The sequence below is a fragment of the Puntigrus tetrazona genome, chromosome 17, assembly GCF_018831695.1.
Source record: "Puntigrus tetrazona isolate hp1 chromosome 17, ASM1883169v1, whole genome shotgun sequence".
NCBI classification, from domain to species: Eukaryota; Metazoa; Chordata; class Actinopteri; order Cypriniformes; family Cyprinidae; genus Puntigrus; species Puntigrus tetrazona.
In genome coordinates this window covers 7,555,849-7,671,168 of record NC_056715.1, presented here as the reverse complement: position 1 = coordinate 7,671,168, position 115,320 = coordinate 7,555,849, and the positions used below count along the sequence as shown (strand labels likewise).

General features: G+C 36.0%; 11 protein-coding genes and 1 long non-coding RNA gene across 22 annotated transcripts; 9 read left to right on the top strand and 3 right to left on the bottom strand.

Moving 5' to 3' along the window:
- The first annotated feature begins 11,097 nt into the window (after positions 1 to 11,097).
- mrps5 (mitochondrial ribosomal protein S5) lies at positions 11,098 to 26,309 on the top strand. Its single transcript, XM_043263198.1, has 11 exons — positions 11,098 to 11,193; positions 12,033 to 12,161; positions 13,855 to 13,974; positions 15,397 to 15,630; positions 16,454 to 16,488; positions 23,426 to 23,516; positions 23,719 to 23,765; positions 24,035 to 24,092; positions 24,559 to 24,621; positions 25,307 to 25,443; positions 25,816 to 26,309. Exons 1-11 carry the CDS (start codon positions 11,145 to 11,147, stop codon positions 26,038 to 26,040), a joined length of 1,188 nt encoding a protein of 395 aa, XP_043119133.1. The 5' UTR covers positions 11,098 to 11,144; the 3' UTR covers positions 26,041 to 26,309.
- A 678-nt stretch (positions 26,310 to 26,987) lies between these two features.
- Positions 26,988 to 30,173, bottom strand: malb (mal, T cell differentiation protein b). Its single transcript, XM_043263199.1, has 4 exons — positions 30,019 to 30,173; positions 28,058 to 28,225; positions 27,689 to 27,826; positions 26,988 to 27,478 (listed from the first exon to the last, which is right to left on the bottom strand). The coding sequence occupies exons 1-4, from the start codon at positions 30,106 to 30,108 to the stop codon at positions 27,404 to 27,406; spliced, it is 471 nt and encodes a 156-aa protein (XP_043119134.1). The 5' UTR covers positions 30,109 to 30,173; the 3' UTR covers positions 26,988 to 27,403.
- Positions 30,174 to 30,280: 107 nt separating this feature from the next.
- LOC122361959 lies at positions 30,281 to 36,160 on the top strand. Of its 2 annotated transcripts, XR_006253051.1 has the most exons (4): positions 30,281 to 30,354; positions 33,301 to 33,361; positions 33,595 to 33,718; positions 35,628 to 36,160. It is a non-coding gene; the product is annotated as an uncharacterized LOC122361959 (long non-coding RNA). The 2 variants fall into 2 exon arrangements; XR_006253050.1 differs by having other exon boundaries at positions 33,301 to 33,718.
- A 2,385-nt stretch (positions 36,161 to 38,545) lies between these two features.
- Positions 38,546 to 45,565, bottom strand: nphp1 (nephronophthisis 1). The gene is made up of 20 exons (XM_043262312.1): positions 45,354 to 45,565; positions 45,200 to 45,264; positions 45,009 to 45,069; positions 44,670 to 44,788; positions 44,281 to 44,521; positions 44,092 to 44,193; positions 43,684 to 43,769; positions 43,490 to 43,532; positions 43,302 to 43,386; positions 43,008 to 43,102; positions 42,340 to 42,468; positions 41,664 to 41,738; positions 41,305 to 41,415; positions 40,750 to 40,832; positions 40,582 to 40,658; positions 40,410 to 40,512; positions 39,763 to 39,875; positions 39,465 to 39,538; positions 38,982 to 39,026; positions 38,546 to 38,905 (listed from the first exon to the last, which is right to left on the bottom strand). The coding sequence occupies exons 1-20, from the start codon at positions 45,417 to 45,419 to the stop codon at positions 38,657 to 38,659; spliced, it is 2,022 nt and encodes a 673-aa protein (XP_043118247.1). The 5' UTR covers positions 45,420 to 45,565; the 3' UTR covers positions 38,546 to 38,656.
- Positions 45,566 to 46,378: 813 nt separating this feature from the next.
- On the bottom strand, positions 46,379 to 47,042 carry LOC122362015 (mitoregulin-like). 2 transcript variants are annotated; one of them, XM_043263255.1, is made up of 2 exons: positions 46,763 to 47,042; positions 46,379 to 46,688 (listed from the first exon to the last, which is right to left on the bottom strand). In XM_043263255.1, the coding sequence occupies exon 1, from the start codon at positions 46,963 to 46,965 to the stop codon at positions 46,795 to 46,797; it is 171 nt and encodes a 56-aa protein (XP_043119190.1). In that variant the 5' UTR covers positions 46,966 to 47,042; the 3' UTR covers positions 46,379 to 46,688; positions 46,763 to 46,794. The 2 variants fall into 2 exon arrangements, with proteins under 2 accessions (XP_043119190.1, XP_043119189.1); XM_043263254.1 differs by having other exon boundaries at positions 46,379 to 46,672; positions 46,763 to 47,029.
- Positions 47,043 to 47,990: 948 nt separating this feature from the next.
- On the top strand, positions 47,991 to 69,600 carry ttbk1b (tau tubulin kinase 1b). 2 transcript variants are annotated; one of them, XM_043263481.1, is made up of 15 exons: positions 47,991 to 48,146; positions 50,729 to 50,872; positions 52,121 to 52,268; positions 53,385 to 53,458; positions 53,537 to 53,677; positions 53,776 to 53,880; positions 54,845 to 54,910; positions 55,137 to 55,229; positions 55,393 to 55,518; positions 56,036 to 56,190; positions 56,316 to 56,523; positions 56,634 to 56,809; positions 57,512 to 58,028; positions 64,693 to 66,008; positions 67,355 to 69,600. In XM_043263481.1, the coding sequence occupies exons 2-15, from the start codon at positions 50,765 to 50,767 to the stop codon at positions 67,788 to 67,790; spliced, it is 3,669 nt and encodes a 1,222-aa protein (XP_043119416.1). In that variant the 5' UTR covers positions 47,991 to 48,146; positions 50,729 to 50,764; the 3' UTR covers positions 67,791 to 69,600. The 2 variants fall into 2 exon arrangements, with proteins under 2 accessions (XP_043119416.1, XP_043119417.1); XM_043263482.1 differs by lacking the exon at positions 50,729 to 50,872 and having other exon boundaries at positions 47,998 to 48,146.
- Positions 69,601 to 71,321: 1,721 nt separating this feature from the next.
- On the top strand, positions 71,322 to 79,092 carry LOC122361476 (solute carrier family 22 member 7-like). Its single transcript, XM_043262242.1, has 11 exons — positions 71,322 to 71,502; positions 73,783 to 74,169; positions 74,243 to 74,346; positions 74,594 to 74,748; positions 75,275 to 75,443; positions 76,627 to 76,750; positions 76,845 to 76,948; positions 77,042 to 77,256; positions 77,778 to 77,886; positions 77,963 to 78,169; positions 78,320 to 79,092. Exons 2-11 carry the CDS (start codon positions 73,789 to 73,791, stop codon positions 78,381 to 78,383), a joined length of 1,632 nt encoding a protein of 543 aa, XP_043118177.1. The 5' UTR covers positions 71,322 to 71,502; positions 73,783 to 73,788; the 3' UTR covers positions 78,384 to 79,092.
- A 1,448-nt stretch (positions 79,093 to 80,540) lies between these two features.
- Positions 80,541 to 85,487, top strand: LOC122361475 (solute carrier family 22 member 7-like). Its single transcript, XM_043262241.1, has 10 exons — positions 80,541 to 80,966; positions 81,108 to 81,211; positions 81,607 to 81,761; positions 83,323 to 83,491; positions 83,552 to 83,675; positions 83,756 to 83,868; positions 83,942 to 84,156; positions 84,725 to 84,833; positions 84,926 to 85,132; positions 85,276 to 85,487. The coding sequence occupies exons 1-10, from the start codon at positions 80,586 to 80,588 to the stop codon at positions 85,340 to 85,342; spliced, it is 1,644 nt and encodes a 547-aa protein (XP_043118176.1). The 5' UTR covers positions 80,541 to 80,585; the 3' UTR covers positions 85,343 to 85,487.
- A 300-nt stretch (positions 85,488 to 85,787) lies between these two features.
- Positions 85,788 to 89,272, top strand: slc22a7b.2 (solute carrier family 22 member 7b, tandem duplicate 2). Of its 3 annotated transcripts, none has more exons than XM_043262240.1 (11): positions 85,788 to 85,939; positions 86,032 to 86,263; positions 86,356 to 86,459; positions 86,834 to 86,988; positions 87,111 to 87,279; positions 87,417 to 87,540; positions 87,697 to 87,806; positions 87,902 to 88,116; positions 88,232 to 88,340; positions 88,801 to 89,007; positions 89,109 to 89,272. In XM_043262240.1, the coding sequence occupies exons 1-11, from the start codon at positions 85,914 to 85,916 to the stop codon at positions 89,176 to 89,178; spliced, it is 1,521 nt and encodes a 506-aa protein (XP_043118175.1). In that variant the 5' UTR covers positions 85,788 to 85,913; the 3' UTR covers positions 89,179 to 89,272. The 3 variants fall into 3 exon arrangements, with proteins under 3 accessions (XP_043118175.1, XP_043118174.1, XP_043118173.1); XM_043262239.1 differs by having other exon boundaries at positions 85,788 to 85,942; XM_043262238.1 differs by having other exon boundaries at positions 85,788 to 86,263.
- A 2,844-nt stretch (positions 89,273 to 92,116) lies between these two features.
- Positions 92,117 to 101,126, top strand: LOC122361477 (solute carrier family 22 member 7-like). 4 transcript variants are annotated; one of them, XM_043262245.1, is made up of 5 exons: positions 92,117 to 92,256; positions 92,349 to 92,580; positions 92,675 to 92,778; positions 92,879 to 93,033; positions 93,154 to 93,851. In XM_043262245.1, the coding sequence occupies exons 1-5, from the start codon at positions 92,231 to 92,233 to the stop codon at positions 93,168 to 93,170; spliced, it is 534 nt and encodes a 177-aa protein (XP_043118180.1). In that variant the 5' UTR covers positions 92,117 to 92,230; the 3' UTR covers positions 93,171 to 93,851. The 4 variants fall into 4 exon arrangements, 3 of the variants coding, with proteins under 3 accessions (XP_043118180.1, XP_043118178.1, XP_043118181.1); XR_006252964.1 differs by adding an exon at positions 101,092 to 101,126 and having other exon boundaries at positions 92,143 to 92,580; positions 93,154 to 93,348; XM_043262243.1 differs by having other exon boundaries at positions 92,143 to 92,580.
- On the top strand, positions 94,959 to 105,140 carry LOC122361472 (solute carrier family 22 member 7-like). 3 transcript variants are annotated; one of them, XM_043262235.1, is made up of 12 exons: positions 94,959 to 95,743; positions 95,839 to 95,888; positions 97,271 to 97,538; positions 99,300 to 99,403; positions 99,513 to 99,667; positions 99,751 to 99,919; positions 100,008 to 100,131; positions 100,216 to 100,322; positions 101,016 to 101,230; positions 103,805 to 103,913; positions 104,056 to 104,262; positions 104,659 to 105,140. In XM_043262235.1, the coding sequence occupies exons 3-12, from the start codon at positions 97,413 to 97,415 to the stop codon at positions 104,735 to 104,737; spliced, it is 1,395 nt and encodes a 464-aa protein (XP_043118170.1). In that variant the 5' UTR covers positions 94,959 to 95,743; positions 95,839 to 95,888; positions 97,271 to 97,412; the 3' UTR covers positions 104,738 to 105,140. The 3 variants fall into 3 exon arrangements, with proteins under 3 accessions (XP_043118170.1, XP_043118168.1, XP_043118169.1); XM_043262233.1 differs by having other exon boundaries at positions 95,839 to 97,538; XM_043262234.1 differs by lacking the exon at positions 94,959 to 95,743 and having other exon boundaries at positions 95,751 to 97,538.
- Positions 105,141 to 106,653: 1,513 nt separating this feature from the next.
- Positions 106,654 to 112,408, top strand: LOC122361473 (solute carrier family 22 member 7-like). Its single transcript, XM_043262237.1, has 10 exons — positions 106,654 to 107,104; positions 107,468 to 107,571; positions 107,671 to 107,825; positions 107,918 to 108,086; positions 108,188 to 108,311; positions 108,376 to 108,482; positions 110,568 to 110,782; positions 111,264 to 111,372; positions 111,494 to 111,700; positions 111,887 to 112,408. Exons 1-10 carry the CDS (start codon positions 106,685 to 106,687, stop codon positions 111,924 to 111,926), a joined length of 1,650 nt encoding a protein of 549 aa, XP_043118172.1. The 5' UTR covers positions 106,654 to 106,684; the 3' UTR covers positions 111,927 to 112,408.
- The last annotated feature ends 2,912 nt before the right edge of the window (positions 112,409 to 115,320 follow it).

Sequence of the window (115,320 nt, the reverse complement as noted above, 5' to 3'; positions counted from 1 at the left end):
ACTGAAAGATCAGGTTACTGTAAGACACTTTTATTAAATTTATTATAAAAAATTGTGGATGGTGGAAATAAATCACACAACAATACTAAAAAACAGATGGGATAAATTTAAATTTCATGTCAACTTTAAAGTTCTATACAACGGTTTTAATGTGCAATAAATGTACTCTTTGAGAGTAAATGCCTTTATTTTTAGTTGCTGACCATTCCTATATAATAAAAAAAGGCTACTGGAAGCCTTGAGTGTTTTTTATTGGGGGAAACCAAATACCATGCATACTTATTAGAGGTTAGTACGTGAACTGAGAAAGCAATAAGAAAGTAGCTTTATACTGTTTACACTCCTATGTGACCAATTTACTCTCTGTGGCATTTGCTGTACTTTCAGAGCTGTAAGTTCACAAAACTGTCGCTACAACAGAATTACAGTAATAAAACTTGCAACCACAACACACAAAAAGTACTGTCCGTTTCTCATACTGCAGCTCTGGTATCCTCAAATCTGTCTTCAGGGTCATTAGAAAATCACATGTAGGTGAGTTTTATCAGGGCTGGAGCTAAACTCTGCAGTGAGAAACCTTGCTGCAGCTCCTGCTGTTACATAATAACTGGACCAAAACAATATTTTTAAACTAGCCAGCTATAAGACTGTAACTTTAGAAAAGTATCACAAAGTTGCTGAGCACAACAACTGCACTAATTATCCGGCTTTTTCACCCTATTTGAGGTTATATCCTGCCTTCAACTCACTTCGAAGTTAGCCAAAATTCCAGCTACATTTTGATGTAGACCAACATTATTTGTCTTTTTTCATTGTTAATATTTATAAAGAAAGGTAATACAGAGTAACTTACATTTTAGACGTGACTTTGTTTCCCGGTTGCTGTTGTTTTTTTGCTGCGCCAACAATCAAATCCCAAACGAGCCAAAGCTGAAGCCGCCCAACGATTCTGAGCATAGGTTGTGAAATAATCGGTTGAGTGAATCATTTAATGACTCGTTCATAAATACATCGCATGTTTTGTGTCTTGAAGGAATCGGTTGAATGAATCTTTTAGGACTTCCTGTTTAAAACGGTCCCTTGTCGCCACCTAGCGACGTTGCGCTTAATACAATCTAGCAGATGTGAATGCTATTTAACTGCTAATTATTCCTTGATTTAATTCAGTATTTTTGTCAGAAGTACTCAGAGTTTCAGAAAAGCACAACAATTCCCTTGTTATCAACTTGACAAGTATATTTGATTCTGATTCTGAAAACAGGGCCTTGGGCCATTCCTCTGTGTGGTAGTGTGTGTGTGTTTGTGTGTTGATAAAGTGTGTGGAGGATCCTCATCTAGTCATGTAGAGTAAAGTCTGTCTCTGTGGTGACATGCTTGATGGTCGTTGGTTTTCTTTTGGCACTTCGTTTGTGGCTCTGACAGATGAATGAAAGTGACTAGAGCAAATGCACACATCTATCTGAGGACTAGAATCATGGCAATCTCTGATTTCTCTCTGAAATACACAAAAACACATTGCCCCTCTTTCACTTCTCCGTCCAATACTCCATCTATATGTGTGTGTGTGTGTGTGTGTGTTGGTGTGTTGTAAATAATGGAGTAGGTTTGTCTGCTAATTCATTTCCATGGTGACTAAATTATAGAGATTAACACAAACATTACATATATACTTTAGTTACAACATGTTTCGTAGCAGACTAACTGTAGACTTTAACAATATTTAATATAATCAGTTTCTCTTGTTTTAAAAGCAATTAAATAATTTACTTGAGAGGCAAAACTGCAGTAATATCGTTTTCCTCTGTGTATCTGCTCATGCCTCTATGCATATTTTATAAATGTGCATTGTTTTAGTTTTAAGCATTTAAGCATTACTTTGCTTTAAGCGTAAATATATCACAAGTTGAGTAATATACACAATGCTGAAAACTTTATGCCTATACAGTAGGAAAAACAAAAGTTAATGCGAAATCAATTCCCTACTGCATTAACACTAATTAGTTGAAAACTAATTTTTGCTTTGATGGTCGACCAAATAAGCAAGCTAATTGCTTCCTATAACGATATGTTTAAGATGCTCGCAAATTAGTATCACATTTACTCGCAAAAGTGGTCCATTATGCAATTATGTTTCATAGATTAGTGCATTATTGTACAAATAGCAAAGTTCATAATATTCACATTAGGCCATTAGCTACATATTAAATGGGTCAATAGAGTTAACAAATTCATATTTCTGCATGCACAGGACTGTAATTCCTGGTCATCGTGCAACAGCCTTTAGCAGCCCGGCAACCTGCAGTAATATTATTTTCCTCTGTGTATCTGTTCATACTCCTACACATTAGATTATAATCTTATGCAGTTAATGGGATCTAATTAGCACTGTTTGTCCATCAACAACAGAGACTGAAAAGAAGATGAAGAATTGATATTTACTGTATGTATTTACATCAGGATAATGTTAGCTGGCTAATGTATTTAGATTCTCTTTAAGACTGTAATCACAGTGATGAATAATACATGAATTATTTAGATGGTCGACAGATGTGCTGAATAACCACGTAAATATTTCACACAGGGATTAAGGAGAAAATCTATAGAATTTGGAAAGAGAAATAAGGAAATCACTTTTCCCCCTGATGCATTTAAACACTCACTATAATGCATACCCACTCAAATTTGCTCAGTATCTCTCTTATACCCTCCCTCCCTCTCTCATACACACATTTTCACAAGCAAACACCACCTTCTGTCACATCGCCACATATCATTCATAAAAGTGCTCATAAGCATACATACACACACATGTATTGTCAGGGGAGTTGTTGTGGTGTCTTTGCTCTGCTTGATGCAGCACTCGTTTAGCTAATTGTGCTCAATGTTAATGCTGAACCATTTTTATGTGACGCTAAATTATTAAGCTTCATTCATAATTCATAAAACGTAATAACCTCTGAATGCAAGCTTGAATAATGGAGGGGGAATCGTTTCAAGCACATTTTTCCGGCTACAACTTTGGCTGGGCCCCAGTTTAAAAATAGACAAGTACAGATGGATGAAAAGGAGGAAGAGATGCATGATATATTACATTGCTCAGTACTGGATTTTTATTAGTTGTTAAGTTTATTCACAATATCGTTGTTTGAGCTGTTTTACAATGGAAGAGAGCGATTGGATTGAGGTTCGGATGGGAGGAGCTGATGGAGGAGAGGAGAAAGAGGGATGACATAAGCAGTGTGGAGAGAGAGAGAGAGAGAGAGAGAGAGAGAGAGAGAGAGATGAGGGACACACTGCTCATCTGCTGCAGGCTTCATGCCACATGCTGAATTACACTGATTTATATGACAATATATCACACAAATCCATCTCTCTCTGACATTTACTCCTCCATCCTGCCATCCCCCTAGACTTGATGTTTTCTCCTCCCTAGACCTCCTTTATGTGATTCTCCTCGAGCTGTTATAGCTTTACATATGCTTTGAAGAGGAATCAGGGAGGAGCAAAAATAATGTTGTAGTGCCTAACAAAGGTTATAACAAAGGTTATAAAACATGAACTCACCCACAGAATAGCCCAATTAATAACTATAATATATATATATATATATATATATATATATATATATATATATATATATATATATATATATATATATATATATATAGTGAGGAGCTTCCCAAGCGTCGCCCTGAAACAAACGAGGAGCACCTGGACACACCCAACCAATATGTATATGATATGCATTCCGTATCATTTTGGCTTTTGACAACTATTTGTAAGGAGAGGAGTTCTTGTATTATCCCTTAATCACCAGAAAAAAATGTCATGAAGACAAGATTTGAATTTTTTTCTGAGCCAGCATAATTTGTCCAGCCCTTACTAATTTTCATATGTATGAATGATTTTGAAGCTATTATTTTACACCTAGTCCCGATTTCAAGGTAGAATTAAATATAAATAGACTTCTTCAAGATGCAAGTTGTATTATTTACTTGTTCAGCACCTTTTATGCAATCTTTCAGCTCACATTTTAAAATATAATACTATAATACAATATATCATTTAGAAAAAGGAAAAAAGTCAAACAATAACGGCAATGAACGCTAATGAAGCAATACATTCTAAAAAAAGATACATTCAATAAAATGGTAGTAATAGTGACAGGAAAAAAACACACGAATGCATGCGCACTACAGGGTCACCTCCTCTCGTGTTTCATTTATCTGTGCTCTGCCCGCTGTCATTTCAAATCTGCCATTCGTGTAATGGCCTGTTCTTCTCCACTATTTTCCTTGCTCTCTACAAGGGTCACCTCTCTCCAACCTGTCTGCCCTGTAACTGCAAGTCAGCTTCCATTTCTCTCTCTTTCCATGGTTGCCTCCCTCCCCTTTTCTGTCTTCTCTTTCTCTATAATAGAGGTTGTCTATCTAATGTTTATTGGCCTAATTCGTATCTATGGAACTTTAAATTGATTTGATACAGTAGAACAGAAAAGAGATAGAGAGAGCTCTGTATGCTAAATCTAGTTTACTTCAAGTATGTTAAATTAAAGCAGCTGGCAATACTGTCTCATTTAGTCTTTTTTCACACTATTCTCTCAGATGACCTCTTTTGGAGGTCAAGATTTCCACTTAAAACTCCCACCAATTAGTTACATCATCTGACCTCATGAATATTTCATCCGACACTGAATCTTGTTCATTATTCATATGCTTCTGCAATTTTCTCAAACTCTTTTTCAATTATTCAAACTATGTACTATTTTCACTTTTGTTTGACGGAGGCATTAAAGTAAGCATGAAGTAAAACTGATACTATTTACTTTATAATACACATGACCTATTTTGCCAGTGCAATTAATTACAAAATAAGGTTTTGCAATCCTTCATCAAAATGTAATAACTTGCTCTGCAACCACCTTTCTAGCCTCAGTGTTTTGGCCTTTGCACCAAACTCTTTTAGGCTCTGTCCCAGATGACGTTCTTGATAAGTACTTGAAGTCTTGAGGATTTTATCTAAAAAAAATCTCAAAAGAGTACTGCAAGTGTGTTAAGACATCCAAAAATTTTGCATCGTATCAATTGCACTCTCATGAATCCTGTCCTGTGAATGGGTGCCGTCCAGAGGCAGACAAAGTACACAAATCCATTACTTGAGTGAAAGTATATATACCAATTGTTCATATATTACTCCATTACATGTAAAAGTTGCAAACACAAATTTTTACTTAAGTAAAAGTATAGAAGTACTTGCTTTTAAAAGTTCTCAGTATTATGACAAAATTTCCGGTAAATGCATAGTTTTATTGTTATTGTTATTGTTATTGCATTGTTGTATGTTACACTTCAACTACTTTATGCCTTTGAAGCAACCTGCTGAATACACTGACTAGTTTTATAATATCTGTGTAATAAAGAGCTTATTAATAGGAAGAATGGGATATTAAATAAAAGAAGATGTCTCCTGCAGGTTGAACGGCAAGATTTTAAAGGCTGTGATGTAATTTATTTTGGCAAACAAAGCAAACATTTGAAAAGAACGTTTGGCTTTAATCACAAACCTAAAACATACTTTTTAAATTTGGCCATGGATGCACGAAAATCACCCACTGTCTATAAAGCTGCTACATAGAAACAATTTTCTACTTTGAGGACCTTGGTAGAAATGCAGTGGAGTGGAAAGTATGATATTTGTGTTTCAAATGTAGTGAAGTTAAAAAGTTATCAGAAAAATATTTAACTCAAATAAAGTAAAGATAAAGAGAGTGTACTTAAGTACAATACTCAAGTAAAAATGTTTAAAAATATCATTAAGGTCATTAAAATGTTTAACTGTAAACCGTCTGACCAAAACCAGTTTATAATTTATAATAACATACCCTTTTATGCTCTCACATCAAAATCCCCAATATATTTGTTTTGAACTGTTTTGAACTGTTTTGTACTGTTTTCATTTGCAAATTTGATGTCATTTGATGATCTCTGTATATTACTTTCTTTATCCAGATGAGATTATTTTTTTCCCACTGGAGAAAGTAATATTTTGTATAGAGAACTTTCACCAGAAGCAATAGTCTTGACAGATTTCTTACAAACATGCATCTTTTCACTTCACAAGACATTCATTGATGGACTGGAGTTGTATGGATTACTTATGGATTATTGTGATCTACCATTAGTTTGAACTAATTCTGATGGCGCCCATCCACTGGTGAGCAAGTGATGCAATGCTAAATCGTTTCCAATGAAGAACAAACTCATTTAATTTTTCTGGTTAACTATTTATTTAATAACCAGTGATATTTGTGTTGGCCTATAGAATAAAACTATACAAAAAATGTTTGGCTTGGTACACAACACCTTTGTTCCATTTATGATATAAGCATCTGAACATTGTTTATGTTTATTGACTATTGAGTTTGTTGCGGTTGTTCTGCTCTGTGGTTGTGGAAAAAGTCAGTCTATTATCTGCTGAGTGCAGGACAAACATCTCCGTCTTTATCCGTCTCTCACTTTCTCATACATTCACACAATTACAGCCGCTCCATATATTGATATTTTTGAAACAAATCTCTGTCTGACATACACTTTGTGGAAAGCCACATTTGTATCACACAGAATAAAATAATGAATTCATGGGTGTACTCGCACTCAAGTATCTGTATGTGTGTGTGTGTGTGTGTGTGTGAGACTGAAAAGCTGCAAAGGCCAAAAAACTCACTGAGAATGAAAACGTCAGTTTTTATTTACGCCAAGATGCCCTGGCTCTTTCAAGGATGTTCTTTTCCATGGCAGCCTTGTAGAATTTATGCTGATGAGAGCAGCTCTGCAAAAGGCCCATCAATATCACGCTAGAACACATTCCCAAACACCACAGTACTTTAGCCTAGAAATATCTCCTCCGCTCTGAAGGCCAACCTGGAAATTCACAGTTACATTTCTTTCACAATTAACAGGAAAAAGCCTAAATGATCATAAATGCAGTCGGATGAATGCATTTAGCAGTGAAAGACTCCTGTAATTTCCGAATCAGTTTAACAAAACAAATTTTAATTAAGAACGACCTTTAAAATGAGGAACTTGTAACGTGTCTCATCAGTGTGATTACACTGATAAAAAGGGCTTATGGATGTTATAGAGTTTGAGAAACGTGTGTGTTGCCATGTGCCTCAAACTCAATTAAGTCTCTCTGGATCTTCAAATCGCACTCTTGATCCTCGCTATCTGCGGCCTGTAGTTTGTCTCTCCAACTCTGATTGCTGCTCACAGGCAAAGTATAATTTCAGAGATTGCATGGACCCACAGGTGAGAGAACACGCTTTTGGCCTCCATCTCAGATGATTATGTAGCCAAGAGGCCTCCAATTACATTCGGTGGCACTGGTGAGTGTGTGATTGCAGACCTAGATCCCTGCAGAGAAGCTTCTCCACAAGAGCCACTACCTGAGGACACATTGGGTTATAATGTAAATGAAAACACCAACAAAAACATTCAGTGTTACCTAAAAGAAGTCAAGAATCAGGCATTTATTTCTTATGATTATTTTCAGTATGGTTGTTATTCCAAATTTCATCATGTACAAGGTTGGGGACCGTTACAAAAGAAAACAATTGATAATTGGTTTCCTCTCCTATGAGTTCTAGCACCAATGCAGAGAGAACACTGAATTAAATTACATAGAATAACTCAATTTATAGCGTAAAACATACAGTATAAAATAGTCAGAAATCTGGAACAAAAGACATTTATGGGCCTAATTTGTTTCAGTCAAAAACAGTGTCATTGCTATTTGATTCTAAAACAAATGGGTCTTAGAGGCAAATGTTTTTAATAAACTAAAAACATACAGTGCAACTTGTCTTTGCTGGTTGTTCATAAAAAGCAGTCTTGTCCTGTTTCTAGAGGAATTGCTCAATTGAGTTGCTTTAACAATGAATCACAAACATTCAGCACAAACAGTGTAGTCTGATTCCCAAACTCTTATTAAGCTCTTTTAACTGAATCAAAAGCCTTGCGGTGCTGAATCCTGATTTATAGTTGACCCTGTTTAGTAAATCAAGTGTAGCATTTTCTTCTTCTTAAGGCTTATGGCCCTTGAGAATGACTGATCATATGTTAAGAGTTAGGATTAGAATTGTACCCTAAGGCCAAATATTAGACAGAGTTTATGCAGAAAAGCCTGTCATTAAAAATTCTTGTAAATGTGTAAAATGTATTATTCATATATGTATGTGTTTCAAATTCAAATAGGTAGCAGTTTTATCCCATATCGCATTTTTAGACTTGAACTAGACTTCCATCATTTTTCTGCAATATACATTTCTTGTTTTCTTTTAGAAATAAAAAGTGCTTGTGTTTACTTGACCTCTAACCTCAGATGTGCTGAAGCTTCTAAAATCTTGTATTACAGTTAGAAGATTGCGAGAGCCAGGGCCAAAACTCATCCAAGGGCTTAAATGGGTGTGCTAGACCCTAAATAAGACATTCTACTTCTCTGATTTGACATAAAATTGAAGCAGCAAAACTCTTTAACGCTTAAAGAAAACTCTAAAACACAAAAGTTTTGGGTGTTGATTTGTAGTCTGTTGGATCAGAGAGATGAAAGCAATCAAAGCCACAGGTGGGCTTATTATTGGCTACTTGCCTCCAACCAAACCAATCACCTCTCCTTCCTCCCGTATAATCTATCAAGATTATTCCACTTCTGCAGATATAATGATTAATAAACATCCACAGCATGCTGACAGAGCCCTTCCAGAGGCTCCTTAATCTGTTTCCTGTCGGACTGACGACAGCTTGGGCTGTCACACAGGAAATTGGAAAAGCTTGTGTTTGGATGCATGCAGGAACAACGCGCTAAGATTTTAGACAGCATTTATCAGCCAGACAGTTCTGCAAGCTCTCGTCCTCTACCTTTCTTTCTACTGCTTTTTCCCATCAGCTGCCTTTCTCTGACAGGCTGGTTCACGCTGTCACTTCCACTGAAGCAACTCTTCATGTTATATATGGGTTCTCTCCTCCTTCCCCTCTATCTTGTCATTCATGCCTTTCCTGGCTTGTTATCTTGCTGCCCTTCTCTCCTGCTGAAATGACCGAGTTGTTCTTCACCCTCTGTACTTCTTGCCTCCTTTCTTTTCTCCATCTTTCTCTCTGTGTCTCTCTCTTTCTCTCTCTTAGTAAGCTCACTACTGTAGTTCAGCATCAAGTGCACTAACTAGTGAGTCAGCCATTTCCAATGCTGTCCCCCCAAAAAAGTGTCCCTTAAGATCCCAAGGATAAGTTTAATAACACTCCGTTCTATTTTATGTGATCTGTATTTACTTGAATAATCCGAAACAGATTAGTGCTATTTTAGTGTATCATTTATATACTGTTATACAGGTGCATCTCAATAATAGAAAGGTTTATTTCAGTAATTCAGTTCAAATTGTGACACTCGTGTATTAAATAAATGAAGTAGTTAAAGTCTTTGGTTCTTTTGATTGTGATGATTTTGGCTTATATTTAACAAAACCCCACCAATTCACTATCTGAACAAATTATAATACTTTATAAGACCAATAAAAAAAAGTGAATTTAGTGAATTGTTGGCCTTCTGGAAAGTACATATTTACTTCGGAGTGGCATGGAGATGAGCAGTTTGTGGCACTGCCGAGGTGGTATTCTTTGACAGTGGCCTTCAGCTCATTTTTTGGTCTCTTGTTTCTCATTTTTCCTCTTGACAATACTTTCTTGAGGTTGAGGTTTTTGTTAAATGTGGGCCAAAATCATCATAATTAAAATAACCAAAGATTTCAAGTTCTTTGTTCTGTCTGCATTAAACGTATTTAATACACGATTTTCCCAATTTTATTCGAATTACTGAAATAAATTAAATTTTCCATGACATTCTAATTTATTGAGATGCACCTGTAGTTTGCTAAAATGGAATTGTAGTTTAATTTAGTTTCTGTTTTCTTCATTTTAGTTTAGGATATGTTTTAGTAATTTTGTTGTGTTTTCATTAGTGTTATTAAATATTATTTTTTATTTATAAGTTTTTCTTTTATTATTTTCAGTCATTTTAATATTTCAAGTTACACTAAATAAAAAAAATCTGAAATGTTGCCTTGCCAGTACTTGCCAATTATATTCAGCAATTTTTATTGTACCACTAATATTTATACTATTTTAAGGCTTGCTTTATTAGTATTTCTGTATTTGTGTAATATCTGAATGTCATTTTAATGTGCAACCTCATAATCATACTACAGGTAATTGAGTCACAAATGTATTATAAAAGGCCTTTTCTAGTGATCAGATATTTATAATACACTGCTTTATGTCCTACAAGAAGTGGAACGTGGCATAGCCTCTTACCCCTCTCATTTCCTTTAATATCCTCCCTCTCTTTTCCTCTTTATGATCAGCAGATTCTCTTGTGATTCTGATGCAGCCTGAACAAGACACAGTCTAACTGCAGCTGATGATTAAAGGATATGAGGCTAGGCTCTACTGAGCACACAGGTGTCATTCCTCCAGTCTAGTGCTGTATCAGCCAGAGCGCAGATGGGTGTAATGTCCCAGAAGACAGCACAGACATCAGTGTGTGCCCTGGAGAGAGCTCCAGATCATAGCCCTCAGCTCTTCAATGAAAGATTTCATTTGATAGGGTAATTGCATGCGTGGGCTAAAACCTCCTAAATTACACTAAAGCAGGTCTAACGTACTTAAAATAGCCATAAAATAGATTTTGAAATACTTCACCCTAAAACACTCACTTTTATTTTTCATTTGTAGCCGTACATGTCTAAAAGCAATACTAACAGGCTATGTGTTATTCTATAAAATATTACATAGAAGCTATAGGCTACTACTAATCTATCTACTACTAAACTACTACTGACGCCTTGTTAAAAAAAAACCTACTCAGTGTGATCACTGTGGAGATAAAGAAGCTATATATAAGTATTAGTAGTAAAGAAATGTATTATATAGTCCTTGCATAAATAAATTATAATACATATCTCTGTATTTATGATTACATATATATCACTTTATTCATTATAGTATATCAGCGATAAACGAATTCATCTTGTAATTTTGCTCAGGCACAGGTTTGGGCAGCACGCCTGGCGCGCAAGGACCCCTCAGCATCCAAACATGGCGGCGGTCACAAGGCTGTGCTCTGTCCTCCGGTTGTCATTTGAAGGTGCATTTTTTAATAATTCTTTTTTAAATTTGTACTTGTTTTTACCTCTATCGGCGGTTGTGTTTAAGATTGGTGTGAGCTCCATGTAAATAATGTGTAGAATTTAAGAGGTTTAAAATTAAAGCTAGTGTCAACATGCTAGCAGTGCCTGTCAGAGCAGACAAAATGTGATGGTTTGCCTCATAAAAAAACACTCTCAAAATGATTTATCCCTCGTATAGAGAGCACGAAATGTCTGCCCTAACCACTATAGACATCTCTGTAATAGCTGTCAGTAAATTGTCACACTTACCTCTGATATGTGAAGCATGTGATGTTCATGTTAATGTGAACTTTTTGTTGTTGTTATCACTCATGCACAATTTCATGTTTTAAATATCTTTATTTCAGATCGGAATTGTGAATTGTGTGAGTTTTTGTTGTGGTTTAATGAACAGTATTTATTTATTTATTAATATAATAATTTGATGCTGGAGGGCCGTTGTCCTGCAGAGTGTAGCTCCCTCAACACACCTGCTTAGAAGTTTCAAGTATACCTGGTAAGACCTTGATTAACTGCTTTAGGTATGTTTGATTAGGGTTGGATCTAAACTCTGCAGGGACACCAGTCCTCCAGGACCGAAATTGGTGACCCCTGACATGGAGGCAATGTTTATTAGATATTATAAAGAATACACTTAACTGGACTTCTATACTTGTATGTTTAGAGTAAGTAAAATAGATTCTGTGCATCTGGTTTTGACCTGTATAATGGTATATATCATATCATTTTTTTTTGTTTTTTTGTTGTTTTGTCCTTTTTTGTTTTCCTGTCCTCTCTCTCTATCTCTTGTCAACAGGTGTCGGAGGTCTGAGAGCTCTAGGGGGCGCTGCTCACCTCTCCCATTTGGCACGTATCAGTCCTCCCCAGTATGCTCCAGTCTCTGCCACCCTGCAGCAGAACAGACATTCAAGCTTCTTCAACAAATGTAAGAAGTTATGATATGCTTTGTTTGATTTTTAGTGAGTGTCAGTCAAGGTCCTAGAGAGATGGCGCTTTATTGCTTAGGGATCAGGGTTGGCAACCCATATGTCAAAGGTTTGACACTCAATATTTTGAGCACCGAGTTTATGAGATCTCTTTTCAGCATTATTCTCTTGAATATAGTACTTAACCTCAAGCTGCTCCAGAGGGAATTATGACTGCAGAGACTGTACTGTGAATGTTTTTTAATCTGCTGTATGACAGTTGACAAATTAACAATTAACAAAAAAATCAGCACAAATTTAGAAATTTTTTACCAAACATTTTAAGATGGTCTGTAAATTTATTAAAATGATATAACATAAGATAATATCACATGTTGTTTAATTACATTAAATAAAGAATTACTAAATAAATTTAGGTTTAGAAATTAAATGAAAATAATTGACAGATGTTAAATTACTGCAAAAACATGAGTAAAGCATTCAATAAGCAATACAGAAACACTCAATGTAGTATTATTTTATTTTCATGTCACTGAACAAGAGTATAGCACTGGCGTGCAGTTCAGGGTTATTATTAGTAATGTTATTATTATTATTATTATTATTATTATTATTAGCTAAAACTAATACTATTGTTAATTGAAAAAGCTGAATATATAAAAATGTTAGTTTAAAAACTTATCAAAATGTCACTGAAATAACTGAAATATTAAAAACAAATACCACTACATAGTAAAATATAATAGCATATAAATAATAAAAAATATTAATGCTTATTTTAGGTGTTTTTTAATATTTATTTTCATATATGATTGGTGTGTGTAAATACTGTAGGGAATGGGTTTATGCATGCTTTGATTCCTTGTAAAAATCTTGTTGGTATGGAGAATATTGTAGAAGTAAAGGACAGAAATTGTTTTTGTAGAGTCACCAACTGTTTTTGCTGGAGCGTGAAATCAGACTATAAATAAGACTTTTAATTTGAACAAATTAAACAAAAAACATCTGCTTTTTAAGCCCTTTTCTGTTAATATATGCAACATTTGTTGTCCCCCCAACTCTTTTGTTTGTCTGCTTTCATTAGGATCTGCTCCTTGTGATGTAACACCTCTTCATTGAATAGTGCAAGCTTCAGGAAATAATGCAGTTATAAAGAAAACCATCCAAAACTTTTTTTTATTTTTCAACTTTAAAAACTGCATAGGCATGTGCCTTCAGCGACTTTCTTGCAGATGGTGTGCTTGCATGTACGGACGAGTGTGTGTGTGTGTTTGAATGCTTTGGTTTGTGAGCTTCAGTGTGTATTGGGGATGTTTGGTTGTCAGATAGAATTATGATATTTCTTGAACTGCTTTTGTTGAAATCGGATGCTTCATTAAGCCTGGCAGGCCTCTCGGTCTCATCTAATTAAGTCCTAATTAAATCAGAACAACATCAAACAACTCCCAACGTCCCAGATTACCCAACCCCTCTAAACTCACACACACACACAGAATATAGATGAAAGTTCACATCATTTCAGGGTAAAACCAACAGCTGGAATTTTTTTTTTTTGTACTGTGCAGTCGTTTTTTAAATACACAGGTTATTATTCATTCTTCAGCTTATTAGTGTGTGTGTGAGTCCAGTAGACTGTATTAGCGATGTGATTGAAGGTGTGTGTGACTTATTGACATTCATTTATTCCCTTAGTGACAGCTGATGAGCTCTGGCGGGGAGTAGTAGCGGAGGCCAGTGCCAGAAAAGGAAGAGGGAAGAGAACCAAACGTAGAATAAGAAAAGATCTCAACCGAGGCCAGAACATTGGAGAAGGTACATCCTCATTTTTACAATTTTATTTCTTGTACCTACAACATAACTGAATAAACATAATTTTAAAAAATCATATTTACATTTGATTATGATTTCAATTTGGGGCGAGGAGATTTTATAATATAATATTATAAAATATTATTGCAATTTAAAATAACTGTTTCAGTATTTAAAAAAAAAATTCCTGTGAATTCCTGTCTTTAGTGTGTCAGACCTCTTTAAAAATTGTTCTAATATGCTAATTTGGTGCTCCAGAAACATCTGTAATCATTAATGTAAGAGGCTGCTTAATAATTTTGTGGAAATCATGATAATTTTCAGGTTTCTTTAATGAATAGAAAGTGCAAAAAAACATTTATTTGAAATAGAAAGAATTTGAGGTTTGTATCTTTCTCCTAAGCTGACATTGCTCACAGAGCCCCACAGGCATGAATTACTTTCACTTAAAGGATCACTTTTAAATTAAAATTTCTTTATAATTTACTAACCCTTACGCCATCCAAGATGTTTGTGTATTTCTTTCTTCAGTCGAAAAGAAATTGAGGATTTTCTTAAAAACATTCCAGGATTGAGTGCACTTCAATTTACTCCAAAAGGTTGAAGGTCAAAATTAAAGTTTCAAAGCAGCTTGAAAGGGCTAGAAACAATACCAGACGATGAATCAGGGTCGTATCTAGCGAAACGATGGGCCATTTAAAATAAAAACAAAACAAAAAAACACTTAAATTAAATGTATATGCTTTATGAACACTCATGCTCCGTTCTGCCTTGTGTGTAATGCGTCATTACGTTGTAGGTGGACGTACAGAGTCACTGTTTACAAAAATGGACGAGGACTGTTTAAACAATGTTGAATGTTCACACATTCAAATGTCTCTGTCAGTTTATTGTTTAAAATGGGCAAATTGTGAATTTTCATAGATTAGATACTTCTGTTAGCGTGAAATGTGACCTTTTCATCGTAATGACGTATTACACACAAGGCGGAACAGCAAGGCGAACATCTGTGTTCATAAAGCATCTACATTTTTATTTTTAAATGCCTGATTGTTTCATTAGATGGGACTCTTATTTATCGTCTGGTATCGTTTATAGCCCCTTGGAAGCTGCACTGGAGTTGAAGTTCACTATATGGATTTAAATTCTGGAATGTTTGAATCAAAAACCCTTCATTTCTTTTCGACTGAAGAAAGAAATACATAAACATCTTAGATGACATGGGGGTGAATAAATTATCAGAAAGTTTTAATTTGAAAGTGAACTAATCCTTTAAAAAGACCTCAGGGGAATCTATCAATTTATTTTTCACTCTCTCTCTCTCTCTCTCTCTCTCTCTCTCTCTCTTCACTCACACTCACTTTTTCAGGCTTTACTTAAACCAGGTAGAAACCGATAATAATGTGTGTAATGTGTGCTCTTTAGGTCGTGCTGGCTACCTGTGGCCTGGTCTGAATTCTGCATTGTATAGAGATGGGTCAGTTCAGAAACTATCACAACGAGGACAGGCAGAGCAGAAGGAGGTGACAGCAGCCCTGGAACGCCAGCGAGATGAATGGGACAAACGCAGGAAGACTAAGATAAAGAAGGAGAGGGGCTGGAGCGGCTTTTCCTGGGGTGGGATCAGTCTGGGTCCGCCAGATCCAGGGCCCAACGGAGGTGTGTTTGTGTGTGGGACAGCTCTTTGATTTGTCTTATTTTACTGACAACACTTGGTTAAGGAGATGCATGGCTATATAATTGATTTATAATGGATTGTCAAACAGATTCATGAAAACGTAGTAGAATGTATAGTGCAACACCTGCATCTACATACTTTGGTTGCTTCATATTCTTTCTCTCTCTCTCTCTCTCTCTCTCTCTCTCTTTCTTTTTCTCTCTTTCTCTCTCTCTCTCTCTCTCTCTCTCTCACACACACACACACACACACACACACACACACACACACACACACACTCAAATACAGCGAAACGAGATGCAGAAAGTGCAATCTCCTTGTTATTTACACGGCTGTTCATCTCTGTTCTGCCGCTCACCACCTTACCGTGCGAATAGATTTCCTGTCGTCTGATTGGCCAAAGGGATGTTGGTGCAATCTCTGGTAGTCGTGGTGATGGATTGCCCAGCGACGGTGAGGCCTGGAGTCCAAATTATGTCTAGATCTGCTCCAACAACTTCTCACCCCTGAGTCACCACAGCAACACCCCCTCCTTTAAATCGAGGAAATATGCTTGTCTCTCGCTGGCAAAATGAAACACCTGTAATGAGTTACTGCGGCAACCACAGAGCCCTGGGGTTAGAGGTCATAACAGACCACTCACCTAATCTCATTTAACATGTTTGCTGTCCCTGATCAAAAACAAATAAGATGTGTGAGCCATTTTTAGCTATCTCATCCTGTGCTGATGACCTTTGGTGTTTTTTTTTTTTTTTTGTTGTTGTTTATAATTTTTTTTTTTACTTTGTCCTTTTTTTCCTTTAGAAACATATGAAGATTTTGATTCACGTGTGATAGAGGTGAGTACAAATGTCATATTTGAATAGTCTACATAGAATTTGACTATATTATATTATTATATAGTATTTAATATTTAATAAAAAAAATTAAGGAATACTAAAATTTATCAAGAAACTGTTAATAAAATGTGACATAAAGAAACTTGTGTCTTATAGAGAATCTGTGTCATATAGAGACTGTAAAGTATACTATAATAAAAACAAACTAAATATATGATCAAATATAATCACTGTTTCCACAAAACAGTGATTTGAGCAGTAAATCAGCAAATTAAAATGATTTCTGAACGATCACGTGACTCTGACCAGTGGAGTAATGGCTGCTGAAAATAGCTTTGCCATTAGAGGAATAAAATCGCAATTTAAGCTGAGTTTTTCCCTGGGTTGTTTTTACTGAGGTCGTCATAATGCATTTTGCATTGCTTAATCCACAAAGGCTGCATGGTGTGTTGCCTTGGACTTGCCAAAATGAATTTTTGCCGCCTACTGTTTGGAAAGAGTCTTTATGTTGGGAAAAGACCTTAAAATGCTACCTAGGAAGGTGGCGACTCAAATTTGGAACAGAGCTAGTGTGTTTGTGATGATGTCAAAGAGATGCGCTTTGGAGATACGGCATCTTATCATTTTTGAATTCAAGAGAGAATTGTGTTTGTGTGTATCTCCCTTGTGAATGTGATTGCATGTGTGTATCTCAGAGCTTCTGAAACCACTCTCTTGAACTCCTAAATTGGAGGCAGTCGGGGCACAAAATCTGCTCAGCACAAAATTACCATGTAGTGTGGAGTGTCTGGAGAATTATCTAATTATACACAACAATGAACGTTTGATAAACAAATCTCTGTATAGAGCCCCTGGCTGGCACCACAAGACTCATTTGGCAGAAATGTTGCTGAGTTTAGAATGGAAATCAGTACAGCAATTCACCTCGAGTCCCCGTCTCTCTTTCACTTTACTGCATTTTCCATATTGTCTTTCTTTTGTCCTCTGATTGTTTCATTTCCATAAAGCTTTGTTGGCAAAGAAGTGGACAGGTTTACAGCCAAAGTTTTTTTCTTTCGTATCTGAACGCTGCAAGAAATCAAATAGAAGGCTGATGATTTAGGTGAACTGATCTGCTTTCTTCTCGCTCTCATTAGCTCTGTTCCAAAACCTAGTGAGCTGCCTCATTGCCTACTGCCTACACACGCAGTAGTCTGGGACATCAGTTTCTTAATAGAAATGAACCTCGTAAATGACCCGGAACGCTCAGGAACTGTGTACATCATACACACTAAGGCAGACCAAGAAGGATTTTTTTTTTTTACACTGCATTCCAGCTAATCTCAATCAAACTGCAGTTGGGTTATTTTGATTGGGTTTAAAAAAATTATTTAAAACACAATAAAATAAAAAATGTTTTTGCTGTTTGAATTGTCTATTTACAAATGTTCACCAAGACTGCATGTATCAAAATTTTCACAGAAATACTGTGAAATATTATTACATTACTTTTTAATATTTGTATTTTTATCTATTAATATTAATATATTTTGAAATGTAATTTATTTACAGCACCCATTACTCCAGTCTTCAGTGCCACATGATTCTTGCTAGGAACATCAAGAAATAGTCCTCATTATTATCAGTGTTGAAAACTGTTATTTTTGTGGAAAACATTGATTTTTATTTTATTAGCAGGATTATATGTAAATACAATTCTTATGTACAATATTTATTTAAATGTAGATTTTTTTAAATAATTATTAATAAGAAATAAAATATATAAAGTAAATAAAAAAATAACAAATAACTGAAAACTGAATTAAATTCACCTTGAGGTTTTTTTCCACTGAGCATGTAATCATACATTATAGAATTGCTGTCTCTGCAAAAGTTTTATGCAGTGCTGCCAAAATGTTTCTTAGCAGGCCACAACATTCAGTTACCTAACCTTTGGAACAGAATTCAGGAGAATCTCTGTGATGCCTTAAAATGCTGCCTATAAACACAGCTCGCTGGGTTTTGAACTGAACACTTATGTCGCTCTGTCTGTCTCCATTTCTCTCGCCCTGTCATTTTGATTGACATTTTAGGGCCGCTGGTAATAGTGACTAGAACAAACCACCACAGACTGTGAGTCAGATCCCCTCAGTCTTTTGCAGTACCCAGCACATTAGTGCTGAGTCTGGACAACAGTATATCGCATGTGATCGGGCACATTGCGGCGCGTTGTCCTCACATTCCCCGAGAGCTTATGAGATAACCCAGTGCAGACACACTAGAGGGCTTACACAGAAACGAAGAGTATTTGTGGTTCTCCAGGACTTCCGTCTCTGTGGATGCAGATTAATTTGAAGTGTTTCTGAAAAGCTTGGTGACATTATCAGGCTTGCGTTTTAAGTAGCGCTCTTTTCCCTCTCTTCATACTGCTGTCTTCTGGGTGTCCTAGAGAAGGTACGAGGAAAGTCTGAAAGAGCCCAAGTACTTATAAAGCCACATTAATTAAGCCAAATATTTCTTGTAAACTCAAGAACTTCTCCCAAGGACACGCGACGTCTGCCAAGAGAAAGGGAAGAGAGCCATAGTGCTCTAGAGTGGATGATGCATGAGCAAGACTGAGAGAGCGAGACAGACAGAGGAGGGCAAGAGATATGGCTGATAGTTAGAGGAGAGTGATAAAAAGATGTAATGGTTATGGAGATAGATTAAAGCAAGAGGAAGACTTTTAGAGTTTTAGGCCATCTGCAGTTTATCATGTCTTTAATGATTAAATGATCTCATTCTCATTTTTTGTATTTTACACACAATTTTGCATTGCCTAGTCAAGATTATTATTTTAATATTGTTGTCACACTAATTATTAGATGTTTTACACTGTGAAATTGACTACAGTGTGAACTTGACTACATTGTCGACAAGCTTTACGGTCTGTTTACGTTGTTGATTTACAAAACCCTGGATCACGAGCTGTAAAAGAATAGTGCCTTGCTTCACAATGAAACATGCAGCAATGTTTTTTACGTAAAGTGCAGCACGGTTTTATAATTGCAGTGTGATGATTTCAGTTTTATTCTGTATAGCCCTACTTTATACTGTAATTAAATGTCTTGCGATGCCCATTTTACACAAGTTGATATGATTCTTTGAAGTCTTAATGAAAAGCCTATAAAATGTTTTAAGCAACTATTTTTAGAGCATGTTCCTTTTAAAGGAACTCTCCACTATTTTTGATAATAGACTCATTTTCCAACTCCCCTAGAGATAAACAGTTTTTTTTTTCTTTTTTTATATTTCTATTTTTTAAATTATAACTCAAATCAATGACTTCCAGCTATGGCTGTATGCGCGTTCACGAGAGAGTCGAGTTCTGGCTGCTTGGCTGACTTCTGACTGCTGATGTAAGCCATATTCGTAGCATGAGCTCAGAAGAGAATAGACAAACTAGATAGAGCTGTACTTAATGTAAGTAATTATTTAAAAGAAAAACTAGGATTGAAAAAGATTACTTAAGAACGAATGCAGATCAAGTCAGAGGTTATTTAGAAACTGGAACTCGAGAAACATATGAACACACATACAGCCATTGCCAGAAGTCAGTGATTTGAGTTACAATTTTAAAAATAGAATTTTATTTATTTATTTATTTATTTTCAAATACCCATCAATCTGCTTTAGAACACGTGTTAACCCCCCTCGGAAGGCATATAGGTTAGTTTTATGATGGATATATATGATTTATGGTGCTTCAAAATAAGGGCAGGCCGGCATCACCATGACACCATGACTTTTTTTAAAAATAATAATAAAAATAATTCAGTTCGATGTGAGAACAGACCATTAAAACTGAACGTGTCTGAGCTGAACTAACGGCAGTCACGCACAGATCAGATTTCCTTTAACGCGTGAGTGAGTCAAGCTGACTGACAAGATAAGTGAGGTGAAAAAGACAAGATGATGACGGAAAAGTTTCAAAATGAAATGCAAAAGCACCTCTTGAAATATTTTGGGTTTTGAAAAGCCTGTTGACTTCTGCCATCAATCTAAGTGATAATGCTAGTAAAAAACCCATTTGTTTCTCATTTATTTGGTTCCACGGTTTTAGCTGATTTTTGTCTTATTTAAACTGTGTTTTTTATTATTATTTTTTTATAGAGGTTTATGCCTCCTTATTTTATTACTCGTTTTGCTAATAAATGTTATAAGTTTCATAATTAGCATATTTGTTCCTCTGATTTGAGCTTGTATACCTATTTAAACTTTGTGTAAGTTATTAGATATTTTAAATAGCACAATGTATATACCTGTATTACCAGTTTCGTCTCACGTCCATTAACTGGCAAGGTCACAATCCTAGTTGGAGTGTTTTACACCATAGTTGTATTGCGTTGGCGTATTTTACGCTGTGGACATATTTTCCATTGTAGTTACATTTTGTCATTTTCCATTGTAGATAAATTGTATTTGCCTAATACACTGCAATTAGTTACTTAATATTTTTGTATTTTGCATTAGTCAAGGTTAAATTGTTTATTTTTACTCTGTAATTATATTATGATGGTGTATTTTAGACTAGAATTACAGCGTGTTGGCATTTTACACTAGTTACATTTGTGTAAGCATATTTTAGATGGTAGTGTTGGCACATTTTATTATGTAATTATATTTTCTATTGTGGTCAAGTTTACTTTCTAGACACTTACACTTAATGCACAGATCCACAACTGACGTCATGTGCTTATATTTTCCCCTTAAATCAGATCACTGTTTTTCCACTACACACACAGTTTCACGTTGTGCGTGCTTATTATGTGTTGTTCTCTTCAGTAGGTATTAAAAACATCCAAAATGATTGGTGCGATACCCCTATTTAGTAACAATAAAATAAAATTGCTTTAATTACAAAGGGGGTTTGAAAAATTTGATTTAACAGTCCTGCCAACTAATATGTTTGACACTGTATCTTTGGTGTGAGACTGTGATACATTTATAATAGCTAATCAGCAGAGATAAACATATGCAATTTTTTTGTACCTGAGCAGCCTGCAGAGGTGGAGTTGTTTCATTTAAATGATAATTGCAGGTTGAGATAAAGGTTACAGTGATTGCATAATGACATGACCGAGACCAAGTACAGCTAATGAGCAGATGTGCATGCGTGTCTATACAAACCTCTGTCATTGTTTGGAACCGTTTGTGTTCGGGTTTTCTTCAGAAGAAGGCTGAAGTGTGCGCGCGCTTGTGTAAGCGGTCTGAACAGATGGCACGTATTTCAGCATCACACTGACAGAATGCAGGTGGGAGTTCCCCACCCAACTCTTCCTCTCTCTTTTTAAGTAAACATTGTTCTTCGTTTTGTCCCCATCATCATTTTTATTTAGTGCTTTCAACAGAACCGTGCATTGTCCTGTAACTGAGACCTCAGGGATTTAGAAACCGAGGGAGCGATTGAGGTGGATCTTAGAGAAAGTGTCAGACGTTATAACCTTTTGTGATCCCTGTGAATGTATTGATCAGTCAACTAATGTGTGTTTCAGTGGATTTGCATATACAAGAGGTTCTCCACCTGGGATGAGGTTGTGGGTGATTTTTCTTTCTGTTAATATACGTAAAATATGGGTTTAAGACTGCACCCCAAGACTATCTTGGATTTTAGAAAAAAAAATATTTATGCAGTAGATACCTCAATATTTGTGACGAAGTCTAAAAATATGTTACCCTTATTGTGTAATTTGTCATTTTAGGTCAGTATTATTTATTTATTTTTAAAGAAATTAATGTTTACTTTCAACAAGCATCCATCAAAGAGATAGTTCACCTTCAGTTGCTGGTTCCGAGTCTCATTTTACTAAGCCTAAACTTTTGAATGTAGTATAATTTTTCAATTATGTAATTCTATGTAATTATGAGACATTCAGGCGTATTCTGTAATTGAAAATGACCAAAAAGGTTGGGGGGAAAAATCACTGATAAACAGAAATGGTGCACCTGAAAAAGTGAAATTCAATTATCCTGAAGATTTAGGACCATTTGTCAATCATGCATGTGTAACTGTTGGCATAAGCAAGAAAAATTAAAGACTTGTTCCTCCCATATGTACTCCCTTGTCTTTACATGCAAACCTACCTGCATTAATCCTTAACCTCACATAACCGTATTTTTTTATTTGTGAAGAACTGAATGAAACCCAAACAATCCAAATGATCTGTGCAGTAGCACTTTAAGTAATGTACTTTTTTCTGTCAGAATAATACATTTTTTCTAAAAGAGGAGACATTACCGCAGGCGCTGTTTTAAAGCGCGGCTCTCTGTAGAATGAGACGAGTATGTTTTGGCATTTGAATATTATAATGAAACAGGATAAGGCACTTCAAAGGGTTGCTGACTGCTGGTTTAGGATGTAATCAGCTGTGTAACTTTTGTGTTTGAGCTCTTTGAATAGACTGAAATCCACCTTGTAACTTCCCCTGAACATGTTTAGTTCTTGCCAGTGGGTGGCTTTTTCTTTCAGCACAAAGATCTCATCATATCAATAATACTCCTACAGCAAACGTTACATAACAGATTGCAGTAAGTAGCAGGAGCAAGAAAGCTTTTATTCTGCACAAGTACTTTATGCTGTGCAATTACACACACATCTGCAGCCTGAGGAGAAAGAGAAAGAGAGAGAGAGTGTGTGTGTGTGTGTGTGTGTGTGTGTGTGTGTGTGTGTGTGTGTGTGTGTGTGTGTGTGTGTGTGTGTGTGTGTGTGTGTGTGTGTGTGTGTGTGTGTGTGTGTGTGTGTGTGTGAGTGTGTGTGTGACAATGACTGCAGTATTTGAGATGTTCCAATGGAGCGCGTTATTGTTTTCCAGTGGGTTTGTACTGCCTCCTGGTGGTTTCTTAAAAGAAACACACATACAGAAAGTGATTTCCTGCAGTTATTGGGAGTCATGTGTGATGTTTGGTGTTTGTTTGACAGCTCAAGAGTGTGTTTAACGTCACAGCCAAAGAGAGCAGGAAGAAATCCATCAGTGCTCTGGTCGCTGTGGGCAACGGAAATGGAGCCGCAGGTAAATACAGTAACACATATACACAATTAATGCAATTTCTCTGAAGGCTAAATGCTTTAATCTAGATCTTAACTAGTTGCCTCCAAAGAAGGCCATTTCTGATCTGGAGTTAATGGATCTATTCAGTAGTTTAATATGTGGCTGGAAAGCACACAATGGCCATTATCAGTGTTAATGGGCTGTTTTATTCACTTCTCTGCAGGATTTGCACTGGGGAAAGCAGCAGACAAGAACACCGCACTTAGAAAAGTAAGCCACGGTCACATGCAAACTCATTTACACGCACCCAAAGTCACATACCAAACTCTAACTGCAGGCACGATTCCCCCCTGAAGCAAGCTGAGGTTAAATGACTTGCTCAAGGGCACAATAATGACAGAACGGGGCTGTGAGCTCAATAATTCCTCAGTTCCCATAACACACTTACAAGATCTGAACCTTTAGAGTTTGTGTTAAAGCTACCAGATCAGGTTACAGTGAAATCATCTTGACATTAAAAATGCTGCTTTGTTTTACAGGCAAAAAACCGAGCCATGCATTATCTCTACTACATTGAGAGATACAACAACCATACCAGTGAGTCACTTAGTACTGTGCTTGTGCAAGTGTTACACACGTGCGTCACTGACTATCATATAACAAACAGACATCGTAAATCTCAGGTGTATATGTGTGCCGTTTCAGACAAGCGTTCTACTGTGTCACAGAATTAATCATTTACATAATATATAGTTTCCATGTTTAGGTATTTGTATTTTTAAAAGCCTTGTTACAATGTTACAAAGCTACAGTGATGCAAAGAAATGACTGTTCCTCTGAATAACTTTATTTCAGAGAGGTAAATTGACTTACTAAAATATTAATACTAAATAACGCAAGCATGTGTTAAATTGATCAAAAGTAAGACAGATTTTTATGTATCACAGCTTCCACAACACAATAACACACTTTTTAAAATTTAAAAACAAGTGTTCCTTAAGAACAGTCTTTTGCATTAGTTGTTAATTTGTAATCTTTATTATCTTTCTGTTGTCATGCACAGTATATCATGACATGGAGTCTACATTTAAAAGGACCACGCTCAGAATGAAGAAACAGAACAGAGGTAAGTGGCTTAACCTTACACACAATGACAGTTTTCTTGATAACAGATCTGTTTTGCAAATACATTTTTTCTTGAAATAAGATTTTGCAGGTGTGTGTTTGCACAGCCACGTACCACATCTCAGATCCGAGTCTGTTCTGCTCTTTTGACGTAGTATTCATGTACATCTCCTGTGGCCTCATTGGATTGAATTTTGAGGTCTTACTGTAAATGTCTTACTGTAAGTTGACGAAATTCAAATATGCCAAATTGTCATTTCAAAGAGTCATGGAAGTATTTTGCTGCTATCCAGGTGTGCATTTGCAAAAAGCAGCAATGAAGAATATGTTAGCTATGCTTTTGAAAAACACATTCCAGAACTGTACCTGCACATAGTATCAGATTTTCTTTCACATCCATTGAGTCATGATGGTTTTATGTCATTCCTGACATCAGAGCTGAAACTATGATGTTCAGATTTGAGATGGGGTTGCTGGTAATTGAGTTCTGAGTCCAGCTTTGATGTGACTCAAATTCTCACCATCTCTGTCCATGTCTCAACGCTGACACCTGAGTAATGAAACCTGACAGGATCTGTTATGATTGGACCAGAAACCTTCCACCTTTTCCATCTATAGGGTGACGTTGTATTGTATTCTTGATCACACTTACATCTATTCTTTTAAGAAAAATGTCTTTCTTTCAGGTCATGGTCTGCATTGTCATCGGGCGGTAATCACTCTGTGCAAACTGATTGGCATAGAGGATATCTATGCTAAAGTAGACGGTTCAGTTAACCTCCTCAACATCACCAGAGCTTTCTTCCACGGCTTGGCCCATCAGGTGAGCGATTGTACATGGTCTGAGTTGATATTCTGATATTCAGTGCAACTGAGGCTCATTTTACTCATCTTCAGGCAGTTCAAAATATAGATGAGTCAGTTTCTTCATCTCAACAGATCTGGAGAAATGTTGTGCTAAAAAAAAAAAATGAGGCAAAATCTGTTCCAAACAAACTCATTTACATCTTGATGGCATGATGGAGAGGCTGTTTTCATTTTGGAAATTATATATATATATATATATATATATATATATATATATATATATATATATATATATATATATATATATATATATATATATGGTCACAATAAACGTGTATAACTGTGTGTAACATGTATAACTGCCTTCTACTCCTCTGTTGTTCTACAGGAGACTCATCAGAATCTAGCTGATAAAAAGCAGCTGAATGTGGTGGAGTTCAGGGAAGAACAAGGAGTTTTGCCCATTGTGGTGGCTCAACCGCAGCTCGGTGCCCGTAAGGAACCTGAAGAGGTGGACGAGGTACCCAACACGCGTCTGCACTGGGCTGATGTGAAGACCAAGCAGGGCATTAAGAGATCAGTGTGGGCTGGGGTTAAAAGGAGCGTCTGGTGATCTGAACGGTAATATCCAGCCAAGCCAGTATTGCAGGCTGACTGTCTAGTGCACAACTGACAACCGTTTGCTGGGTAGGCAAGTGCTTGGATTGGAACTATGCTGTTAAAATATCATTTCATCACACAGTAAAGGTCCTGAAGTGCTAGATACCCCCAGAAATGGGTGTTAATATGGCGCTAGCCCATGAATAAGGAGTGTGGAAGTGAATGTATGAAGACACTTACCTACAAAATGGAAGAGCACCATATAATAAACAATAAACCCACTTTGAGTGTCAGCTCATTAATCTTGCTCATGTTTTGTTTAAAGTCACGCGCATCTTAATTTCAGTGAGATGTTATCACCTAAAGTGTTAGCTGTTTATTATGAATTGTGTGGCTATGTATGAAGCACAGCTCACACCGAGGTCACTTTTCAAACCTAGCAGTTTTCTGTTGGTCTGTGGGATAAACTCTTTTATCCAAAATAGCATGGTTTCCTGCAGTGATGACTGAATTACGGTCACCATAAAATGGTAATCTAGAAAAAATGTCAATAAGTCAAAAAATGCCTAGCAAAAGCAGAATGCAAAAAATGTGTGAACAACACTTTCTATAGTATATTACACCTTTATATTGTTTCATACAAACACATTTTTTTTATAACTGGTTTAGCTGATAAGTAAATGCAAGTAAAAAAAAAAAAAAAAAAAGGATTATAGTAGGTATGATGCATTTAAGAAGTTTTGGTTTGGCTTATTTGTTCAATTCAATGCAATATACAAGTTTGATTTTTATTTATTTATTTTTTGAGTAAACTCGAAATCAAATCATTTTAATGAGATTGGGGTGATTTTTTTTTCTTTTTATTGTTTATTTTAAATGTGTTTGTCCGTATAAAAATGTATTATTTATGCATTTTTATATAGCCAATATGTATAATTCAGGACTCTGGAATTACTTTCATCCAGTTCATATTCTTTTATTAAAATATTATGCTGTTCATTGTGTGTATTTGCTAAATATACAAAAAAATGATTTATCAGTTACAAAGGTACAAGAAAGTATACAAAACCCACATTGTTTCTTCATTCACATCTACACTTAGCGTCATTGTACTATTACAGATAGCATTTCAAAAAGTTTCCCTTCTCCCAAATATATAAGAATGCATCATCATTAAAAAACGTAATAAGGCTGAAACAATCTATTATGAAAAATATAAGTAGGTTTATTCTTGATTGCTGTGTGTTTCTGTGTAGAGAGCTCTCAGGACTGGCCCTTGACATTCAAATTTAAATATCAGCAATTTTCCAGTGTTTATTTTCAATTAATTAAAAAAATTGGTGTCAAACTGATGTCCTTTTGCTCAGATTATTTGATTAGAAGGATTTCCACCGGACGGCAGAAAGGATGCAGTGAATGAAGTAAAGCAATGTGGTAACATACGAGAACACCTGAGGGAGAGAGAGGGTAAAACTTCAGCCAAGCATTTCAACTTAAACCAGCTTCAGAAATGAAAAATGAATCAGATTTGCTAAATCTAATTTTCAAAACGTGTCTTTCAAGATTAACTTTGAAGTGAGCATTAGATGAACTAACCCACGTATGAAAATAGGGGTAATCGTTAACAACGGATACCAATAAAGTCTGCATTTTGTGCTTACCACAGCTGCAATGTCGATTTTATAGTACTTGTCAATTGGTGATGCTATACTGAATTCTTTGAGAGAGATGGTCACATAGGCCAGGCTCACAGAGGCACTCAAATAGAATATAACGGCAATCAGGTGATAAATAAAGTCCTGCACACAGAAGACATCATTAAAGCCAGTTCATTATATATGTACCCATACATACACACACACACACACACACACTGGACAACTACTACAATGGGGCTTATAATTTCACAGTTAATATATTAAGCCTATATTATATTAAAGGCATGTTATAATACATTATTTCATTTTAGTCAACTAAATAATTTTAGGGTGAAATCTGAGACACTACAGGCTAGCCTGCTCTCTGCTCACCGCTGTAGCCCAGGCACTGCTGTTTTTGTGCCCTCCGCAGGCGAAGACGATGAGCCAGATGAAGGTCATTACAAAGCAGAAGACCGAAACAAACATCACCCATCCTTGAGGGTTTGCTGGAGTCACAATTGTAGATGCCACCAGGATCCATACCAGCCCTCCAAACACCTGTAGGTCAAACAAACACACACTCGGTATAGCAATTTGTGCATATCCGTAGTGCAGCCGTCCACAACCAGACTAGAGCTTTGAATTTAGATAAATAGTAGTTTAATGCATTCTTTCTTATTAACACACCTGTTAATGATAAACTCGCTTCACATAAAGAGTCTGTAGATAGTGCAAACCTTTCACCGGACCAGCACAAATAATCACATGGGTATATACGTTTCAGGTAGCCTAATGATGCTGTTATTTATAGTTTGTTTATTATATAAGCAATAGCTCATCAACAATAAATGACGCCCATACTAATGCATTACACAGTGCTGAATACTCAATTCTGATTGGTCAGGAGCTTCATTCAGTGGATAGATATTTTTTGATAAAATATTGTAAAATTATCCATTTATGTTCATATTTACTTATACATATCTTTTTTTTAATTCTTTAAATAAAGAATGTTTAGGCATGATTATGACAGGCTAACTGTGCATTATCAAACACACACAGACACAAACCTAAACGGCATGCAATGCGGCATAACACTCCTCTTACGATAACACATTATTCATGCATTTCTCTCTCTCTCTCTCTCTCTCTCTCTCTCTCACACACACACACCTATGGCCATGGATTAATTTACTCTCACGACGAGAATCAAACATGTCATTAAAGGTCATGATATTTCAGTAGCATAAACCAGCAAAGAAAACTTTTAATAACATAAAAACATTGCTCACAATCAATAGCGTGCAGCTTCACTTACTTTTACTGACAGAGTTAGAACACCAGGTGTGTTTATAGAGGCATATTATCACACACACGTCCATCAAATATATTGTGTCTAAATGGCAAACTACAAAGACAAAGCACGCAGACTCACACGTTTCTGTTTTCTCTGTCTGTTCCACTAATCCTCCTAACACACATAGACTCATCTCGCCTTTCATTTGAATGACTGATACATGACCTGAGCTCACATTCATGCCCTTCAAAACTCCTATACTGAGCTCAGACAAGAACCAGAACCACAAAACAAGCTGCTTTTTTTTTTTTTTTTTTTAAAAAAAAAAACAGCATTATTTGATCCAGCAATACAGGTTAATTCAAGCGTATATTGTGTGGGTGAACTGTGTCCCTCATTAACCTTGGTGTCAAATGTTTGTGGAGGTGCTGAACTGAGACCTCGTCACTAGAAACCCACAGTTAGTTACATCCAAAAACAGAAAAAAATACAGGTCTATATATATATATATATATATATATATATATATATATATATATATATATATATATATATATATATATATATATATATATATATATATATATATATATAAATAATAAATACAACTAAATTGGTCGGAACCTCCAAAAGCACACACAAACACATACTGTTTTGAAAACAAAACATATAACGTATCAGATTTGTTGAACTATAAATATTTACACCAAAACTACATTTTCTAATGAAGTAGGCTAATAGTAACGTTAGCCTCGTCCGTCAAATTATATGCTAATATCCTGACTTACAGTTTAAACTTTAAGACGTAAAGGTGAAAATGTGTTTTGTTTCTGTTTTGCTTTCCTCCTATTTTCATTTTACATTTTTACTTCATATAAAAAAAAATAAAAATTCTGAAAACGGTTTTTTTAAAAATGGACGAAGCAAAGAAAAAATTCTGAAAGCGTCTCGCACTGTTTCAGACTATAATAGACTATCAGATATTTTAGAAACACCGGATAAGACCATAATAAACCTTGGCCGTTTTTGAGCATCAGATATTCCGTTCACGCACCAGCTCTGGCAGGTAGAGGATGTCCGGTACGGTGGAACAGACCCGGAGTCCGCTGGGCAGACTCGACATCTGCTGCGTGGCCGCTGCCATGGTCGCGCTCCCGCTATCCTCAAGAGGAATGAGTGGAGTAACGGAGCCACGGGCGCGTCTTTTCAATGTCCACTGCAGACCAGAAAAACCTGCTCTTCCATTACTGAACTTCCGTATGGACACACCCTCCGTGAGGAGAGCAACGGGCCGCTCCACTTTCACTGAGCGGGATGTGAGGCTGAGGACGCGGGCTTTGTTTATGTGGGTGCAGTGTGGCAACAGGACGGGCTGAGTAATATCGAACAGGTCAGTCAGCTCAGGTGTTCGCAAACACACTCCACTGACCGAGGGGAAGATGCGGCGAATAAAGTTTGGCTCAAAACATTTGGGCTGTGGTAACACTGAACGTGTAGAAACAGTCGAAAAGGAGGAGTGTCCCTCTCTTCAAGGACATAGTTTTCAACAATGTCGACATATTAGCTTTAAACAAACATGCATAAAATACGGGCGAGGATCCATAATCGTAATGTAGGAGTATGATTCTTGTGAAATATTGCCTAGTCTTTTGACTGTCTCACTTTCTGGCATAGCCTGCATGTTGATGCAATCAAATAACGGACAGAGATTATAAGTAATGCATATTAAACATATTTATTTTTAAAAGCTACTTTCAGATTAGATTTCAGTACAATATTTATGTTTGCTTTTACGGCTCAACCTAAGCTAACATTCATAGTCATCAGATCAGATCATAACTTCAAATTCTTCATATAAAAACTTGTTTTCCCATTTTCAGTAGCTTAATCTATAGCATACATAAGCAAACATATCTCCTCCTAGTTTCATACTGAGCACCTCCTCAAAAATCCCATTGTTGGTTGTTTAAAATAATTGTTAAAATAGGAGGCGTGTTCCTGGCGTTCTGCTGGTTAGTTGGCTAGGTAGGGATCTGTTTCAGATGTTCTCTTCATTGGTTTGAGGATGGTGTGTTTGTTGGGATAATCAGTTTGACTGATGTCTTTTATTACGGGTTTTTAAAAACCGCATCCAACAATGACATTACACCACTCAACAAGAAACAAGTGATTTAATATTTAATGTGCTGCTTGCATAAATGATTTGTATTTTAAAGCATAAAATATTATGGTCACTTATGTCATTTATGTTATGTCAAACAGTAGAAATAGAACAATAAAAAAGATCTGTTCTGCGCATAGCTTTCTTAAAACTCTTAGTCTGATCAAGCCTTATGCTTTGCTAAAGTTAAATCACATCCATCGTTATCATTACATTTAGGACTAGAATAATGGCTTATATGTTTGATCCAAACCCAGTGTGTTTTACAATATGCAATATTGTTTTACAAAAGCTGCAACATGCCTGAAATCCTACAATTTCCTAAATGTCAAGGTCACTGCTTAGTCTTATTTTAACTTATCCTAACAGGAGTAGGACACATAAATATTTATATTCTAAAGCAAAAAAAATATATATATATAATTAGTTATTTGAAAAAAAGAACTCAAAATTAGACAACACTTATAGATATTAGTTATAGTTATTAGTATAGATAAAGTTATTGGTGTTAATCTAGTACCTTATTTGGTTGAGATACAACTATTTGAAAATCTGGAAAGAGCAAATAAATTGAAATATTGGTAAAATCACCTTTAAACATGTCCAAGTCAAGTTCTTAGCTAATGCATATGGCTATTGGCTATTGCTGCAAATATACTCATGCTACCTATGTTTTGTGGTCCACGGTCACAAATATGTTAATCTTAATAAAATCTTAATATTGTGAAGTATTGTGAAGTTTTTATCAGCTGTTTGGATTGCAGAAGATCCATTGGTGTATGGCCTGAGTTTGAGTATATAATAAAAAAAGCTACCAAATCAGCATCAGGAGAGCAACAGACAGCCCGACTGCTAAAAGGATTATTAATGCTCCTGTACATCATTTTTTAGATATGTTCTGACTTAACCATCTTTGTTCTTTTATTTTTTTGGTGTCTTACTTGATACGCTTGACAAAAAAAAAAAGTAAATTTCCAACATTTTTTTGTGTAAACTATTCCTTTGACAGTACTTAGATTTTTTTCTGAACAGGACAATCGGTGTACGTTGTTCTTAAGAAGTATTTCGAGAAACATATCTATATCTATGGTAAACAAGTCTAACCACAGCAGCAATATCTAGCTGATACACTTGGCTGGTAGATATTTCTTGTTTTTCGATAGTGACATTTGCCAAAAGCACTGCAGCACATAAAAGAATGCACTGATAGCGTGATATCTATATCTTAAACACATAGCAGAAGTGAAAGTGTATGTCATGTATGGCTTTTAATGTCACATGTGGATTAATGTTGGTCTGAGAAACTTTAAACATTGGAGCCCATGCAAAAAAAAAGTATGCTGCAGTAGTACTAGGTAGTAATATCCAAAAAAATTGTTTCAAAAGGAAATATAAGTTTGTCATAGGATTTAGAGACTATCTTGGTAATAACATTATTTATTGAAAACTGGGTATTGGGTCTTTTTTTGTTGTTGTTGCTAGCGTTAATGTGATCTGAATAAAATAAATAATACAATATTAAATAAACCATTATTTTTACAAGGATTATTATTTAGTAAAATCTGCAACAAAAACGTGTTCATTAGAGCATCTAAGTCATTGTCAGTGTGAATTTCATATTTATGCATTTGTTAATGAACTGTTAAAAAACTGATCTACATATGGTTGTAAAAGCAGAACATTTCCTCCAGTGAAAAGCTCCTGTTGCCAGATCAGGTGGCACTATTTCTTAAGAAATTCCTGCCACACCCATTGAATTAGATAAACAGCAGCAGGGCTCACAGAAATATCCTGCCTGAGCCGGATGATGAGGGCAGACGCACTAGAATTTACATTTAATCAACTTAAATACAGTATGCAAGCTGCTGTGGGAATGGGATGGATTGAGATTCACTTTATATATATATATATATAAAATAATGTGAAGGCTCAGAAACAAAGGTACAAAAACTGTCACTGGGACGGTACCTTTTCAAAAGGTACATGTTTGTACCTAAAGAGTCCATTTTGGTACCAAAAGGTACGTATTAGTACTTAAAATGTACAAAAGGTGTACTTTTTAAAAAAAGGTATTGTCCAGTGACCGCTTTTGTACCTTATTTCTGAAAGTGTAGTTTGCAGGTCTATGAGGAATATGAAGTAAGTTCGTTTTTGCTGTGTGTTTGTTTGTTCCAGGTGTTTGATGGATTGATGTGGACACTAGTGGCCTCCACCGAAATCTTTAGAGCTGGGTCATGTTTGTGTCCTTTTTCTGCTTCCTTATCACCGTTCTCTGGTTCTTCATATTTATTTCTTCCATAAATACCACAGAATAGGGTAGAGTCTTATTGGGCACATGCTTTGTGATGACAAAGATATGAGAAGGGTTTTGTCTTCCCTTTTTGCTATCGTATCTATGCTCGCTTGTAAGGTTAGCTGCAGTCTATTATTTGTTATTTAACATTTTTGTTCACTGCTGTTCGCCAACAGACAAACTTGAGAAGCCCTGTAATGAAGCAAGAAGGCTCCATAAACAGAGTGCAAACTGAATTTAGTGCTCTTTGTGCACACAAATCTAAAGCAACTGTCAAAAACACAGTACATGGCATTTCTCGTAAGTATTAATTGAAATACATTTACAAGAAAAAAACATAATTGTTGCAAGGTGTGCCACAGAAAGTTTGATTATAGCGAAGATAATCCGAAACAAGTGCCTTGACTCATTTGACTGACATTAAATGAAGTGGAAACAGGTTCACCATACACCATTTAATCCGATTGTTAAATCTCCATCACCTCCAATGATCTAGACCCTGAGCTTTATTCTGTCTGTCATCCAAACATTGAGACTTTCAGGATCAATTAAATTAGGTGGTTATTAAAATAGTAATGGAATGTATGATTTGCTGATTGCATACTTATGAACTCTGGAATGAAGAGAAGATCGGGCATGGTGGTAAAAAATCTTACTCCCACTGGGCATCATGATCACTGAAGAAGCCATTGTGTCTGTGGCACTAATGTCAAAAACATTAGATGATAGATGAACTAAGACTTTTAAAATTCTCCCTTATCTATAACATCCCTCTCTATTCTGTTTTCTGCATCATGTGCACTTCTAACTGAAGTATATGAACTGAATATAGACAACATTACACTTAGGAAATGGATGCTTGGTTGGCTTCTGTTGTATTTATACATCCACAGATTTGTATTTCATTATTTATTTATTTTGAAACTGGGTTAGACTATACTATAAGTGGCCTTTGCTTAACTAGTTCAAAACAAATCAGATCTGTACATTTTTAGAAACTGAAAGCATAGTGGAAGTCTCTAAACATGTAAGCGTGAGAGCTGTCCAGCTGCTGCAGGACGTAATGCAAAGCCAGGCTGATAACATCATTAACTGCAGGAAGTGAGAGGTGTTTGACTCGATGCAGGAGAATGTTAAGAGCCATATTAGAAAAAAAAACCTTCCGTGATTTGTGTCAGTACAGCTCTTGTGTTGCTATTTTCTTCATGAAGTCAGAATCATTTATTCCTGCAATGTAAGTGCCTGCGGTAAATGTTTGTATGAAGACGTTTGCAGATTTGCATATCTTTGTGTATTTGTAATCCATGTATCCATATGTCGCCAAGTTCATATTGAGATGCTGTACAAAATATATGAGCGTACTAACTCTGTTTGAATTTTAAACACCTTCTGTCCTTAATTTTAAACATAGATTTCTTATTTACTTACATAATGGCTTAGTGTTTGACATTCATTTTTGTTTCTGCAGCCAGAACACCACGAATGTCTTTATCACAACAAAATCTCTTTTAAATGTCAAGCATAGCTGAATATTAAACATTAACTGGCCTTTCCCTTCACTTAACCATAAAACAACGCTTCACTTCAGCATTTACTCTCCTAAAGCAAGCCCTGTGCTAAGCACGCTGGAAACTAAAATGCTTAAAGTAAACTTTTAATCCATTTGAATGGATTAAATAGAATGAAATTCAGCAATCAAATTAAACAAGCAGCTAACATCTTAAATCTGATTGGTAAACTACACAACTATAAAGGATATTCAAAAGAATGTGTTAAATGCACATTAAGTTGAAAGGTAACTTAAAACGCATGAGCAGAATTTTATGGCACTGTCCTGTTGCTCAGAGGTAAAACACATTAGAAGCAGTGCATTTGAGTGAGCCCATGAGTGAGTTGAACAAATAAAATTCCTTTCAAGTGATTGTGTTCCAGGTAGAAATATTTACTATGTGGAAACAATTCATGTGAATGTTTAAGCATCAGATCCAGGGAGCTCGGTTGACACCAAAACCTGTTAAACATCCAGCAGCAGCAGGTGTGTGTGTGTGTGTGTGCATGGTAAATATAATGTGTAAAAACTGATCAAATGTAAGGTTTCACTGACTTTTGCAATGCACATCAGCAAACTAGATAGAGAGATGTCTGCAAACACACACACACACACACACACACACACACACACTGACAAACACTCTCTCTCTTTCCCCAGGGTGAGAGGCTGTGTGTCGGACAGATCGACTCTTACAGAAACTTACCTTTGTCTGAGTGGCTGGTGGATCTGGTGTCTGATGAAGACACACATACACACACCTGGTTGCTCATGGGAACACTCGTAGTGTTGCACAGCTCCAAACAATGCCTGTTTGTTTCTCTTCTGATCTGGTTACCTACGGTAACAATTACATGAAATTTTTATAAACGATATGTTTTTCTTTTGCTTCCACTGGTAGCCACGGTTCACCATCACTGCTATGTAAACAATAGGACAGTCAATCGATTAAAACACTGAATCGAATTAATTACAATATGCTGTGCAAGGTATTTAAGATATCTCTTATACATTACTTCTGCAGACGTAGTATATATAAAATAACATTTTAAATAAGATCTCATCGTGAGCAGTAAGGTCATAATTGCACGGTAAGAACTAGTACCTCTTCTGTAAAGTTGCATTAAGAGATTTCCTTCACGCCTAAAATAAAACAAAGCAATGCACAAATAAAAATGTGGGTGCAACATCAACGCGGAAAATGTCTTTTAATGTCTTTTTTAAGCGTCTTTTGTGGAGTCCTGTTTTGAAATATATCATCAAATTTTGTTACATGAAGTCACTATCACAAGAAATTATGTTACAATTATGAAAGAAACGCCTATAACTACTACAATTACTATTTTCTCTGGTGCAGACATTGGCTCCCATTTTAAAAAGAAAAAAATATATTTTTAATTAAATGAAAATGAGCAGCCATAGAAAACTGTACAGATGTCTCATGTTTAAATGAAAAAAAAAAAGACATTAAAGCTAAAAGCAAAAAGGTTAATAATTCAGTCACAAGGTGGGATGACCTATTAACTCAGTGACCTTGAGCAAATTCGACTGCTTCAAGAAGATTGAACGCTAAGGGCAGAGGAATTAAACTCGTTTCATATACAAAGTTTCAGGGATTTTAGGTATAATAGATTTGCTTTGAATTTGTTTTCTGCTTAATTCAAAGCAAATTTGATTTTAGTGACTATCAACATATAGGAACACACTTACACGGACAGACTTTATTACACTTGAGGTGGGACTTTACAGTTTCTAAATTCATCTGGAATCGTTTTTTTAAAAAGTGTTAACTCGTATAATCATCTCAAACATCTATATTCTCTGTCCAGACAGTGTGTGTGTGTGTGTGTGTGTGTGTTGACTTTGGGCTCCAATGCTTTTCTGTCACCACAGCAGCAGGTCACCCAGGCGTGTCATCTTACTAACTCGGGTTTCCTGTGTGGTGGTGAAATATGAACGGTCTGGAATCCCACCCCTTCAGGCAGGCTCGAGACACACGTAAATACTCACATTTCCAAAAAAAAAAAAAAAATGTATTTAACAAGTTTACTCATCATATGACAACTCATGTTTATGCTGTCTTAAAGAATAGAAGACTAAATGATTTTACAGGTAACTGTCAATTACGACTGGATGAGCATTGAGCTGCCAGGGAAGAAACTCTATGCTTACGGAGAGGGTGGAATTCTAACAGGTTAATATTAAGAGATGGAATGTTGTCAGACCGGTTCTCTATTATTTCTCTGTAAACACTGGGAGTGTGGAGACAGAAACCAGCAGGGAAAAACATTCCTTTAAAAATACACAAACCTTTATTCAGCACACACAGAAAGGCGCTTTTTGCAATGTAAATTAATACAATATTACATATTTTTTATTCACGACTTTTCAATTAAAGATTGTGCGCATGGAATGTAACAAAAAAAATATAACAGATAAACGTTGTTTTATCCCGGTATATAATGTCAGAAGCTAAATCATAATTTATTCACAAACAATATATTTTGAAGAATGTTACAACTATTTTTGCTAAAACAAAAATAGTTGTAACATTCTTCAAAATATATCCGTTCCATAGAAAAAAAGAAAATGATGCTATAATGACATGAGGGTGAGTATATGATGACAGCTCTTTCTTTTTGGGGTGAACTGTTCCTTTAAGGCGCAAATATAGCGGCATAAAAATTAACGCGTCTATACTCATATACTCACTAACTATACTTAGTTAAACAATTTTTATAAATACTTGGAAGTACTGAATCTGCCATCCTGAATGATTTTTGCTTTGAATGATGAGTGTGTAGCTTTTGATGAGATTGCTTTCTTCACAATGCAACATGATGAGGCCTGGTGTATAAAAATATCTTAAATATTTTTTTAAGAAGATTATGCTGACTTTTAAGGCATCTTGAAGAGCTTCAGTGTAGTTAGCTACTTGTGTTAGTGGCTTGACTTTAGTTTAGCAACTGATTGTGACCTATTGATTAACAACTATTTGGATACTGAGGAACATTTCCATTCAGTGTCTACTGTATTGTGGTTACGGCACTACTTGTGATTCACAATACAGTGATTGCCGCACAGAAACGTGTTATGGGTGAGCAGCTAACTTATATAATACAATATAAGAGGCCATTCAGCATGTTATCACACATTCTTACATCAGCGGTACTACGGTAGACTTCAGAGTAATTAATGGTGATTCATGTCTGCATCTTTATAAGCATCTGATACCACACCTCGGGATGGTTGGGTGAGGCGGTGTGTCAGACACGGAAAGAATGGGAACAGGTTTCTAAGTGCACAGCTTACTTTAAAAGGAGTGGAATATGTTTAAATAGGAGTCCTGTGTTAAAGACAGAGAGGTGTGTACTTAAACCTTGTAGTTATGATTTTGTGTGAGAAAATAAACGAGAGAAAGAAAGAGGGAGGAGTTGTATTTAGGAGGTGTGGTACTTAAAAATAGACCATTATTTAAGGTACGGGCGAGCATGGGATGCTTTACAAACACACGGATAAAGAAAACAAACGCTGTATGCACAGTATGGCGTAATTGTGAATAAGCTTTCTGGGCAGGGTATGAGAGATTCAATAGTTTTATTCATATGTGTAATATATAAATATACGTTTTAAAAAGACTGAAAAAATACAACAGGACACTTTTGGAGGTCCATGCGATACGTCAGTGATCAATGCTGGGCACTGCTGATGAGGTCATAGGTGACCTGTGTGATGTCAAAGGCTTGATGTGAACATTGAGAGGACAGCAGAGTTTCTACTGAGGTTTTTTGGGAAGGGTTGTAGATAATACGAGCACGTTGAGATTCCACTTCTTCATCCGCCCACCAGGGAGCAGGCATCTCCGCAGAGTACAACAATGGAAACACGCTGCCCATATAGACGCTCACAAACATCCGCTTTAACACGTTAACATCCCTCTGAAATACACAGAAACAGCATGAATGTATAGATTAAAGGAATGCTGTTTCAGTCGTATAACGACACAATGTATACCTTATCAGATCTTCTCAGGTTGCTCTCTGATTCGGTCCATGATTTCTTTGAAAACAGAAAAAAGAGATTTAGTACTTTTGATAACATCTACCCCATTTATAACATTATACACCCATGCATATGATGATATATTTTTGTCTCAAGAAGTTAATTTAAATAAAAATTTAAATCCCCTGTGGCCATGTTCTCAACTGGTAAATCAATTAAAATATTTTAAAAGTAAATTTAAGAATAAATGTAAATGGGAATTATAAACAAATATATTACATTTAATAATAATAATAATAATAATAATAATAATAATAATAATAATTGAATAATATTATGGCCTTTAATAAAAAAATTTAATGCAAAAACATTTATTTTAAATGTAGGGTTCAGGTACAGGGTAGTAACTATGCTTATTTATATATATACAAAAAATAGTATTTACTAAATGAGAACACAGCAAGTAAAACTGTGTGTTTGTTTGACCAGTCTCACCCTAAATGCATCCATCAGGTCTGGCTGATCTAGAACATCAGGAAAGGATGCTAGAACCGAGCTACAGATCAGATCTAGGTAGAAGACAGATCCCAAGCTATTTACAATCACTTTTACATTTGTTACATATTTACATTACATCTATATATATATATATATATATATATATATATATATATATATATATATATATATATATATATATATAAAAATTCTAGTGTTGTGGCTTTCTGTCACATTGAGCACCAAGACAAAACTAATAAGGAGATTTAAAAAAGTGTGTGTGTGTGTGTGTTACCTGCATTGTTCATGGTGACTCGGTCCAATAAAAGAGCATCAGTGAGTATTTGCCTGTATGTTGCCAGGAGATGTAATGTAGACAGACTTCCTACTATAGTGTCTGGCAGAAGACTTAAACATTTAAGGGAAAAAATATATGAATATTTCATTTTTCATAAATACTCATTTAAAAAAAAAAACACTGTGGAACTAAGTTGATGACAAAAATCTAAGCTACCGTTAACTTTTTGAAACTTTTTTTTCGTTCAGCAAGGAAGCATTCAGTTGATCAAAAAAAATGCTCTTTCCTCGAATCCTTTGAAAATGTATCATAAAAAATTCAGCAGTATAACTGTTTCAGAATAACACAGAGGATGATACAAAATATTTTTGTGCAGCGTATCAGCAAATTAGAATGTTTTCCTAAAGATCATAAGGCACTAAAGACCGGTGTAATGTCTGCCAAAAATTCAGCTTTCACGTCACAGGAATAAATTACATTTTAAAAATGTAACAACTTTATTTTTATATTTTTTATTTTGGTCAAATAAAGAGCATCCATGACCGTAAAAAAAAGTTATCTAAAAACAAAAAACAAAAGAATCATACTAACCCACATTTTTAAATATTAATATACTGTATACTCTAGTGTGTAGACAGTCTTACTTGAGAAGCTCTCGTCTGCGTGTGTTTACTGATTTGAGCTTAACAACAAGTTTAGGGATCTTTCTGGACAGCAACATCTGCTGAAACACACCGGTAGGATAACCTGACGACAGAACAGTAGAGATCAGTTTGTATATAATTTTGTTCGTGTGACTTTGTAAGAGAACGTTACCTCTTTTGGTAGATGTGGTATCCGAATCAGTGTCTTTCTCAAATGGTGTTCCACCATGGATAGTGAGCTCTTGTGTCCTGCACACACATGCAAATAGTTTGTATGTAAGGGGAAAAAAACGTAACTGCTATGCATTTGTCACATTCTAATAAGTGAAACAGTGTTTACCGTAGAGCAATGAGGGCTCCACTTTCATCAAACAGTTTAAGGAACGCCCAGCCACAGCTGAGGTCTCCTCTCTCTCCTGTGGACTGAAAGACAGCACCGAAATTCTTACCAAAGAACCCTGTTACTCTTGTGCAAGTTGGCTTATGCTGGATACTGAGATCGTTAGCAAATAGCAAATTCAAAATATGGAAGACAGCTTTGTAGATAGTCACACCACTTCGGTCCATTAGTAAAGGCATTAAAGGTTTGTCATTTACCGTTGTTCCAAAACTACTTCTGTGGAACATGAAAGGTGATGTTTAGAAAAATACAACGGATGTCAATGAACTCTGATGTTGTTCAAAATACCCACAGAAGAATATTATCTTTACAGATGAGTAAATGACAGAATTTTCTCTAATAATTTCTTTCATAGAGATGGCTGTGTGTGTGTTTAAGGAAATATTCGAGAGGGTAATAGATGAGCGATCTTTTATCTTTCAGAGGTTAGACGGGGAAAACCGTCATATGATTGTCTAAACGACAGAATTTTTATTGCAAGAAATAGTTGCTCACATTTCTTATGTAGGTTACACCCAATTCAAACAGAATACCAAGATCAGGAGATTCAGAGTCACAACGCAGGAAACAGTCTCCATCCAGAAGACAGGGCAGCATCCCAGTCATCTCAAATACACACACAGAAAAAAATGCGGATTACAAGGATAAGATTACACAAATGTATATAAAGTGAGGTGAAAAACTGGTAAAAATTCGGTATGTTTAATTTAATATTTTATTACAAATTACAATTTGTGATATGTCTACAGTGCAGTATTTTTATTTACATTGTAAATGACAAAATCAAAATCTTTAAATTTTCTTTATTCCCATGATTAAATCCTACGTTGTGTTTTAGTGTAGCTTAGTCTTACCCGTGGAGAAAAACTCCAGGTTTTTGGGCTCTTGGAGTTGTAAGTGGCTCTGACTGTGTGAATGTTACTCAAAACCTGACAAAGAAAAAGTAAACTTAACAATGGAACAATGAGTGAGAGAAAACAGTGCCACAATGTACACTGCATTTGTGTCACACAACACCTGTTTGCTGGAATTGTTGGGAAGACAAATGGGTTTTGAATGTGCATTAGAATTATTCTGCCGTTTGCAATGACTTAAGTGACCAATTCGGAAACATCAAAGAACAGGTGAACTCTACACAATGAACGCTGGACATTACACCATAATATTGTTATGAGTTGTGAAAGACATATTATACAGATACTAAGCAATGATTAAACTGTTAACACTCAAGACTCAAATATGCTGTAGTATATTACACTCATGCTTTAGGATTGCAACTGTATTGATTTAAGCGTTTTAGCTGCTAATCCCATGATGCTTCATTATTTGTTTTAGATTACAAATGGTTCCACCCTGATTACGCTTCCACACGAGCCACACTTAATTTCAGAATCAAACCATAAATCATTACTCAATCTTTTCAAAAAGCATTTGTATGCAAATCGGTCTTTCTCAAGCTCATAAAGGGGCAATCATTCTGGTTGTAGGTGCAGCAGTATGTGTGTGTGTGTGTGTGTGTGTGTGTGTTACCTGAGTTCCATTAAATGCACAGAGCCGAACGTGCCTGCTGAGCACCTGTAACCCAACCCCGGGGGGTGGGATCATTCGACAGCTCCACAGGGTCAGGGTTAAACTCACTCTAGATGGCCGGCCGTGAACCTGGGCAAATACACACCTACAACTTTATTTCTTTCTCTATATACTACTGGTCAAATGCTTCACGTAATTATGTTAATTTTTTTAAGAAGCTTACTCTCACCGATGCTGTACATATTTGAAATATTATTGCAATTTAAAATAAAATAAATTCTATTTCAATAACTTTTAAAGTTTTTAGCAGCTATTACAGTAGACTTCAGAAATCATTATAATATACTAAATTGTTGCTCTGTTACTTTTGGTGCTCATGTATTAATTATGGTTCTTATTATAATAAATGTTAAAAACATTTTTTATTTAACATACACCTTTACTGTTCCTATTTTACTTCCTGAATAAAAGGATTACAGTTTCTGTGTAAGAATGATTTTTGAAAAATCATGTGACACTGAAGACTGGAATAATGACTGCTAAAAAAAAGTTTTAAATTGTGATTACTAACTGTAATACTTTGTATTTATCAAACAAATGCAGCATTTATTTATTAAAAAAAAAAAATCTTAGTAAATGTAACTAGCATGTGCGTTGCCGCTAGGTACCTTGCCTGTGTCTGGGTCCATATGGAGATCTTTAAAGGAGAGTTGTGACTGGCTAAGCTTGGGCTGAATAAAGTGACTTGCTCTATAGGATCTCCCTGCTTGGCACAAACACACACACACACACACACAAAAGATATACACATGATACAACTGTAATATATGGTTATAAAATCTGAATTCAGATGTTCAATGTAAAACAAACCAAATAAACTGCATTTAGGTAACTAGGCACTTTAAAGACTGAAAATGGCGTTTCATCTATAGTTTTTGAAAAAGAAAGAGACAGGAAGGGACCTTCTTCTTGGAGTCTGGAGAGGGTTGAGGGTCTGAAACCTGGTGGGATGGCACCCATTGCTGAAAGCACATCGGTAGCATCTATCTGCAGAAACAACACACAAGCACATGAGGGTAAGTACATGAGCAAAATTTTCATTTTTGAGTGAAGTATTATTTAAGGGTGTAATTATGGAAATAGAATTTACCTCAGTAACAGCCTTACGTACTGTGTTCCAATTGGATGTTTTGCTAGTTAGACAAGAAACAGTATTTAAACGTTTTAGTAAAGGCTACATATTAACTTAATCTTCTGTTTAATTCCTGTCAACTTCAGAAATTTGTGTTAAGAACAAAATATGAAAACAATGCTGCTCTCTAGAGGAGAGAGAGGAAATATCACCTGGACTTCATGTCAGAATCCTCTTCTTCCTCTTCACTCTCCCCCTCATCCTCATTTTCTCTCTCAATATCCTGCGGAGAAGACATCTGAAAATGCACGGTTAAGACGCATTTACAGATGCGATTCTTCGGGTTAATTTATTCAATTGACATAAAGATGCAAAAGCAAAATGTGAAAATGTCGATAAAAACAATAGCACTGTAAAACAATATTAAAGCAGTAAAATGTTTTTTTCTTCCAATCTTCAAGTCAAAATTGACTCTTTACTAAGAACTAAGCAGCTTGCTCATTTAAAAAGCAAAACTGAATTAAAAGACAAAAAAATGTAGTCATTTGAAATACAAGTTACTTAAAGTTTAGATTGTGCATGTAAATGCATTCACTGAGTGCCTGTGTTATTATATGCACCTTCAGGAAGGTTTTGGGAACCAGGCCCTTCTGGCCTTTTGAGTTTTGAGCCAGCCACCATCCATCCTTATTCTTAGAGAGAACTCTCAAAACCTCTCCTTTCTGAAACAAAAAAGACAAAATGCTCAGTTGAGGAAAATAACCTGGATTAAAGTATTCAGCACCTAATATAAAATGTTAGACAGTTACCTGGATGCTGAGGTCCCCTTCTTCCTCACCCGTAAACACACTGAGAGCAATGTAGGAGATAGGTTCCTGCCCTGAGGCAGCTGGACCAATATCCTCATCACCACTGTCAGCATCATCATCATCCTCATTATCGTCCTGTACTTCTTCTTCAGCATCTTCATCCTCAGTGCTCTCATCTTCTTCATCACTATTTTCCTCGTCGCTCTCCTGATCGGTCTGGGACGAACTAGGTCCAGCTGTCCTACACAGCCAAGAAAAAAAACAATGGCATTAAATATTTACATTTTAAAAGTTTCATATGGATCTAAGATGGTTTAGTGGTTTGTTTGAATGCGTGATCTGTGCTGGACAGGCGAGTAAGACTTGTTCGAGTGGATGAGGATACGTACTCATCGTGTGGCTGCAGCTGAAGAGCAAGAGACTGTAGACGCTCATGTAAAGTCAGCATACGCTTCTCTTCTTCCCTCTTAGTCTGGTCATAATTCCCCACTGGAGCAGGCTCATCTGCCTGCACACATTAGAGTTCAGCATAATAGCAGGATCTAACACGATACATTGTATAGGGTTCAGTAAACATTCATAAGAAAGAAAGAAAGAGAGAGAGAGAGTATGTACTTTTAGAAATATATATATATATATATATATATATATATATATATATATATATATATATATATATATATATATAACGTAACGTGACAATACCAATACACAGACATGAACATTACTTTGGATAATTTCTTCAGAGTCTTCATAATTTCCTCCAAAGCGCGCTGTAACTCTTTGCACCTGAAATGCAACGCCATCACATACCATAATTTAAAAAACACCTAACAACTGTAAAACACATAAACTATGCGCTATTTGAACTGTTGATGTAGAGACGTTCAAAAACAAAACAGAGAAGAGACTTCATTACCTCTCCAGGGTCTCAGTCCTGTCTGACGCATCTGGTTTAGCAGCATGCTGCACCAAAGCGTCCACCTTCCGGACAGATAAGAGTAAGCTGAGGTTTAATACAAAATCAAGTACGTATCAGCAAAAGAACAGAACATACAGTTTATTTAATCAACCTTTCTCTTGATGTCATCCGTTTCTCTTTGGACCGTCTGAAGAGGTCCTCTCCTTTTCGGAGGCATTGCTTATTCGTTGTCTAATTCGATCATGCAAGGTATTTTTAAATGTGCGATTTGAAACCTCCCAATCGCGCTCAGGTTCAATACAATAGAAGGCGTCAGAGGCGCCATGACAGAAGCTCCGAGTAGCGTTGCTAAGATACTTTTACGCGACGCTGTTATTACGTCATCACTGCGCGCGAGAGCCGTTAGAGAGCGCATAGAAGTGCAGTCAAACCCTGTGCCCCAGTGCGCATACTATCCACCCCATCTGCTCTAAATAGTATTGAAAATTACTAATATCACATAGGATTTAGGATGGATAGTATCGGTGCACAGGCTCAGCTATGAAAATGTATTTGTGATTTTTTTTTAACTATGACTTTATTTGGCGAATTTCATGTGCATGGAATTAAACAAATTTAGAACACGTGTTTTTTTTAAGTAAACTTAAATTGAGTCCAATAAATAAACGTATTTAAAAAAATAAATATACTATTGCTGTGGAGTTAAAAGCAAAGAATTTTAGTTGTCGTTAATTTTGTTTATATAAGATATCTTAATTCCTGCAATGTGGTTTTGTTATGACAAAGTTAATTCATTTCTGCTTTGGGCTGTGACTGTAATCTGGTAAAACCGGTTTCTTGGAAAAGTGCTTCTGTTAAAGTAAATAAAAATGCATAAAGAAAAAGTTTAAATCAGGGACCTCAGCATATTTGCCCATACATTACATATTCCAGTTTTCTACACAAATATGTGATTTCCAGTTCTAAATACTACCTTAAATATCTTACAAGCCTGTGGGAAAGTCATGTTAACTTTCAAGTACATTATAAATACAGATCTCCATTCCCTGATTTGAGGGTCTGGTAATTAATAAGATATACACAGTGTTGTCAACAGCTTACTTTAGTTGGATTAAACTTAAACTCAATGGTACAACAATAATGTGTCGATTACCTTTTATATTAATGAGCCAACGGTTTAATAAAATATTTCATTTATTGCAAATGACAGCGACAAAGTAAAAGCACAGACATGGTAACAGGATTTATGGCTTGAACAAACATGGAAGAAAAAAAATCTCATAAATACAACATTCTGCCGAGTTTTTAAAGTCCTTGAGAAAGTTGCACTGATTTGCTCCAGCCTGTAGACGGTCTCTTTGATCCAAGGTTGAAGGCTTGATCCTGCTGAGCGCTGGAGAGTTGCTGTTACAGACTCCTCATTCTGTTCGTAAACCAGGAATACTATATCAAGCTTTGATGACCGAGGCACTAGAAAGAGAAAGAGCTGTTAAACTAGTTAAAGCGTCAAACAAAAGTCATTTAAGCTACTGTAAGTACAATAATGACTCCAGGTCTCACCAGTTCGGCTGCATTTAGCTGTAGTGCATGTGTCAAGACAGGTCTAGCTTCTTCTGTGTTTCTGCGAGCTTGTCCTGTAACCTTTTTTTCCGCCAGTCCAAGAACCTTCTCCTCATCCTGTTTGCCTGCCAGCCGGCGATAAAACCGGCCGCAAACGAAACGACTATAGCGACCTGTAACGTCCTCTCAGACACATCGGCCATGTTCACCTCCGTTCGGCTACAGCTCGCTGCCAGAGGAACCAAGAGCGTGAGAAGTCGCAGCAGCACGTGACTTGGGCGTAACCGGCTGCGCCTCCGTGACGTCAATTTGTAGGCCAACTGAATAAGGACTACATCAACCACGTTTATTTACGACATGAATTTACTTTTTTGACAAGGAGAAACGTGGACCTTGTTTAGAATTTTGATGAGCCGCTGCAGACTTGTGGTTCAGGTACCTGTAAACCTGAACGTCTCTTCAAGTAATGTTAACATACCTTTTTATAAGTCAAAATCTATTATTATACACACACAAAACATTCCACAGGAAACCAAAATGTTTGTTATTTTCAGGTTTAAGGACTAGAGTGAAATATTAAGTCATTTAAGTCGATGTGTGGGCATTTAAGTTGAATTTTTACAGTAAATTTAGGAAGGGCTCGTTTTTCTCATTCATTCTGTGTTTGTGTTTGCCTTTACTTTGAGTGTCTAGCTTGGTGAATTGCAAAATTGGGATAGTTATGTGGTGGAGAACTGTTAAAAGTTTAATGGCGTCATCCTTTGTTTACTTTGTATTGTGTAACGTCAAACTTATAAATACAATATTAAATCAACTACTCAATAAGTTGTTTCATTAATTAATTTGTGTTTGCTGAGATCAGTTGGAGATTTGATAATTTCAGGCAGAATGGCAAAGTGGCAATTATTAAAAACCACGTTTGATTTGTTTTTCTCTTTGTATTCAAGACGCAATCAATCACAAAACTAATTTGTCTCACTCAGACACATTTAAGCATCGCGTTAAAGAATGTGCTGTACATCAACTGACATCGTTTCAAAATAATGTATTTATTCTTTAACAACAGTTGCTTATTCGTCTTGTTCATGGCTAGTTTATTAATAGGACGCTTCTGAAGGAATTTCCTCAATGGCTAAAGTCTGCAGATGAGGGGGATTTACGCCTTTCAGGTTGCTACGCAACAGCCGTCCTCTGTCACGCATGTGCGCGGTGCATAGTGGGAGTATCCGAGCGATGCTGAATCAGTGCAGGAGCGGAGGAGCAGAGGAGGCTGGAAATGGTGCAGCATCAACAAGGGAAAAAGGCGCAGCGGTCGCGCCAACGGAATTATGCGGCTCTCCTTAAACTCTCACTTTGAGATTTTACTCCGTCGACAGAAGAACAGGTTAGTAAATAATTTTTTGTTCGCCAAATAAATTTTTTAAACAAAGCGCTGCCGTAGCAATCCGCTTGTCCCGTGTATGTTGGCACCTTGTCAATAGTGATGCTGCGCTGGCGCGAGCCGCAGGCTTCCATAGAGGATGCGCGTGAACGCGAAAACAAAATCCTTCACGGTCTTGACAAACTATTAAGGCACTTGGGCCTGAGTCAAAAATAGAAACTCGACCATTTTATATATATATTATTTATGCCTAAGGAAAATCATGAATAATTTACATTACATGCCACATAATGCAGGTGTACGTCAACAACTCACGTGGCCTATCAGTGGGAGTTGTAGTTTTTCAAAGGTGACAATGTCCAATGTCGTTTATGGCTATTGTCTCATTGAAGAACGACATATCCCAAAGTGCTTTTCGCTCCGGGCTCGAGCAGGGGAATGTTCTGCTGATTGTTAGGCATTGCCCCAATGGACGATGATCAAACGACGGTTTGGGGGCGGGACTTAGTCTTCACGGATGCTCATTGGAGCAGAGCGTGTTTGGGTGGGGTCCGTTCAGACGGACCCTTTTGGCACTGCGGAGAAAGCTGAATATGTCAGGAGACTGAACCCACGCAGTCCTGAGATCCTGACATTTAGTTATGTCAGAGTAATGAAGTGCTCTCAGCAAATGTTTTATGCATTCAGAATCTTTTTATCTTTTTGTTAAAGTCTACGAGTTTTCCTATGCAAACAGGTGAAGAGCCTGCTGCAAGATGCGACTGAGGTTTATTTTTTAGCCTCTGCTGTGAAGTCAGTTTTATAGTTTAATAGACATTCGTGTTATGGTACTGTAAAACGTTTTTGCAAAAATAAATACTAGCTATGCTTTGTACCTTTATATACATTGGAAATGTATATTACATAAAACAGGGTTATATTCTTAAAGTAACAAAAATATTTTTATTAGTGAAAAGTATGAATCAAACATTAGTAATTTGTAAAAGGTTTGTAATTTATTTTTTTTAAATTATTATTTTAATATTTACATTTTATTTAGATTTTTGCTACTTAATGTTTAGTAGTTTGATGTTGATTGTAAACATTATTTGATTTAGTGACATATATTTAGGGCAGTAAAATGCAGCCATGAAAATGGCATCAATAGCTTTTACTGAGTCTGGGTGGGGGCCCTGGATCTCAAATGTGCCTTTAATAATGAAACAAACACTGTAATTTTACACATTCATTTCAAAATGTACGAGAACAGAGCAAAATAGATTCAAGAAGCATTGTAATATGCATTCTTTATATAAAAAACATTTTTCTTTTACTATACACGGTTGATTACATTTCAACAGTATCCGCTGAAATAGGTGAAAAAATGAGCTCTGACAGTTTATGGCATAATTATGAATGCTGAGATGCCTTCCTTAGGCTGTCCCTATTTTAGTGTGTAGAATGAGAGGAGGTATTCCCTGCAATCTCCTGAAATGTCTATATGTGTCTCTGCATCAACTCTCTAAGATGAAAGTGACAGAAGTGTTAAGGTAAGAGAGTCTTTTAATGTGTTTCATCAGTTTTATTAATTAGATCCATTTATAACCCATTGCATTCCTTAGAGAGAAGAATAATTTTAGAAGGTGAGAGCGATTGCTTTGTAATGGTAAACAGAAATGTTTGAAATCTTTATTTTATTTTTATTTAACTTAGGCACACAAAATGCAAACGTAGACACTCGTGAAAAAATAATCTCTTGTGTTTCCATTTTACTGAGGTTGGAAAGTGACTGTAACGTTTTGAGCGCATGCTTAAGGGTGTAGTCCAGTTCTGACAGAAAAGGCCTGACCGGCTCTTGTGGATGATACCTGATAGTCTGCAGACATTACAGAAATCTCAAAGAGGCACTAGATGTTTTAATTCCTTTTTCAGAGTTTGAATCATTTTAAGACAATCAACAATTTTGTATTATTTTCTGAAATACATGTTCAACAATGATTTGTGTCTGTTGAAATGAATGAAATTTGTGTCATTTTGGCCACATTTTCTACAGTTAATGCCCTTGTATGACCTAAAAATGGGATCATTGATTATGGAAAACAGCCCGGCCCCGGATACTGACCTCCAGAGAAACATATGTCTGTTCCTTCTGTTGTCTGTCTTGTATTTTTCATTCTGATGGAAACAATGCCGTTTTTGTTGTCAGTTTGCAACTTGTCTTGTGTTGAGAAGTCTGAGGCTTTGTCCTGAACGTTGATTATTTGTAGCGACATCCAGTTTTGATGTCTTCGAATTTTTCACTCTTGTTGCAGCTTTCAGGAAACCTTATTTTAAGAAATATTTGTTCAGATTGAAAATCTGTGATTTTACACTGTATTTAAGCCTGGACATACTCAGAAAGTTTAGGTTAAGAAAAAACGAAACATTGAAAAATTATGTAAAATAAGTAAGGAATAAATTGATGATTTCATATGATTTAATGGTAACTAATCGAGTACATGCAAATACCTATTCTTAAAGAACAAAAATATTTGACCCCACCAGCACTATTATTTTTTTTATTATAGCATGCAATGTTTAGTAGTTGTATGCACACTGTGTTGCAGGTAAATGGCAGGGTTTGGTAAAGTGCTGGCCAGCCGATGCAGTGCGTAGGGCCCGGTGTCCACGGCGACGAAAACATGAACGGGGCGGGGGAGCAGGTTGACATCCTGCCCTCCAACTGCTTGGTCAAAGAGCGCTGGAAAGTGGTAAGTGTGTGTCTATATTTAGGTGGGATTGTATTTGTGGAATAAAGATGCCCAAATTGTCTGTTGCCTTTGCAGCCTCATTGCACAGGACAAAACGATCCACATATGACAACAGATGCTTTCAAATCAACTCGGGACTGGCTTGTCTCCAAAATGCGCCCAAACCATTTGGTTGTGGGCCAGTTCATAGCGTTTCTCCTTCAAGCAGATGTCCTTAGAAGTGATTTGTGGCTGTTTTACTGTAATAATATCTTCGATGGGGAAAGAAGCGGTCCTTAAAACAGAGTCTGACTCATCAGTGACTGGCTTAAACTTAATTATTTCGTAACTCATGTCATATGTTTAAGCCAAGATGAATCAATATGCTTGGTTCATGCTACTAGAACTGAATTGCTTAGAAGAAAATTAAATCTTTCATGTTAACATGTTTTGTGATTAGAGGAGCTAAGGTAACTCAGCAGTTCTATTTTTGTCATACAATTTGTTATATGTCAATCAAATCTAGCCAGAAAATCTTCAAAAGCTTTTCTGTGAATTTAGCTGATGTACCTGTGCTGTTTAGCAATTTAGATGATGTTTATGACGTAAAGTAGCTCTTAAAAGTGCTGTATGTAAGTTGTTGATTCTACTAAAGCATAAAAATACCATAATATTTCATAAATATGCTAATTAAAGATTTGTTTATATAAAACAATGCTACAGTCAGTTAATCTCCTTTGAAAATGTGCTTTCTGGAACAGAATGTCTGTCTCTATTTTGGTCTGTGTAACCCTTCCACTGTCAGTTTACTAAATTGTATCTTGACCCCATGGTTGCCAGTTAGTGAAATATAGAGCTTATTTTATTTCATTCATTGCCATATGCGCTTGTTTCTGTTGGTATCATCAATCTGGCAACCTGCATATGCGTCAAGTCTGAAGAGGAGGAGATGGGTGGAAAAAACCCATTCAATATTTAGACTTTGCATTACCTGCTTCCATTTTACATACTGCACCTTTAAAGATTCTTGATTGGCATCTGATTCAATGAAGAACTTCAATGAAGATTTTCTACGTTAAAAAGGAAAAAAATGGTTCTTTCAAGAACTTTTCACTGAAACGTTCTTTAGAGATCCCCAATATTTTAAACTATTTTTAACAGTATATATTGTACAAAAACTGCTCTGAGTCAAAACCATGTGGAATGGATGGCACACAGGTTAAATCAATGCTCTGCCATGACTGACCTTGATATTGTTTGTGAATTCAGTTGAAGAAGATTGGAGGAGGAGGGTTCGGGGAGATCTATGAGGCCTATGACCTGTTGACACGAGAGAATGTGGCTCTTAAGGTGGAATCTGCCCAACAACCAAAACAAGTGCTAAAGATGGAGGTTGCTGTGCTGAAGAAACTACAAGGTGAGAAGATGGATGTGGATATATTTTGTAATATATATTGTATACGTTGTATACAATATATACAATATATAATATTGTATATTTTATAATGTTGTTGCTTCTAAAGTTACTGGCTAGTTTTCAAGACTGTTTTAATGCACTTGCCAAAGGCTTTTTCACTTGCGTATGACAACTGACGAGCTCATTATGGACTACATTTACATATATGCTGATACAATACCATCCAAAAGTATGGGGTCATTTAGACATTTTAAAGGAAATTTATACTTTCATCCAACAAGGATAAATTCATTTAATCAAATGGGACAATATTTATAATACAACAAAAGATTTATTTTTCCAATAAATACTGTTCTTTTCGACTTTATATATTTATCGAAGACTTGAGAAAATTCCTGTTTTCCATAAACCTTAAAGCACAGGTGTTTTAAACATATAAACATATATAATAATAAAGTAACTTCGACATATTAGAATAATTTTGGAAAAAGTCATGTGACACTGAAGCTTGGAGCAATGACTTTTCCATTACAGTAAAATATTTTATTTGAACATTTATATTGAAATAGCTAGTTATTTTCATTTGTAATAATGTTTCACAGGTTTACTGTCTTTCTGATCAAATAAGTGCAGCTTTGTTGAGAATATATACAAAAAAAAGTCCGAACTGCAAGCAGGATGGTGTATATGTAAAGATATGTGACAGTTTATCTGTTAATATGCCCATCATGATCTTTTTTTTATGTGCTCATATAAAATACACACAGAGATGCACTGTGACTTTCATGCTTGTCAAGGCAGTTTGCCTCAGCTGTAGCTCAGACATACCACTGGGAGTCTCTAAGGGTAATGAGCGTGAAGAACTGAAGGGAAGTGGGATTACCACACTTTTTCTCTCTCCGTCTCTTTTTGCTGCTCTCTCGCTCTCATGTCTTCATAACCTTCATAAAGGACGTGCTGGAAGTCCAAATGCCACCGTCTCTTTCTCTACCTGCTTGCTGAATGTGTATTGTATGTGTATATTCAGATATCCATGCAGAAAGGAAAATGTCAGCTGTAAAAAAAATGTATTTATAAGTAATATTTGTGACATTAATGCTTTCATTTCTTGTGCAGGGAAGAATCATGTTTGCAAATTTATTGGATGTGGAAGAAATGACAAGTTCAATTACGTTGTCATGCAGTTGCAGGTACAGTATTTTATTTAATTTTTTCATGTTTTTATGCATGTTTTTGTGTGTGTGAAATCGGATTCTCTCTTGCTGTAGGGAAGGAATCTCGCTGATCTCAGGAGGAGTCAGCCTAGAGGGACATTCAGTATGAGCACGACTCTACGGTTGGGAAAACAGATTCTGGAGTCCATTGAAGCCATTCACTCTGTGGGCTTCCTGCACCGAGACATTAAACCTGTATGTCTTATTGTTGATGATATGATCTCTTCTTTTCTCTTTCCCAATCCAATTACCTGGTTCCTGTCAGCTGATACTGGTTTCTCTCCTCTCTGTAGTCTAATTTTGCCATGGGACGATTGCCATCTACCTGTAGGAAATGTTACATGCTGGACTTTGGTTTGGCACGACAGTACACTAATACGAATGGGGAAGTGCGGCCTGTAAGTATTGCTTTTGCTTTTTTTTCTGATGTAGTCTTTTTCCCTTATCTATATTCTCCCAGTTACAATTTCTATTTTATTTATTTATTTATTTAGTTTTTATTTTTAATGGAAATTACCTAATAAGCAGCATTTTTCACATTTCTGTTTTGTGTATGTGGAGTTTTTATATTTAGTTGTGATGTTTTATGTTTCAAAATTAATGTCTAGGCATGCACCGATATTACAATTCTGAACACATGAAACAGCGTTACTAAATTATTTTTAATCAATATTATGTGCAGTAGCAAAAAAGATAACGTAACAGAATTGGAAATTAAAGCAATTAATAGCAATTTGCTACCAATATGGTACCAAAGTATCGTGCATTCCTATTTATCTTTTAATTTTTTATTATTTGCATTTTATTGATGAATTTTATTATTTGTGTGTTTGAATTCATTTTTATGTTTCACTTTTCTCAGTTTTGTTTTGCAGTTCTGTTTTGGCTCTCATGTTGAATCGCATGCTCCCCTGCCAAAGATGTTTGTCCCTGTTACCATAGCGACAGTCATATTGTGAGTTTTCCGAAATCTTGAAAAGATTCCTTCCTTACCCTCTAAAGGCTCTCAGAAATGACCCACTCTTCTCTAATGGTTGTGCCCTAAATGCTAAATCCTAAAGCACTGCCCCGTATATATATTTACATCCATGCCGTCCTGTCTCATCTCTACATCTTACATGTTCCTCTATGAAGGAATGTCCCTGTACGTGTGTGTAAATGAATTGTGCTCAATCAGTCAAGGAATCCCAAAAGAAGCAAAAAAAAGTACAGAATTCCTATCGTGCCACCCTTCCTTATATTTCCCTCTCATGTTTGCTTTGTTTTTACAGTGCGTTTACTTTTTCTAACCTAAGGGTTAAAGTCTAAAATGAAAGTGCTATGAGTTCTTATTATGAGTCTGTTTTAAATGTTCTGCTTTAGCCCAGGACAGTGGCTGGGTTCAGAGGGACAGTACGCTATGCTTCCATTAATGCTCACAAAAACAAGGTAAGTATAGTCTAAGCTTCAAAGAGAACGCCCACAGACTGCACGCAATCCATTCACTCACTGTCTAAAACATATAAAGCACAATTTTGGTGAGCGCTGACTGCATTTGCTAGTTTGAATCTGATTTATTGGCCTTAAGTGGGGGATTCTTGGCCAGAATTAGCCAAATTAAGAAGCATTTTTTTGCAAGAATATATTAAAAAAAATGTTTACTCTTTTTTAACAGGAAATGGGTCGTCATGATGATTTGTGGTCATTGTTTTATATGCTGGTGGAGTTTACCGTTGGACAATTACCATGGCGTAAGATAAAAGATAAGGTAAGACGCTTGAATCACACTTAGTACTATGAACATAATGGTACTGAATTGACCGAATTAATCCTCATTGTACGCAGTCTTAAGAGCTTTTGTTTTAAATATTTAAAGCTTTCTGGGTTGCTTTTGCTGTTAATTATGTTCGTAATGTGCATGTGATGAACAGGAGCAGGTGGGACAGATTAAAGAGCGCTACGAGCACAGGATGCTGTTGAAACACATGCCTGCTGAGTTTCATGTCTTCTATGACCATGTGCTGGATTTAGATTACTACACCAAACCTGATTACCAGGTAAACCATTCATTTGTCAACAATAATGAATTCATTTAATCAAAAGTGACAGAAAGTACGTGTTTAAGTTTATAAAAATAGTTTTATTTCAAATTAAATGCAGTTCTTTTATGTTGTGTTATGTATGTATCATGACAAAAAATGTAGCATGGTTTCCACAAAAATATTAAACGGCAGTTTAACAGTTATCAACACTGATAATAATAGGAAATTAAAATTTCTGAAGAGTGGAGTGATGGCAGGTAAATATTCAGCTTTGCCATCACTGGAATAAATTACATTTTACAATATAATAAAATAGAAAACAGCTATTTTAAATTGCAATTATATCACAATATTACTGTTTTATTTTTTTAAATCAAATAAGTGAAACCTTTTTGTGCATACTGCAAAGTCTATAGTACTTGAGATATAATATGTATAAAATGTATATTAAATATTTGTGTATATATACAGTATATTTTTTTAAATGTATTTTTTTCTTTCCTTTTTTTCTTTCTTCCTTTCTCTGGTCTAGCTGCTAATGTCAGTATTTGAGAATAGCATGAAAGAGAGGGTGATAACAGAAAATGAGCCTTATGACTGGGAAAAATCTGGAACAGATACAGCCCTCCCTACCAGCACACACACACCACCACAACAAAACACACGGCAAACTGCTGCTATTGTGGGGTAAGAATTGTACACATGTTCTTAAAACAGCCCATTTTCACAGTGGAATGGGATTCTGGTATCTGAAATTACTCTGAAAATACTACTGATGTGATGCTGATACGACTTTAAATTGTCTTTCTCAGGATGGTGAATGTGACACCAGTACCTGGTGAATTACCAAGGGAAAACACTGATGATGTCCTTCAAGACGAACACCTGAGTGACCAAGAGAACGCTCCACCTGCTTTGATACCCAGCAGGCCTAGCGAACCTGCTCCAGCCCCACCTGCTTGTGAAGGGTGGGATGAAACTGACTTCAACCGTAACAAACTCAGGATCAGCATCAGTAAGGTATTATTTTTCATCTATTATGTCAAAATGTTCACAGAAATGTTAATGTCTAATTAGCATAAAACCATGATTTTTGATATGTTGAGTGTTTAAAGCTGCTGGTTTTTCAGACGCAAGTAGCAGCAGAGGATGGGGAGGAGCCTGCAGGAGGAGGGAGGTCTGTTTCCCCAGCTAGGGGAGGAGAAGCAGACGCTCATGCCCGCCCTCCAAGGTACCGGAGAGTAAACAGCCCAGAATCTGACCGCCTGTCTGCTGCAGAGGATAGAGGAGATGCTGCGGATAAACGGTGAGGAGAGTGTGTGCTTGAAAATTTATCACTCTGTTCTTCTGACTGACATTTAGCTTTTCTAAAGGTCATTTGACCGCATGTGTCTTGTTAGTGAGAAAAGCCTGCAAAAATGACTTTCTGAACGTGTAAAGCTTTTGTTTTTTTCTACAGCTTTTTCCTCTGCCATTTTGGATGGCTTCTGTCAATTTAATTAAGTGCATACTGTTCTTAGTATGGTATCATATGCAATTTTTAAGAACAAAACAGCTTGGCATGTTAAAGAAACATGATCAGTTTAATATGAAAGACTGGGGTTATTAGTAATTATACATTAATAAAGTAATTTTAGTTATAGTAACATTATGAAGTAATTATCAGTATTTTAAAAATTATATATTGTATTATATTATATGTATTATATTGTATTATATGTTTTATAATAAACAATGAATTTATTAATTTCATTTCTAATTATGATAAAAATGTATTTATCACAATTCTTCAGAAATCATTCTGCTATTTCTTGGTGTTCAAGAAACATTTCTAAATGTTATCAATGTTGTAAACGCTTTTGCTGCCTAATTTTTTTCATAACAGCATTTTTTAAATGTACTGACCCCGAACTTTAGAACGGTAATATTCCTACAAATTAAAATCTGTAGTTTAATGCGTTGTTGTCCAGTTGATTCTGTGTCTTAGCCTGTGTGTGTTTTGTGGCAGCTCTCGTTTGGACATACTGGGTTCTCCATCCAGGCACGTCTACTCTTCCCAGCCTGCTCAAATGTTCTCTGTAGATGCTGGGCAGGGAGAACGACTGGCCGGTGGCCACCATGATGTCTCTGCAGATGGCGACCAGGAAGCCCACAGCAATGCCTTCATCCGTTCAGTCCCACTGGCAGAAGAGGAGGACTTCGACAGCAGGGAGTGGGTGATGATTGATAAAGAAACAGAGTTGAAAGACTTCCATCCTGGGGCAGAGCCCACCACCTCAGGCACCACGGATGAGGAACCAGAGGAATTACGCCCCCTTGAGGACCACGAGGAGAGGAGAAGGAGAGGACATATGCATGGCATGGGTGGAGCTGAGGCTGTGGTGCGACCCAAAACACAACGTGGGATGATGATTGTAGCAGAGGAGGAGGGGGCGGGACCAAGCCCTGTCCATTCACCTTGTCACTCGTTGCCTCATACCTGCCCAAGGAGAAGGGAGTCGGAGCCGTTTGGACCTGATGGACCGGTAAGGCACACCGGATGTGTATGTGTGGGCATGTGTATGGGTTATCCTGATCGCTTAACATGTTTGATGATCTTTAGCTAAAATCACAATAGATTTATGAAAGATAAAGTTTATTTTGACATATAATTGATCACATTTTATCACATTATCACACACCAGTGAACTACAAATCCATTGTTATATAAGTCAATGTGAATTTTAGTAGGCAGTTAATTTTAGTTCTGTAATGCGACATATCTGAGTAAAAGAGCAAATTATAATGTATTACGTATTATTTAGGCAATTTTTAGAATAAAGAAAAACATGAAAAATGTCATGAATAACAAACACAGGTTGACAGTTTCTATATTAACAAACACATCGATTTAACAGAATTTCCTGGTTCTAATGATAGACTTTCCAATAAGGATCGACATTGCTAAATGCATCAGGTTAAAAATGTATTAATCAAGTTTAATGTTCATTTGTATTATGTTTGTTTGAACGTACTGCAGTTCAAAAGTTTGGAAAGAAAGAAAAGTGAAAACAGATATATTACAATTTAAAATCACTGATTTCTCCTATATTAGAGTATATGTGTTCTACTGTATTTTAAAATGTCATTGGTTTTTGTGATGCAAAGTTAAATTTTCGTCACCCATTCTTTAGTCGTTAGTGTTGCATGATTCTTTAGAAATCAATATATTATGCTAATTTAGTGCCGAAGAAATAATAAAACGCTGAAAAAAGAATTAATTTCTTTCCAAAAAAAATACCTCAAACTTGTGAACAGTAGTGTAACTTCAAGTATTAATTAATGTATTATAAAGGAGCAAAAATTAACAATGAACAATAGTACAAAAGCTAGATTAATAAACAGCGTAAGAGTATTGCTGTATATGATACATAATGCATTTATATTCTATTAAGAAGTTTCTGGTATTTCAAAAATCACTATGTGCTAGGTGCTTTATTATATCTGTCTGTGTTTAGGTCATGATATACTATTTGTTCTTAGCTGAATATTTTCAATGACATCACCGGTACAAGAAGGGCCACATATAAGCCTCTGATAACTTTGTTTGTATTTGTAACTTTGTGTACACCCTTGATGTATGGCATGTTATGTAATCTTGTGCATTCGTGCTGAGCTGCATGTTTTAGGGTTCTGTGGTTGTGTGTGTGTGTGTGTGTGTGTGTGTGTGTGCGTCTCGATCAACAATTCACAGCCAAGCTTAGTTTGCTCATTGGTCATACAGGTGTCTGTGTGCACACTTTGGCTCCTTCACAACATATAGAGCATACATTCACCCGTACGTAAGCTTAAACAAGCCTGTCTTTAGCGTTCAGACAGATGTGGGCTGGTCTTGTCCTCTGAACGAGTTACAGCACATCCATGTGTTCGTACCACCCGTTTGATATAATGTTTCGTTTATCTCCTGTTTTTTATTGGTATGTTTTTGTGTGTGCCTCACACACAATTCTAGACCAAAAAAACACGCTTTTTTTCAATACTTCGCGTTTAAGTTTTTTCTCAGCCTGATTCCTCTTTTCCTCCGCTCTTATTGGTCTTTTTCAGTTGGAGGAGGACAGGCCACACCCACATCACTCATTCCCGAGGCCCGCCCATTTGAGAAGACTGGCGTCGTACGTGTTTTCCTCCGCTACCATGGACACGGAGCCCTTCCCCCACGACCCCGCCCTCGGGGGAGCGGCCATTCAGCGCAGCCGCTCGGCTGAAAGCAGCCCCGCCCACCGCCACGCCCATCGCAGACACATGCCCCTTATGCCAGGCAACCCCAGAGCCCGGCACTCAGTACTAAACCTCCCACGCCTACACATTCAGCAAATGCTGGCCAAACTTATGAACAAGACATGATTCCCCCACCAACAGCATACACAGACACGTGTGTGATGACATTTAATAGAAAGGGTGCCCCCTTTTGTGCCCATAGATGAACAGAGTTTAGTACGGGCAATAAACTTGGTCTGTGATTGAGATGTGTGTGTGTGTGTGTGTGTGTGTGTGTGTGTGTGTGTGTGTGTGAGCATGTTTGTAAGTGAGATATGGGATGCTCTCTAGCTAAAGTGACTTTTTTTAATTGGATATTCGAAATTAAAGGGATTGCTAACGATTATAATTCTTTCATCACTTGCCTTCATGTTATTATGACTTTTGTGGAACACAAAAGAAGGTATTTGGAAAAATGTCCCTGTTGTTTATGTTGCTTCGGACACATGACCTCTTCAAAATACCTTCTTTTATGTTCCACAGAAATTCATACAGCTTTGGAATGACATGATTGTCATTTTTGGATGAATTTGCCCTTTAAGCACTTGGGACGATTGGAGAAAGATAAATTATATTGTATTCTACAAAAGAAAGCAATTCTGTACTATGATGTATTAACTCATAGAGGCACTGTACAATACAGTTTTTGTAAAAAACAAAAAAACAAACCAAAAAAAACAAAGACAAAAACACATTTTACCTCCATCAAGGAAGGTTTGTGCAGAGCTGCTGGTGTCTGTTGGGACAGGCATTTTGACTAAAGTGAAGAGAATATCATTTTTTTGTTATGTTGTTGCTAGGGCTTCTTAGATTCTGTCATCTTCTATGTAAGAGGAGTTGTGATGCAGGCTGGATAGTGTGATAATGTTTTTCAGGGTTGAATGTCATTGAATTACAATGAATGTCGGCCTACAGCAGATACTTAAAAGAATGCGTTCGCCTGCTGAGTGTTAGTAGAGGACACTAGAAGGACAATGAGTGCTTTGCTAAGCTATTTTTTGCACAGTCTATTCGCATCAATACGATCTCAGCACATATAGAATCTGTCAAACGCCACAATGCACACCTCCTGGTGGGATATATGGCTTTCCTAAGCAAACATGACAGAATGTCAACTGATGGATCTATTTATATAGATTTTTATAGCCTTCTCTCATAGTTGAGAGAAAGCATAACGTTAGCTACATACAGTGTGTGTATCCTCACAGGGTTGGACCTGTAAAATAATCTAGTTGCTTGGATCCTCTAGTATTTCAAGGAGAGTATTTTCACTGTATAGAAAATAGAAGAGAAAATGAGTAAACAAAGATGGAGTGGTGTGAATATTAGGCTTGTATTAAATGCTCTGCATGGCACACATTTCTGTTAAATGAAATTGGCTTTTTCAACTACATCCTTACCTAACAGGTGCAGAAAATCAGTTACACAGCTATATAAACTCCTTGGACATTTTTGGGTGAATGGCCATGGGTTTAAAAAAAAAAAAAGCGTAACAAATGAATGTGTGGTCGGTGTGTGTTCACATACTTTTGGCCGTGGAGATTAATTGTGATATCACATTTGTCTTCCAGATTACCTATAAAAAGATATTTAAAGATTTTCTTTTTTTTTTCATTGTGACTATTATACTTTAGTTTTACTGAAACATATGCATATTGCTTTCAGATATTAGGTTCCATGTGAACTTAAGATGTGCTTAACTGAGGGCATGAGAGTCAAAAGCACGACATCCTCGATGTCAAGAAGTTTGACTGTTAGGGAGCTGAGAATTGATTAAAGTTTTGGAATAAAGATATATTAAATAAATGAAGTGCAATAGAGCTTACGGCAATAGGTGTGTAAAAGGAAGACTGAGCCTCTTTCTTTGGTTTTGTCACACATACATTAGTGGTTTGATACAGATATGCAGATATTTGAACTATAGTTTATCATTCAGCAAATGAATGTTGCCGTTTTTTGTTCCTGGCCATAGACTTGACATGCTATTTCAAGTGTATAAAGTCATAATAGTCAGTCACATAAATCAATGCAAAAATAAGCTTTTGCAGCATTGTTGTCAGAGAAATTAGATCACACATTGTGTCATAACCAGGCATAGCCCAATAACCTGAAAGTGTTTTGTGCTAATCAATAGTAGCCACAATACAACATTTTGTTAATTACATTTCTAGATTCTACATTTCTCGATATCCTATGATATCCTATGATTAGATGTCCTATGCTCTGACCAGTGTTTTTTTTAGCATTTATATGCTATTTTATATTATTAATATTCTAAATTATTTTAAATTAGCTTTTTAAATATTTCAGTTTTAGCTTTAAATCTACGTTTCTCATGTAATATATATATAATATATATATTGTATTTTATTTCAGCTTCATTTCAATTAATGAAAAGCATTTTTAATATTTTTAGTTTTACTTAATTAGAACACTGCCTCTTTGGCTGTGCCTGGTTAAGACAGAGTGTTAAATACTTCTTATGAAACATAAAGTAGCATTTACACAATTAAATCTTTGCTTTATTTGTATTGCAAAGTCCTCCCGCCTCAGTTCATTTTAGATATATACATATCTGTGGGAGGAAATCAAGATTGATTGTTTGTCATTGTATTAATGTTTTAAATTCATGCTGTAAAAATGCTATATGACTCAATGCTGGATATTAGTGCATATGCGAATCTTTCTGAAAATGCAGAATTTCTTCTATAATTTCTTCTATTATTTGCCTCGCTGAGCCAACTGCACAAAATTCTGGGTGGTGGAAAGACACATGTATGAATACAAAAATATATTTCATACTTGTTTTGAAACGTAGCAGTTGGCTCCTGGTGTCTGTGCTGCTTTGGGTGTTTTAATGCAATTTACACCAATCACTGTTTATCTGGAATAACCAATGTACTGTAATGTGTGTGTTCAGAAGAGTTTGTAGTCTGAACTGTGTGAGACAGCTGATCCAAATGTCTTCCTAATGGTGAAGAAGATGAGCACAGGCTGAATGACTATACATAGAGACACAAAAGCTCAGCTCTAATGGAGCTTTTCTTTCTTTTATGCAGGATGATAGTAAGCAAATAGATTTCTTTATATTGCGTACACTACAGTACAACATTTTGGGGTTTGTGATATTTTCGTGTTTTAATTAATCAAAAACACAATAAAAACAGTAATACTGTAAACTGTTATTACAATTTAAAATCCTTTTTTTTTCTATTTGAATATACTGATAAAATCTGATTTATTCCCGTGATGGTAAAGTTGAATTTTCAGCAGCCATTACACCTCAGTATCACGCCTTTAGTATCATGTAATCCTTGAAAAATTATTCTGATTAAACCTCAAGATTTTTCTTCATATTGCTATTATTTTGAAAAGAGTTGGGTGCATAATATTTTTTTTTTCTGAAAACCGTGATTTGTTTTGGAAAAACAAAAAAACAAACAGCATTTAAAAAGAAATGCATTTTTGTCAATTTTGATCAATTAAATACATCTTTGCTGAATAAAAATATCAACTTCTTAAAAATATTACTAACCACAAAATTGGAAACTAGTGTATACATATTCTATCACATTCAAACCTTAAAAGTTATTTAAATTCTGAAAAGTTCTAAAGGAAAAAATAATTTCCCAAGAAATATAGTGTTTCCAAGCTGGTGAAGATTTAAACAGCGCCAGTGAGTATAATGTGAGGACTTGTTCAGATAGTTTGAGGAAGGTTAGAGAAAGTTTCACAAATGTACTCTGCTTTTCTGAGAGACTGTAAATACTATTGTCCATTACCTCTGAAGCTAAATGGTGTTCCATGTAGTACCATATTTTATGCTAAATCTAATGTTCACTCAAGCCAAATGGCTTTTTAGCCTCATGCAACTCAACATTCATGACCTCTCACATTCTCTGTCTAACTGGGTCAAACTTGAGCTTGTCAAAATTCCCCAGAGAAAAACCTTGAGCTCTGAGCAGTGTACAATGTTTAGCAACATCTGTTTGTATAAAAAAAAGTTCAAAAGTATTCTTTTATGTATTTAATAATGTATTGAGAAAAACCTAAAACCATGTAGGTAGCTTCTCACAGATCAGTATTGTTATGAATCAATTTTAATGAATTTTATGAGTCAAAATTTATATCATACTCTTTTTATTGCTGAAAAATGTTGCTCATCAGCTGATCCCAGACCTGCTCATAGAAGCATTACATGTGTGAATCAGGGTCAACCTTCAACAGCAAGAGTTTCACAAAATAGCTAGTGCAATAAACACTATAGGGACTGTATATTAGACTTGTAATATGTACAAGCATGTATTTTAGGCTTTTGTAAAATTGTAACTCTTTGGACAGATAGCTGAACATGCTGCTGTACTAACACATTCCTCTTTCTCATCGCTCTGTGTGTGTCCACTGCTGTACATACTGTTGGCTGAGCACTGTCTTTCAGTTTACACTTGAAATCACAAATGGGCTAAATCATTTAAAAAAAAAAACAGAGGAAATATTACACTGTAAAATGGACTTTTGTGCCTTTTTAACCATGTATGTCATTCTAAAAAGACAATCCTGCAAAGCTTGTATACAACCAAATCACAAGTAAATAATCAGAAAAATTACTAAAGAGTGGACTCTTTTCTCCAAATTGTGTCAAAATGTATTGTAATTGAAGTCTTATTGTGTACCCATAAAAAAATACAATATATTAAAAAAGTAAAAAATATATATATATATATATATATATATATATATATATATATATATATATATATATATATATATATATAGTGTATATATACACACACACACATACAGTATATTTTGAAAACATATTAATATATTAAACACATCTCCTATCCTTTAATCATTAATTAATTCACAATTTCTTTCCTTGCAATCCTGCAGGAGGCTGCAGTGGCAGAGCCTTCGCCTTCTTCCTCTCAGACGCGTCTGAAGCGAGTTGACTTTGTGTCTGGCGTGTTGATGTTTGATGATCTGAGAGAGGAGGGTGTGAAGACTGGAGGCTCAGGCAGTGATGGAAGCCCCCGCAGTAGTGAGGGAAGTCCAGAGGGCGCTGCATCCACCCTACTCGCCCCGGCCCACCGAGACCATGACCAGGAAGAGGGCTCACGCACACTGGTGCTTGTGTCTGCTGGTAATGGGCAGGTTTCGCCTGGAGACGGGCAGGGAACTCTTGCCGCCTTGACACCGCAGGGAGAACGACCCGTGCCGGATGAATCTGAACCCGGGACTCTCTCCTCTGTCATTAGATCAGAGCCCAGGCCTATTGTCATGACATCTGCAGCTGTGATCACCAGTGGCTCTTCCTCTCCTCCATTCACTAAGGTGGAACGCACTTTCATCCACATCGCTGAGACGACACATCTCAATGTCATGACAGCCAGACACCGTCTGCCGGGACTGGAGGAGCTGATGTCTGCTGAGCGTGAGGAGACAGGTGGAAAGAAAGAGGAGAGAGAAAGGGTCAGTGAACGAGAGAGAAAGGAAAGTGAGGGGATTTCATTAGAAAGAGGAGAGGATGAAGGGAAAAAGGAAGAGAGTGATACTGAAGAAAAAGTAAAGAAGAGTGACCGAGAAGAAGCAGAGTCCTTGTGTTTACCCGAATCACATGACCCACCAGAAACTACAGTTATTGAGGAAGAAGTCAAACTGGAAGTCAGACCAGTGGGTGTTTCACCAGATGAAGACCGTCAAAAGGAACAGGAGCAGGGGCAGCAAGAGAGTCCATCACTAACACCTGAACAAAACAAAGATGCAGAGGTGGAGGATGAGAAGGCTATGTCTCCACCAGAGGCGGAGTCACCTGATAGGAAGCCACTCCCACAGAGGCGGAGCCGTATCCCTGTGCTTATGTCAGAGGAGGAAACGGGCTCAGACAAGTCATCGCAGACAAGTCAAGAGCAGTTACAGCGAACTCGCAAAAGCCGACAACAACAGTTGGCTCGTCTCGTCCTGGAGCGTAAGCAAACCCACCTGATTCGCTCTCGCTCCGCATCCTCGCGCTCCCCGACACTTTCAACCACTGCATCTGAAGATGAAACCCACCAATCAGATGACTCAGCGAGAGGAGAAAAAGGAGCAGATGGCAAAATTAGGAGCAGGATTCCTCGTCCAGTCACACCTTTCAGGGGCTCAACCGACCAGGTGGGGGGCACGACCCTTCCACAAACCCAGAGATCTGTGTCTTTCATTCAGTATAGGTGGGTGGAGCAGAATTTCAACTTAAATGTTATTCATTTGAATCTGCACTTCCAAGTTTGGGCACACTGCATTTTTATTATTATTTAATACATTTATATTTTTATTTACATTTATATATCTATATTTATGTTTTTATATGAATATGAATGTGTTTTTTTAGGAAAACCAAATAGATTATAATAATTATCATTTTCTGTTATTAATATTCTTGTTCTTATTATACACCGTCTGCTGGCCCTGAAGGAGCTGATGTCTGTGTGTTTGTAGACATAAAAATGTTATTTTATGTCTTAATTTCTTCACTTGCAATAATAAAACCCATGAACTGATAACACTTTAGTATAGGCACCTAATCTCACTATGAACAGGTTGCTTATTAGCATTACTAATATTAACATTTTGGCTGTTTATTAAAACCTATCCAATACCTAACTACATTACTAACTATTAATAAGCAACCTATTCTAAGTTTACTGAGGCAAAACTCAAGACCCGAAGCTTGCATCGTTTTTATGGGTTGTATGCTTAAAAAAGGAAGAAAACTGTGTGTGGAGTACTTTTAACACTGATTCCATGTATTCTGAGAGGATAGGCAATATAGTTTATTTTATTCAATTTCCTGAATACGAACAAAACAGAGCACAATGTCCCTAATCATTCAACTTCAGTCCAAAAGAAGACAAAAACGTTCATTTGCTGTTTGTCATACATTCACTAAGTAAAACATTTTCGACTGTTCTCTCGTCTTCTACAGTGTAGGTCAAAAACACAAAGGGAGGTCTACATTCACTGTTTCTTCATATTTACCTGGCTAAATGTACATTAATTTAATCGTACTTTGCGATACATGAACCGTGTTGATCCGGGATGTTATCATGCTCGATCGTGATGACTGTAATATGAGACTTTTGCGCTTGTACGGAGATCTGTCAACCCTTGCTTTGAGTTATCCACCATTTTTATTTTTAAATATTGTAGAAATATTTGAATATTTAATTGACATTCGATGGACTTCTGTGTCCAAAATTGTGCAAAAAGATTGCGAACAAGGTTTTCACACTGCAGCTGTCATTGTGGTTGTCCAAGGGAGCAACAGTAACTAAGGAGGGCGGGGCTTAATTTTTGTGATTTGATAAGAGCACTAAAACAAATCTATTATGTTTTTAGTTCAGTTGGCAGACAGTGTTCATCATAAAATGTTCCTGTTGCAAAATTGTGAACATTGAATGGTCAACCTCAGATTTTGCTTAGCACCGTTACTTACAAATTATATAAAGAAAATTATCCAGACTGTCCTGTAACACTTCTGACTGATATGTGACTCACTCTTTCCTCTCTCCAACAGAGCCAACAGTTCTGTCAATCCCAGGATTCAAAAGTCTGCAAGTCTGCACACAAATATCCATCAGCAGCCGTCTAAACCTCAGCTCCGTCCGTCTAAAACACTTCCACCCCGTCCTCCATCTTCAGGACCTTTCCAGTCACAGGGAAGTCGGACCGCCACACGTACCGTTACTCGTACCTCAGCTGTTAATGCCACCCGAAGCATCAGCACTTCCCCTCGGAGCTACGCCACCTCTCGCACTGACAGCCCTTCGCCTCAGCGCATTCGCCGACAGCCTGCAGCCAATGAAACGCAACGACAGCCTAAACCTCCTTGCCCACCGCAGTCCAAATCCAAACCTCAGGATTCCACCCCCAAAAAGAGTAAAACCCACCCATCAACCTCATCGCAAAAGGCAAAGAAAGATCCAGTGGAGTCAAAGACTAAAACAAGATAATTAAGACTTCCTGCAGGTGATCTTCGTCCTGAGCATCATCTTCACAATCACACTCTGAATCATCAGTGTTGGACTGTACTTCTCATTAAACACAACAAACTCAACCAAACAATATGAATGGATGTGTTTGTTATTCCGCCAAGTGACTGCAGCAGCTACGAAATACCTCTAATGAGGAGAACCTCTGACATTTATACACACATGCACTCAATGTGTGTGTGTGGGCGAGTTGTCATTAATGAAGTGTGTTGGACAGATGAACACACCTCATATGCCTTAAAATAATAATTGCTGCCATCACAACAAAGCTTCCACAGGCTCTACCCTCCTGTCAACGCCACTATCATGTTCAATAATACAACCAATCACATTGTACACATTAGTATTGGGTTCTACTGCAGCTTTAAAGCTTTTAAATAAGTAACAGTACATGCTATTTATTTTAATTTAAATTATTTCCAAAACGTACATTTTTGACCAACATCACAATATCAGAATCGGGAAAAAATAGCTTTATTCAAACTTACAAAAACCTTAAATGTTTCAAATGTCCCAAAAGCAATTATTACTCAACATGCTTGCGTTTGGGACAGACTTTTATATCAACTTCTGCAGTCAATTTATGTGTGCTGAAATTTGTATTTATCTCAAATAATAATATAATAATAATAAATAGTCATATGCACCAAAACATGGTGGTTCTGTGCATAAGATGCATAAAAATATTCTAAATTTAATCTCTACACAGAACTTAAGTGACTAACCTTGCTGCTACGGTTTGATGTCAATCATACAATCATCTTGACCCCGCCTACTGTCTCTGATTGGGTCAATCAATCCGTGACTCTCGTCTGCTAAATTTATTTTTAACCCGATCCCGCACCAGCGGCATGCATTTGGAAATGCTCGTCCGCTTCTGTTTATTGTATTTTGCAAAACTGTAGATAATGTAAGCAGTACTTTTGGAAAAAAAACAAAGTTATATTTTTGTTCCAAAAAACAACAAAAAAGATTAATGGATGAAAATAGTACTAAGTTGCATTTTTCCCAGTTTCAGGCTGAAAATGCACCGTTCTGATCTGTATGCAAACTTTACAGTTCAAAGAATGTTTGAGGAAGCTAAATGAAAGTCGAAGAGAACATGAAAGCTTCTCAAAAATCTGACACACCAAGGAGGATAAAGCAGCAGGAAACGATAATGTGTGTTGAAGCAGCATGTGTGGGGTTTGTAAATGTGCTCTAGGATGTTATTTTAATGCAGTGTCCACAGCATGTGTTCAAAGGCTGGTAATCTGACATGGAGTTTAAATGACTAAGGTGCTATCAAAGAGTGTTTCTTCATGCCTGCTCTAGTCATTGGTGGTTTTTCCGTCCTGTGCTTGGATTAAAACCCGAACATCCATGAAGATTGTCACATCAACGGAAGAGAAAAATGTCCTAGTGCACACTAGCCAGTGTTATTTGTGAGTTAACTTTAAGCAAGTGCTTCATTTGGACCATGCCCACTGCAGAACCATTGCATGCTGTTGTTTGGATGAAATAACAGGAAAATACTGTGCAGTATATTCCAGAATGTTCCAGCTGTGGAGAACCCAGAAGACTCTCTCTGCTCTTAATATCGACAAGATCTGAGTAAAGACATCTCCTGGTTGGTCATCATCTTCAGTGTGTTGCTTTGAGATAGAGAGAATTTGCATGAATGCGTTTCATGAATCACAATTGACTAACTTATACTAAGGAGCAACTTTTCTGAGATATACAGTTAAAAATTATAAATGATGCCATTCAATAAATGCAAGTTCCATCACTGTTTTCGACTGACGGTTTGTATCTTTCTTTCCAGAAAAAAGGGATGTTCTGCATAAGAAAACTGCATGTCCTGTCTAGAACACTACGTACGTCATCTTAGATCTTACAGTCCTTAAGACTAGTTCAGGAATAACTTATTGAAGCTGGACGGTTCTGTTACCCATATGACTCTAGAGACTCTAGAAATGTATTACAGTGTTTGGGGCTTCAGTCTCTCCTGATCCTTCAATAATCGTTCTAATAATGCTGATTTGGTGCTAAAGAATTATTTATTTTTACTAATAATGTTTAAAACAGTTGTGCTGTTTATTTATATATTTATTTATTTTTGGAAGATTAATGGAAAGTTTGAAAAAACAGCACTTATTTGAAAAAAATATTTTGTAACGTTATAAATTTTTACGAACATTCAGTACGTTCATTTCTTTTAACTAAAACACTCATTCACTAAAAAGGTCATTTTAAAGTCTAATCTCTGAATAGAACAATTTAATGGTCATTTTGTTTTGCTGAACTGGTCTTAATGCCTGACAGTTGTCATTACAGTGATTGCATATTACTGTTGTCCTAATCCTACTCCCATGTGATGTTAGTGTGAAAGGTTTCTACAATAAGCCTCTATGGTAAAATGTAACTCCCCGTTTCATCAGAGGATTGTACAACAATCACTTTCTGCTTATTACTGTTATCATGACAGTATAGAAAGACATTAAAAGAACACTTTTTATTAAGCCTGTATTTATAATACATTATAAGGGTATTCTTAAGGCATTATAAATAACTTTAATATGTTATATCATTTTTATGAATATTCATCACAAACAGTTTTAATACTTTATAATATTTCCTAATTTGTAGTTATAGCTTTTAAGAGTAAGATAATTTATAACATACAATAAACAATTGATCCAGTTACAATGGATTATATTTCTCATAGTTTTGCATTATAAGTCTCATATCTTGCCATTTTACTTGTTCCTTTACTTTAAAATATCATTTATAAGTAATAATAATAACGTTACTTTTTTTTTCTCAAAGATATCAGATCGGGGTGAATGTGAAATATCACACATTTACTTTGAATTTATTAATTTATTTTTTATTTAACATCACTCTGCAACTATGTCAACTAGCTTGCATTAGAGTATTTGTAGTGTCTGCTAAATATATACTAACAAATTATATTGATGGTTTCTCAACAGACAAACAGATTATAGGAATTACTTTGCAAGTAAGTTTATATAATAAACATTGTTTTTTTTTTTTTTTTAGGTATAGCTCACATTAGCCTCGATATTAGCCTCACGGGAAACACTCGACTAACACTCAGCACCTAACCACTCACAAGATATTGTCAGGTATAGTCAGTTATAAATGAATTCAATTTAATGTGGTGTTCATCGTGGGTTATGAATGATCATAATCTTAAAAGTTAGTATCACAAATATATGTAAATGTATTATGTATTTATAATTATGTATTATAATTGTTTTTATAATTGTGGATTACATGTCCTAAGCCTTTTTCATAATGAATTATACGTTTATTATAATGCCTTAAGAATACTCTTATAATGTATTATAAATACATGCTTCATAGAAAGTGTTACCAGACATTGTACCGTACAGTGTATAAAAAAAAAGGGAAAACAGAAATGCATGACCTGACAGAAACAGAGTTACTCAGTCAGAACATGTTCTCATTAAGGCTGAAGGGGGCGGAGAGAAAGGAAAGATGAAGGGTGTTTGGGGAGGGGCTTCATTTAGCCTTTATTTATGAAGTGCTGGTGATTCACAGGCTCCAGTAAACTTCTGTCTGTATTTGACTGCTTGTTGAAGCTCTTTACCATCACGGCACTCTACAAAGATCATCCGTAAACTTCAGAAATCAAGCTAAAGCAGAGGTGAGTGTTTCACTTTTGGATTTTTTTTAAACACTGTGTGCCTATAGCTGTGAAAAAGCAGAGAAAAAAAGATTTTTTATTATTTTAATCATTTAGTTAGAGAAACAAAATCACAGTGCATCACAGTGGACTGTTTTTTAGTCAATTGTTATGTTTTTGTACTGAATGAATATCTTGACTGGAAGTAGAATAAAGTGTTGATTCATTTGATATTTGCACTATATGGGTGTTTAATTGTCATTAAATATCACTAGATGATGTCACAATTTCACTGATCTATATCAAGATGAATATAGATCAAGATGAGAACTTGAGAAGGTTTGTCCAAGAAGTTGCTATATTTGTCTCTAAACTTTTGAAAAAGTTTTTTTAAATGGGTGAGAAAGTCACTAAATCTAACTACAAAATAGCTAAATTGGCAACATTTAGTGTATTTATATATTGCCCCCATATCAGAGTGTCTATTTGCACTAAGTGCAAACAGACCACCTTGTTGGCAGAAGTTACACTGTAAAAAAAAGTTTGGTTAAGTCAACTAAAATGTTTTAGTATAATATTAAGTTAATGTAAATGACAAGTAAAAATATTTTAGTTGACTCAACAACATTTTTTTAGGTTTTTGGCAGCGGGGTAACAAGTTATTTCAAGTTGAAACAACTTTTGTTTTTGACCCATCAATGTGTGATTGGGATAGTCAACACCAAAGGTAATGTGTACATCATATTGTTTTTGATGCGATCAACTTGGGTTCAAATCTACCTTTTGCAAAACGTTTTTTCCTGCCTTTTCAATATCACATTGGAAAGTGTTTTATTTTCAATTAAAATTTAGGAAATAATCAAAAAGTTTAAATTAAAGTATTTGGAAGAGTTGAGGTAAGTGTAGGGAGGACTTTTATGAAAAAAAATAATAATATATATAAAAAAAAAAAAAAAAAAAAAAAAAAAAAAATATATATATATATATATATATATATATATATATATATATATATATATATATATAATTGTTATTTTTACCCTTCTGTAAAATATCCTCAAATGAATTAATACTTTCAAAACAGGCTGTCTTAACAGAAACACACACACACACACACACACACACACACACACACACACAGTAAATTTGCAATTTGCAAAATAACAATTCTTGAAAATTATGTTTTTCATTGTGCATACCAATTAATATCAATCATCAATTTGACAAGGTTGACACAGTTAACTAAAACAATAAAAAAAACATGATAACATGATAACATAATAATAATAATAATAATTAAAGAAATTAGTTGTCTGTTTTTGCAAATAAACTCTTTATGTATATATACACATACACATAAGCGGCTTAAGACAGGCTGTGTCTTTTTCCAGCTGGTGTGTATCTTAACAGCTGTGCACGGCGTTCAAACAGAGTGCTGTACCCCCTGTTGTCCATTGCCTGCTATGAGGCTAATGTAGGGTGAAGGAATGGACTTAAAGGAACATTCACATGTTTTTGAAAAAAGGCTCATTCTCCTAAGTTGAGTTTTACTGAATCTATTCAGCCGATTTAGCTGGGTCTGGTAATGGCACTTTTAGCATAGCTTAGCATAGATAATTGAATATAATTAGACAAGTAACATCACATTCAAAAACAACTAAAGAGTTTCACTATTTGTTCGATTTAAAACTTGACTCTTCTTTGGTTATATCATGTACTAAGACCGGCAGAAAACATCGGCCTAGAAACAACTTTTCCACAACTTTTCATTTTCCGCCATTCTTAGTGGAATTAATGTTACTGGTCTAACTGGTTTCAATGATCTATGCTAAGCTATGCTAAAAGTGCTATTGCCAGACCCAGAGATTGGCTGAATAGATTCTAAAGTGGTAAAAATGAACTTATTTCCTTATTGGGGGAATTGGAGAATAAACCTATTTCAAAAAATGGAGTGTGCCTTTAAACAGAGTTCAAGCTGGTTTACTACCGCAATAACTTACAGTAATATAGCTTAATACAAGGCCCTATAAAAATCATTGAAAAGGTTTGAGTTACATCACAGATGGTTTCAACCATGTCAATTGAAAAGTCAAAAGAACACTAATTTGAAATAAAAAGCTTTTGTAACATAATGAAATTTTTGATAAATTTGCTTGTTGAAAAACATATTTTACATATATGCATATAAAATATAATTTCTTTAAAACAAATCTTACTGACCAGTAGTGTAAATCTAATCATCTAATCCCTTGTTAACACTTAAGTTATATAATATTGATATAGTTTTGTATGACATTCCAGGTGACAATGAAGTTTGAGAGCATTCTGGAAGAGACAAATGGGTTTGGGCGATATCAGATTGCACTGGTCTTGCTGATGTTTATACCCCGAATGACAATCCCATGTCACTTCCTGCTGAACAACTTCATAGCCGCCATCCCATCTCACCATTGTAACATCAGCTCTCTGGGCTCTGAGGGAATCTTTGGAAATCTAAGTGAAGATGAGAAACTGACTGTCAGTATTCCAGCTCAAGATGATGGGACTCCTGCTTCCTGTCACATGTTCTCTTATCCTCAGTTTCATCTGTTAACAAACTCCTCCAGCCCCTCAGAGGTTGCTGTAGTCCAGTGCCAGAATGGATGGGAGTATGACAACAGCACGTTCATCAGCACTCTCGCCACAGAGGTAAAGTTCAATAACTGTATATTCTGTAGTTCCTTCTCAGCTCTCTCACCACCGCTTTTCCTGTTTCCCTCAGTTTGATTTAGTTTGTGAGAAGAGGGGACTGGCCAAAACATCAGCCACCATATTTTTTGTTGGCGTCATGGCTGGAGCTGTGTTCTTTGGAATGCTCTGTGACAGGTAAAACCCCAATAATCACCATTTAGACATTTTTAAACTCTAGCAAATGTACAAAGGTCTCAGTCATCTTTGTACCATATTTACCTCCAAATACTATACAGTATATTTGTATCTTAAAGTTACGTATTTGTACTATTTGTACTTTTTGTAGTAGATATTAGTAAATTATTAGACAGAGTTCAATGAAACATTACCGTATCATGAATGCACTATTGATGTTCTCATTGTTCATCTGTGTGTTGCACAGGTATGGTCGTAGGAGTATGCTGCTGGTGTCTTATGTGTCCTCTATAGTGTTTAGCACTCTTAGTGCTTTCTCAAGCACCTACATCATGTTTGCTGCCTTCCGTTTCTTGTCTGGATTCGCACTGACGGGAATCATCAACATATCAGTTGTTCTGAGTAAGTCTTTTCTGAAGCCTAACTGCATTATCCTTAATCCAAGATTCAGAGACACTGAGCCATTTGTGCAGTTTCAACAATTTGGGGTCCGAATTGAAAAGAGTCCACTCTTAACCAATTTCAGCCAGTTATGGTCATTTGACTACACTGACTATTATTTAGTGAGAACATAACTTGATGACACTGTTGTCTTCTGTAGAGCTGCTTTATAGCTGAATCATCTTTGTTTCGTAACTGATTAATTTTGCAACATGTACACCGTTATTGAACTGAATTAAATCAACACTGAGATAAATAACAACACTTTTGGTTTCTGTAGAGCTGCTGATAGCTGAATTTGTTTCATGAATGAACTTTAATATTACTTACAGTAAAGTTCAGTCAACACCGAACACAGTCAATAATGAAACTGTTGTCTTTTTAGTATTTGAATTTGAATTATTCACATATTTGATAAATAATAAATAATAATAATTTGATTTCATAAGTGATTTCTGATATTTGATGAATGTGGTCTGTTCTGCAGGTATTGAGTGGGTAGACACTAAACACCGTACATTTATCGGTGTGTTTGGCAGTATTTCCTGGAGTTTAGGCAACATGCTGCTGGCTGGTTTTGCCTATATGGCCACTGATTGGAGGATGCTGATTATTACTGTCACTTCTCCTCTTCTTATTGCTACAGCCACTTGGTGGTAAGGAGGCACAATTATTGTTTTTATAGGAAAAAAAGTGTTTGTTTTTGAGAGTCTTCCTCGCAGTAAGGTCCTGTTTGCAAGGTCATGTTTTCTCTCAGCTGGAAAGATCTTTTTTTTTTTTCATTTGTTCCTCTCACAACCAATCAGTAAATTCAACAATAATAAAACTCATGTGTAGTTCTGGCTGCATCCATGAGCTCCTGCAATAGTCCTTTGTCCTAAATCACCTTAAAGAGCTTTTGTACCTTCTGCCCCCTTAATATATTGCATATATTTCTGTTCTTTATGGTATTATATATATAAGTGATCTATACTTGTGTACTCTACACATACAGTTGAAGTACATTTTTACACCCCCCTTTCAGAATCTGAAAAAACACATGAAAGATGTTTATATATAGTCCGAAAGAGAAAATAATAGTCGAGTTAATTAAAATTGACCACGTTTAAAAGTTTATATTCACGTGATTGTTAATACTGTGTTGTTAACTGAATGATCCACAGCTGTTTTTTGTTTTGTTTAGTAGTTGTTCACAAGTCCCTTGTTTGTCCTGAACAGTTAAACTGCCTGCTGTTTCTTAGAAAATCCTTCAGGTCCCAATAATTCTTTGGTGTTCAAGAAACGACTGTATGATTTTGAGATCATTCTTTTCACACTGAGGACAACTGAGGGACTCACCTTTGTCACTTATCATTTAATGAAAATCTAATTAAATGTTCTAATATTTTAAAATACTGAATTTTTAACTTTCATGAGCTATAAGCTTCTTTCATCAAATGGTTTATTTTACATGTAACAAATATATGAATGTTTAACTTGCACCTGTATATTCACGTATAAAAAAAGAGGATGAAGCTTTTCAATGCTTTTTTAATAATTTAAAATCATTTTTTCTTGTGGACTATGTGTAAACATCTTATTCGGGTCAGTGCTAAATAAACAATAACGTGCATTTTATATGATCCCACTTATTTTGGTAAAATAATATATTTTTATATAATAATCCTAAATGATTCTGAAAGGGGGATAAAACATTTCACTATTTTTACTATCAATATACCATTTCCTTATTTCCTAGTTTGTAATTCCAGGGCTGGTTGGTTTGGCTTATATAATTTATATATATTTATAAAACTTATTCTATAGTAAACACAGAATGATTGTTTAATACCTTACTAGGTGGATCCCTGAATCAGCACGGTGGCTAATAGCCAACGGAAAGTCAGAAACAGCATACAAGTATCTGCAAAAATGTGCTACTTTTAACGGGAAACAAGACTTTACATCTAGAGTTAAACCAGAGGTAAACAGGATCTCATTTGCCCTTGTATACGTATTTGCAAAGACCTCAATTTCAGCAAGGGTTTAAAATACCTTTCTTTCTGTTTCCATCACAGTCTTTGTCCACTGTTGCAACTGTGGAACACCAGGGCTACACTTATTTAGACCTGTTCAAAACCCCACAGCTGAGGAGACTCACACTTTTCACCGGCATAGTGTGGTAGGTTTTGCTAATTGAAATATTTTCTATACAAAGAATGTGCTTCTGAATTCGTGTAAACAAAGAACTTACATTCCTTTCTCCGATTTGTAGGTATGGAGTTGCTTCTACATACTACGGCCTCAGCTTAAACATCACCGGATTTGGGCTTGACCTTTACTTGACACACTTCATTTATGCGGCCATAGAAATACCAGCAAAAATCCTCATCTACTTTAGTCTCAATAGGCTCGGCCGTAAAATCAATCAGACAGGGACACTGGTGCTCACTGGATTCTGCATACTCATCAACATCGTCACACCTACAGGTCTGTAGATCAAAACAGCCCTTTGGTTTCAAGTGCACTTTAAATCAATGGTTGTCAGCCAAAGAGTTCGAAGTCATACAGCAAATCAAATTCTATTCATTTAATTTTGCTAGTTTCATAATGCTAATCAGAGAAACTAGCAAAATTAACACATGCTGTCCCTTAACAAAATGCAATTCATGTTCATAATGAAAAATGTTATATTAAGCTTAAAGTGAAGGAAGTTTTCCTTCACTTTTCCTTCCTTCCTTCAGGACAGGTTTTAATAGTTTACGACACTGGTGTTTAAACAGTTTATGGATGGAGCTACATGATGACTTTTTCTAAAAATTGTGTTTTCGTATGAATTAAATTCTACAAATTTATACAAAATCAGTATTAACCAAAATACTGGTTTTCTCATGGAATCAGGTTGCAACCAATGTTTTGCACATTTTTTTTTATAAATGGTCTACAGTTGTTTGTGTTACATGAATATTTTCTCAGGCCTTTTTTTGTGTGAATGTGTGTATGGGGTTTAGAATACTGGACGTTTCGCACTGTGATCGCTGTGTTGGGTAAAGGACTTTCAGAGGCTTCATTCACAACTGTGTTCTTATACACCACTGAGCTGTTTCCAACAGTCATGAGGTTAGTGTCTGCCATATTACTTTTCAAATATTAAGCTCACTCAGTTTTTTAAATGCTTCTCCTTCCACATCTGTAGGCAGAATGGACTCGGCTATGCCAGTTTTATGGCACGTTTGGGAGCATCAGTTTCTCCTCTTATCATGCTCTTAGAAGACATGTGGAAGCTTCTCCCAGAGGTCATTTTCTGCACGGTGGCCATCTTCTCTGGTCTTATCGCTTGGCTTCTCCCTGAAACCAACAACACAAGATTGCCAGAAACCATAGAAGACATTGAAGAGATGAGGTACAAGAAAAAAACATCTTCTTACACTCCTGACAAAAAACATAAAACATATTATGTTTGTATTTAGCCGACGATTTTATCAAAAGCGACTGTCTGTTTTTTCTTTTACTTTTACTTTTAATAATTTGCTTTATTATTTATTTTTGACAGAAAGACAGAAAACAAGGATATGCTAATCACCTTACAAGCACAAAAAGACATCCACCCATATTGACAACTTTTATGAGCAGTACTCAACATCAGATCTTGTATTAAGTACAACCTGAATTCCGGAAACCCTCGGACAGCACTGCTTCACTCATCGGCATGATTCTGTCATTGACATTACTAATTGGGCCCAAGAAAAATACTTCCAGATGCCACTGTCAGTAAACACATCTTGCAGATGCCAACTAAAGCTCTATCATTCAAAAAGGAAGCCATACAGTGTTTGAACACGTCCAAGAAGAACAGTCGTGGACTGTTTCAAAGTGTAAAAGTGTTCTAAGGTCAGGCAAGTCCAAATATGACATTCCTGTAGGAAATCATGGACGCCGTGTCAGCTCGGCTAAAGAGGAGAGAGACAATCCAGCATGTTATCGGTGTTTCAAAAGCCATCATCTCTGATGGTATGGAGGTACATAAGTACATACGGTATAGGCAGCTTGCATGTTTTGGAATGCGCAATGAATCAGTTATTTAAAGGTTTTATTGCAACATTATCCCCTCCAGATGACGTCTATTTAAGGGAAGGCCTTGTGTATTTCAGCAGGACAATGCAAAACCATGTACTGCAGCTATTACAATGTTATATGTTCTTTTCTGAATAAAATATTGGCTCATGTCATTTGAAATTCTAGTTTTCATTTTATTTAAATTTAAAGATGTCCCAAGATTTACAGAATTCTGGTTGTATATAACTAATAAAACACTTGAGTCATGGACTCTTGCTGTCCTGTTTTTCTTGCTTTCTTAGGATTAAAGAAATCTAAATTGTGTCTTTTTGCTTATGCATTACCTTTAGATACATGTTTAATTAATCCCTTTAGTTAATATCTGACTTTAAGTCTACGTAAAAGCACACAACACCATGGCTCCGTTTGACAGCACCCTGGACAGCTCCACATTACCTGCATCTGCCATAATTGACAACTTCCACCAAGAACCAACATATCAAACATATTCTCTTCCAATTATTTTATTGCCAGCAAATGCATGTATATCATATGAGTAACTCAAGACTTAACTCTGTTTAATTGGATGGGTAATATTGAAAGTTATTATACAAACCAACCACAGCTCATAACCAATCAAAGACATACCGAATACATACTGTACACGATTTCTATACAAAATGAAAAAAAGGGAAAAAAAATGTTTTGGCTTATCTAAACTTTATATCAACTATTACTGTTGTAAATATCAAATTATACAGAAAGTGGCTGAATGTAAGCAAACAAAGATGTATTGTACTGTGATTAGAAAGTGTGTTTCACATCTATAGCTTTTTGTGTTTGAACAGAACAATCGCACATTGTTAGAGAAACTCTAGATGGCAGTAGAAGTGATGGGTTTTGGAGAAAGAGTAGTTATTCTTTGGATGTGGCTGAAAAGCTTGGACTCTTTCCAGTTTGCAGTTCTGAGAAGATCATCAAATTTTGATTTAACTGGTGCTACAATAATAAAATGACACTTATATTCATCTAGTTATATACGCATTAAAGACTTCTATATATAATCTATATAATGATATCTAAAATATATTTTCACCGTGGTTTGCACAAAAATGTTGAGCAGCACAATTGTTTTTAATGTAAATAACAATAAATAATTTCTGAGAATGATTTATGGTCATGACATTGCAGGAATAAATACCAATTTAAATATATATGAAAATAAACAACTTGTAACAATTCAAACATTTTCATGGTAATTCAAAATGTATAACACAATATAATATATATTTAATATAGATTTTTAGAGACCTGCCTTAGTCCCCAGTTTAATTACTGTATATAGTGTCTAACATCGCTGCCATTTATCAAGCAGAAAGAAACCCAACCAAATGACTGGAAGCTCAGACCTTTCAACACCCTTTGTGTTGGGTGTTAATTTACTAAAATAAAACACTAATGTACAATCATTCTGTGCACAGTGTCTGTCTTTGTCCATTTGTGAATTATATGAACTGTTTTCTTCAGTGTGTCTTTGTTACTTTGTGTAACTTTAAGTGTGTCTAATCAACATACTTCACTTATTTGTGTGAGAAAATTTTACAGAAATGAAAGAATATGTATGAATTTCATTCATGTCAGTATATGAGAGATTAATGATCTACATCAGGGCAGTGAATGTGTAAGTAGACATGACTGGACAAACTTAAGTCCATATTGTACTCATTGCTTCTTTTGAGTCACATCAGACTTGTTCAGCAAAGATGAAGATTGAGAATCTGTTGTCTGAGGTTGGGGGGTTTGGGAAATACCAGTTCGGTATCATGGCTCTTTTGGTTATTCCGAGAATAACGCTGCCATTTAACTTCCTGTTGAACAACTTCATCGCCACCATCCCATCTCACCACTGTGATATCAGTTCTCTGGATGTTGACGGGATACTTGGAAATCTAAGTCAAGAAGAGAGACTGATTGTCAGCATTCCTGCGCAGGAAGATGGGACCCCTGCTTCCTGTCACATGTTCTCCCATCCTCAGTTTCATCTGTTGACAAACTCTTCCAGCAGCTCTGAACCTTCTGTAGTCAAGTGTCAGAACGGATGGGAGTATGACAACAACACAATCAAGTCAGTCTTGGCTACTGAGGTAATTTGCTTTGTTTTTCATTGAAATGAATTTTTATAACTATATAATTTAATTTTATGATATCCAATGATTATGATATACAATTCCGATGTATAACAATGATCAAAAGAAAGATGACATCTCTCTGACAATATCTTTCAGTTTGGATTGGTGTGCGACAGGAAAAGTCTGAATAGAGCAACAACCACCATCTTTTTTGTCGGTGTGATGGTAGGAGCAGGCTTTTTTGGCTGGCTAAGTGACAGGTGAGACTTAATGTAAGACATGAATGTGGCATTTAGGAGTGAACAGTGATGCTACAACAGAATGCCAAACTAAAGTAGTTAAACTACAATTATTGTTAGTTAGTTACAACACAAACTAAGTTTTAATTGACTTAAAATTAAAAATAAGCATTAATGATAGTAATAATAAAGATGATAATAAATATATATATATATATATATATATATATATATATATATATATATATATATATATATATATATATATATATATATATATATATATATATTATTGGAGCAGTTCATTACAATGGGCTGGACTTTCCAGCATTGCAAATAAAAACTACTGACAAATAAGTACTTAAACACATAAACACACAGTTTAAGGCATTTGTAATAGAATCTGTTTATTCCAGGTATGGTAGGAAACGAATGCTGATGGTGGCATACCTGATATCCATTTCATTTGGGGTGGCCAGTGCATGCTCCACATCCTTTATTATGTTTGCAATAATGAGGTTCTTCACTGGAATGGGCCTTACGGGCATCAGCATCATCACTATTGTTCTGTGTAAGTGTTTTCTTCATTTATATTTTATAATTAATAGACCTCAAACACAATGTAGCATTTAGCCGACAGATTACACTATACATACAAATACTTCCATATTTTCAGCATTTAAATGTAAAAGAGACGTATTTACTACAGTGAGAATTTAAAAGCAAAAAAAAAAAAAACGCCCAATCGATAAGCAAAAGCAACATAAATAGGTATTTCACACTCATTCATGCACACACCGTGATGAGTTGCAACCATAAAATAACGTGTGGGGCCTTCAATTAATAGCAAATAAGTGAATAAATCAAACATTGATTTCCTCACCTTCATGTTCCAAATCACTTTATTCTGTTGAACACAGGAGGCTTACTATTTTGGTTACTCTTTCCACCGTATGGACAATTTTTTGAATTTCTTATTTTCCTCAGAATAAATTGACGTTGAGTGTGAGTAAATTATGACAATTTTTTGGTGAATTATTTATACATACAAGTAGTAAAGCCACAGTCCTCATTACCATGGTAATTTTAAGATTTTAAGATTAGTATGGTGCTGAACTGACAAGAGTTTTCCAATATACCTCTTTATTTTCAGCCAGCATCACTGCAGAACCTTCACACGACTGTATAACAATTTTGTGTCATGTCTGAATGGATCAAGCGACTTGCACTGTTTGTCTCTAATGAATCCTGGCAGAAGCACAGCGCTGAGTGTGTCGCTTACAGTTTTGGCCCTGTCTTCTGTCACAGTGTGTACCCGGAGAAACACGCAGGAGAATCAGCTTCTAATCCAGAAGTCCTTAATCTTGACTATAAGCACAAACAGAGTAACAAGTAGACAGGCCAGAACACACTTCAGATACACTGCATAACAAGGGGATAACGTAACACACCTGGGAACACTATTGGGAACAAATGAAACAATCACAGGGAGACAGAAACTGGGTCAAGAGAGGGAGAGGCATCATAGGACACTGGGCAAAGTCTGACAGCGTTATTATTTTTATTTGTTGTTGATACAGTAGCCTTTGCATCAATGAATGACACAGTTTTGACTGTCATGGTGTGTGCAGGAACGAGTGTGAAATACCTCCTTTTGTTGCTTTAGCTTATCACTTGGGCACTTTTTTATTCTGACTGTAGACATTGAAAAAATGACGCATGTGTTTTTTTGAGGATATCGGTTAATTTCTTGATTTGACAGTGTCTGCTTGTATATTTGAATCATATTTGGTAATTCTCTTTAATGGATTTACTCCGATTTGATCCATGAAAACTGCCCACCTAATCTGGGCAACACTGGGTGTATTCAAATGATGCACTGATAGGAATAACTTAATTATACAAAAGACACACAAATATTTACTTTTTTTTTTACTAAAAATACATAGTGATTTGTACGTTTTAAAAGATAAAATGTCTAAATTATAAGTAAAATCTTACAAAAATGTATGTTTTATGCTTGTAAAAGTCACATATTAATACCTTTGTATAAACATGAGACCAGGCTGGACATTCTGTTTTAAATAATAGAACTTATTATTATTATTATTATTATTATTATTATTCATCAGGCATTGAATGGACTGATATAGAACACAGGACGATTGCTGCAGTTACAATCAGTATTGACTGGTCTATCAGCACTATGATATTGCCTGGTATTGCTTATCTCATCAAAGACTGGAGGCCTCTTGTCATCACAGTAACAGCTCCTCTTATACTGGCAGTGATCACATGGAGGTAAGATATTACTATGATTAACTCCAGTTTTTCCAGATCACTTACATTCCTGTCTTTCAGGTGGCTCCCGGAGTCAGCACGATGGCTCATAGCCAATGGACGACTGGAAGAAGCCCATTTTTACCTGACCAAATGTGCCTCGACCAATAAAAGACAACACAATCTCAGAGATATCAAACCAGAGGTAATATTTTATTATGCAATATTTAGAAAGCGAATACATTTTTTGCATTGTCCTAAACTTTTGAGAACATGCCCTTTCAGACTCTTGCTAATGTTATAATTGCTGAGGACAGTGGTGACAGGAAGTACTCGTATCTGGATCTCGTGAGGTCTTCTAAGATGAGGAAACTGGCTCTGCTTACTGGCGCTACCTGGTGGGAATGTTTTGTCTTTATAATGGCTAAAATTTATTAAATCCTGGTTTATTAAATTAAATTGTTTTCACAGGTTCGGAGTGGCATCTACTTACTACGGCATCAGTCTTAACATAAGTGGTTTTGGGCTGAACTTGTACTTTACCCAGTTTATTTATGGTGCCATAGAAATGCCAGCAAAACTGTTGGCCTATTTGTGTCTTGATAAAGTGGGCCGCAGGTACAGCCAGGTGGGCACGCTGATTGCAGCAGGGGTCTGCATTGGCATCACCGTCCTCATCCCCAGAGGTAATCAATCATTTAGTATGATGCCACAATCATGTGATTGACATTTAACTTGCCTTAAAACTGTGAATGTTTGTTTTGTTTAGTTTACTCCATTACAGAACAATCATTTATCATGATGTTTCCATCATGAGTTTGGCATTCACTGATTTAATATGTAAATGTTTTGTATTACAGTGAGTCATTTATTATGACATCACAATCATCTGCCTGGCTTTTCAGTCCATTTAAATAAAAGAACAATAATTACTTAGAATGCCAGTGTTATGAGTAACTAAATGTATTTATTTAGAAGTTATTCACTGTGATGTCACAGTCATGTGTTCAGCATGTCAGTTCTAAAATGTAAACTTTAAAAAACTTTCTGATGTTAAATCATGTGTTTGGTGTAGAAATTGGTGGGTTTTTTTTAAAAAAATATGTCACCCTATCCTAGTTAAATATAAAGAGCCAACTACAAGTGAAAAAAATGTTTTCCAGTGGATCTGGAGATATTAATCACATTTTAGTCATGCATTTCTGTCATGTAATTAATTTATGGCTCAGGTGATGTCTGTGGTCCTGTCTTTAGATTTGTGGCTGCCTCATACAATAATTTCTTTGCTGGGTAAAGGATTCTCAGAGGCTTCTTTCACATGTGTTATGCTCTATACCACTGAGCTCTACCCAACCGTGTTACGGTCAGTTGTTTATCATTTGCAATTCTACTTGTGTTTGCACATAGAGCAAAAATAAAAATGGGGTTATTAATTTCTCTAACTTCTGACCTTAGGCAGAATGGATTAGGCTATAGCTCATTTGTTGGTCGTGTTGGCGTTTCTCTTGCACCTCTTGTGAGTCTTTTGGACGAGGTCTGGCTCCATCTGCCAAAGGTCCTGTTTTGCACTGTGGCTGTCAGTTCAGGTCTCCTTGCACTGCTCCTCTCTGAGACCCACGGTGTGAGGCTTCCTGAGACCATTGAGGACATAGAGAAAAATAGGTGAATAATCATTTACTACTGCTACCGTTAGAATCTTATTTTTAATTGCTCAATGAATTACTTAAAATCTTTTAAGTAATTCAGTTTTAAAGCAACTTGATATAAAAAATCTAACATATTTTCGTTTCATTTGTTTTACTCAGGAAAAGATCAGTGTGTTCACAACTTGAATATCAGCTTGGAATGGAGCCTTCCAAGCAGACTAAGTGAACCTAAAATGTAGAGAATCTAAACTGTAGAAGATGAATCTAATAAAAATCTAATTAATCACTGAACTGTCTTGGTCTTAATTTTATAACCTATTCTTGTGACAAACTAAAAAATCTTATACAGCCGTATGTGCATTTTTGTTCTTGAAACCCTCCTGTACAATATGAGATGATGTAGGGGCTGTTCAATTTTTATTTGGACTCTCAAACTCTACTCCTCACCATGCATTAGGGCAGTATAGACACACATCCTCTTCCTCTCAAGAAACATGGAAACCAGATTCATGTTACAAATCAACAGACTGTGGCTGCCTTGAGATCAAAGTTATGAAAATCTCACAATGACAAAGCAAGAATCTATTGTAAAATCACCAAAATGTAAAGTTTCAACCCAAGGGTTTAATTTTTACAAATGTTTCGCAAAGCTTTAGACATTCCCTCTGTTAACCATTTTCCTCCCTTTAGAGTGTTATGTCTGTGAGGTATAAACAAAAGAGTCAGGTGAGATCCTCAACCAGGTCGAACACATCAGAGCGCAAGAATGAAGTTTGAAGATCTTCTCTCAGAAATTAATGGATTTGGAAAGTTCCAGAAGATGGTTGTATGCATAAATTTTTTTGGACGATTTAGTCTGGCCTGTCACTTCCTGTTAGGCAACTTTATTGCTGTTATCCCTTCTCACCATTGCAGCATCAGCTCTCTGGATGCTGATGAGATCTTTGAGAACCTGACTCGGGAGGAGAGATTGACTGTCAGTATTCCAGCTCAAGATGATGGGACTCCTGCTTCCTGTCACATGTTCTCTTATCCTCAGTTTCATCTGTTAACAAACTCCTCCAGCCCCTCAGAGGTTGCTGTAGTCCAGTGCCAGAATGGATGGGAGTATGACAACAGCACGTTCATCAGCACTCTCGCCACAGAGGTGAGAAAAGTTGTTGTTTTTTGTTTTTTATGTCTGATAATACACTCTGTACTTTTCTCAAGTTGGGACCTCTCTTTTTGTGTGTCTTTCAGTGGGATTTAGTGTGTGACAAAAGAGCACTGAGCAGATTAACAACCACCATCTTCTTTATTGGGGTCATGTTTGGAGCAGCTGCTTTCGGGAGCTTTAGTGCAATGTTGGTGCATGTTTTTGAAGTTTACATAAATCATGGAAATCTTAGTTAAGAATTGGCAAAAATCTAGCACAGTTGCTTAAAGGCATAGTTTTTTTTACAATTTTATTATGATTTACAAACTCTCGTGTTGAGTTTCTTCTGCAGAACATGAAAAATGAAGGCTGGAAAATATTGTTTTTTTAACATTGATTTCCTATTTGAAAACCTATTTTTATATGTTCCACAGAAGAAATAAAATTTCATACAAGATTGGAACAGCATAATTTACATTTGGGTAAATTATTTAAATTGATCTCAGCTGCGTTGCACATTTTTAAAAAATATTTGTGCTTGAGGGTTTCTAAATAGATACACACGTGTCTGTTTCTGCTCAGGTTTGGACGTAAGCCCATGCTTCTAGTGTCATATGTGTTAGGAATGGGATTTGGATTGTGTAGTGCTTTTTCCACCTCCTTCATCATGTTTGCGGTGTTGAGATTCTTCACTGGATTCACCATTACTGGCAGTGTCATCATCTCCACTATACTCAGTGAGAATCACTCTCTTTTTAAATTGTTTTGTTTTTATAATTATTGTAGCTCTCAAATAGCACACAATAAGATTTTAAAGTGATGAGTATGTGTATTCTTTTGTTGATTTGTTCTTCATCAGATGTGGAATGGGTGAGCATTGAACACAGAAAGCTGGTGGGGGTGATTGACAGCCTTGCTTGGACTTTTGCCTTCATGGGCTTTCCGCTGATGGCATACTTCATTCGAGACTGGAGATGGCTGACTGTTGCCATTTCATTGCCCACTGTCACTTCCATAATCACTTGGTGGTGAGTATAAACACACCACAAGTAAACAGAGGTCAGGTCATAAAAAACATCATGCACCTTTTTCAAAATTAGCTTGCTGCAAGTTCACAGTATAAAATGCTTTACATTTCATAAATATGAATTTGATTTTGTTATAGGTGGGTTCCAGAGTCAGCACGGTGGCTGACAGCTAATAGGAGGATAGATGAAGCTCATTATTATCTTCATAAATGTGCTGTTATGAATTGTAAAAAGGATGCTATTGTCAGCATAAAGCCTGAGGTAAGGGAAGCTCATTGAACACTTTTAGGTTAGGCTATAATTACACTATATACCTATATTTATAATCAGTAACATGTATGAGAAGGTGAGAAGAGTCAGAATTTTTTTCTTGCTTTCATTTTAGCACAGTTTACTGATATATTTGTCTTTCTTCAGAATTTGGCTAAAATCATAGTTACTGACAGAGGAAACAGGAAGTATTCATACCTGGATCTGGTTAGGACTCCTAAGATGAGGAGACTGGCTTTACTCACAGGAATCACTTGGTGTGTAGTAAACCGCCAAATCACAAACACACACAACCATCAGTAAAAGTACATTCAGATAAATCTCATGTTTCTGCTGGGTTCTTTACTGCCAGGTTTGCTGTTGCCACTGTTGCCTATGGAATTAGTTTCAACATTTCAAGCTTTGGACTAAATATGTATCTCACTCAGTTTGTGTATGGAGCCATTGAAATTCCTGCTAAACTGAGCATCTATTATCTGCTGGATAAGTTTGGAAGACCCATAACTCAGGCTGGATCACTGCTTTGTGTTGGAATCAGCTTGATGATTAACATATTCATACCCAAAGGTGAGAGCCTACTGACCCTTTAACATAAAGAGTGAAATGTTTAGAGTTTCTGCATTGACATTTTGACCTATGACAAGATCTAGTGCAACGATGCTTTCTTTGTTTTGCTGTTCAGATAAGTCAGTGGTTCGTACCGTGATTGCTGTGCTGGGAAAAGGCTGCTCAGCCACATCTTTTGGTACAGTTATTTTGTACAGCTCTGAGCTTTACCCCACTGTTGTCAGGTATGAAAACTTTTACTGTAGTAAAAATGAAATCTATGAGCCTTTATTTGATCAAAAATACAGTAAAACCATCTATATTGTAAAATATCATTGCAATTATTTATGCATTGCAACTTTTTATGAAAAAACATCCTTTATTCTTGTGATGGCAAAGCTAAATGTTCTGCTTAAGTTCATTTTATCATCAGTGTTGAAAATGTATAAACCTCTTGTGGAATTCATATTACAAACTGGATTCATACTGTATTAAAAAGTTCACAAAGAACAGCATTTATTTCAAACAAAAAATAACAGTATAGTTGTATAGTATATTACTGTCACTTTTGATTAATGTATTGCCTCCTTGCTGAATAAAACAGACAAACAAATCTTCTTCAAGCTGAACATTAGTAAGAAATTGTAAATTGTTCTATTTAAACTGTAAATTGTAAATTTATATACTTATAAATGCAAAATGTAGGCAAAATGGGATGGGCTATACCTCCTTTGTGGCACGTCTTGGTGTGTCTGTGGCTCCTTTGATCCTGCTGTCAGATGATATATGGAGCCATTTCTCTCAAGTCATCTTGTCTTCTCTTGGACTCTCTGCTGCTTTTGTGGCTTATTTATTACCTGAGACACGAGGCAGGTGTCTGCCAGAGACTATAGAGGATGTTGAGGGAATCAGGTAAGGTTATGTGGAAAAATTATCTAGTCTGTGAAACTGAACCTTTAAGAATAATAATTTAGCTACTATAAGAATGTTCATTTTGTTGTTTTAAATCACAGTAAGGGCACTGATGACTTGCCACTACAAGATCAAAAAGTGGATGAAACAGAAGGCAGCAGGTTTATATGAAAAGACAATTTAATCGTGCAGAACATGTAACTGTAGTTTTTTTTAACCCTATTTATGTCTTCATTTAAATAAAACATTTAATGAATAATTTGAAGTTTGCATGTTTTCTTCATTGTGATGTTTTGTCTGAATTGCGTGGATTCACTAATTCACGTATAAAGTAATACTATAAGAAGAATAGCTCACAGGCCTTACAATTTCTTACAGTACAATAAATGATTTAGGGAAACACTGATAGGGAAAGTTGCTTTAATAAGTAATGCATATATTGTGTTACTCCATAAAAAGTACCTACACAGTGGCCAACTGATGTTGAAAAGATCAGATCAAATCAAATCAAAATAATCAAACACAGTATAAACAACTGACATCAAAAACTGGACATTGATTTGATATAAACTGAATGTCTAACATATTAGCCAACATGTACATTAAACGAATTACAGTGTGGGGTTTCCTTATTTTCACCCAATTACCACTGGAGGAAATTAACGTCCAAACTTTAGTTGTTACAGCATTAAGTCTCGGCTAATATGTGATGTCAAACTGATATCAAGGTGCCCACTGGCATTACTCAGTTATTTTTTTATAGGAAGTAATTCATTGCTTTACTTTTGTGTTACCTTTTATGCTTATTAGTTTTTTAATAACAAAATATAATGATACATATTGATATTTTTTGTAAATATAAAGGCCCTTTCATACCAAAAAATTAAGTTAATAAGTCACAGGCTGAAGGAAGTACTTTTGGGAATAGGAGAGGTGTCAATAAATAAATTGGAAAACAGAGAGAATTTACTTTTAACAACAGCGAATTACTTGTTTGGAAAAAGTAATTCTTGTATGTCAAAGAAATCTGTTACTCTTCTAGTTACCTGAAAAAAGTAATCTGATTACATAACGTGTTTGTATGCATTACTTGTAATGTGCTCTGTTCAACACTGCATAGAAATAAAAAAATAAATAAAATAACCAATGCTATATATGGCACCAGTGCCATATATGTATAGTTCAAAGTACTTCAAGTACTTACTCAATGTACTCAATATATATATATATATATATATATATATATATATATATATATATAAACCAGAAATCTGAGTTTACGGTTCATTAATCATTTATTTTAATTAATCAGTTATTTTACCCTAGTCCTTCTCAAAAGGTGTTGTGGAGAAAGATATGTGTGTGGAGAAAAGTATTATGCTCTTGATACATAAGCTTTGTCAACCACAAATCCATTCTTCACTCCTTGTACTTGGAGATTAACAGTTTATATGTTTGTAATTTCATAAAAAACTACAGTTAATCTGAACAATTGACAATACAAACAACCCAATCTGTCAGCATAACCTAAGAATGTGCCTTTCTAGTCTTTCTCTGATTAATCTAGACATTTAGATGGCATATGTTTTGTAGTTTGTGTCAAACATTTATGTCAAACAATCCATTCTAGTTGCATCTAAGAAAATCCTTCTTAACACTAGCTAACAACATGAAAACTATGACAATAGAATAGAATAGATTTGTTTCTGTGGAGGCAAGCTCAGTCTGATTATGTAGTTTACCTCTACAGAAAACAAAAATGTATCAAAAAGTGACTGAAGAGAAAAGTGTGTTAAGTGTGATAAGATATCATTTGTAAGGTGTCAATGTCCATGTCCATTAACCACATAAACTGCACACATGGCGAGACAATCTTTTCTAAGCATTAACAACCAAATCACAAATCATTCACTCCTGCTGGCAAACTACTATGGGTAGCAGATTGTCTGAAGATATGGACACACACACTTTTTAACACAGACATACAACCACAGCAGTTTTTTTAATGATCAAAGTACAAGATGCATCTGACTTACAATTACCTTGGTTAGTACATCCAAAAATGAATGCGTTTTACTCAACCTTGACACCTCCTAGGTTTATGTGACTTTCTTGTTATAGACAAATCCAACCAGAGTTATATTAAAATAGTCTTGGCCCCTCCAAGTCTTTGAGTGAGGATAAGCAGGTGTTTGTTGTCAACAGTTCAAAAGAAGTGAAATAATAATAAAGCGTCCCTTACAGCTGAATAGAGGCCTCCTTTAGCGAATCTGTCTTTATAAGATATCCATATTTTAAACATAAATAAATACTTTTCTTTCACTTCTGCTGACTGTTGTAAGTTCCAGAGGATAACTTAAGGTGTGTGTGTGTCTCTGAGAACTGCAGGGGCAAAGGGAAAAAAAATTCTTTACTTTAGCAAAGGAAAACCAGTCTCATATTTCTCTTTACAAATGCTTATTTTGTGTTTCCAATTTGTAACCAATGTTTTATACTCTTTCTGAGCTCATCACTAATCACGTAATGTATACTACTTCATCCGCTGGAATGCCTTCTGCTTCTGACAAAGGTGAGAGAAAAGTGTTAATGTATTGTGGATATTTTCATGTAAAAAATGCATGAATCCGCTACAGGATTATTTTTATTTTTATAATTTATTTATCTTCACCCCCCTAGAGCCATGTAAAGGATGTTTTAGTATAGATACGCGCACTTTATTTCACATCTTTTGAACTGTTGACAACAGTCACCGGATGTGGATGAGAAGAAAGAAGCAGGGTAAGGAGTCAGATGACCTCTCAGTCTTAGGCTGTGGTTGGCCTGCCTAGCGAAGGGTGTCTTTTGATAAATGTCCGAAACACCCAATGAAGCCAATGAAAACTCCCTAACCAAGACGATGCCTCTAAATCCACTCAAGACAAGTACCAGACTGAATAATTAGGGATTGCAACATCTAGTCCTATTACGTAAATTGATAATTTGACAATGACAAAGCAAGAATAATCTCTTATAAAATCACCACAATGTAAAGTTTCAACCAAAGGGTTTAATTTTTTACAAATGTTTCACACAGTTTTAGACATTCCCTCTGTTAACCATTTTCCTCCTTTAGAGTGTTATGTCTGTGAGGTATAAACAAAAGAGTCAGGTGAGACAGATCCTCAACCAGGTCGAACACATCAGAGCGCAAGAATGAAGTTTGAAGATCTTCTCTCAGAAATTAATGGATTCGGAAGGTTCCAGAAAATGGTTGTATGCATAAATTTTTTTGGACGATTTAGTCTGGCCTGTCACTTCCTGTTAGGCAACTTTATTGCTGTTATCCCTTCTCACCATTGCAGCATCAGCTCTCTGGATGCTGATGAGATCTTTGAGAACCTGACTCGGGAGGAGAGATTGACTGTCAGTATTCCAGTGCAGGATGATGGGACTCCTGCTTCCTGTCACATGTTCTCTTATCCTCAGTTTCATCTGTTAACAAACTCCTCCAGCCCCTCAGAGGTTGCTGTAGTCCAGTGCCAGAATGGATGGGAGTATGACAACAGCACGTTCATCAGCACTCTCGCCACAGAGGTGAGAAGACTCTTGTCTTTTCTATGTCAAATTTATATACTTCTCTAGTTATGATCTCACTTCTTTCTCTGTGTCCATTTTGTGTGTCTTTCAGTGGGATTTAGTGTGTTACAAAAGAGCATTGAGCAGGTTGACAACCACCATTTTCTTCATTGGTGTCATGTTTGGAGCAGCTGCTTTCGGTAGCTTGAGTGCAATGTTGGTGCAATTAAATTGCATAATTTAATACATGCACTTGGTGCATGTACTTGAACTTGAGTGTTTCTAAATATATACATACATGTCTGTTTCTGCTCAGGTTTGGACGTAAGCCAATGCTGCTAGTGTCATATGTGTTAGAAATGGGATTTGGATTGTGTAGTGCTTTTTCCTCCTCCTTCATCATGTTTGCGGTGTTGAGATTCTTCATTGGATTCACCATTACTGGCAGTGTCATCATCTCCACTATACTCAGTGAGAATCACTCTCTTTATATTTATCATGGCTCTAAAATAACACACAAAATAAAGATGACTGAATCACTCTAATTGGCAAATTGATGAGTGTGTGTATAAGTGATTTGTTCTTCATCAGATGTGGAAGAGCATTGAACATAGAAAGCTGGTGGGGGTGATTGAAAGCTTGTCTTGGACATTTCCCTTCATGAGCTTTCCACTGATGGCATGCTTCATTCGAGACTGGAGATGGCTGACTGTTGCCATCTCACTGCCCACTGTTATTGCCCTAATCACTTGGTGGTGAGCATAAATAAATCAAACATAATCAGAGGTAAGAAAAAAATATATGAAAATCATGTAACTTAATTTGCCCCTTTTTTTATTTAAATCGCTTGCATATCAGAGTAAATGCTCCTCTTTGTAAATATAAAATAATCTGTATTTCATAAATGCAGGTCCATATTTATTTAGAATTAAAATTTAACAATGAAGATGAAATTGAAGTGCAGACTTTTAATCTTTAAATCAAGGGGTTGAACACAAATGTAACATAACGTGCTTATACACAATCTGTAATTGGACTAATACATATAGTCATGCATAAAATGTTAATTTGTTACATATTGTTGTTGAGAACCCTTACAGGCAATGACTCCTTTACACCTAGAACTCACAGGCATCACCAGTTTATTTGGGTTTCCTAGTTTGTGATGATTTGCCTGATCTTTATTGCAACTGACCTGAGTTATTGTTTTGACTTTAACAAGTGAAATGCATGCTAAATTAAGTTGATATCAGGACATTGGCTTAGCCATTGCAGAAGATTCCACTTCCAAAGTGTGTTGTTTTTATTTTGGGTCATTGTCTGCCCGCCCTCCAATCAACTTTGCTCCTTTATGCTGAATGTGGGAAGACAGTATATCCCTATACACTTCAGCATTCTTCCGACTGCTTCTGTCCTCTGTCACATCATCACTAAACATCAGTAATCCTGTGTCACTGGAAGTCATGCATGTTCATGCTATTTGGATCATGAGCTGTTGCAAGCCTTCTCAATACTTTTTTCTTCCTATTTTTCTAATCCAGACTGATTCTAATGTCAGCTGCCCAGATAATGCTTTTCTAGAAGTGGTCTGAATTATTTTTTATTTTTATTTTCTTTGGTTTAATCTGTATAATCTGGTATAATCTGGCCTAGTTTGCTCCTAGTGGTGAACCCTCTGTATTTCTCTTGTGAAGTCTTCTCTTGATAGACTTTGATAGTGACATGCCTAACTTCTGGAGAGTGGCTGGATGTTATGAAAGGGCTGGTTTTGGACAGCCTGGAATTTTTATCTTACTGAGCCCAGTAGCAAACTGCTGATTTGACCACTCTTAATGTTCCTGCTATCTATCTGATGAAATTGTTTTGTTTTTGAAGCCTGACAATGGTCTGTTTCACTCACAGCACTGGACTCACAACAACAGCTTCCAAATGCAAATGGCACACTTAGAATAGCCCATGGCTGTCAGTGAAACAACTTTTGATTCAATGGTCCAATTACGTATGAGCCCTTGAAAAAGAGGGGAGGTGTATATTAAAGAGTGTATATTCCTTAACCTTTCCTCCATTTTGGTGAGAATACCCTCAAATTAAACCCTAAGAGTGTGCACTTTAAGTCTATATTATAATTTAGCTATAACTTGAATAAAATGTGATCAAAAATTGTGCTAAATGTAGTTTCTGCATTAATTCAGCATTGACATTTTGACCTTTGGACTAAATGATCAAGATCTAGTGCTGAGCATCTATTATCTGATAAGCTTTAACTTGGATCACTGTTTTGCTGTTCAGATAAGTTCATACCCAAAGTGTTTCATTTAACGTGATTGTACAGTTTCTGCCACGACCTTTGACAAGATCTAGTGCACAGTTATTTGTGTACAGCTCTGAACTTTACCACAGTTATTTTGTACAGCTCTGAACTTGTCCCACTGTTGTCAGGTATGACATTTTACAGTAATAAAAATCTAGAGGTTTGAGGTTGGTAAGATTTTTTAATGTTTTCTTACACACCAAGACTGGATTTATTTGATCCAAATTTAAAAATAGTTACATTTACATTATTACATTTACATTATTATATTAACAAAATGTTTGTATTTAAAAAAAATATATATATTAAAATGTAATTTACTCCTGTGGTGAAAATCTGAATTTTCAGCAGCCAACTACTCCAGACTTCAGAGTCAAATGATCCTTCAGAAATCCCTCTAATATCTTGATTTGGTGATTAAGAAACATTTTATCATCAATGTAAAAAAAGTTGTGCGAAAACAGTTTCTGTGAAAACAGTTATATATTTTTAGCCTTCTTTTATTAAATAAATTTGCATTTGCTTTTTTTACTGTCAATTTTGATCAGTTTATTGTGCCCTTTCTAAATAAAACTAGAGAAAAATATTTACCCCAAACTTTAAAACAGTGTAAAATTGTAAATATTTATTTAGTTGAATTAAGGATACATATATGCAAAATGTAGGCAAAATGGGATGGGCTATACCTCCTTTGTGGCACGTCTTGGTGTGTCTGTGGCTCCTTTGATCCTGCTGTCAGATGATATATGGAGCCATTTCTCTCAAGTCATCTTGTCTTCTCTTGGACTCTCTGCTGCTTTTTGTTTTTTTATTACCTGAGACACGAGGAAGGTGTCTGCCAGAGACTATAGAGGATGTTGAGGGAATCAGGTAAGGTTATGTGGAAAAATCATGTTGTCTATGTAATGTGTGTCTGGGAAACTGAAACCTTAATGATTATCATTTGCTTTTGTTTTAAATTACAGGAAAGGCTCTGATGACTTGCCACTACAGGAAGTGGATGAACAATAAGGCAGTAGGTTGAAATGGAAAGACAAATTAATTCTTAGAGAAGTAGTTTTAATCAGATCCAAACAGTTAAATATGGCATGACAAACAGCAAAATACATTTTGTTAATGTAGAACAAAGAGTTTGCACCTGAATTTGAAAAGTGGCTTACAGAGCTCAATAATATGTTACATATGAAAACAAATTAGATAAGAGATACCAATTAAATGGTTTATTAATAAGCATGCAATTAGTCAACTAAAATAAATAACTACTAGTCGACCAGAAAAATCCTTAGTTAAGGGCAGCCTTATATATTTATGAAATTGTAAATTTATATAAAAATATAATTCATTTTATATATTTGTTACAAAATTGTAAATTTAAGTGTTTACAATCTGCAGAAAGTTTGTGTTTATGTCTGTAGAGAAGGATATGAATAAAATTATTTATTTCTTTTGTCCTGTAAAGTGACAAAGGCCTTGGCTTTGATTTAATCCTCTTAATACACAAGTTTTGTGAACCACAGTGAGCATGGTGGATTACAGCTCTCAGGTCTGAAAGGTTTTCTAAGACCAGATCAGCAGGTTTGTGATTCAATAAATAAACAAAAGATCCATTTGTACAAATGACCATTCAAACACCATTGCCTAAGAATGTGTTTCTGCTTTTCCAGTTTTAATGACAAATAAACCGTTACTGTTTTATCTAAGAAAATCCCTTTTAACATTAGCAATTATTAAATTAATTAGCAATTATAAAATAAAAAAATTGTGTGCCAACTCTGCAAAAAGATGTAGTTTTATTATATAATCAGAGACTGAGCTTGCATTTTTTTTAAACTCCAGATATCAAGTCCCTTTACAATATCTACCAAAAGAAAACTGATGAAAAAGAACAGAAACTGTTTATGATTTATTTATGTTTGAGCAAATCATGTATACTAGTCAAGGTGTACTAGTAAGATATCATCTGTAAGATAAGGAAAGGTATCAATGTCCATGTGCATTAATGAACGGTGCACAAGGTAAGACACTCTTCTTTTACAAGCATTAATAACCAAATCACAAATCATTCACCCCCTCTGACAAGCTCTTAAGGGTAGCAGATTGTCTGAAGATTGGACACACACACATTAAACAGACATACAACCACAGCAGTTTTTTTAATGATCAAAGTACAAGATGCATATGACTTCCAGTTGCCTTAACCTTTGATATCCCATAAAAGCTCACCACATCAACCAGGATATTCTGTATGAAGACACTGAGAAAAGTCAGTGCATCAACAAAAACCATGAAGTTCGAAGATCTAATTACGGAGATAAATGGTTTTGGTAGATTCCAGAAGATGATGCTATGCATCAGTTTTGTAGGACGATTCACTATACCGTGTCATTTTCTATTAAGCAACTTCATCGCTGCAATACCATCTCACCACTGTGATATCAGTTCTCTGGATGCAGAGGGAATCTTTGGGAATCTGACTCAGGAGGAGAAACTGACTGTCAGTATTCCAGCTCAAGATGATGGGACTCCTGCTTCTTGTCACATGTTCTCTTATCCTCAGTTTCATCTGTTGACAAACTCCTTCAGCAGCTCAGAACTTCCAGTAGTCCCGTGCCAGAATGGATGGGAGTATGACAACAGCACATTTATCAGCACTCTGGTCACACAGGTGAGATTTCAGGGAATGTGGATTGTTGAACATTTCTTGTTAGGATCAATCATTCAAATTAATCAATCCATCAAATAATTTGAGGAGTGCTTCAAACCAATTAAGCATAAAGATACATATTTACAAATAGGCCTACTGTAAACCTTTTTGCCTTTAATCCACTAAAAACAAGAACATTTCTTACTGTTAATGCTATGGCAGGTTTTTCTATCAGCAAAGGTGCTTTCCTCGCTTATTTGAGAAAAACAGCAGAGGAAAACGGTGCATAAGGCAAAATAAGCTATGCTAAGACTAAGGTATAATACATTTTATTTAATTCTTTTTATTTTAGTGTACCACTTCCATAAACACCGCATCTGTAGCGGCTGCCATCGTTGTTTCGCATACACGTGACTTTAGAGCTCGGTGCGTTGCGAGTTCGCGGGTCGAAAGTCACTTGTTTGACTGCCGTTCCAGTGCACTTTCACGGGTAGAACGTTGCCTGGAACGCAGCAGTAGCTAGATGTAAACAAACCAGAGTGGTGGATGGTACGGCAAACGTAAGGATGTTAATTTACAATCATTTCTTTCGTCAAAGGTGCTTTCCTCGCTTATGTGAGGAAGGGGAAAACATCGTATAAGGCAGGAGAAGCTGTTACACCTTTTTCTCGCACAAACAGCTTTCTTACGGGCTACCATTGTTGTTTTTTATATGACGTCAGAGCTCGGAACTGACGCTGCGTCAGAAATCGCATACTACTTACAACATTTGAATTTGAACGTACTGCCCGACCATTAAAAAATTACGTTCTGTATAGAATGAATGGAATTCAGACGTACTACATACGCTATGTTGATGTCACGTGTCATGGGGTCGTCACGAAAGCGCGAAACTTTAAGTAGAAAAAACCTTGATGCTCTCAGTAATGATTAAACGACCTTTTACATCCGATTCACAAAATCATCTCATCAATTTAAAAATGTTATTAAGTAGGCCGTTTACTTTGATTATTATAAACAAGTGCAACTTGACTACAATGAACAAAGCTTTTTCTCTGAGGTAGCGTTACTTATAGTTGAAAAGAGCTGCGTTTCCGGTTTCCGCCACTTTTTCGAATATCACGCCTCGTCTTCCGTGGTCTCATGGAGTAGTAAGGTGTCCATTGTACTGCAGAATTCGGTCACCCGGGTACTTCTCGCCTACTTTTTTCCCCTGGACACTACTCTCCTCGCATAGTTTTTTGCATACTATATAGGGAAGTATGTAATTTGGGATGCAGCATGGGACTACATAGGTCTAGTACGAGTTCATGCCAGTGCACTTTCATGGGGTGAAGTTTGGAAAAGCATGAGTTGGGGGTTGCCTGGAACACAGCATAAAGTACAACATATGTTGTTAGCTGAAACCTAAAACATGAAATGAAACATAAAATGAACCAAGCAAGCGTTATTAGCTAGTGATTCTGTGCAGTGCAATTAAAACTCTGCATGTGTAGAGTTAAAGTTTTTCAAATAGCTTCAGTAAAAAACAATTAAGTTTTTCAGTCACTGGCTCATCATTACCATTTAATTCTTCTCTTCAGCACTCCAGCATTACAGTTTTCATAGTATAAATGTGAGGTGATGAAAGGTATGAAAAGTTGCAGGTTCAAAGCCAATGTAGCCTGTCGCGTCATGTTATAAAAATGTCATGGTAAAACTAGTAGTGATATATTTCATCCACATCTGTGCTTCATTACAATTCATTAAGAAACATATTTTCTATCTCTCTTTATTTCAAAGTGGGATCTGGTATGTGATAACAAAGGCATGAGCAAAGCTGTGACCACCATCTTCTTCATTGGAGTGATGTTTGGAGCAGCTTTTTTTGGAGGCATGAGTGACAGGTGATGTTTCATAAAAAGAGAACTATGTGTTATGATAAATATTATGAACGATTTGCATTTTATACAATTCTGCATTCTGTTTTAAACCTATCTTTTGATTGGCATGTAGATTTGGTCGTAAACCCATGCTACTGGTCTCCTATATATCAGGAATGGCTTTTGCGTTGGCCAGCACCTTTTCTTCCTCCTTCATTATGTTTGCAGTTTTAAGATTCTTTAGTGGATTCACCATCACTGGGATTGTTATCATCTCATCTGTACTCAGTAAGACTCCTCTCACAGATTATGAATGAATGTGTATATAAAACAAGTAAAAGGGCCTTACATATATGTGTGTCTTTCCTCAGATTTGGAGTGGGTGGACATTCAACACAGGAGGCTTGTATGTATAATTGACAGTATGGCATGGGCTGTTGGGAGCACCTCGTTGTCTCTTTTTGCGTTCTGTATCAGAGACTGGAGATGGCTGACGGTGGCCGTCACATCACCTTTACTACTATCCACTGTCCTCTGGTGGTAAAGGATACTATCAAATCAATAAAGTACAACATTATCGTACCATAGTCAGTTAGAATGTTCTACAGAGCAAATGTTTCTGATGTAGGTGGGTTCCAGAGTCAGCTCGGTGGCTGATAGCCAATGGGAAGCAAGAAAAAGCTCATTATTATCTTCATAAATGTGCTGTCATGAACCGCAAGGAGGAAGTTATCTCAAGAATTAAACCTGAGGTGAGCAAAAATTACATAGGCCTATAATGCTAGATTGACATATGGTCCCTTTTTTAAGCAATTGCTTGTCTGCTTCTTTTATAGGCTCTCTCTATAATAGTTACAGATGAAAGAAAGAAAAATTATTCATACCTGGACCTTTTCAGAACTCCAAAAATGAGAAGATTGGCTATACTAACAGGAACCATATGGTGTGTAAATGAACCACAGTTCAAAAGTGCCTGTTCAATTGTAGACCTTGGTCCTTTTCCTAAAAAAAATTCCTATATGGATTTTCAAAAAGTCGTTGCTAAAGACTGTAATAGGATGTGCATTTCTCACTTAGGCTTTTAGTGGTGTCAATTACTCCACCTCTTACAGTTTTTCTCACTCTATTTGACACTTTTCTCCAGTGCAGTGTACTTGTTCTCAAAACAATTAACACAGCTATCCAAACAAAATGATATTAACCAAACAGTTCAACTTATTATTATTTTTCTAGTAATGAGTTTATTAAAATTGTTGTATCTATAGGTTCATTCTCTAATGATTATAAAACATAGTCAGCTGTAGATGCACAAATACACTAATAAAAAGCATATTAAACTAATAACCTAATAACTAAATAAAAAAATGTTTACATTATTATTTACTTAATAATTATAAGGCAAAGTTTAAGTTTAAGTCAATTTATACTTTTTTACAATGTACAGAGCATTTGCTTGTTTTCATTCTCCTAAGATTTAATTACAGAATCATGGGAAATGTAGTTTCTTCTGTGGATTCCTGCTATTAAATACAGTTATTTAAAAAAATAAGTTGAAATAATGCAGACAGTTGGATTAGACTTCACTAGAATAGGGACAGACTGTAAATAATCCATGAATGGCTTTCCCTTCTTACAGGTTTTGTGTTGCCATCATGACCTATGGTATAAGCCTCAACATCACAGGCTTTGGATTAAATATGTACCTCACTCAGTTTGTGTATGGAGCCATCGAAGTTCCCTCTAAACTCATGGTATATTACTTGCTGGAGAAGATTGGCAGACATAAAACTGAAGCAGGAGCTCAGCTGTTGGCTGGAATCAGCCTTATGATTAATATTTTCATACCCAAAGGTAAGACTGGCAAAACCAACCTGATTATGATTACATGTAAGATTAATAGTGCTACTGAAGATCTTGGAAAACCAGCATAATTACTGGTATATAACAGATCGATAAGACTGCAGACATCCCACCTGTCTCCTGCATATTGGCAGCAGCTCCCCAATGTCTGCAATTTTTTATGCAATACATGGACCCTATGTTGTAATATGATGTTAAACCAAATTTATGCTGATTTAACTCTACAAAACATTTATGGCTATTAGACAAAAAATATTAGACAACTGTTAGACAAGCTGTCAGGGTGTGTTATGTTTTAACATTGTGTGCGTAAATACATTGGGGGATTTCAGGAGCCTGTTATGCTGTCTTTCAGATTAGGTGACCCTGCTGCATGTTACTGGTCAGATCAGACAAAGCAAGCTTTTCAGGATATGGTTTAGACTAAATATTGAATGATATTGGATTTTACAGATACCGATAGCTAAATTAATCCAAACTGGCTGATAATTCTTTAATTGGATAGGCCTATTGAACAGAAACTATAGTGCTTTTACTAGTGCTTTAGTGCTAGTGCTTGTTTTTTAAAAAGACATCTGAAACATTACTTTGTAAACAAATACAAATGTTAATTTTACCTTCATCATTAGTTAGTTTTAAAAATTGAAAAATGTTTTAGTAAATGTTAAAATTAACACTCTAACAAGTAACAATACTTCTATCCTACAGTTTTTTCATCATTCTTAGTTAATGTTAATAACAGACTCTTTCTTATTGTAAAGTGTGACCATTTCATATCAAGAGTCAAGCTAAAGATGGCCATGTTTAAATATCTACACAAAGGCCACACACATAATTCAGTGTTTAGACTGGAAAGACAATCGTTTCACTGTAAAATGCACAATACACAGTCTTACCGCTTAGAGTGAAGTCTTCATGTACATTAACAATAATCTGATAACAAGTTTATTGTAAGTTAATGAAAAACTATGAGAATGTCGCTCTGTGGCACAACAGTGTTTCCGAATGACTGAATTATCATATCAGTTCTCTTTTTCTTTAGATATTAAACTTCACTTGGCTAACAAATGCATTAATCCTTGATGGCAAACAAACTGCTGTTTTACTCTACTAATGCAGCATCAATTCGAAAAATTAATTGATAAGCAATGATATTGAAAACTTGCGCTATAGTATTCTATAGCACTATAGTTTGTTATTGATGTATTAATCTGTCCCGCTTTGTTGAAGTATCACGTTTAAATAAATAGCATATGTTGTCAGTGATTTCTGCCTCTAGATGCTGCTCTTGTACTGTATAATGTCAGCGGAGCTTTAGCCGTTCCAGCAACCTACAAAACTCTGAAAAACTATCGCTTTGGATTTGTTTCTGATTACTGATGCCCACTAGTCAACTATTGGTGCCAGTTAATTGACAAAACTGTCCTCTAGTTTAGACATCGCCAGAGTGTATTTGGGTAGTATTAAATCCATTCTATGTAGAACAGAGGTAGCTAACATACCTGCTGTCTATCTGTTACTGTTCAGTTTAACCTAGGGGTCACCAAAGCAAATTTGGAGAACATTAAAGGCATTCTATTAACTCTAAATAACCAACCCAGGTAAAACAGTGAACAGTTGAGCAAGACGTAAATTAGATAAAAAAGATCAGACAGGGCAGCTGTGATATTTGGTGCTAAAACCATTTAAATTGAATTAGTAATGCTGCATCCCTGAAAAGTTTTACAAGATGGGATGTCTATTGATGTAACTGCAGAAACAATTAACAATAACAACACTTAAAGGTGAGGTAAGTTATTTCTGGTTGCCAATGTTGTTTTTTCAAATCACCAAAACAAACTAGCTATTACCCCAATACTCCTATACCCCTATTTGGATTTCCCCCCAGTCAACTTTTATTAGTCCTGTGAATCAAAGCAAAACCAATATTACTGACCTATCAAGAAGAAACAACACAACCTTGCCATCCGATCGCAGACTTCTCTCCAGCAATGGAAAGCTGTTTTGACGTTTATTTACTTCTTGCCTTATTGCAAGCCTTCTTTTGTACCACAGACATTTTCCCCTTATTGCTGACTGGGGACTTTTGCGTGTGTGTACGCAACCACCAAAAAATATTTAACCAATTGCTAAAAATCCACCCAGTTCCCACAAATAATAATCACTGACTCAGATCACAAAAGCACAGGTCTGTCCCACAACTGTTGAAAAAAATGTCATGTTTTAGTATTGACTCTTTGCAAATTGCGTCTCTTAATAATTTGCTAGTTAGCAGTTGTAAAGTTTAGAGTCTCAAGGTGTGTTCCATTCAACCGTAAGTGAACTGCAAAGAGAGGGGCAGGGATGGATTAATGCATGGGCCTGCTGAACACTAGACTAGAGGGGGCCCAGTTGAAATATCACTACTCCAGCAATGCAATTTCAACCATGCCTCCTCAGATTCTAGCGTAGAGATGGCATAAGCACAGTACAGCTTGAATTTACTAGAATGGCCACTAGACTAAAGGATACATTACATTTATTTTTTCAGTCATACTATGTTCATTATCCTCTCTTACATTTCAGATCAGTGGGTTGGTCGTACTGTGGTGGCAGTACTAGGTAAAGGTTTTGCAGTGGCTGCTTTTTGTACAATTGTATTATACAGCTCAGAGCTTTACCCGACTGTCCTCAGGTAAGAGTCAAAAACAGCTAACATATTATTATAAGTATTAGTTATTACTTATGTAAATTAAAGGAGTGCACTTACATTTTAAAGTATCACTCATACATTTCTTTATTACAAATCATTGCTTATTGTTTAACTAATCCTTCAGACAAAATGGTATGGGCTATAACTCGTTCCTGGGCCGTCTGGGAGTGTGTTTGGCTCCTCTAGTTCTGCTCTTGGACAGTTTTTGGGGACACTTCTCTCAGACCATCCTGTGTTCTGTGGGACTCATTGCTTCTGTGGTGGCCTGGCAGTTACCTGAAACACGAGACCAGTGTCTGCCTGAGACTATAGAGGATGTCGAGGGTACTAGGTAAGTTATAATATGTAGTATTTTGTTAAAGGGGTTAATTCACCCCCAAATTTTAATTTGCCCATGTTTTACTCACCCTCAAAGCATCCTAGGTGTATATGAATTTCTTCCTTCAGATGAATCAGAGTCACATTAAAAATGTTCACTGCTCTTCCAAGCTTTAAACTGGGAGTAGGTAAAAAATGTATTAAAATAAATAAATAAAATAGCAAACCCATGGTTGTGTTTGTTCAACAATCAAAAAGTAGTAAAATAAAGTGCATGCATGCATAGTAAAATGTGCCTCACATGGCTCCGAGGGTGAATAAAGGCCTCCTGTTGTGAATTTATACATTTTTGTAAACAAATAATGTACATTAACCAGCCATTTACCATTTTTTTTATCATATTGAATAGGAAAAATCTCAGCAAAGATCATGACAAGCTGGAGGACAAGGACAAAATCATAACAAATGAACCCACTGAGGTCCACTGAGAACATTCAGCCCTAAAATAATCCAAAGCTGTTTAGTGTCATGTTCAGATCCTAGGGGAGTAAATGTGCACAAAAAGTAACAATTTCAAAGTTCTTCCAAAATATGTTTTATTAGCTACACAAGAATTTACAACTTTCTCCAGTGCCATGTAATAATTGCATATATTTTCTAAAAACAAATGAAGGTGTGAATGAATCTTCATGTTTGTGAACGAGAAAAACGGGTTTTGAAAGATGCTAGTGTCAATTTCTGCTCATCAGAATATGTGCAATATGCATTTGCAGCTTGTAAATTTGCAATTGTCTTTACTGCCTATGTGAAAAGAAATCTTTACACCTTACCATTTTATAAACATGTAAAAATATTTCTGTAACAAATAAAAAAAAGTGTTTTCTTTGTGAATCAATGTTCACTTGGCATTTCATTTTTTTCCATTTTCTTTCTTATAAATGTAACAGCCCGCCTTTCCAATGTTCACATATTTTGGGCTATAGCAGGATATATTGCAGTGTGGGCTGCCCTCATACTGCAGGAAATGCAGCACATTTTTATCTGAAGCACTGACAAAGCAATCATTATGGTAACTATTCTACAAATATTACACAATATATAATTTACATTACATATGGTTTACATTTTTAGATTTAGTTACGGGTTTATTTATGGAATTGAATAATTTAATAAATTTTTTTTAATTAAATTCAAAAATGCATTTGAAAACATCTCTATCAGAGTAGTGGAACTGAAGTAGTGAGGTTGCAGTTCTTGCAGTAGGTCAGGAGGTCCCAAAGGGGTCTCAGAATAGTTGGGAGAGGGGCATGTTTACCATTGTGTAGAGTCTCTTATTTTCAAAACAGTTTAAAAATAAACCTCTGGACATCAAGGTTATGAGTTTCTTAAGTTTTGGTGTTGGTGTTGTCCCATTCTTGCCTGATATACAGTAAGGTTTCAGCTGTTATCATCTGGAGGGAAGCATCTGTGGCTTTATATACCTTTCAACTGCTTTGGGTGTGTGTGCCGTTGGACAGGTTAAATGCAGAGCACAAATTCCAAGTAAGGAAGATCCTGGTCACTTTATTTTCATTCATTTTTGCATGATAGAGCTTTAATTGGCATCTGCAGATTGCACGGCAGATTGTGTTTACCAACAATGGTTTCTGCAAGTATTTCCTGGCCTATTTAGTAATGTCAATGACAGAATCATCCAGATGAGTGATGCAGAAACCTCTGTGTTAACAGAGATTTCTCCAGGTCTTCTGAATCTTTTGATGATTTATGGACCTTAGATGATAAGATTTGCAAAGCCTTTGCAATTTAAGGTTTAGGAACATTGTTTTTAAGGTATTCTACAATCTTTTTATTCACTTTTTGTAGAGCCATTGCCCATCTTTCAATCGAAAATCCATAGGGTTAAAGGGTTGGTTAAAAACAAAACATAAACTCTGTCATTAATTGCTATCATGTATTTTCAAAGACCTTCCAAAAACTTTTCTCCAAATTAATCTGTAGGCATTTATATGGCATATTTTGATAGTTTGTGTCAAACATTTATGGCATAAACCATTCATTGTTTTATCTAAGAAAATTATTTTTAACACTAGCTAACAACTCTGACCAAAGATATCATGCACTAGCCAAGGAGTGCTAGTGTGATAAAATATCATCTGTAAGGTAAGGAAAGGTGTCAGTGTCCATGTGCATTAACCATGTGAACAGCACAAAAGTTGAGACAAAATTTAGATGTGTTAACCAAATCTCATCATTCACTCCTGCTAACAAGCTACTATGGATAGCAGATCATCTGAAGATACATACACAAACACATTTTCAATACAGATATACAACCACAGCAGTTTTTTTTACTGACCAAAGTACAAGATGCATCTGACTTTGTTACCTTAACCTTTGATATGCCATAAAAGCTCACCACGTAAACCAGAGATTATATGAAGACACAGAGGAAAGTCTGTGAATCAACAAAAAGCATGAAGTTCGAAGATCTAATTACGGAGATCAATGGCTTTGGCAGGTTCCAGAAGATGATGCTTTGCATCAGTTTTGTAGGAAGATTCACTATGCCGTATCACATTCTATTAAGCAACTTTATCGCTGCAATACCATCTCACCACTGTGATATTAGTTCTCTGGATGCAGAGGGAATCTTTGGGAATCTGACTCAGGAGGAGAAACTGACTGTCAGTATTCCAACTCAAGATGATGGGACTCCTGCTTCTTGTCACATGTTCTCTTATCCTCAGTTTCATCTGTTGACAAACTCCTCCAGCAGCTCAGAACTTCCAGTAGTCCAGTGCCAGAATGGATGGGAGTATGACAACAGCACATTTATCAGCACTCTCGCCACACAGGTGAGATTTCAATGAATATGGTTGTTAAACCTTTCTTTTTAGGATGGGCCTGTTTGCTGAAAAAGCTGGTGAGTTAATTCAAATCATTTGAGGATTGTCTTAAACAGCAGGACATATAATATTTTAAAGTGTCCTAATATTTTGTTGGGGTCTCCTACCTTTTACATTCAAAATAAATAAATGAATAAATAACAAATCTCAGTTAGTAGGAACTTGTAGTTCCAACAAACAACATATGAAATGTAAGGTTGCAGGTTCACTTCAAATAAAAATGCCATGATAATGCCGTGATATATGTCATCCACATCTGAGTTTTCAATTCATTAAGAAAAAAAATATTTTCCATCTATCTTTATTGTAAAGTGGGATCTGGTATGTGATAACAAAGGTATGAGTAAAGCTGTGACCACCATCTTCTTCGTTGGAGTGATGTTTGGAGCAGCTTTTTTTGGAGGCATGAGTGACAGGTGATGTTTCGTAAAAAGCGAACTGTGCATTTTCATTTCATACAATGATTTGCATTAAATGTTCTGTAGGAATGAACCTAACTTCTGTTTGGCATGTAGATTTGGTCGTAAGCCGATGCTGCTGGCCTCCTATATATCAGGAATAGCTTTTACATTGGCCAGCACCTTTTCTTCCTCCTTCATCATGTTTGCGGTGTTGAGATTCTTTAGTGGATTCACCATCACTGGAGTCATTACTGTTTCAACTGTGCTCAGTAAGATACCTATCTCAGGTCCTTAGATTATGAATGAATGTGTATATAAAACAAGTAAAAGGGCCTTACCATATATGTGTGTCTTTCCTCAGATGTGGAGTGGGTGGACATTCAACACAGGAGGCTTGTATGTATAATTGACAGTTTGGCATGGGCTTTTGGGAGCACCTCTTTGTCTCTTTTTGCATTCTTTATCAGAGACTGGAGATGGCTGACGGTGGCCATCACATCACCTTTACTACTATCCACTGTCCTCTGGTGGTAAGGGATAGTATCAAATCAAAAGCACAAAATTATGGTACCGTAAGTAGTCAATTAGTTGGGTAAAAATGTCATAGCAAATGCAGATGTTTCTGATGTAGGTGGGTTCCAGAGTCGGCTCGGTGGCTGATAGCCAATGGGAGGACAGAAAAAGCTCATTATTATCTTCACAGATGTGCTGTCATGAACTGCAAGGAGGAAGTTATATCAAGAATTAAGCCTGAGGTAAGGAAAAGTCCCTTTTTTAACAATTGTCTGTCTGTAGACTAACGCTGTGTCTTTCTGCCAGGCTCTCTCTATAATAGTTACAGATGAAAGAAAGAAAAATTATTCATACCTGGACCTTGTCAGAACCCCTAAAATGAGGAGAGTGGCTCTACTCACAGGAACCATATGGTGTGTAAATGAACCTTTCAGTCAGTTACTCCGAGTCACATCTGATGACTCAGTTCAAGAGACCAATCTACTTTGAGTTTATTAAAACAAGCCAGTGAATACTGGCATGCACTAATAGCATCCAGTTGCAGCTGACCACAGCATAAGTATAAATGAGCAGCGGGTGCAGTGCATATTCAGCTTTTCGCCCTTCTACCTCAGGCGGTAAACTGGCAGTACGGTGATTCAGCGGAGGTCATTCCAGTGTAGATTGGATGCCACATCAGGCCGCACTACCGCATGAATTTGCATCAGCGTGGGTCTTGCTTCAGATGACGTACACCTGTGTGTTTCTGGATGCTGTTGTTACCTGGTGTTAGGTGATTGTCTCAATCGCTGCCTCGTGCATGCTGAGGTGGAGATTATGGATGAGTCAACTCTTTGCGGGGAGGTTGTCATCTCGGAGTGGCGGGCCAGGCTCTGTCACCTTGGAAGGGAGTGTAACTTTGTGTCTTTATTTGACTTGGTTCTTGTCCTGACTACAGAGAGGTGGGGTTCATTTCGGGGTTGTGGCACAGATGGTTGAGCTCTGCAACCAGTGGAGCGGCCAAAGGGGCAGTCTGGACTCTCACGTGGGGTATCAGCTGTATCTCTTACACATTTTCTCAACTACCTGGATGACTGGAAGCATCCTAGTTCAGTTATTTGAACACAGGGACTTGGTGCTACAGCACCTCAGCCTGTTGGGTCTTCGAGTCCACTGGGAAAAGAGTAAACTCTGTCAGAGGATCTCTTTTGTTGGTACAGAGCTGGATTCGGTCGAACAGACAGCATGGAGACTCCATCCCCAGACAGTTCAGCTGAATTAGGAGCATTTCGGAGAAGCTCAGGTAGACCTGTTTGCCTCTCCAGAAACCTCTCTCTGCCAGATGTTTTCTCCCTGACCTAGGGAACACTCGGTATGGACGCAATGGCATCGAGTGGTGTTCTTCTCCCTGAGAAGATCCCTGGGATTGCCCGATCAGAGACGTGCTAACTTTGACTTGATCATTAGGTTCCTGAAGGGACCAGGAGGTTTAACCCCACACGGGGTTCATGTGTGTATTTTCACGCTATAGCTTCAGAGTCCCGTGTTTCCCCGGCAGACCTATTGCCAATCTAAGAGGGTTCAATCACCTCCAATTTTCCATATGCCCTGAAATACTGTCCATATAAGCATACATTCCGAGACCTCCTATGGGAAGGCTGGACTTCCCTGTTTACTAGAAGTTGGGACGTTTCCCAGTGTTCCAGTCTTACTGAATGGGTAGTACTAACGATAGCAGCTGGCTTCTCGTGGTAGAGCCACTGGAATAGACCATGTGTCCACGGCGTTTTGGTAGAGATCCCATTTTGTTGGTCATCCGACATGACTCTGAGTCACCGACTGAAAGGGAATGTCTCGGTTACATATGTAACCTTTGTTCCCTGAGGAAGGAAGCAGAGATGTCACTTCCCGTTGCCATGGTGCTGTAGCTCCGCTGAGCGGCCAGGTCACTGGCTCAGCTCCTCAGCAAAAACCTGAATATGCGCTGCACCCACTGCTCATTTATACTCACGCTGTGATCAGCTGCAGCTGGATATGATTAGCGCATGCCAATGTTCATTGGCCCATTTTAATACACTCAAAGTAGATTGGTTTCTCAAAGTGAGATCCCAATTCACCTGCCAACTGACGTGATATCTTCGTTCCCTTCCTCAGGGAACGAGGGTTACATACATAACCGAGACGTTGAATACCATTGTCCAAATTTTTGGTGGCCTTTTGGTGGTCTGTTTTTTCTTATGAGGAATTTTTAAATTGCATTGAAGAGTTAAAAGCCATAAAACAAACCACTAGTTAGGAGGTGTATTACAACCAAACAAACTTAGAATTAAAGCAGAAAAGTATTTTTTTGAAATAAGTGTATAGATAAGTAAAGCCATGTTCTTGTTTTTATTCTTTGATTGGGTAAGATTTTTTTTGCAGAATCGTGCTTAATGCTTTTTCTGTTGGCTTCACTATGGACTGCAGTAGAACAAGGACAGACTATAAGTAATATATTAATGGCTTTTCACTTTTTACAGGTTTTGTGTTGCCATTATGACCTATGGTATCAGCCTCAATATCACAGGCTTTGGAATTAATATATATCTCACTCAGTTTGTGTATGGAGTCATTGAGGTTCCCTCTAAACTCATGGTATATTACTTGCTGGAGAAGATTGGCAGACGTAAAACTGAAGCAGGAGCTCAGCTGTTGGCTGGAATCAGCCTTATGATTAATATATTCATACCTAAAGGTGAGACTGGCAAAACCAACATATGGTTATGATTACATGTTAAAGCAGCACAATTACTTATATGACGTTAACAGTAAGATGTTACAACTTCATCCCATCTGCCTACTGCATGTTGATAACAGCTCACCAAATCAGTCATAATATCATGTTGTTATGTCAAATTCTGGGTGGCCTAAACTGTTAGGTCATTTTAAGTCACTGTTGATTTAAATGTTCACGTGAGAACACATATTGTGCTGTGGAGAAACATATTTTGTTTTAATCAGTGTAGTAGAGTATTTAAATTGTTAAACTAGTGATACTAGTAGTAACTCCCTGAAATGATGTAACTCTAGAAACAAACACTTCAAAATTTCAAGATTTATTATAGAGATGGCATAAGTGCAGTGCAACTTAAACTTCCCAGAAAGGCCACTACACTATGGGTACATTTGATTAGTTTTTCCAGTCAGTGTTCATTATCCTCTTTTTCACATTTCAGATCAGTGGGTTGGTCGTACTGTGGTGGCAGTACTAGGCAAAGGTTTCTCGGTTGCTGCTTTTTGTACTATTTTATTATATAGCTCAGAGCTTTACCCGACTGTCCTCAGGTAACAGCTAAAAACAATTAACATAATATGATATTCATTATTTGATATAAATGTAAAATTGCAACTCTCATACACTTTATATGAGAGCATACTAAATCATTTATTTGATTGAATCCTTCAGACAAAATGGGATGGGCTATTGCTCATTTCTGGCTCGTCTGGGAGTGTGTTTGGCTCCTCTAGTTCTGCTCTTGGACAGTTTTTGGGGACACTTCTCTCAGACCATCCTGTGTTCTGTGGGACTCATTGCTTCTGTGGTGGCCTGGCAGTTACCTGAAACACGAGACCAGTGTCTGCCTGAGACTATAGAGGATGTTGAGGGTACTAGGTAAGTCATAACCTATATATACCTATATTTTAACCTATATTTTGTTATGGCAACTATAAGACACACTGATGAACAATTTTATAGAGCTAAGGATGTAGGCTAATATTAGAACCAAAACAGATGTTTAATCTAAAAAAGTTGATATTGTATATTCATTAACGAAGAATTTTCTATTATATTGAATAGGAAAAATCTTATTAAAGATTATGAAAAGCAGGAGGACTAGGAGAAAATGGCAATTAACCCAATGAGGACCACTGAGATCACTGTGCGTACATTAAGTCATAAATTAATGCAAAGTTGTTTATCATAATGTTCAAATCCCAGGAGAATGTGCACAAAAAAATTGAAATTCCTTTAAAATATGTTTTATTAGTTATACAACTTTCTCCAATGCCATGTAATAGTAACAGATATTTTCTAATAATAAATTAATGTGTGAATGAATCAATGGAAATTGTGAGTGCTTTTGTAAAAGAAAAAAAACAAGAAAATCAGAAAGTATGTGTGCATGTTTAAGTGACTTTTGTATTACTTCTTTTTATTAGATACCAGAGGCCATTTCTGGTCATCTGAATACATTTATCATAGTTGCTTATGACATTTGCATATATCTGGCTATGTGAAAATAAATCTCCATACAGTTTTATTAATGTATAAAAATACTTCTGTAAGAAATAAAAAAACACCTTTTACTTTGTGACCTAACATTCATTCTCTGCATTTTCCTTGTAAATGTAACACCCCACCTTCCCAATGTTTACACCTTTTGGTCCAAACAGGTACCCATAGCAGGGCACATGGCAGTACAGGCTTCCTTCATGCTGCAGAAAATAGAGATAATACTGCACATTATTAGGAAGTCTGAAGCAATGATAAAGCAAACATCATTTTAGATTTTCTACAAATATATCAGTTACATTATATAATTGACATTTTAGATTTAGCTACTGTTTTAACCCTACCTGCCCTATATAGTATAGAAAATTACTAATAGAACATAGAATTTAGCATGGATAGTTGTGACTCATTGACATCACCTTCTCAGCTGTAGCTTTAGACCATGACACTATAACATATCACATCGACACAACACTGTTTTTAATGGTTATTTATGTATATTCAGATAATTAACAAAACAAAAAAAACATTTTAACATTATTTGATATAAAACATGTAGAATACATAAAATATACATTTGATATATAATTTGTAACATGACTGAAAATGACATGACTGTGGTTAGAAAATAAATGTTAAAGGGTTACTCCACCCCAAAATAAAAAGTCTGTCATTAATCACTCTGTAAAAGCTTAGTTCGTCTTCGGAACAAAGAATACAGCAGATATTTACAGATTATCAGATTACAATTTTCAAATACAAAGAATTTGACAATTTGGCACCATAGCTTCTCCATAGCTCTATTTTGGACAGTATGCGCTGCAGGCAAAGTGCATATGCTCTTTTGCATCAGCTGCAAAACAAGAATATATTTTTTTGGGATATATGTATTTACTTTGATTTGCAAACAAGACAGAACAGCATACACGATTTTCGTTCAGCAGATACTGTCCAATATGGCACTATAGTAATGCTACGGTACTGATTTGTTGAATACATTTTTCTTTTTTTTCCTTTTTTTGCCGTACAAAAGGTACTGATGGCAGATGGACTATTCTTACGATGTCTTTCATACTTTTCTGGTCCTTGACAGTGGTGTTTAATTGGCAGACAATCAGACAGCCACAAGCTTTCCGATTTTATCCAAAATAACAAAAAATATTTAAATGTGTTCTGAAGATGAATGTCTTCTTTCTTTTGCTATTCAGGTAAGTCAGTGGTTTGTACTGTGATTGCTGTGCTAGGACAAGACTGCTCAGCTGTGGCTCTTGGCACAGCTCTGAGCTTTATCCCACTTTTGTCAGGTATAAAAATCAGTTTGATTCTCAGTTTTACAGTAATAAAAAACATTTTGCTTAAGAAACCTTTTCTTCGTGAAAACAGTTTTGCTGCTTTAAATTTCAGTATAAACCATTATACATTTTTAGTCTTTTTACATTTATTTTAGGATAACATAAAAGTTGAAAAGAACAGCATTTACTTTCTTTGCTGTCACTTTTTATGAATTTATTCTCCTTGCTGAAAAAAACTAGAGAATAAAATCTTACCCCAAACTTTAAAACAGTATTGTAAAACTGTAAATATTTATTTTTTAATTTTTTTTAAGTTTAATTAAAAATGCATATATGCAAAATGGGATGGGTTATATGGGACGTGTCTGTGGCTCCTCTGGTTCTGCTGTCAGATTATATATTGAGCCATTTCTCTCAAATCACCTTGTCTTCTCTTAAACCCTGCTGCTTTTGACCTGAGTGTGTGTACTAATCTCGATGGAAAATGAAAAGTTGTGGTTTTCTAGGCTGATATGATTAGGAACTATACTCTCGTTCAAAATAATCAACTTTGCTGCCGTACCATGGCCGTAGCAGGTGCACTGTTATCGTGCATGTAACTACAGAAGAGACAAGTTTTAAATAGGAAAATTATTGAAATTCTGATCATTTTTTAAACGAAATGCTTCTAGTCTAATCAGATTTAATGATCTATGCTAAGATATGCTAAAAGTGCTATTGGCAGACACAGAGATCGGCGAGAGTTGGAGAATGAGCCTATTAAAAAAAAAAAGTGGAGTGTTCCATAATTACAATGGAGTAATGTAATTATAATTAATTATGTACAGTAATTATTATAATAATAATAGTTTCACTTTTTGTCATCTGGGCTTGGCTTGTTTATTTGTTTTTTAATAACAAAAAATTAAATAGTGAAATGTTTGACAACTATAAAGGTCCTGATAAGCCTTATGCAAAAATGCAAAAATGTTACTTATTAAAAAAAAAGGAATTCAAATTTAAAAGTAAATAATTAAAAAATTATGCAACTCACATTACAAATCAAAGTCGTGTTTGGCGCTGGTTTATTAATTTATATATAGAGTTTATTCCAGGTGCTTCCTCTGGGATAATGACAGAAGATGTTATGAAACTTGAGACCTGTTCATTAACCAGTAATCTAGAATCACGCCCTAGTGATTCTCTAAAAAATGTGTTTCTCTAAAAAATCTGTTATCTACCCAGAGAAAATCAATCAAGAAATGACTGAAATGGTTTGTAATATATTTATGTTTGAGCAAATCATGTATACTAGCTAAAAAGTGCTAGTGTGCAAAAATAAAATCTGTAATTTTCTCTATGAATGTCAGAAGGGGAGAAATCTGCCCAAAATCTGATTATCTTGTGTATACCCAGCCTAAGAGGTGTCAACGTCCATGAACCATGCAGCAGACAAGACAGTCTTTTCTAAGCATTAACAACCAAATCACAAATCATTCACCACTGCTGACAAACTACTATGGGCAGCAGATTGTCTGTATGGACACACACACATTAAACAGACATACAACCTTTTTTAATGATCAAAGTACAAGATGGATCTGGCTTCCAGTTACCTAAACTTTGACATCCGATATAAACACCACATTAACCAGACATTTGTATTTGAAGACACTGAGGAAAGTCAGTGCATCAACAAAAACCATGAAGTTCGAAGAACTAATTACG

What these genes read in the sequence shown, in the direction of transcription:
- mrps5 (XM_043263198.1), top strand. Translation starts at nt 11,145, where the DNA reads ATGGCGGCGGTCACAAGGCTGTGCTCTGTCCTCCGGTTGTCATTTGAA. An exon ending in AGGCCAGAACATTGGAGAAG is followed by an intron (nt 13,975 to 15,396) that starts GTACATCCTCAT and finishes TGTGCTCTTTAG; the next exon opens with GTCGTGCTGGCTACCTGTGG. An exon ending in TTGATTCACGTGTGATAGAG is followed by an intron (nt 16,489 to 23,425) that starts GTGAGTACAAAT and finishes TTTGTTTGACAG; the next exon opens with CTCAAGAGTGTGTTTAACGT.
- malb (XM_043263199.1), bottom strand. Translation starts at nt 30,108, where the DNA reads ATGGCAGCGGCCACGCAGCAGATGTCGAGTCTGCCCAGCGGACTCCGG. An exon ending in GCAGTGCCTGGGCTACAGCG is followed by an intron (nt 27,827 to 28,057) that starts GTGAGCAGAGAG and finishes TTCTGTGTGCAG; the next exon opens with GACTTTATTTATCACCTGAT. An exon ending in AAATCGACATTGCAGCTGTG is followed by an intron (nt 27,479 to 27,688) that starts GTAAGCACAAAA and finishes TCTCTCCCTCAG; the next exon opens with GTGTTCTCGTATGTTACCAC.
- nphp1 (XM_043262312.1), bottom strand. Translation starts at nt 45,419, where the DNA reads ATGCCTCCGAAAAGGAGAGGACCTCTTCAGACGGTCCAAAGAGAAACG. An exon ending in CAGCTGCAGCCACACGATGA is followed by an intron (nt 44,522 to 44,669) that starts GTACGTATCCTC and finishes TTGGCTGTGTAG; the next exon opens with GACAGCTGGACCTAGTTCGT. An exon ending in ACCTGATGGATGCATTTAGG is followed by an intron (nt 39,027 to 39,464) that starts GTGAGACTGGTC and finishes CTGTTTTCAAAG; the next exon opens with AAATCATGGACCGAATCAGA.
- LOC122362015 (XM_043263255.1), bottom strand. Translation starts at nt 46,965, where the DNA reads ATGGCCGATGTGTCTGAGAGGACGTTACAGGTCGCTATAGTCGTTTCG.
- ttbk1b (XM_043263481.1), top strand. Translation starts at nt 50,765, where the DNA reads ATGCAGTGCGTAGGGCCCGGTGTCCACGGCGACGAAAACATGAACGGG. An exon ending in TGTGCTGAAGAAACTACAAG is followed by an intron (nt 52,269 to 53,384) that starts GTGAGAAGATGG and finishes TTTCTTGTGCAG; the next exon opens with GGAAGAATCATGTTTGCAAA. An exon ending in GTGTCTTTCATTCAGTATAG is followed by an intron (nt 66,009 to 67,354) that starts GTGGGTGGAGCA and finishes TCTCTCCAACAG; the next exon opens with AGCCAACAGTTCTGTCAATC.
- LOC122361476 (XM_043262242.1), top strand. Translation starts at nt 73,789, where the DNA reads ATGAAGTTTGAGAGCATTCTGGAAGAGACAAATGGGTTTGGGCGATAT. An exon ending in TTTGGAATGCTCTGTGACAG is followed by an intron (nt 74,347 to 74,593) that starts GTAAAACCCCAA and finishes TGTGTTGCACAG; the next exon opens with GTATGGTCGTAGGAGTATGC. An exon ending in CATCTAGAGTTAAACCAGAG is followed by an intron (nt 76,751 to 76,844) that starts GTAAACAGGATC and finishes TTTCCATCACAG; the next exon opens with TCTTTGTCCACTGTTGCAAC.
- LOC122361475 (XM_043262241.1), top strand. Translation starts at nt 80,586, where the DNA reads ATGAAGATTGAGAATCTGTTGTCTGAGGTTGGGGGGTTTGGGAAATAC. An exon ending in CACCGTCCTCATCCCCAGAG is followed by an intron (nt 84,157 to 84,724) that starts GTAATCAATCAT and finishes TCCTGTCTTTAG; the next exon opens with ATTTGTGGCTGCCTCATACA. An exon ending in CTCTACCCAACCGTGTTACG is followed by an intron (nt 84,834 to 84,925) that starts GTCAGTTGTTTA and finishes TTCTGACCTTAG; the next exon opens with GCAGAATGGATTAGGCTATA.
- slc22a7b.2 (XM_043262238.1), top strand. Translation starts at nt 85,883, where the DNA reads ATGAAGTTTGAAGATCTTCTCTCAGAAATTAATGGATTTGGAAAGTTC. An exon ending in CATCATCTCCACTATACTCA is followed by an intron (nt 86,989 to 87,110) that starts GTGAGAATCACT and finishes GTTCTTCATCAG; the next exon opens with ATGTGGAATGGGTGAGCATT. An exon ending in CTTTACCCCACTGTTGTCAG is followed by an intron (nt 88,341 to 88,800) that starts GTATGAAAACTT and finishes TGCAAAATGTAG; the next exon opens with GCAAAATGGGATGGGCTATA.
- LOC122361477 (XM_043262243.1), top strand. Translation starts at nt 92,200, where the DNA reads ATGAAGTTTGAAGATCTTCTCTCAGAAATTAATGGATTCGGAAGGTTC. An exon ending in TCAGCACTCTCGCCACAGAG is followed by an intron (nt 92,581 to 92,674) that starts GTGAGAAGACTC and finishes TGTGTCTTTCAG; the next exon opens with TGGGATTTAGTGTGTTACAA. An exon ending in TTCGGTAGCTTGAGTGCAAT is followed by an intron (nt 92,779 to 92,878) that starts GTTGGTGCAATT and finishes GTTTCTGCTCAG; the next exon opens with GTTTGGACGTAAGCCAATGC.
- LOC122361472 (XM_043262233.1), top strand. Translation starts at nt 97,119, where the DNA reads ATGAAGACACTGAGAAAAGTCAGTGCATCAACAAAAACCATGAAGTTC. An exon ending in CTATCCACTGTCCTCTGGTG is followed by an intron (nt 99,920 to 100,007) that starts GTAAAGGATACT and finishes TTTCTGATGTAG; the next exon opens with GTGGGTTCCAGAGTCAGCTC. An exon ending in ATACTAACAGGAACCATATG is followed by an intron (nt 100,323 to 101,015) that starts GTGTGTAAATGA and finishes CCCTTCTTACAG; the next exon opens with GTTTTGTGTTGCCATCATGA.
- LOC122361473 (XM_043262237.1), top strand. Translation starts at nt 106,685, where the DNA reads ATGAAGACACAGAGGAAAGTCTGTGAATCAACAAAAAGCATGAAGTTC. An exon ending in CTATCCACTGTCCTCTGGTG is followed by an intron (nt 108,087 to 108,187) that starts GTAAGGGATAGT and finishes TTTCTGATGTAG; the next exon opens with GTGGGTTCCAGAGTCGGCTC. An exon ending in CTACTCACAGGAACCATATG is followed by an intron (nt 108,483 to 110,567) that starts GTGTGTAAATGA and finishes CACTTTTTACAG; the next exon opens with GTTTTGTGTTGCCATTATGA.